Consider the following 144179-nt stretch of genomic DNA (forward strand, 5'->3'; position numbering starts at 1 on the left):
CTGAAGAGTAAATTGACAAAATTTTAAAAGCCATTCAAGTCCAATCTATATAGAGCCCCTACTACTTCTTGGTAGGGTATTAATGTTTCAGGATATTAAAATATTATTTGGGAATAGTGGTGACAAAGCATACATCTCTTAGAAAAAACATGTTTAATCTACTACACTTGCACAGTAGGCCTGCATTCCTTTAACTCTTAACAGGATACAGTTACCATGATGTGTGTCTTAGTCTATTTTGTGCTGCTATAACAGAATAGTCCTCACCAAGTAATTTGTAAAGAATGGAAATTTATTTCTCACAGCTCTGGACACTGACATCTGGTCTGATAAGGGACTTGTTGCTGCATCCTTCCCGACAGAAGGGCAAGCGAACTGACCATTGCATGAAACCTCTTTTATAAGGGCCTTAATCCCATTAATGAGCAAAGAGCCCTCATAGTCTAATTACGTTTTAAACACCCTACTGTTTAAGACTAGCACTTTAACAACACCTGAAGTTTGGAGGACACACATTCAAATCAAAGCAACATGCATTTAGGATTTTCTTTGCATAAGCACGACATGAACCATTGTATTAGTTTGTTTTCATGCTGCTGATACAGATATACCCAAGACCAGGGGAAAAATGAGGTTTAATTGGACTTACAGTTCCACATGGCTGGGGAGGCCTTAGAATCATGGTGGGAGGTGAAAAGCACTTCCTACATGGTGGCTGCAAGAAAAAATGAGGAAGATGCAAAAGTGGAAACCCCTGATAAAATCATCAGATCTCATTGGACTTTTTCATTACCATGAGAATAGTATGGGGGAAACCGCCCCCATGATTCAAATTGTCTCCCACAGGGTCACTCCCACAGCATGTGGGAATTATGGGAGTACAATTTAAGATGAGATTTGGGTGGGGACACAGAACCAAACCATATTAACCTTTAATAATAGGTAGCACCTAATGAGTCCCTACCATGTACCAGGCACTATTCTAAACCCTTGCAATGCATTACATTTTATTTAATCCTTACGACAGTCTTAATCATCACAACTTCATGAGGTAGGTCCTCATCACAGGATGACCTTTTTGCATAATTCCATGAGATGCCATTCACATTGTGATCTTTGTGAATGAGATCCCTGAAATTGTGTACTGCTAGACTACCTATTGGTATTATCTATTGCCATCTCCACTTTACAAATGAAGAAGCACAGAAAGGTTAAATAGCTTGCCCAGGCTTCCCAAGCTTGTAAGTGGAAGAGCTAAGATTTGCATTTAGGGTATCAGGCGTCTTCCAGGGTGATATGGTTTGGCTATAGCCCCACCCAGATCTCATCTTGAATTGTAGTTCCCACAATCCCCATGTGTTGTAGGAGGGACCTGGTGGGAGGTAACTGAATCACAAGGGCATTTACCCTTATCCTGGTCTCATGATAGTGAGTGAGTTTTCATGAGATCTGGTGGCTTTAGAAGGAGACTTTCCCCCTTTGCTCGGCACTTCTCTCTCCTGCTGCCATGTGAAGAAAGGTGTGTTTGCTTCCCCTTCCACCATGATTGTAAGTTTCCTAAGGCCTCCCCAACCATGTGGAACTATGAGTCAATTAAACCTCTTTTCTTTATAAATTACCCAGTCCTGGGTAGTTCTTCAGAGCAGCATGAGAACAATCTAATACACAGGGTAAGAGTTCTTAACCACTGCGCTCTTGCATAGAATCTTACTGTTTGGCTAAAATGAAAAAGGTTATGTTACATATACTACTCAGATGATTATTTGTAGGGAATTGTTTCTCAAGGGGTGGTCCGTGGACTGGGAAGATTATCATCATGTGGGAGCTTGACAGAAATTTGAACTATCATGACCTAGCTCCATCCCAGATGTATTGAATCAGAAACTAGGGGTAGGGCCCAGCAATCTGTGTTTAACAAGCCCTCTAGCTGATTCCACCGCATGTTAAAGTGTGAGAAACTATTGTTTTAGGAAATTACTTAGTTTTTTAAATGAAAAAATATTTTTAAAACATGTTTTCATTTGTTTTAGAGCAATTTTCCTACTCAGATAAGTTTAAGTATTGATTATACTCTTGATCTGTACTTTGGAATCCAAAACTCACAGAATTCAAGGAAAAGGCAAGGGTGGGACCAGGGCAATCACCCTCTTGGGCTCCTCTTTAAAAATGATGTAGCTACTCATTCCCTAGGTTTCTGTGTCTCCTCTCTCAAATGTTGAAACAAGGAGAAATTAATTTGTTTAGCTATGCTGTGGGGTGCATCTTCTTGGGGCATCAAATTGTTCATCCATGACTGCTTACCTAAGTCCAGGGGAGGGGGTAGGGTCACATAGTACAAATGGGCCAGTAAAGTCTCTGTTGTGATGGAAGCAGGAGTCAAAATCTTTTGGAATAGAGGATGGATATAATTAATTCATCTCCAATACACAATTTATGTTTTATATTATATAATATCAAATAGACAAGAATGTATTTTATTCCGTCATACGTTTCTGCTTAACATATTGCATTTGAGTTTCTAAATTGGTTTGGGAAAGGAGGAAGACATAGGTGTGGCCAGAGAGCGGAAGTCCAATGCAATACAGCAATTGGTAAGGTATTCAATGCATTTCTCTATTAAATGGCAACACAGACACCAAAGAAAGGCCCAGTAAATAAAAGGGATAAATTATTCCATTAGCCAGATTAACTGAATTAAGATTGGTAATTTTTCTTTTAGGGACCTGAAGATATATTTTAAAAGAATGTGAATGCAGTATTTGCTTATAAGAAAATAAAGTCGGCCAGTCGCAGTGGTTCACGCCTATAATCCCAGCACTTTGGGAGGCTGAGGCGGGCGGATCACCTGAGATCGGGAGTTCCAGACCAGCCTGACCAACGTGGAGAAGTCCCGTCTCAACTAAAAATACAAAATTAGCCGGGCATGGTGGCGCATGCCTGTAATCCCAGCTACTCAGGGGGCCGAGGCAGGAGAATTGCTTGAACTGGGGAGGCAGAGGTTGCGGTGAGCCGAGATCGTGCCATTACACTCCAGCCTGGGCAACAAGAATGAAACTCCATCTCAAAAATAAATAAATAAAAATAAAAAATAAAGTCAATGGTAGTTTACACTTTCTCAAGGTGACATCATCAGTGGTGGAATTATATACCGTATCTAGCTTTTTCCTGAACAATCTATCACCTTTGAATAAATCCTGCCTGGGCCTTTTTGGTCCTGGCTGCCCTAATTCTACTATACCGCATTCTCACCAGTCACAGTTGAATGGATCAGAGGTGGATACCTGACGGAGGAGAAACAAGCTACTTCAGCCAATCAGATTCTCTGACTCAATATTTTAGTACCTGAACTGCATTAATGACGCGATACTGGACTGCTTGTACTGAGAGTCCAGAGCTGTATTGATTCTTGTCTTTCCTGAGATTGTTTCATTTCCTTTTCCTTGTAGACCATGAGATCATTTTTTATAATGCTCCTTTTAAAGTAATTTATTATTTAAGGACACATGTACAGATGGTAAAATCTATAAAGAAAAACAAGAGAATAATTATCTCAAAGAGCAGCATAATAGTTGCCTCTGAAGGAGAGGGAGGGAGATATTTTCAGACAGGGGCAAATAAGGGCCTTTTAAGGCACAGCTGTGCTGTATTCTTTACCTGGTGGTGGTTACTCTAGAGTTATTTTTAATATTCGTACATGTATGGTTCATACACTCTTGCTCTATATGACACAATTTCTCAAAAAAGATTTTTAACTTGAGCTAATGTAGTGGGTTTCTATTCCTTTCAAGCAAATGTATTTCAAGACCCATAGTTATTAAAGATAATTTACTAGTAGTGGTATTCATTCAAATAAATAAAGTGTGTGTGTGTGTGTGTGTGTGTGTTTAAAGCATGCTATTTAAATCTCACTGAACTCTAGGATTAGAATAAACCTTAGGAATGTTCTACTTTGTTCAAGGTCTAACAAAATAAAAGAAAATTGAGAGCCAACTCAGAATCCTGAGTTTTTTCTACCAAGCTACATCACTTTCCTAACACAAGAGACAGCAATCATATCAGCAAGAAATGCATATTTCAAAGATTCAATTATTTTTAATGCTTATTTTATTCTTAGAAAACTTAACTGCCTCAGTACTGAAAATAAATTATCTTATGTAATATAACATCTGTACATAAGCAACATTTTATATCATGATTGCTAGATATCAAGAACATCCAGAAAAGAAATTACTGCAATTTAAAATGGAATTTTACTGACAACTACTAAATTTTATTTTCTGCTTATTAATGTTAAATCATATAATAAAGTGAATTTAATGACACAGTGAGTCTTATGAGTATGAGAAAAATTGCTTCCCCTTTGCTAAACCCATCACATGTAATCAAAGATTAATAATACTATGTGTTGTAAAAATTGGTTTATTTTCATTAATGGAAGGCATATCACCATTTCTGATGTTATGTCCTGTTACCTAGAAAGAAAAAAGAAGCAGAATGCCTACAGACAAGACCTGCTACATAATTTGCAGGACCCAGTGAAAAATGAAGATATGGGTGCCTTATTCAAAAAGCAGAGGTGGGAGTGCCATTAAGGGTACTAAAATAAAAAATTTTTTCTTCAGATGTTTCTCTTTCTCTCAATTTATCATGGTGTTTTTTATTTGCTACTTAATGTTGTGCTCCCTTGCAAGGGGAATGCTGAGAGGGCAAATGGAGACACTCACAGGTACACGGGGCCCCATTCCTGCATTTGCTATGTTTTCACTGTCTACCAGCTGCCAGGTTCACCCGCTTATCAGCTGCAGGACCAATGTGCTGCACCCTGCAAAGAACAGGAAGTCACCCTCCCCTTCACATGGCCTGCCACTCAACCCACAGGAGACAGGCACCCTCCTTCAAGACTATAACCTCCATACCAGGAGATATTCAATGCCCAGATCATGGGTGGGCTAGAGACTTGACCCTGCCAAGACACCCATCAAATGTACTATGGTGCTAACAACCTAGAGCAGGGATGCTACAGTCATGGCCTGGCCCAAGATGCTACTAGGTGCGTGTACCCTACTCAGACCTTTCCCAAACATACCATGGTCCCTGCTGGAGGCAGAGGGTGCCAGCAGATCGCAACCCTACCTCCATGACCTGGTTGCTACCCTGGGTAGAAGTGGTCACTTGGCAGGGGCAAAAAGAGGGAGGCTGGGCAGGGTTTTGGCTGCCGGAACATGGTAGAGCCAGCAGCTGAGAACCCCTCCTGGGAGGCAAGGAGATGGCAAGAGAGGAGACATGTGTGAGCCAAGGTTCCAAGCTCCCATCATATGCTCCATTGTCCCATCAAACTTCACTTAAAAACACGAATTCAAAGATAAAGATTACACAGATTTTTAAGGAGACTGCAGACATTAAACCCCAAAAGCAGGGCCCTTCTGAGCACCGGGTCCTGTGGAACTGTACTGGTTACACCTATGAAACCAGCCCTATCTACTGAACTATATATTTACTTCCTGGGCATGACAAAAATGAGATCATAGATACCTGTGTATACTTACAGGGATGTGTTTATATCTGCTCTGAAATGTCTTTTTAGATGAAAATACTATGACTGGTAGGATTCAAGACAAGGTACAGTGCCAACCAGTCAAAATGATGAATGTAATTCTTCCATAAACATACAGCTTTGATAAAGGAATCAGATGGGAAAACATTGTGTACAAAAAAACTTTAAAATTTCTAAGCATTTTTTGCTATTACATGAAATACAGATAATTATGTGTCTGATTTTTGGAGTCTCTCAGTCAGTTCTTCAGTCACAAGGGGTCATCAATTTATTCTACTACCTAAAACGTCATTTCTTTTTCTCTTCCACATTCCATTTAGTAGTAATCCTCACCAATCCTCAATGCCCAATCAAATTTCACCGTTTCTTTAAGGCCTTCTCCAGCTATCCCAGTGTAATCCTTCATTTGTTTGTCTCTTTTTTACCACTGGTTATTGCCGATTACCTTCCAACAATATGTGTGTTGTGTTTCCAAACCAGACCTTTACTTTCTTTGAGGAGAAAATTCAGATTCTCTAGTATTCTCTGTGTTCTTTATTTCTTTATCTCCCTACTCAGGGTTTAACAGCCTGTCTTGCATTGTGTATACCTAATCACATTCTTTTTTTAAATTGGGGCTCCAAATTGTCTACATTGTTAAGAACTTGCTTAAGTGACAGCAAACTCTCCATTGGAAATAAGGGGCCAGCAGGAGATGAGGCTGTATGTGAACATAAAACCTTAGACCAAAAATCATATTAGGCAAAAATGTGATGCAATCTAAGAGAACATGATCCAGTCTCTCACACAAAGGGCCAGCACCTTCCGCTCCGTCCTCTCCCCATGGCCCTGAGCACATGCTGTGGTGCCAATGCCTGTTTAACCCTGTTGGCAATGTACTTGACCTCCAAGCACTTTTGAAACTCCACTTTCATGCTAACTATGAATGCTTTCCTTTTGCCTTCTTTTCTCAAGGCTTTGCTCACTGTTTATTAAGGAAACTAACCTCAATAAGTGAGTTAATGAAAGATGGAACAAACCCTACCGATTTCTCCCTTCTTAGGTGATGTTATACATTTGTAAAAGATGTTTTGGGGAGTCAGGTTCTTCACCCAAAAGGAGCACTTCCATTATGCACTTTTACGGTCCCTCTCCCAACATTTACCTTGATTACTTGAACAGGTCCTTATTAATTCTGCTAATCCAACACCTAACATTTTTCTTATGTAACCCTGCCATGGGAAGCCTCCATAGTTGCTCCATGCCTACCTTAAAGTAAACATCAGAACATGTTCAAATTCCTTCAAAAGAAAACCTACCCTTTGGCCGGGTACAGTGGCTCACACCTGTAATCCCAGCACTTTGGGAGGCTGAGGCGGGTGGATTGTGAGGTCAGGAGTTCAAGACCAACCTGCCCAATATGGTGAAACCCCGTCTCTACTAAAAATACAAAATTAACTGGGTATGGTGGCACACACCTGTAGTCCCAGCTACTCGGAAGGCTGAGGCAGGAGAATCGCTTGTACCTGGGAGGCAGAGGCTGCAGTGAGCTGAGATCATGCCACTCCACTCCAGCCTGGGTGATGGAGCAAGACTTCATCTCAAAAAAAAAAAAAAAAAGAAAAGAAAAGAAAACCCACCCTTCAAATATTTATAAACAATGGAGATTTTACTGAAGATTTTGTAAAGGAGCCAAGGGAGGGCTTTATAAACCACACTCTACAGCACACAACTTTATTAATGCCCCTTCATTTTTCTTCTTTTCCCTGTTCCACCAGCGGGGTGGGGTGGGTAGAGAGTTTTCTATGTTTTCCCATAGAGGGCCAATTCACAAATCATCCCCTACACGCTGCTATTCCCTTCTCTCATTTCTTCACTGCAATATTCCCTACACAGGCTACTGGCCTGAGGATGAGTGCCTCTCAGCCAATGTATCAGACTAGGCAGTCCTAAAAATAATGCATATTTGGAAATAAAGTTCTGTTCTGTTCACAAATTGGGGATTGCTAATGACTAGAAAAGGAGTGGAAATGGTATAAGTACTATCATACAACATGACGAAGATGAACACTTAGGTGAGGAAATGTGCACATCAGCTTAAAGTAGAGTTATATTTAGGACATATGGGAATTTTTATGTTAGTATGAAGAAGAAATTAAAAACAGGAGTAGAAAGAAAATGGAAAACCCCTCAATTCATGTAATTATTTGCTTTCTTAAATGATTGTCAATTTGGCTTAGTCTTCGTTCAAATAAGACAGTACAACAAACACATGTAAAACTAGTAAACACAAAACTAATTAATTGAATCAGCAAATATTTATTGGGTGTGTATGATAAGCCAAACAGTGTTCTAAATGTTTGGAACACATCAGTGAAGCAAATAAACACTGTAGCCCCTGTGAGGCTTATGTTTTAGGAGGGGAGAGAGAATTAACCAAAATATAATAAATAAGCTACATAACGTGTTGAAAGATGATTGCTGTGGGAAAAATAGAGTACAACAAGGAAAGGGGATTGAGATTCCTGGGTTGTGGTTGCAGGTATTAATAATTTGCAGTATTAAATAAGAAGGGCAAGGCAAGCCTTATTGAGTAAGTAAAATTTGAGCAGAGACTTAAAAGAGATAAGAGGGTTAGCTAAGCAGGTATCTGGAGGAAGAACATCCCTGGCAGAGAACATGGCTCATCTGGCAGGTTGTGCCTGGCACTGTCAAGAAAGAGCAGGGAGGCCAATGGTGTGGGGAGAGGTAGTCAGATCATGTAAAACTTTATGGGCTATTACAAGGACTTTGGTAATATTATTCTGAGTGAAATGGGGAGCCTTTGAGGAGTTTTGAGCTGAGGAGTGACATGAACTGACAGATTTTAAGAGGATCACTCTGGCTGCTGCGTTAAGAAAATACTGCCTGGAGGCAAAACCAGAAGTAGGGAGTTAGGAGGCTATTCAAGTGAGAGGCTATTCAGGTGAGAGAGGACTGTGGCTTTGACAAGGGTGGTGGCAGAAGAGGTAGGAACAAAGGGTCAGATTCTAGATATAATGTATTTTGAAGGTATGAAAGAAACCAAGATGGCTCCAAGGTTTGAACCTTATACAACCAAAAAGACAGACTGAAGCATTTGACCATCATTACTAAGAATGCCTTACTCTAAATAAAATTCAACATCACTGTGGAGCAAAAAGTTGTATTTGTTATAATTTGAAATCTCTTTAATACTCACTGCTTTTCCTGAACATTTAGCCAGGATTCAAACCCTATTCTGTCTAGGTCGAGGGCTTTTAAAAAACTGCACACACTGTCTCTCCATTTGACTGCTAATTATGGAGGGACCAGAAAAGGGATATTGAATTTTAGCATTTTGTTGTCCCTAAGATTTTAAATGTATATACTTTAAGTTCTAGGATACATGTGTAGAACGTGCAGGTCTGTTACATAGGTATACATGTGCCATGGTGGTTTGCTGCACCCATCAACCTGTTATCTAGGTTTTAAGCCCTGCATACATTAGGTATTTGTCCTAATGTGCTCCCTCCCCTTGCCCCTCACCCCCCTGACAGGCCCCTGTGTGTGATGTTTCCCTCTCTGTGTCCATGTGTTCTCATTGTTCAACTCCCACTTATGAGTGAGAGCATGCGGTGTTTGGCTTTCTGTTCCTGTGTTAGTTTGCTGAGAATGATGGTTTCCAGTTTCATCCATGTCCCTGCAAAGGACTTGAACTCATTCTTCTTCAGGGCTGAATAGTATTCCACGGTGTATATGTGCCACATTTTCTGTATCCAATCTATCATTGATGGGCATTTGGGTTGGTTCCATGTCTTTGCTATTGTAAATAGTGCTGCAATAAACATACGTGGCCATGTGTCTTTATAGTAGAATGATTTATAATCATTTGGGTATATACCCAGTAAGGAGATTGCCAGGTCAAATGGTATTTCTGGTTCTAGATCCTTGAGGAATCACCACACTGTCTTTCACAGTGGTTGAACTAATTTACACAGCCACCGACAATGTAAAAGCATTCCTATTTCTTCACATCCTCTCCAGCATCTGTTGTTTCCTGACTTTTTAATGATTGCCATTCTAACTGGTGTGAGACGGTATCTCATTGTGGTTTTGATTTGCATTTATCTAATGACCAGTGATGATGAGCTTTTTTTCTTTTTTTTTTTTTTTTTTTTTTTTTTTTGCGAGGATAATCTTTTTATTTTTATTTTTTATTTTTTATTTATTTTTATTTTTTTTATTTTTTTTTAAATTTATTTATTATTATTAAACTTCAAGTTGTAGGGTACATGTGCACAACGTGCAGGTTTGCTACATATGTATACTTGTGCCATGTTGGTGTGCTGCACCCATCAACTCGTCATTTACATCAGGTATAACTCCAAATGCAATCCTTCCCCCCCCCCCCTCCCCATGATAGGCCCCGGTGTGTGATGTTCCCCTTCCCGAGTCCAAGTGATCTCATTGTTCAGTTCCCACCTACGAGTGAGAACATGCGGTGTTTGGTTTTCTGTTCTTGTGATAGTTTGCTAAGAATGATGGTTTCCAGCTGCATCCATGTCCCTACAAAGGACACAAACCCATCCTTTTTTATGGCTGCATAGTATTCCATGGTGTATATGTGCCACATTTTCTTAATCCAATCTGTCACTGATGGACATTTGGGTTGATTCCAAGTCTTTGCTATTGTGAATAGTGCTGCAATAAACATACGTGTGCATGTGTCCTTATAGCAGCATAATTTATAATCCTTTGGGTATATACCCAGTAATGGGATGGCTGGGTCATATGGTACATCTAGTTCTAGATCCTTGAGGAATCGCCATACTGTTTTCCATAATGGTTGAACTAGTTTACAATCCCACCAACAGTGTAAAAGTGTTCCTATTTCTCCACATCCTCTCCAGCACCTGTTGTTTCCTGACTTTTGAATGATCGCCATTCTAACTGGTGTGAGATGGTATCTCATTGTGGTTTTGATTTGCATTTCTCTGATGGCCAGTGATGATGAGCATTTTTTCATGTGTCTGTTGGCTGTATGAATGTCTTCTTTTGAGAAATGTCTGTTCATATCCTTTGCCCACTTTTGGATGGGGTTGTTTGTTTTTTTCTTGTAAATTTGTTTGAGTTCTTTGTAGGTTCTGGATATTAGCCCTTTGTCAGATGAGTAGATTGCAAAAATTTTCTCCCATTCTGTAGGTTGCCTGCTCACTCTGATGGTAGTTTCTTTTGCTGTGCAGAAGCTCTTTAGTTTGATGAGATCCCATTTGTCAATTTTGGCTTTTGCTGCCGTTGCTTTTGGTGTTTTAGACATGAAGTCTTTGCCCATGCCTATGTCCTGAATGGTACTACCTAGGTTTTCCTCTAGGATTTTTATGGTATTAGGTCTAACATTTAAGTCTCTAATCCATCTTGAATTAATTTTCATATAAGGAGTAAGGAAAGGATCCAGTTTCAGCTTTCTACTTATGGCTAGCCAGTTTTCCCAGCACCATTTATTAAATAGGGAATCCTTTCCCCATTTCTTGTTTCTCTCAGGTTTGTCAAAGATCAGATGGCTGTAGATGTGTGGTATTATTTCTGAGGACTCTGTTCTGTTCCATTGGTCTATATCTCTGTTTTGGTACCAGTACCATGCTGTTTTGGTTACTGTAGCCTTGTAGTATAGTTTGAAGTCAGGTAGCGTGATGCCTCCAGCTTTGTTCTTTTGACTTAGGATTGTCTTGGAGATGCGGGCTCTTTTTTGGTTCCATATGAACTTTAAAGCAGTTTTTTCCAATTCTGTGAAGAAGCTCATTGGTAGCTTGATGGGGATGGCATTGAATCTATAAATTACCTTGGGCAGTATGGCCATTTTCACGATATTGATTCTTCCTATCCATGAGCATGGTATGTTCTTCCATTTGTTTGTGTCCTCTTTGATTTCACTGAGCAGTGGTTTGTAGTTCTCCTTGAAGAGGTCCTTTACATCCCTTGTAAGTTGGATTCCTAGGTATTTTATTCTCTTTGAAGCAATTGTGAATGGAAGTTCATTCCTGATTTGGCTCTCTGTTTGACTGTCACTGGTGTATAAGAATGCTTGCGATTTTTGCACATTAATTTTGTATCCTGAGACTTTGCTGAAGTTGCTGATCAGCTTAAGGAGATTTTGGGCTGAGACAATGGGGTTTTCTAAATATACAATCATGTCGTCTGCAAACAGGGACAATTTGACTTCTTCTTTTCCTAACTGAATCCCCTTGATTTCTTTCTCTTGCCTGATTGCCCTAGCCAGAACTTCCAACACTATGTTGAATAGGAGTGGTGAGAGAGGGCATCCCTGTCTTGTGCCAGTTTTCAAAGGGAATTTTTCCAGTTTTTGCCCATTCAGTATGATATTGGCTGTGGGTTTGTCATAAATAGCTCTTATTATTTTGAGGTACGTTCCATCAATACCGAATTTATTGAGCGTTTTTAGCATGAAGGGCTGTTGAATTTTGTCAAAAGCCTTTTCTGCATCTATTGAGATAATGATGTGGTTCTTGTCTTTGGTTCTGTTTATATGCTTGATTATGTTTATTGATTTGCGAATGTTGAACCAGCCTTGCATCCCAGGGATGAAGCCCACTTGATCATGGTGGATAAGCCTTTTGATGTGCTGCTGAATCCGGTTTGCCAGTATTTTATTGAGGATTTTTGCATCGATGTTCATCAGGGATATTGGTCTAAAATTCTCTTTTTTTGTTGTGTCTCTGCCAGGCTTTGGTATCAGGATGATGTTGGCCTCATAAAATGAGTTAGGGAGGATTCCCTCTTTTTCGATTGATTGGAATAGTTTCAGAAGGAATGGTACCAGCTCCTCCTTGTACCTCTGGTAGAATTCAGCTGTGAATCCATCTGGTCCTGGACTTTTTTTGGTTGGTAGGCTATTAATTATTGCCTCAATTTCAGAGCCTACTATTGGTCTATTCAGGGATTCAACTTCTTCCTGGTTTAGTCTTGGAAGAGTGTAAGTGTCCAGGAAGTTATCCATTTCTTCTAGATTTTCCAGTTTATTTGCGTAGAGGTGTTTATAGTATTCTCTGATGGTAGTTTGTATTTCTGTGGGGTCGGTGGTGATATCCCCTTTATCATTTGTAATTGCGTCGATTTGATTCTTCTCTCTTTTCTTCTTTATTAGTCTTGCTAGTGGTCTGTCAATTTTGTTGATCTTTTCAAAAAACCAACTCCTGGATTCATTGATTTTTTGGAGGGTTTTTTGTGTCTCTATCTCCTTCAGTTCTGCTCTGATCTTAGTTATTTCTTGCCTTCTGCTAGCTTTCGAATGTGTTTGCTCTTGCTTCTCTAGTTCTTTTAACTGCGATGTTAGAGTGTCAATTTTAGATCTTTCCTGCTTTCTCTTGTGGGCATTTAGTGCTATAAATTTCCCTCTACACACTGCTTTAAATGTGTCCCAGAGATTCTGGTATGTTGTATCTTTGTTCTCATTGGTTTCAAAGAACATCTTTATTTCTGCCTTCATTTCGTTATGTACCCAGTAGTCATTCAGGAGCAGGTTGTTCAGTTTCCATGTAGTTGAGCGGTTTTGATTGAGTTTCTTAGTCCTGAGTTCTAATTTGATTGCACTGTGGTCTGAGAGACAGTTTGTTATAATTTCTGTTCTTGTACATTTGCTGAGGAGTGCTTTACTTCCAATTACGTGGTCAATTTTGGAGTAAGTACGATGTGGTGCTGAGAAGAATGTATATTCTGTTGATTTGGGGTGGAGAGTTCTATAGATGTCTATTAGGTCTGCTTGCTGCAGAGATGAGTTCAATTCCTGGATATCCTTGTTAACTTTCTGTCTCGTTGATCTGTCTAATGTTGACAGTGGAGTGTTGAAGTCTCCCATTATTATTGTATGGGAGTCTAAGTCTCTTTGTAAGTCTCTAAGGACTTGCTTTATGAATCTGGGTGCTCCTGTATTGGGTGCATATATATTTAGGATAGTTAGCTCTTCCTGTTGAATTGATCCCTTTACCATTATGTAATGGCCTTCTTTGTCTCTTTTGATCTTTGATGGTTTAAAGTCTGTTTTATCAGAGACTAGTATTGCAACCCCCGCTTTTTTGTGTTCTCCATTTGCTTGGTAAATCTTCCTCCATCCCTTTATTTTGAGCCTATGTATGTCTCTGCGTGTGAGATGGGTCTCCTGAATACAGCAGACTGATGGGTCTTGACTCTTTATCCAATTTGCCAGTCTGTGTCTTTTAATTGGAGCATTTAGTCCATTTACATTTAAGGTTAAGATTGTTATGTGTGAACTTGATCCTGCCATTATGATATTAACTGGTTATTTTGCTCGTTAGTTGATGCAGTTTCTTCCTAGCCTTGATGGTCTTTACATTTTGGCATGTTTTTGCAATGGCTGGTACCGGTTGTTCCTTTCCATGTTTAGTGCTTCCTTCAGGGTCTCTTGTAAGGCAGGCCTAGTGGTGACAAAATCTCTAAGCATTTGCTTATCTGTAAAGGATTTTATTTCTCCTTCACTTATGAAACTTAGTTTGGCTGGATATAAAATTCTGGGTTTAAAATTCTTTTCTTTAAGAATGTTGAATATTGGCCCCCACTCTCTTCTGGCTTGAAGAGTTTCTGCCGAGAGATCTGCTGTTAGTCTGATGGGCTTCCCTTTGTGGGTAACCCGACCTTTCTCTCTGGCTGCCCTTAAGATTTTTTCCTTCATTTCAACTTTGGTGAATCTGACAATTATGTGTCTTGGAGTTGCTCTTCTCAAGGAGTATCTTTGTGGCGTTCTCTGTATTTCCTGGATTTGAATGTTGGCCTGCCCTACTAGGTTGGGGAAGTTCTCCTGGATGATATCCTGAAGAGTGTTTTCCAACTTGGTTCCATTTTCCCCGTCACTTTCAGGCACCCCAATCAGACGTAGATTTGGTCTTTTTACATAATCCCATACTTCTTGCAGGCTTTGTTCATTTCTTTTTCTTCTTTTTTCTTTTGGTTTCTCTTCTCGCTTCATTTCATTCATTTGATCCTCCATCGCTGACATTCTTTCTTCCAGTTGATCGAGACGGTTACTGAAGCTTGTGCATTTGTCACGTATTTCTCGTGCCATGGTTTTCGTCTCTTTCATTTCGTTTGTGAGCTTCTCTGCATTAATTACTCTAGCCATCAATTCTTCCACTTTTTTTTCAAGATTTTTAGTTTCTTTGTGCTGGGTACGTAATTCCTCCTTTAGCTCTGAGAAATTTGATGGACTGAAGCCTTCTTCTCTCATCTCGTCGAAGTCATTCTCCGTCCAGCTTTGATCCGTTGCTGGCGATGAGCTGCGCTCCTTTGCCGGGGGAGATGCGCTCTTATTTTTTGAATTTCCAGCTTTTCTGCCCTGCTTTTTCCCCATCTTTGTGGTTTTATCTGCCTCTGGTCTTTGATGATGGTGATGTACTGATGGGGTTTTGGTGTAGGTGTCCTTCCTGTTTGATAGCTTTCCTTCTAACAGTCAGGATCCTCAGCTGTAGGTTGTAGCTGTAGGAGATTGCTTGAGGTCCACTCCAGACCCTGTTTGCCTGGGTATCAGCAGCAGAGGCTGCAGAAGATAGAATATTTCTGAACAGCGAGTGTACCTGTCTGATTCTTGCTTTGGAATCTTCCTCTCAGGGGTGTACTCCACCCTGTGAGGTGTGGGGTGTCAGACTGCCCCTAGTGGGGGATGTCTCCCAGTTAGGCTACTCAGGGGTCAGGGACCCACTTGAGCAGGGAGTCTGTCCCTTCTCAGATCTCAACCTCCGTGTTGGGAGATCCACTGCTCTCTTCAAATCTGTCAGACAGAGTCGTTTGCGTCTGCAGAGCTGCTGCATTTGTTATTGTTTACTGTGCCCTGTCCCCAGAGGTGGAGTCTACAGAGACAGGCAGGTTTCCTTGAGCTGCTGTGAGCTCCACCCAGTTCGAGCTTCCCAGCAGCTTTGTTTACCTACTTAAGCCTCAGCAATGGCGGGCGTCCCTCCCCCAGCCTCGCTGCTGCCTTGCCGGTAGATCACAGACTGCTGTGCTAGCAATGAGGGAGGCTCCGTGGGTGTGGGACCCTCCCGGCCAGGTGTGGGATATGATCTCCTGGTGTGCCTGTCTGCTTAAAGCGCAGTATTGGGGTGGGAGTTACCCGATTTTCCAGGTGTTGTGTGTCTCAGTTCCCCTGGCTAGGAAAAGGGATTCCCTTCCCCCTTGCGCTTTCCAGGTGAGGCAATGCCTTGCCCTGCTTCAGCTCTCGCTGGTCGGGCTGCAGCAGCTGACCAGCACCGATCGTCTGGCACTCCCCAGTGAGATGAACCCAGTACCTCAGTTGAAAATGCAGAAATCGCCGGTCTTCTGTGTCGCTCGCGCTGGGAGTTGGAGACTGGAGCTGTTCCTATTCGGCCATCTTGATGAGCTTTTTTTCATGTTTGTTGGCCACATATGTCTTCTTTTGAGAGGTGTCTGTTCATATCCTTTGCCTACTTTTTGATGGGGTTGCTTTTTTCTTGTAAATTTCTTTAAGTTCTTTGTAGATTGGATATTGGATCCTTGTCAGATGGATAGATTAAAAAATTTTCTCCCACTCTGCAGGTTGCCTGTTCATTCTAATGATAGTCTCTTTTGCTCTGCAGAAGCTCTTTAGTTTAATTAGATCCCATTTGTCAATTTTGGCTTTTGTTGACATTGCTTTTGATGTTTTAGTCATGAAGTATTTGCACATGCCTATGTCCTGAATGTTATTGCCTAGGTTTTCTTCTAGGGTTTTCATGGTTTTAGGTTTCACATTTAAGTCTTTAATACATCTTGAGTTAATTTTTGTATAAGGTGTAAGGAAGGGGTCCAGTTTCAGTTTTCTACAAATGGCTCACCAGTTTTCCCAGCACCACTTATTAAATAGGGAATCCTTTTCCTGTTGCTTGTTTTTGTCAGATTTGTCAAAGATCAGATGGTTGTAGATGTGTGGTGTTATTTCTGAGGCCTCTGTTCTGTTCCATTGGTCTATATATCTGTTTTGGTGCCAGTTGCTGTTTTGGTTACTGTGGGCTTATAGTGTAGTTTGAAGTCAGGTAGCATGATGTCTCTGGCTTTGTTGTTTTTGCTTAGGATTGTCTTGGCTATATGGGCTCATTTTTGGTTTCAAAGAAATTTAAAGTAATTTTTTCTAATTCTCTGAAGAAGGTCAATGGTAGCTTGATGGGAATAGCACTGAATCTGTAGATTACTTTAGGCAGTATGGTCATTTTCATGATATTGATTCTTCCTATCCATAAGCATGGAATATTTTTCCATTTGCTTGTGTCCTCTCTTACCTCCTTAAGCAGTGCTTTGTAGTTCTTGAAGAGGTCCTTCACATCCCTTGTAAGTTGTATTCCTAGGTATTTTAATTTCTTTGTAGCAATTGTGAATGGGAGTTCACTCATAATTTGGCTCTGTTTGTCTATTATTGGTGTATAGGAATGCTTGTGATTTTTGCACATTGATTTTGTGTCCTGAGACTTTGCTGAAGATGCTTATAAGCTTAAGGAGTTTTGAGGCTGAGACGACTGAGATGATGGGGTTATCTAAATACACAGTCATGTCACCTGCAAACAAAGACAATTTGACATCCTCTCTTACTATGTGAATATGCTTTCTTTCTCTTGCCTGATTGCCCTGGCCAGAACCTCCAATACTATGTTAAACACGAGTGGTGAGAGAGGACATCTTTGTCTTGTGCCGGTTTTCAAAGAGAATGCTTCCAGCTTTTGACCAATCAGTATGATATTGGCTATGGGTTTGTCATAAATAGCTGTTATTATTTTGAGATAAATTCCATCAATATCTAGTTTATTTAGAGTTTTTTGCATGAAGGGACGCTGAATTTTATCGAAGGCCTTTTCTGCATCTATTGAGATAGTCATGTGGTTTTTGTCATTGGTTCTGTTTATGTGATCAATTACTTTTATTGATTTGCATATGTTGAACCAGCCTTGCATCCCAGGGATGAAGCCAACTTGATCGTGGTGGATAAGCTTTCTGATGTGATGCTTGATTCGGTTTGCCAGTATTTTATTGAGGATTTTCGCATTGATTTTCATCAGGGATATTGACCTGAAATTTTGTTGTTGTCCCTCTGCCAGGTTTTGGTATCACGATGATGCTGGCCTCATGAAACAAGTTAGGGAGGAGTCCCTCTTTTTCTATTGTTTGGAATAGTTTCAGAAGGAATGGTACCAGTTCCTCTTTGTACCTCTAGTAGAATTTGGCTGTCAATCAAGTCTGGTCCTGAGTTTTTTTTGGTTGGTAAGCTATTAATTACTGCCTCAATGTCAGGACTTGTTATTGGTCTATTTAGAGATTTGACTTTGCCTGGTTTAGTCTTGGGAGGGTGTATGTGTCCAGGAATTTATCCATTTCTTCTAGATTTTCTAGTTTATTTGCATAGAAGTGTTTATAGTATTCTCTGACGGTAGTCTGTATTTCTGTGCAGTCAGTGGTGATTATCCCCTTTATCATGTTTTATTGTGTCTATTTGATTCTTCTCTCTTTTCCTCTTTATTAGTCTGACTAGTGGTCTATCTATTTTGTTAATATTTTCAAAACACACTCATTGATTTTTTTTGAAGGGTTTTTCATGCCTCTATCTCCTTCAGTTCTGCTCTGATCTTAGTTATTTCTTTTCTTCTGCTAGCTTTTGAATTTGTTTGCTCTTGCTTCTCTAGCTTTTTTTTTTTTTTTTTTGAGATGGAGTTTCACTCTTGTTCCCCAGCTGGAGTGCAGTGGTGCGGTCTTGGCTCACTGCAACCTCCGTCTCCTGGGTTCAAGCAATTCTCCTGCCTCAGCCTCCTGAGCAGCTGGGATTACAGGCATGCACCACCATGCCCAGCTAATTTTATATTTTTAATAGAGACAGGTTTTCTCCATGTTGGTCAGGTTGGTCTCGAACTCCTGAACTCAGGTGATCCACCCGCCTTGACCTCCCAAAGTGCTGGGATTACAAGCATGAGCCACCACACCCAACCTTCTCTAGTTCTTTTAACTGTGATGTTAGGGTGTCAATTTTAGATCTTTCCTGCTTTCTGACATGTGCATTCAGTGCTATAAATTTCCCTCTAAACACTGCTTTTAGTGTGTCCCAGAGATTCTGGTACGTTGTATCTTTGTTCGCATTGGTTTCAAATAACTTACTTATTTCTGCCTTTTTTTTTTTTTGTTATTTACCCAGTAGTCATTCAGGAATAGGATCTTCAGTTTCCATGTAGTTGTGTGGTTTTCAACGAGTTCCTTAATCCTGAGTTCTAATTTGATTGCAACGTGGTCTGAGAGACTGTTATGATTTCCGTGCTTTTGCATCTGCTAAGGAGTGTTTTACTACCAATTATGTGGTCAATTTTAGAGTAAGTGCTATGTGCTCCTGAGAAGAATGTATATTCTGTTGATTTGGGGTGGAGAGTTCTGTAGATGTCTATTATGCCCACTTGGTACACAACTGAGTTCAAGTCCTGAATATCCTTGTCAATTTTTTGTCTCGTTGATCTGTTTAATATTGACAGTGGGGTGTTAAGTCGCCGACTATTATTGTGTGGGAGTCTAAGTCTCTTTGTAGGTCTCTAAGAACTTGCTTTATGAATCTCGGTGTTCCTGTATTGGGTGCATATATATTTAGGATAGTTAGCTCTTCTTGTTGCTTTGATCCCTTTACCATTATGTAATGCCTTCCTTTGTCTTTTTTTATCTTTGTTGGTTTAAAGTCTGTTTTATCAGAGACTAGGATTGCAAACCCCGCTTTTTTTTTTTCTTTCCATTTGCTTGGTAAATTTTCCTCCATCCCTTTATTTTGAGCCTATGTGTGTCTTTGTACATGAGATGGGTCTCTTTAATACAGCACACCGATGGAGTGTGCTGTATATTTTATCCAACTTGCCACTCTGTGTTTTTTAGTTGGGGAATTTAGCCCATTTACATTTAAGGTTAACATTGTTATGTGTGAATTTGATCCTGTCATCATGATGCTAACTGGTTATTTTGCACATTAGTTCATGCAGTTTCTTCATACTGTCATTGGTCTTTATGTTTTGGTATGTTTTTGCTGTGGCTGGTACTGGTTTTTCCTTTCCATATTTAGTGCTTCCTTCAGGAGCTCTTGTAAGGCAGGCCTGGTGGTGACAAAATCTCTCAGTATTTGCTTGCCAGTAAAGGATTTTATTTTTCCTTCACTTGTGAAGCTTAGTTTGGCTGGATATGAAATTCTGGGTTGAAAATTATTTTCTTTAAGAATGTTGAATATTGGCCCCCACTCTCTTCTGGCTTATAGGGTTTCTGCAAAGAGATCTGCTGTTAGTCTGATGGGCTTCCCTTTGTAGGTAACCTGACCTTCCTCTCTGGCTGCCCTTCACATTTTTTCCTTCATTTCAACCTTGGAGAATCTGACAATTCTGTGTCTTGGGGTTGCTCTTCTCGAGGAATATCTTTGTGGTGCTCTCTGTATTTCCTGAATTTGAATGTTGGCCTGTCTTGCTAGGTTGGGGAAGTTCTCCTGGATAATATTCTAAAGTGTGTTTTCCAACTTGGTTCCATTCTCTGCATCACTTTCAGGTACACCAATCAATTGTAGGTTTGGTCTTTTCACATAGTCCCATATTTCTTGGAGGCTTTGTTCATTCCTTTTCATTCTTTTTTCTCTAATCTTGTCTTCACGCTTTATTTCATTAAGCTGATTTTCAATCTCTGATATCCTTTCTTCCACTTGACCGATTCAGCTGTTCATACTTGTATATGCTTCACAAAGTTCTCGTGCTGTGTTTTTCAGCTCCATCAGGTCATTTATGTTCTTCTCTAAACTGGTTATTCTAGTTAGCAGTTCTTGTAACCTTTTATCAAGGTTCTTAGCTTCGTTGCATTGGGTTAGAACATGCTCCTTTTGCTCAGAGGAGTTTGTTATTACCCACCTTCTGATGCCTACTTCAATTCATGAAACTCATTCTCTGTCCAGTTTTGTGCCTTTGCTGGAGAGAAGCTGCGATTATTTGGAGGAGAAGAGGCATTCTGGTTTTTGGAATCTTCAGAATTTTTGTGCTAGTTTTTCCTCATCTTCGTGGATTTATCTACCTTTGATCTTTGAAGCTGATGACTTTCAGATGGGGTTTTTGTGTGGGCATCCTTTTTGTTGATATTGATACTGCTTTCTGTTTGTTGTTTTTCCTTCTAACAGGCAGGCCCCTCTTCTGCAGGTCTGCTGGAGTTTGCTGGAAGTCTACTCCAGACCCTGTTGCCTGGGTATCACCAGCGGAGGCCGTAGAACAGCAAAGATTGCTGTCTGCTCCTTCCTCTGGAAGCTTCATCCAAAAGGGGCACCCACCTGAGGCCAGCTGGAGCTCTCCTGTATGAGGTGCCTGTCCACCCCTGCTGGGAGATGTCTCCCAGTCAGGAGGCACGGGGGTCAGGGACCCACTTGAGGAGGCAGTCTGTCCCCTAGCAGAGCTCAAGCACTGTGCTGGGAGATCTGCTGCTCTCTTCAGAGCCAGCAGGCAGGAACATTTAATTCTGCTGAAGCTGCGCTCACACTACCCCTTCCCCCAGGTGCTCTGTCCCATGGAGATGGGAGTTTTATCTATAAGCCCCTGACTGGGGCTGCTGCCTTTCTTTCAGAGATGCCCTACCCAGTGAGGAGGAATCTAGAGAGGCAATTTGGCCACAGTTGTTTTTCTGTGCTGCAGTGAGTTCCACCTAGTCCAAACTTCCAAGCAGCTTCCTTAACACTGTGAGGGGAAAACTGCGTACTAAAGCCTCAGTAATGGTGGATGTCCCTCCCCTCACCAAGCTCGATTGTCCCTGGTTGATTTCAGACTGCTGTTCTGGCAGCAAGAATTTTCAGCCAGTGGTTCCTATTTTGCTGGGTTCCATGGGAGTGCGAACCTCTGTGCAAGACCACTTGGCTCCCTGGCTTCAGGCCCCTTTCCAGAGGAATGAATGGTTCTCTCGTGGGGGTTCCAGGTGCCACTGGGTTCCAAAAAAAAAAAAAAAAAAAAACTCCTGCAGCTAGCTTGGTGTCTGCCCAAACAGCTGCCGAGTTTTGTGCTTGAAACCCAGGGCCCTGGTGGAGTAGGCCCACAAGGGAATCTCCTGGTCTGCAGGTTGCAAAAACCGTAGGAAAAACATAGTATCTTGGCCGGACAGCATAGTCCCTCATAGCTTCCCTTAGCTAGGGAAGGGAGGTCCTGGCCCTCGCATTTCCTGGGTGAGGCAATGCCCTACCCTGCTACTGCTCACCCTCCATGGGTTACACCCACTGTCTAACCAGTCCCAATGAGATGAACAGGGTACTTCAGTTGGAAATGCAGAAATCACCCGCCTTCTGCATTGGTCTTGCTGGGAGTTGCAGACCAGAGCTTCTCCTATTTGGTCATCTTGCCAGGTCCCTGTACCTAAGATTTATTGAATATTAGGTTTATTTCTTTTGTTAGCAATTAGTATAGCTTTAAATGTAGCTGTGTTTTAATGAAGTTTCATTGGTCACCTTCTGAGCCCTAGATGCTTTATTTACTTATTTTGAGATGAAGTCTTGCTCTGTTGCCCAGGCTGGAGTGCAGTGTCGCAGTCCCAGCCCACTGCAACCTCTGTCTCCCAGGCTCAAGCAATTCTCCTGCCTCAGCTTCCCATGTAGCTGGGATTATAGGCATGAGCCACCATGCTCAGCTAATTTTTTGTATTTTTAGTAGAGAGGGTGTTTCACCAAGTTGGCCAGACTGGTCTCAAACTCTTGACCTCAAGTTATCTGCCTGTCTCAGCCTCCCAAAGTGCTGGGATTACAGGTGTGAGCCACCGCACTTGGCCGCTTTATTTTTGAATGTGATCTATATCAGTGATTCCCAAGTTTTTAAAAATGCGTACTCTTTCAAAACAGGATATGTCTCATCCCTAACATGAATTCTTTGTAGTAGTTCTCAATGAGGTGGAGCTGGAAAACACCCTGGGAGTTTAACAGACCCTGGGTCTGAAGATTCTATTACTTCTGCTCATTCTGTGAGATCAGTGGTTTCCAAACTGCATTCTTGGAGGAACATTGAATAGACATGCCTGGGCTTTTCCAGCCCTTCCCTGCCTTCCAGAATCCTCCCATCTTCAATCAGAACAGGTCTACTTTGATCTATTGTATGAATTGGGCTTTATGAAAGATTTCGTTCAAAGAAAATGAAGCAAAACAACTGTTCCATTTTAAACCATCTGAAAACTACTGTACTAATTCATTGCTTCTCTTACTTTAATGTATACAGAATTGACAAAAATTCTCTGCTCGACCAAACTTCTTTCAGCATATTTGTACACTTCCTTGTAAAGTCCATTTTTAGCAAAGAACTCTGCTAAGTCAGTTTAGCAAGAACCTCCCCCACCTTTAGTATCTGACTGGATTCCTCATCCTCTGCCATCCTCCAGAGGATGTCTGATTATCCTGGCCTGTCTATAGCAGAAGAAACCTTCTTAGGTCAGTTTAGCCATAATCCTCCTTACTGACGATGTTTGCTCTTAGTAATTTTCCATCCACTGGCCACCTACCTGCTCCTTGGCTATAAATTCCCACTTGTCCTTGCTATATTCTGAGTTGAGCCCAGTATCTCATCCCCACTGAAAATCTCATTGCAGTGGTCCCTATACCTATCATGATGGTTCTGAATAAAGTCTGCCTTACCATGCTTTAACAAGTGTCATTGAATAATTTTTTCTTTAACAGAATCATCTATGGGATTTTTTAAAATGCAGGTTCTTATTCACTGGGTCTAGAATGGGTCCAGGGATTTCGCATTTCTTTTTCTTTTCTTTTCTTTTTTTTTTTTTTTTTTTTTTGTTTTGAGACAGGGTCTCACTCTGTTGCCCAGGCTGGAGTGCAGTGGCATGATCTCAGCTCACTGCAACCTCTGCCTCCTGGGTTCAAGTGATTCTCCTGCCTCAGCCTCTCTAGTAACTGGGATTACAGGAGCATGCCACTACCATACTCGGATAATTTTTATATTTTCAGTAGAGACGGGGTTTCACTATGTTGGCCCGGCTGATCTTGAACTCCTGACCTCAGGTGATCCACCCGCCTCGGCCTCTCAAAGCGTTGGAATTACAGGCATGAGTTACCACACCCAGCCGGGATTTTGCATTTCTAATAAACCTCCTGGTGATGCCAATACTGCTGAGTGTGCTCGGGCCACAGGTGTAGTAGTAGGGATCTGAACCTCAGGGGTTTGTTTTGTTTTGCTTGAGACAGAGTATCGTTCTGTCACCCAGGCTGAAGTGCAGTGGTGCAGTCTTGGCTCACTGCAATGTCTGCCTCTCCGGTTCAAACGATTCTCTTGCCTCAGCTTCCCGAGTAGCTGGGACTACAGGTGTTCGCTAGCACACCTGGCTAACTTTTCATATTTTCAGTAGAGATGGGATTTCACCATGTTGGCCAGGCTGGTCTCGAACTCCTGACCTCAAGTGATCCACCCGCCTTGGCCTCCCAAAGTGTTGGGATTACAAGCGTGAGCCACCACGCCTGGCCATGAATCTTAGGGTTTTAAAAAATCTAATATTTTTTCTACTCACCCAGAAAAAGTGTTTCTTATCAAAGATTTCCCCACAATGGTCTTAAATTTAACAAAATAGTAAATTCTAGAGTTTGTTGTCTCCTGCCTGACCAAGTCTCAATCTATCTGCCTCTTTCTATTTATCTGTCTCTTTCTCTCAGTATCTTCTCCCTCTCTCTCTCTCTCTCTCTATCTCTCTCTCTCTCTCTCTGGAAGGTAAACAATATTTAACCTTGTGGACATGCATTTAAAAATCTTTGTACATTCAGCAAATATTATGCCTCAGCCGGTTCATCTCAGCAAGAGCTATGCTTGGAGGGTCTGGGAAATTTGCCACAAGTGAGTTATTTAAAGGCAGTTACAGGTGACATGCACTCCTAAATTTAGCTTCTTAATGAATTTCTGCAGAGTAAGAAGTTACTGTCTTGCACCCTTTCACCCTTTGTGTAAAAAATGTAGCATACACTTGAGACTGATTATTTTCTTTCCTGTGTTAGTTTGCAGCCTGTTCCTTTCTCAAATACTTCCTCAGCCACTGTTTCTTTCCCCAATATTATCCTTTTTTTTTTTTTTTTTGAAGAGACACAGAGGGGTTATCCACTTTCAGAGCTTCCATTACCAGAGCTGACTCCCTGTAAATCTTTATACGGCTCTACACCACCCCATGACCTATTTACTGCAGCATCAGCAAACTTTTTCCTTTTTTTTTGAGAGAGTCTAGCTCTGTTGCCCAGGCTGGAGTGCAGTGGGGCGATCTCGGCTCACCGCAACCTCTGCCTCCCGGGTTTAAGCGATTCTCCTGCCTCAGCCTCCCAGGTAGCTGGGATTTACAGGCACGCACCACCATGCCCGGGTCATTTTTGTATTTTTAGTAGAGACGGGGTTTCACCATGTTGTCCAGGCTGGTCTTGAACTGCTGACCTCAGGTGATCCACCCGCTTCGGCCTCCCAAAGTACTGGGATTACAGGCATGAGCCACCGTGCCTGGCCAGCAAACTTTTTCTGTAAAGGTCTCTGTAGTAAATGGTTTCAGCCTACGGTCCATTGGTTTTCTGTCTCAGTTGCACAACTCTGTCTTTGTAGTGCCAAAGCAGTCATAGATAGTATGTTAATGAATGTGTGTGGCTATGTTCCATTAAAACTTTATTTACAAAAGTGGAAGGCAGGCTAGATTTGGCTCCCAGAGCCATAGTTTGCTGACCCCTGATGTACAAGCATGTAGAAGCTGCATCACTCTGATTACAGCTCCTGGGAATTTGGAAGTGGGACCCTGAGGCTGTGTTAGGTAATAACTGTGGGTTGCTAAGCAGGAAAGTTAGACAAAGTGGGTTGGTGGCAGAGGTGGAGAGCCAAGGCCCGTATCTGGGACAGCCATAATGGGCCACATGTAAGCATATAAGTGAGCAGAGAGTGAAACAGACACACAAAGAAAAGCCAAGACTAGCTGATGAGAGAGAGAAAGGGGAGAGTTCTTGTAACGTTGGCTGTGCTTCCCACAGTTGTGTCTCACATAATCCCTGCCTATTTTTATATTCATTTCTCCTTTACTTTAGCCAGCTGGCATGAGTTTCTGTTTCTTGCAACCGGATAATCCCTAACTTGAGCAACCTTTTATATTCCAGACATTCCAAATGACTGGCAGTTCTCTGACGTGAATAATCATGCTCTTTCCCCACTAGGCTTTGCTAGATATGGTTCCACCCCTCCTTCTACCACTCCCATTCCTACCTCTACTCTATATTCTTCTCTCTTCAGTCTTTGTTCAGACATCTCCCTGAGTTGAGTTAGGACTTGATTCCCATTACTACTTATGTGAAGCTCTATCACTGCACTTATATACCACAATTATATTTTCTGATTTGCTTGCCTGTAGTTTTAACTACTGTTTTCATCTCTGTACTAAGTGCAGGGCCTGGAACATAGTTGGTAGTTAATATGTTTATTTAATGAATGAGGTAAAGGTACACAATCTATCTGTAAAATAGGGATAGATTCTAAGTAGCCTGAAGGCTCAGGATCCTCTGATATCCTTACCAGCTTCATGAGCCAAAGCAGAAATAACATAAACTAATGAATTTCTTCGTATGTAAAGGACTAAAGAAAAGTATTCCATATGTCCTTATACTTAACTTTGCTAACAGCGTTGTTCAGACCTATAGGCACTGAATTTTTCGTCTGCCTGTTTTATCAGTAACTGAGTATGATAACATCTCCTCCTAAAATTCTGGATTTTTTAATTCCTCGTAGTTCTGTAATTTTTGCTTTATATACTCTGAGGCTATGTTATTGGAGGGAATACAAATTTACAATATTTTTATCTTCCTGGCAAATTAAGTCTTCATTATTATGAAGTCTCCCTTTCACTCCAGCAGTACTTTTTTTTTTTTTTTTTTGAGACGGAGTCTCGCTCTGTCACCAAGGCTGGAGTGCAGTGGCATGATTTCGGCTCACTGCAAGCTCCGCCTCCCCAGTTCATGCCATTCTCCTGCCTCAGCCTCCCAAATAGCTGGGACTACAGGTGCCCGCCACCACACCCGGTTAATTTTTTTGTATTTTTCACTAGAGATGGAGTTTCATCGTGTTAGCCAGGATGGTCTAGATCTCCTGACCTCATGATCTGCCAACCTCGTGATCCGCCTCCCTCTGCCTCCCAAAGTGCTGGGATTACAGGTGTGAGCCACTGTGCCTGGCCCCAGTACTTCTTGTCTTAATATCTACTTAATTTAGCTATTCTAGCATCCTTTTGGTAATTTTGCATGGTTTACTTTTTTCTTATTTTTTACTTTCAAACTTTCTGTATTTTTATATTCTAGATTATGTCTCTTGTAAACAGCATGTGGTTGGGTTTTTATTTTTGCCCAGTTTGACAATCTGTGGTAGTTGGTTACATCAATTGGTGGCCCCAGGTTCATCCCACTTTCTAGTATTTACACCCTTATGTGGTTTCCTCCTGACTCTAGGCCTGTTATTTCCTTTATCTGATAGGATGTAACAGAAGTGACAGTGTGTTAGTTCCAAGCCTAATCTTCTTGGGAACTCTGAGCTTGCATGTAAGAAGTCTGCTATCTTTCTGGAGAGGCTACATGGATTTGCCATGTGGAAAAGAAGTCCTAGAACTACTTGTAGAAAAACGAAAGAACCCAATCAATTGTGAGAACCAAGGCCCCACATATATGATATCAGTCAAGCTGTTCTAACCCCTGGCCATTGGAGCCATCCTAGCTAGGTGCTAGACAAACAAGTAAAGAAGCTATCTAGAACAGTTCAGCCCCAGCAGACATCACCCAGAGAAGAGAGACCCTTCTCCTTTATGCCCTGTTGAAATTTCTGACCCATAGAATCTGGAAAAATAATAAAATGGTTTTGATTTTAAGCTACTAATGTTTTTTTTTTTTTTTTTTTTGAGACAGGGTCTTGCTATGTTGCCCAGGCTGGAGTACAGTGGCGCCATCTCGGCTCACTGCAACCTCCACCTCGTGCCTCATCCTCCTGCGTAGCTGGAACTACAGGTGGGTGAAACCACATTTGGCTAACTTTTTTGCATTTTTAGTAGAGATGGGGTTTCGCCATGTTAGCTAGGCTGGTCTCAAACTCCTGACCTCAAGTGATCCACCTGCCTCAGGCTCCCAAAGTGCTGAGATTACAGGTGTAATCCCACCGTGCCAGGCCTAAGCTACTAAACTTTGGGGTAGTTTGTTACATAACAATAGGAAACATAAACAATCTTTGCCATTAAATTAGGATCTGTTTTCATTTAGTGTAATTAGTGATATTTGGGTTTATGTCTATCATCTTATAACAACTTTCTATTTGTTCTATCATATATTCTTATTTGTCTTCTATCTTGCATTTAGATTATTTTTTATTACTCCATTTCCTCATACCCTCAAATTAGATTGGAAATTGCATAGTGTCATGGTTTATTTTATAAATCAACTGCCAGTGCCACTGGTGTACAAATGTTCGGTCAGACACGATTCTAAATGTTTCTGTGAAGGTATTTTTTGGATGAGATTAACATTTAAATCCATAGACTTTAATAAAGCAGATTACCTTCCATAAGGTGGCTGGATCTATCCAATGCCTTAATAGAACAAAGATCTATCTTCCATGGGCAAGAAGGAATTCTGCTAGCAGACTGCTTTTGGACTCAAACTGCAACTCTTCCTTGGGTCTCTAGCCTATTGTTCTACCTTACAGATTTTAGGCTACTAAGGCTCCACTTCTATTTCTCTGATGAATCCTGACTAATACACAGTTTCTTACTGTTTTCTCAGTGATTATTCTAGAGTTCATAAGATGCATTCTTGACTTACCAGAGTCTAATACTAACTATAACTTCTTCCATACTTCTAGAAAATGCACAGATTTTAGAACACTTGATTCCATTTACCTTCTCCTGACATATACCATTATTTCGTGTGTGTGTGTGTGTGTGTGTGTGTGTGTGTGTGTGTGTGTGTGTGTGTGTCTTAAGAGGGTCTCTGTCACTCAGGCTAGAGCGCAGCACAGTGGTGCAATCATGGCTTACAGGGCTCAAGCAATCTTCCCACCTCAGCTTCCCAAGCAGCTTTCCACTACAGGAATGTGCCACTGTGCCTGGCTAATTTTTAAATTTTATGTACAGATGGGGTCTCATTATGTTGCCCAGGCTTGTCTCTAACTGCTGGGCTCAAGTCCTCCTGCCTCAGCCTCCCAAAGTGCTGGGATTACAGACATGAACCACCACACCCAGCCTATTGCATATTTTCAAATACAGAAGACAAGACTATTATAGTCTTATATAGTCAGTATCAATATTCATTTAGACTTACCTATATATTTATCATTTTTCTTGATCTTTATTTCCTACCATATCTATGACCTTATAACTGGGATCATTTACTTCCTGCCTATGGAATGCCACTGTGAATACTGTTTTGCTCCTTTGGAAATTCCTTAATTTTACTTTCTTTCTTAAAAAATATTTGTTTCAGCCCTTTAAAGTTATCATTCCATCATTTTCTGGCTTCAGCTATTTCTGTTAAAAAGTCAACTGCAAGTCTAATTTTCTTTTCTTTTTTTTTAAGTCCTCTCTTTTCTCTGGCTGCTCTTAAAGATTTTTCTTTTGGTCTTCAGATTTTAGCAATTTTTTCATGATGTGTCTATATATCAGCTGTGTGGATTAAAAAAAAATCCTGACGGAGATTCACCGGTTCAAATATTATTTAGGCTGAACACCTTTTCCTTTCCTTTCGGAATGTCATTTATGTTCATATTAAACTTCCTTACTATATCTTCTATGTGTTCTATATTTTCCATCTTTTTTCCTTTTTGTGCTTCATTCTGAATATTTTCTTCTGACTTACCTTCTAGTTTACTAATTCTATCTTTATCTGTGCCTAATATGCTCTTATACCCATCATTGAGTCTTTATTTTCAGTTAGTAATTTTTGTTCCAAAATTTTCATCTGGCTCTTTTTTCAACTTTCTAGTTGTCTGCCCAAATATTTAATCTTGTGTTTGATTTGAACATAGTAGGCATTGTTATTTTTACATCTGTACCTGATAATTTCACTATCTGACCCCTTTTGGGTCTGTCTTTGCTCTATTGTTTCTGCTATATTTTTCTTATTTCCTTATGTAACTGATTTTAAAAAATTGTGTACAAGGCATTGTGGTTTCAATATTATCGTAGAAATTATTTGAGGCCTAGAATGATATTATTTTGCTCTGGAAAGGATTTTAGTTTGCTTCTGCCAAGTGCTTGTGGGCATGAGCTCAAAGGAATTATCCTAATCCAGTTTCAAGGTTGAGGTGATCTGAAAACGAGCTACAGACCTTTTACTTTTATGATGGAGCCCTTTGAATTCCTAGTCCAAAGTAAGGGGCCTTCAACAGAGTTCACCTCTTTCTCCCTTAGTATGCTCTGAATTCAAACCTCTGTCCCCTATTCCTGCTCATCCTCTCAGCAGCCCTCTATGGAATGGACCTCCGTCATTCTCCAGATCATGGCCTGGTAATTCCTCATTAACTTTTTAGCTTTCTCATGCCTTCAAGCTGACATCTTTCATATTTTGTTGAAGATTCATCCAAATTGCTGTTAATACCAAGGATTACAAAAATGTAGATATCATTAAATATAGGTAGTTGCTTTTAAAAAATGCATTGAAAACGATCCTTCAGGAAAAAAAAAATTAGACTTTTATTCATAATTCTAACCTTTTAGCCCAAGTGGCAGACCAGTATTTAGGAATATTATATACTAGTTCTGGTATCGTAAAATTTGAGATTACTTACTTATTTTATTGACAAACATTACTGAACATCACCACTGTACCCAAAACTCTTCTAAGAAATTAGATTATAGAAAAACATGGTTCTTGACCTCAAGGGGCTTGAAGTCTAGACTCCCTATTGACAAACTGGTTTTTTTAGAATCATCAATTCATGATCAAAAAGTCTTCTGTTAAATGTATGTAGCATTATACAATGATAAATACATTTAAAACATAAACAAATATTTGAGCTTCTGTCACTTTTTAGCCTAAGCACGGGGGGCATCTTAAACAATATATTTTCTAATGCATTTGTCTTCCAGTAAAGTTTATCACTGAATATGTTTCTTTGAGATATTTTGGAGACAGAAGAATAGTAAGCTTCACAAGAGATCTTAAATCCAGAATCATCTTTTTCCTAGAGTTCACTTCTTGTTTCCTAGCCTTTTTACTATTGCAAACTCCCGGGAAAAGCTATTCACTCTGACTCGTCATTATCTTTAATCAGGGCTTTTCCTTGGCAGATGTTCAAAGTCCTCTAAAACAACCTGTAGGTATACAAGTATCCCTGGACTGTAAGCTAAAGGCAAAACAGATTTGCTGAGACCTCAGCCTTACTCACAAAGATTATTTAAATATGTCCAGACTTTCTGGGTTGAACCAGTCGGTAAGAGGATTAGGAGAGGGAATTTAGAGAATGAGGGTGTAGTAGATTCATCATTTGATCTTGGACAAATTACATAACTTTTCTGGATTTGTTTTCTCATGATAGATTGAGTTCCTGGATGATACATCTCTGAAGTATCTTCCAGCTCTCAAATTCTGTGATTCTTCTACAGTTAAAGAGGACTGCTTAGCCACTTGATTTTAAAATAGATGGATGGCACGGTGCAGTGGCTCATGCCTATAATCCCAGCACTTTGGGAGGCTGAGACAGGGAGATCACCCGACCTCAGGAGTTTGAGACCAGCCTGGCCAACATAGTGAAATCCTATCTCTACTAAAATTACAAAAATTAGCTGGGCATGTTGGCACACGCCTGTAATCCCAGCTACTCCGGAGGCTGAGGCATGAGAATCGCTTGAACCCGGGTGGCGGAGGTTGCAGTGAGACGAGATTGCGCCACTGCACTCCAGCCTGGGCGACAGAGCGACAGACTGTCTCAAAAAAATAAAAAATAAAAATAATAAATAAATAAATAGATGGAGTAAGAGCAATGAGGAGAAAGATAATTAAAGTTCAATATATCAAGTAAGATATTAGTAAAATAATTTGTAAGAAGATTAAGATATATTATGTGAGTAGCCACCACAACAATGGCTGGCAGAGATAAAACAAGACTGAGGTGTGAGGAGGCTGTGGCTCCTTTGTGGTTCTTTCAATCTTCCCTTCGTTCTTTCCCCTGCTCCCTCTCTACTACACCCTCCTTCCAAGAATTTCCTTCAGTATGTCCACGAGTGGGTAACAGTGATTGCTTCGAATGGAGAAGTCACAGCAACTCCTGCTCCAATTGAAGGACGCTGTACATTTGCCTTGTGGCCTCCGAATGCAGCTGTGAGGCCCTTCAGGACAATGCAAGGAAAGACAAATGGAACTGGTAGATGACTAAAAAAATTATATAAATGTAGCAGCGTTCCATCTGTGGAATGACGGGATCAAATGTTTACATTTTTAAAATATATTCTGACGTCCATAATTCTTCTGTAGCTGTCAGCCCCACAGCCTGACTTGTTTTAGTGTCAGCAGGCAGCTTGTTTCATACACAGCTCACCTTCTACTCAGAGCCTGCACACGCAGTGAACATGCTCAGTCAGTATCCAGGCTTCGTATACCTTTTCTTTTAGTCTACTTAACACCTTTGTGAGATAGGTATCACTACTCTAGTTTTTGAAGATATTGATAAAGAAACTCAGAGATTTAATTATCAGGATCATATTCGCAGCAAACGAGAGCCTTAGTGCTGCCACTTCTCATACATTTGACGGGTCATTTTTCTAAGTCTCAGTTTCCATATCTGTAAAGTTTCCACTTCTAAGCCTCAGTTTCAGTATCTGTAAAGTTTCCATGAGTTAGATAGGGTTCTCAGATTTAGTAACACAAACCAAAACAAACAGGAAGTATATTCCAAACGGGATGTACGTATTTTTTTTTAAAAAAAAAACTCCAATGATATGAAATTCAGGTTTAAATGGGCACTCCTTTATTTTATGTGGCAAGGCTATGTTATTATTGTGGATATGACAATGCATGTGAAGTCCTCAGCTTCTGTAAATGCTATGCATACTAAATTTTGGTTGATCCCTAAGTCTTTTTTTCCCTACCGCAAACACACTGACTTGTTTTCACAGAACATTTCAGTCAAGCAAGAGTAACACTATTTTAAGTTACAGCAATGCTTTACCGTTCCTAAAGCGCTTTCAAAGCCTGGGCAATAGCGGAAGGCTCTTGCGTAAACCCACGTAACTTGGGGTGTCGAAGCCGGTCTAAGCAGTCGGGGCACAGGCAACTAGGGCCGTCCTGCCCTGCGGTAACCTAGCCCCGCCCCGCGCCTCCTCGGCCACTCAGCGGCCGCGCCGCGCCGCCGCCGCACTCCTATAGGTCCTTCCTCGGACAGGCGAGGCCTTTCCATTTTCCCGCTTTCCCCTGCCCTGCTCAGCCCGAAACCCACACCGGCCTACAGCGCCTCCGCCCTGCTTTCCGTGTGAGCCCCGCCCTTCCGGACCCTGCATTTCACCCCCACCCCAGCCGCCGTGCCGGGTAGCCAGCCGGATCCCAGGCCCGTCCCTTCGGTAGGAGGTGGGCGGGAACCAGGAGCGGTCGGCCGAGCCCCCTTCCTCGGGGTCCCGGGAGGCGGGACTGGAGGGAGAGGCGGGGCTAATCTCCTTGGCGCCGCGTTGCCATGGCAGCCGAGAAGGGGCAGGGGAGGGAGGGGGAGGAAGCGAGCGGGAGGGGGATGTGGTGCTGCCGGAGCCGCCACTGCAGCTGCTGCTGCCTGCTCGTGGCCGCGTCTTCCTGGAGGCGACTGCTGGAAGCTTTAGGGAGCAGCTGCGGTGCTCTGCCATATTGTGTCTTCCCTGCCCGGTCCCTTGCCTCCCGGCCGGTTGGCCGAGCTGACGGTGAGTCCGGAGCGGAGCTGTGCCCTCCTGGGTCGGCGCCGCCCGCAGTCGGCGCTCCCCGCCTCAGCCCGCGGCGCAGCTCCCGGGCGCGGAGGCAGCGCGAGCGACCCGCGCCAGGCGTGGGGCGCGTAGGCGGCTGTCCCGTGACGCGCCCGGACATTTTTGTCCCATGAGGAATTTGCGCCGGCGCGGGGGTGTCCCCGGCGCGCGTATCGGGTGGTGTGTGGGCTCCGGGGGATGTCGAACTGAGGGGAGTGTGGCTTGTGAGGAGTTAGGAGTTTTTCTTGAGAGGTAATGACCTCCCGGGAGGGGCTGTCGCTCGGCGGAAACCGCGGCGAAGGGTGTCGTCTCTCCGGGAAGGGGTGGAGGTGGTCCCAAGGACCCTCAGGGCTCGGCTCGGGGCTGGAATCTGCTGTTAGGAAAGTACCCGAAGCACCTCGGAGCCTTTGCAACGCCCCTCTGGCTTGAAGTGGAGCCAGACGTGCCGGGCTCGGAGTCCTCGTCCGGCCCCAGTTGGGACTGGGTGGGCCCCGCCAAGTAGTGCCCGGGGGGGTGCCGGGGGCGGCCGGGCGTAGTGGTGGGCAGAGGCGGGTTCTGGGTGTGTGTGTGGGGGGGCGACCCCAGCACCCTCTCGCCCCTCCACCGCCTCTTGGGGGCCTCCGAGGGTGGCTGTCTTGAGAGGGAGCTAATGTTTCAGTGCTGCAATATGGACACTTCCTGATCGCCGCCTCCTTTGGGGCCGTGGTTACCTTTGCCTTTCAGTCCTCTCTTTCCTGGCAAGGTGAGAGGTCTGCGGTGGGAGAGGCCCTTCAGCCTTCCGAGTTTGCCCCACTGCAGCAGCAGCCTGTGTGGAACCCGGCAGGACGGTGGTAGTTAGGGGAAAGCAGCCCAGGTCCATGTGTTCCGTGCTCCATCCTCCACTCCTGCTTAACTCCACCCGCTTTTGCACCTTTGCAAAATGCCTCTGTTCCCACCGCAGCTCTCGGGAGTTGGGGTGTCTGCTTCGCTGAGGAGCCAGAAGCAGCCACAGTCTCGCAGTGTTCTTGCACTGGATTTCTGCTTTAAAGTCTCTTTACAGCAGTCTCTGAACTTCATTTTCTTCCTACTGGGAAAAGAGTTTTAGCCTGCAAAGAAATGACACAGACTTTCTTTCACCCCGACTCCGAGGTGAGGGGAGGAGGGCGGTTAAGTATTTCCAGGTTAGTTGAAGCTGTTTCTCATATCTTTTTTCTGATTGTGACAGCCACGTGGTCGGCTGAGTGTAATAGAGTGCACTAGCGGCACTAGGGGCTGAGGTTTCTCTGGTAGCCAGGGGCTTTGTAACTGTGCTGTCGCTTTGCTTGTACATTTATCTTGGTGCTTTCTTAGATGGCGAAGAGGAGGAAGCTGAGCCATTAATGCCTGTACCTGTTCCATCCGAATCTTAAGACTTACCTCTGTTACCTTGCAGGACTTCTAAGGTGTATACTGACGTTTTTTGCCGTTCTCTGCTGTTTTTATGATCCATCTTTAAAACCTCAGCGTTATTAGGTACCATCATAGAGTGATGGGGAATAGTAGAATAGTGCATTATGGAGTTTGCCAACTTTGGGAAAAAATATTACTTGAATTTCAAAACCATTAATGAGATTCTAATGTAATCAGAAATAATTGCATTATCTGGAGGATTTCTTTTTGATAGTTTTAGAAATATCTCAGGGTTTTTTTTTCTTTTTATGTAAAAATTGTGATCTAAACATACGTAAATAACATTACCAGTGAAAATACTTTTTTAGGGATGAAGTAGTAATTTGATTGGTGTATATGTGTACTTTTTAAGGCTTTTTTTGAAAAAATGTGAAGTTAATATGAATGTTAACATGAACTGATTTTAAGAGAATGAAATATAGTTTTTAGAATATATAAAAGTAGAAGGTCAAAGAGTTGGAGATAAAAAATAAACTTTTGGAGAGTTTGGAAAATTTTTGAATTTAAGGACAGTCCTTGTTTACTAATGCATCGTTTCATTTTGTGAATGCTTTGATAGATTTGAATTATTTCTGTAATGTATGTTTTTATTTGAATCAGTTTTACTTGAAGAATGTTAAACCACAGGAACCATTTAAAATCTGCACAAGAACAACTGTATAGAGAAGTTATAGCAACATCATTTTATTGGAATTTTAATTACCCCATAACGATGGTGCTCAATCAGAGAAAATAGATAAAGATATTGAAGTGGTATCTAGGCCTCAGGGCAGAAAAGACAATACAATTGAGAAATAAGTATATGTGCTAACCACTAAGAGCAATTTTTAGTTGAGAAAGAAAAGTAAATGAGGTCATAAAATACTTAAAGACTAAGGCAGGAGGATCTCCTGAGATCAGGAGTTCAATTCCAGCCTGGACAATGTAGCCAGGCTCTCATCTCTTGAAAAAAGGATTGCTTAACTCGTGCCTGTAATCCCAGCACTTTGGGAGGCTGAGATAGGAGGATCACCTGAGGTTAGGAGGTTTGAGACCAGCCTGGCCAACATGGCAAAACCCTGTCTCTACCAAAAATGCAAAAATTAGCTGGGCCTCATGGGGCATGCCTGTAGTCCCAGCTACTTGGGAAGCTGAGGCAGGAGAATCACTTGAACCTAGGAGGTGGAGGTTTCAGTGAGCTGAGATCATGCTACTGCACTCCAGTGTGGGCAACGGAGCGAGACTCCGTGTCACACAAAAAAAGAATTTTTGAAGGGTTGAGAACAAAGATTGATGCTTTGGAAAACTAACATTTAAAGGAGCTTTTGCTTTGGTCATATGTGACTTCAGAATTCATACTACAGATATGTGCAATGCATATAGTATTGCTGGAGTGCAGTGGCGCGATCTCGGCTCACTGCAGCCTCCACCTCCCGGATTCAAGTGATTCTCCTGTCTCAGCCTCCGGAGTAGCTGGGATTACAGGCGCCCACCACCACGCCTGGCTGATTTTTGTATTTTTAGTAGATACCGAGTTTCATCATGTTGGCCAGGCTGGTCTCCAACTCCTGATCTCAGGTGTCCGCCTGCCTCAGCCTCCCAAAGTGCTGGAATTATAGGCGGGAGCCACCACGCCTGGCTTATAGTATTGTTTTATTAGTAATTTTATTTCATAAATGAGAATGCTATCCCTATCCTTTCACTAAAGATAAAGGAATCAAAAGAACATTTATTATTATTTGCTTCTAAGGGATTTTAATTCATATATACTTTATTTCCCTTACCCTAACTTTTCTATTTAAATAAACTTTTTATTTTAGAATAGTTTTATAGTTACAGAAAAGTTGCAAGCTAGTAGACAGAGTATACCTCACCCAGTTTCTCCTGTTCAATTTCCTACATTGCAATAGTACATTTATCACAATTAAGGAAACAAAATTGTTACAGTAGTATTAACTAGACTACATACTTTATTCCAATTTCACTAATTTTTCCCTAATGTCTTTTTTTGTTGTTCCTGAATTTCACTTTCTGTGACTTTTCTTTGTTTTGATGACTATGACAGTTTTAAGAAGTACTTGTCAGACATATTATAGAATATCCCTCAATTGAGATTTATCTGGTATTTTTCTGATGATTAGACTGGGATTATAAGTTTTAGGGAGGAAGATAACAGAGATGAAGTGCCAACCTCATCACATCATATCAATGATACAAACTAACAACATGATAAAACTGATGATAATTACCTTGATCACATGGTTGAGGTCTTTGTGGAGTTTCGCCCACTTTCCTGCCTCCTTCCAATCTACTCTTTTGGAAGCAAGTCGCTAAGTACGTGCCATACTCAAAAGCTTTAACCTAATTTTGATTCATGTATTTTTTAATTTCCCTCAACCTAATTTTCCTTTCTATAAACGAATATTTAAAGTTGGACAGATATTTATTTAGTATCTATTGTATGTAGTTGCTAAGAATACAGTGGTGAGCAAGAGAGACATTTCTCTTCTTCTGGAGCCTGCCTGATTTAAATATCACATAGGATGTGTCTCCTCACCTTAGGTCCTGATTTCGTTGACAGTTTATAAACATAAAATTGCTAAAGCCCTAAAAGGCTAAATAATAAAAGCTCTTGAGTAAACATTTAGAATATATGCTATTAGCATAAAGGTTAAATAGGCATACCATAAAAATAGACATCTCTTTGCTCCCAGCACAGATAATGGAAAATTACTTTGATTCTTCCCAAGTAGTTTTATTACTGTTAAATCACTGGGATAGTTTAATTACTGTTAACTATCTTCCTATCTTAAAAATGTTTACAGGTGTTAGAAGAAAATTCTTGCCTTCTTGCTAGTATTTTTACAGGTATTGGTGCTTCTGCTACTCAAGAGCTTTTTTTTTTTTTTTTATGAGAAGTTTTTTGAAAGGTGTGTTGGAGAAAACACATGGGGAAAACAACAGGGACCCTGGTCTGTCTCTCTATGAGAAGCCATGCTTATTTATTTATGGAAAAAGAAAATGAGGCTGAGGAAATAAAAAACATTAACCAAAGTTTTCAAAGTGATAATAAACGTTTTTGGAGGGAATTTACTGTATATTTAATAGAAGAGAAGAACAGTGCTGCCATCCTAACATTGGAAATGTTTTTGGGAATGTTTTTAACCAAATAATACCAATTTTATTGGAGAATAAAATTTTATTAAGGACTTATTAAGTAAAGATTCCAGTTAATATTTTTCTGGTAAACTGGGTTAACTACAAAACACTCTTACTTTGAACTCTTAATTGAAATTCTTTCTAAAATATGTCATTAATACACTTTAAATTGTATAGCCCATTGAACAGAATTTTTATATATTTAAAATCTTTTATTTTTTTTTTGAGGCAGGGTCACACTCCCCAACCCTGCTGGAGTGCAGTGGTACAATCACAGTGCACTGCAACTTCCACCTCTTAGGCTCAAGTTACCTCCTGCCTCACCTACCAAGTAGCTGGGACCACAGGGATGCTCCACCACCCCTGGCTAATTTTTTAATTTTTCTTTTTTCTTTTTTTTTTGTAGAGGGGAGGTCTGACTATGTTGCCCAGGCTCTTCTCAAACTCCTGGGTTCAAGGGATCCTCCTACCTCAGCCTCCCAAAGCGCTGGGATTTTAAGCATGAGCCACCTCATCGGGCCAATATTTACATTCAAGTTTTGCATTGATACTGGGTTAGTGTGGTTCTTCTGAGTTTTGTATATAACTTTGGAGATAGAGAATTGTGGAAATTGACACATTTACATCCTTGTAGTTTTTTTCTTTTCCTTACAAGAGGAAATAGGAAAAAAAGGAGAAGCGATTTCTTATAATTAAGATTTTACTGATCCTTTTAACTGCACTATGCCTTTGTCCAACCCTTCCATCCTTAAAAATTCAGTTTAAATACTACCTCTTTCTATGCTGATTGAACAACAATTATTAATAATCATAGCAACAACTGCAGTCTTTATTGTGTCTGCTGTGTACTGGCATGGTTATATTATACTAGACACATGAGTATATAATTTAATTTTTTTTTGAGATGGAGTTGTGCTCTGTTGCCCGTGCTGGAGTGCAGTGAGTGGCTCCATCTTGGCTTACTGCAACCTCCACCTCCCAGGTTCAAGCAATTCTCCAGCCTCAACCTCCTGAGTAGCTGGGACTACAGGCATACACCACAGTGCCTGGCTAATTTTTGTATTTTTAGTAGAGATGAGGTTTCACCATGTTGGCCAGGCTGGTCTTGAACTCCTGACCTCAAGTGATCTGCCTACCTCAACCTCCCAAAGTGCTGGAATTACAAGTGTGAACCACTACACCTAGCCATAATTTAATTATCAATAATGCTGTAAGGAGTGTCATATTCTCATAAACAGATAATGAGAAATTGTGTAAATGCAATACTGGGTATTTACCCAAATCTCAGACTTGAAAAAAATCATTAATCTTTGTACTACAATCTGAAGTCTTTAAAAAAATGAGTATTTGTTAGGATGAGATGCTTACATCTTGATCTGTTCCTAAGAAGGAGTAGGGAAGAATACAAGGTAGGGAGAGAAACTAATATTTATAGAATGCTTACTCTGTGGCAGGAATGTTGGTACTTTATTGTTTTAGCAAGTTAAGTAAGTGGTATTATTCCCTGGGACTCAAGGAGGTTCAGTCATTTGTCAGAGATTGCATAAGTGTGTTGGTGGCTGGTGGGTCAATTTGACTTGAGAGCCTTTCTGTTTCACTTTTCTCTTTTTTTTTTTTTAACTTGCCCCAAAGCAATGAAGATACGTTTCAGTTCTCTAGTACAGCATCTACTATATTTATTCATTCATTTAAACATTTAAATGTTCACTACATGTTATGGTCTGTACTAGGGCATACAAATGAATGTATTGAGTTCTGCCAACAAGGATTTAGATTCTAGTGTAGTATTTCTTAAATGGGTGACTGAATTGGGGTGGAAAATTGTGACCAGCTTTTCTTAAAAAACAATCTAAAAAAATTTTGGTACATTTTATGTGGTAAGGGTAAAAGTATTGTTTCATGAAATTGTGGCCAGCTTTTATTAAAAAACAATCTAAATAAATTTTAGTACATTATATATGGTAAGGGTAAAAGTATTATTTCATGAAATTTTTGTTTTAGTTATATATGTATATATATTGTGGGTCTCCATGAAAAAAATACATTTCTTATTGTGGGATAACATTGAAAGTTTGAGAACTACAGGTCTAGTGGCTGAGATAGAACTGTAAGCAAATAATTATACATAATTATAATAGCAAGTAAGTTCCTTTTTTATTTTGAGATGGAGTCTTGCTTTGTTGCCCATCCTGGAGTGCAGTGGCGTGTTCTCAGCTCACTGCAATCTCCGCCTCTGGGGTTCAAGCAATTCTGCCTCAGCCTTGGGAGTAGCTGGGACTACAGGAATGAGCCACCACGCCTGGCTAATTTTTTCGTATTTTTAGTAGAGATGGGTTTCACCGTGTTGGCCAGGCTGGTCTCGAACTCCTGACCTCAGGTAATCTGCCTACCTCGGTCTCCCAAAGTGCCTGTATTACAGGTGTGAGCTGCTGTGCCTGGGCTAGAGGTAGTTTTAAATTAATGTCAGCAGCAGTTTATTTTCCTAAATTCTTTTTTTTTTTTTTTTTTTTTTTGTAATTGTAAAGTGAAACAAATGCAGAAAACCACACAAAACAAATGTGTAACTTAGTGAATTATAAGGCTAGCACCTGTGTAACCCTGTCCTTTAAAAAGTAACCACTGTCCTGGTTTTTCTGAAAATGAATTACGTTTTTGGTTTTATTATTCAAGTATGTATCCCTAGATGCTATAGTTAAGCCTGCTTTCTTGCTCATGTTCACACTCATGCAGATTCTTGCACTCCCCACTCCTTTTTTTATTTTTCATTAAGCTTTCTTTCTTTACACCTTCTGTTTCTCTAAGATTTTATCCAATACATTTTTTCTCGTAATCCTTTAAGTCTTCGTTTCTGAAATGATTTTTTCTCTTTTATTTTAAATTCTTTCTTGAGCACCTCATTTCTTCTGAGCTTTTCTAATTCTGATATATTTGATATATATATAATACTATGTGTATCTGATATATGTATTTCTCATATAATTTTTTTTAAGTTTGCTTTGAAATAGGAGTTCATTTTTATCTCTTCTATGAGCATCTCTTTCAGACTTGCTTTTATTGTTTATAGGGATGTTATTTTATTCTCTGTTTCTTTTTTTTTAGTTGTAACTTTGGGATTCAATCTCTTGAAAGTATGAATGCTTTCATTTATACTGTGCTAGGAATAAGATGCATGTAAGTAAATAATTGCATTATGAGACATATTCTTCTAAACATACATTAAAGGTTATTATGAGAACACGGAGTAGGAACTTACTTTCCCCAAAGTGTAGGGATTGGATGAGGTGGACTTTAGTCATAATGGAGGTTTATTATTGGTATATCAATATTTTTAAAATATTCTGTTTTTTTCTTTTTTATAATTGATATATTTTTCAGAGTACATGTGGTATTTTGGTACAACATATAATGATCAAATTAAGGTAATTAGAATTCTCTGTCACCTGAAACGTCATAGTAGTTCTGATTTTAGTTTTTGAGGAACCTCTATACGGTTTTTTGTAATGACTGTATTACTTTACATTCCCACCAACAGTGTATGCTCATTCCCCTTTTCTCCACATCCTTGCCAGCTTTGTTATTTTTTGTCTTTTTGATAAATAGCTTTTCTGACTGGTGGAAGATGGTATCTCATAGTAGTTTTAATTTGCATTTCCCTGATGATTAGTGATGTTGAGCATTTTTTTCATGTTTGTTGACTGCTTTATGTCTTGAAAAGTAACTGATCATGCCCTTTGCCCGCTTTTTGATAAAGTTGTGTTTTTCTTGTTGAGTGTCTTGTAGGTTCTGAATATTAGTCCTTTGTCACATGTATAGTTTGCTAATATTTTCTCCCATTCTGTGGGTTGTCTCTTTATTGATTATTTCTTTTGCTGTACAGAAGCTTTTTAGCAGATTAAGTCTCATTTGTCTGTTTTTGGTTTTGTTGCAGTTGCTTTTGAGTTCTTAGTCATAAATTCTTTGTTTAGGCCAATGTTCGGAAGAGTTTTTCCTAGGTTTGCTTCTAGGATTTTTATAGTATAGTTTTAGGTCTTACATTTAAGTCTTTTCTATAGCTAATTTTTGTATGTGGTGAGAGATGGGTCCAGTTTCATTCTTTTGCATATGGCTATCAAATTTAGTAGTGCTTTTTATACAAATTGATTTACTGTTGACTTCCTTCAATTACTACTTTGAAATACTGTTCAGATGGAATTAAAATAATATTTTAAAAGTTTTCTTTTGCTATACTATTGTCAGATATCATCAACTATCTCTTAAGTAGAGACCTGAAATTTAGAAAGTGAAAAGATCACAAAATAGAACGGAAAACATAATACAATGCATAGTATTCTGTATGTGAATGATAAATTGCTCAGTAATTTTTTATTTATTTATTTATTTTTGTGACAGAGTTTCACTCAGTCAGCCAGGCTGGAGTACAGTGGCACGATCTTGCTCACTGCAACCTCCTCCTCCTGGGTTCAAGTGAGTCTCCTGCCTCAGCCTCCCAAGTAGCTGGGATTACAGGCACCCACCACCTTGCCCGGCTAATTTTTGTATTTTTAGTAGAGACGGGTTTTGCCATTTTGGCCAGGTCTTGAACTCCTGACCTCAAGCGATTTGCCTGCCTTGGCCTCCCAAAGTGCCTGGATCAGTAAATATTTGAATGAATATCATATTTCATCCTTCAATTTTTTTTTGTTTCATGTAGTTTGATTAAAATGGCTTCTTTGATTAGTTAAAACAAAACTTAATGATGTGGTATGGTTTGGGTATAATTTCTATTCAAATTGGCAGCAAGTTAGAGCCAGGTTGTGCTTGCTTTTGAAGTACTCTGTTTAGGGATATTGAGTCCATTGTTTTCTATTTTCTTTCTTTGGTTAACAATACTTTTGACTTGGTGTGTATTAAGTATCTTATAAAATAACTTTAGTGTTTATGAAGTGATCTCATGTCTATTGTTTCTTTTGCTCTCTTAACATAAATAATTACAGTAAAAAGAAGAAATGTAAATGCAGTTGGAACACGGAGAGATTTAAAGACTCTAACAGAAAAAAGCTGGGGGTGGGAATTATGTGGAAGAGTTGTTACTAGGCCTTAAATATTAGGGTTTGACTGAATGATGATAGGGAAGGTAGACAATCCAGTTGTTAGAATATCAAAAGCAAGCATGTAGAGAAATGTATTTGAACAGGATTAGTATAGTTTGGACTGACTTCTAATACAGAAGCATTAGCTTGAGGATGTAGATACTGAATCATATATTGATTTTTGCTTGTTTGTTTGTTTTTGGTCTTTGGTACTTATAAAGCAATCTAGGCAGGATGTCAGGCTAGTGTAGTAGTGAATAGTGTGAACTCTAGAGCCGTACTTCCAGTTTGGAGCACACTGTTTAATCTTTTTCTGTATGTGTTTCTGCATATAAAATAGACACTAATAATGGCAACTACTTGATAGGGTTGTTATGAATAAGATTAAAATAGTTAATACTAGTAAAGTATTTACAACAATACCTGTTACCAATAAGCATTCAATGAGTTTTTTTAAATTTATGAAAGTACTAGCTCTTTCATTCTCTGTGTGTGTGTATTTGTAATGTACACATACATCTGTAAATATGTATGGAATATAACGTGAGTGTATGTGGAATAGATACAGAGGGGAAATGTAGATCTCACGTGTATGTATCTATAGGAAAGCTAGTAATATTTGAATTTCAGTTTTGATTAGAATTTATATTATTATAATAAAGTCTAACATCTCATTTTACAGATGACAAAATTACGTACTAGCAGAACTAGAGCCAAGATTTGCCGGACAACAAATATTTGAGCAGTAAACAAAACAGACAACTAGCTCTGCCCTTATCAAGCTTTCAGTTAGTCAAGAAAGATGTGTATTAAACCATCTCAGGTGTGGCAATTGTTATCAAAAAGTTAGAGCACTGTGGGAGAGTAGAACTGGAGCTCCTCCATACTCTGGGATTTTAGAGAGTTCTTCCCCCAAGATTTCTTTTTTTTTGAGACGGAGTCTTCCTCTGTCACGCAGGCTCTGGAGTGCAGTGGCGTGATTTTGGCTCACTGCAACCTGTGTCTCCCAGGTTCAGATGATTCTCATGCCTCAGCCTCCCAACTAGCTGGGATTAGAGGCACACACCACCATGCCCAGCTAATATTTGTATTTTTAGTATAGATGGGGTTTTTGCCATATTGGCCAGGCCAGTCTCAAACTTCTGGCCTCAAATGATCTGCCTGCCTTGGCTTCCCAGATTGCTGGGATTACAGACATGAGCCACCATGCCCGGCCTTCTTCTCCCAAGATTTCCAAGCTGAGGTGCGAGTAATAAATAGCAGTTAGCCAGGGTGAGGTGGAATGAAGAGTGTTCCAGGCAGGAGTAGGATGTGTATAGGCTCTGAGAGAGGAGAAAGCATGGTCTATTCAGATATCTGAAATGAAAAGAACAAGGAAAAGGGTGGCAAAAAATGTGTCCTGAAAGGTTAGAGCATGGCTAAAATACACAGGGTCTTGTATACGAGGTTAAGGATTTTGACCTAAGGGTCCCCATGATGGATTAAGCAGGAAAGGGACATTGCTAGATTTGCATTCTGCAGTATTACATTAGCTATATTACAGATAACAAATTAAGAGAGAGTCTGGCATAAGTGTAGGGAGACTTAATTTAGGAAGATACTGTAGGAGCTACTGTGTGTGGTTGTGCAGAACACACCATAGGGGTTTCCATTCATGTATACTGGTTGAGCATCACTAATGCAAAAACCCAAAATCTGAAATGCTCCAAAATCTGAAGTTTTTTGAGTGCCAACATGATGCCACAAGTGGAAGATTCCATCCCTGACCTAATGTGATGGTTTGTAGTCAAAATGCAGGTGCATGGTTTATTCAAACCAACACATAGTTTATTCAGCATATCTTAAGGGAAAAATAAAATTACCTTCAGGCTGTTTGTATAAGATATATATGAAACAAATGAATATTATGTTTGGACTTAGGTCTCATCCGTTAAGTATCTCATCATATATATACAAATAAATATTCCAAAGTCCCCAAAAATCCCAAATCCAAAGCATTCTGGTCTCAAGAATTTCTGATAAGGAGTGAGTATTCAACCTATACTACCTTTGCAGTGGTCTGGATGAAAGATAATGTTGACCTAGGCTATAGTTGTGACAGTGAAAATGGAGAAAAGTGGACAGATTTGAGAGATATTTCAGATTTAATGACTCCAAAAATTATCTCCAGACCAGACCTCTTTCCTGAACTTTAGATCATGTATATCCCAAATGCCTGTCCTACTTGGATATCTCACAAACATCTCAAACTCAACAGTTTTTTTTTTTAAAAAAAAAAAAAAAAAAAAGCAAAACAAAATACTGCAAACATTAATCTGTCTCCAAAAAGAAAAAAAAATAGTCATTTTCTTTTCCAGTATTTATAGTAGCAAATAGAACTAACATCCACTCACTTGCTAACCATGTCTGCTAGTAGTGACCACTAGACTACTTAGCTATATGTAGCTGCAGTTGATAATGGCTTTTTAGAATTTAGGTTATATTCCATGTAAGTTTATTTAGAAACATTTATTTTAGAAAGTATTACTTTCTAAAATGATCTGGATATAGTCTTTTTTTTTTTTTTTTTTTTTTTTTTTTTTTGAGACGGAGTTTCACTCTTGTTGCCCAGGCTAGAGTACAATGGTGCGATCTTGGCTCACCGCAAACTCTGCCTGCTGGATTCAAGCAATTCTCCTGCCTCAGCCTCCCAAGTAGCTGGGATTACAGGCATGCACCACCACACCTACTTTTGTATTTTTAGTAGAGACATGGTTTCTCATGTTGATCAGGCTGGTCTCGAACTCCCCACCTCAGGTGATCCACCTACCTTGGCCTCCCAAAGTGCTGTGCTGGTATTACAGGTGTGAGCCACCGTGCCCAGCTGGAGATAGTCTTTAATAACATGAATATTTTTAATAATTTTTTAGCATAAATATATTTTTAAGTCAGGGTATGTATGAGGTTAATGTAACCCTCTTTAAAATCAACTTAATTTTGTGTTAATTATATTTTTGCTTTTAGAATTACATATAAAATCAATATATTAAACCAATCAGTATAGAGTCCTAAGTTTTACTTTTGCTTTCCAAATTTGACATTAGGGCTGTTAGTAAGATATTGTCTGCATTTATTAGATTTATTTCAGATCACAAATATACTTTTAAAAGATGCTTCTTTTCAGTGGAGCAATTCAATTGGCTATAGATGATTTACTGCATGACTATGACTTATATTCAAGGCATTGAAATATTATACATAAACAAATTTTGATGACAGGACTGCTTGTTTATATTCAAATGCCAATCAAATTTGTCCTTTAGGACATTAGATCTGTTGACTTTTTAGGTTTCTATAACTTTGTTCCTTTCAGTGTTGTTTTTCAAGTGCAATATAGTCATCCCTTGATATCATGGGGGATTGATTCTGGGACCTCCTGAAGATAGCAAAATCCAAAGATGCTCAAGTTTCTTGTATTACCTGGTGTAGTATTTGCATATAACCTACCCACTTCTTTCCATATACTGTACTTTAAGTCTCTAGATTACTTATAATACCTAATATAATGTAAATCCTACATAAATAGTTGTTATACTGTATTGTTTAGGGAATAATGACAAGAAAAAAAAGTCTATATGTGTTCGTTACAGATACAACCAACCTTTTTTTCCCCCCAAATATTTCTGATGTGCAGTTGGTTGAATCCATGGATACAGAACCCACAGATGGAGAGGGCTGACTGTACAAGTCTGTCAAAAAACCAAAGTGCTGGTTGGCTAATAATTGGTCACTGTGTGACTTATAGTACAGGTGATATTACTTCTGATTCTAGATGGTAAGTATATTTTTATCCTTTTATTTTTGTTCTTTGATTTCTGTGCTGTCAGTTTTTTTTCTGCTTTTAACTTAGTTGTGTTTAGATATGGCATTGATAGCAATCCTGAAGTTTAAGTAGATGGGTTTTCTAAGTCAGATTTACTCTAAGAGCTAGTAGTGGTTCTTTTTTGTTGTATTTAGTAACATGTAGGGTATATAAGTGCTATGTTTGAGATAATAGAAGTTTATGAATTATTTAGTCACCAATTTTTTTAACATTTATTAAAAATAACCATTTTTCTTAAAACAGTTTTCACTCAATTTAGATCTTTTGTGGTACTGCTTTTTGAAATCGGTGTTTCTGTGAAAGGGAGGAGGATTATGTGCTAGGGACTCGTTTTAATGTATTTGGTCTTTATGCAGAAAATATCAGGTTTGTAGGTTATTGGTTCATTTTAACTTCCCCAAGAAAGGGGCGAATGACTACACTTTTCTTTTTGAGACAAATACTGCAACATTGTGTAGAGAAAGTCTATATACTATGTACAATTGACAGAAAATTATTAATATTTAAATAGAAGTGGCATCTAAACACATGGTCTACAAATTGAATCTGGGCAAGTTAGTATAGGAGAAAAGTGAATTCAGTGGAAGGTTGCCACACATATTTTTTTTTTCTTTTGTTTTAGTTTTAAGGGTATCTGCTTTTAGTATGAGTTGGAGAAAGGTTTTCCCCCCACTCACTTTTATTTCATTTTTTACTCTCATTTGAGAAGCAATTTCTCCACGAGACAGATCTTTGACCCTTTTGTATTCTGCACTCCCATCCCCCTTGACTAGAAAATGCAGCTGCACACATTTTTTGTTTAGAGACAATGGATCACATGCTGTGTCACCTAAATCTATGACCAAGAGGCAGTTTTATCCCTAAGAGACCATAATGCTTCAGTTCTCCTGGATGCATGACATCATGTAGCATTATAATCAAATATACATCTTTTTGCAGTACATTTGGGATTTGATTTTACTCTGTAATCTCAGTATTGGATTTTATGGGGATAGACATTATTTATAATGGAGAATCTTAATCAAAACAAAAATGTATTTTTAAATCAGTAGGAAAGGTTGTGAGTTCCTTCCTTTTATATGCCTTTTTTTTTTTCTTACATGAGGTTTACCAGTGTTTTTAGATATTCTGAGATTATGGAATATCTTTAAAGCTGTGGTGGCTGTTAAGTTTATTACACAGTGCATTGCAGATAATGTGCGTTCAGTAAATGCTAGACTTTATTTTTGCTACTGACTCGACAAATTAACAGGAAGAAAATTGTTTTCCTTTTTTGAGTGAGAACCAACCTTAATTACAAGGAAAAAAATAAAAATAAAAAATTGTTTTCCTTTTTAAAAATGAGGAAGTCTTCAGATTTAGAAAATATTAGTATCTGTAAACTGCTAAAATATATTATGTCAAGTTTATTGTAATCTGATTATACTTTTGAATAAATCTGAGAAATACAATGCTGTGGCTTCCAGGCTTGAGAAATGGTACCTTATTATAATTAATAAATATGGTTCATTCCTAAGAATATTGGAGGTGAGGAAAGGAGAGGAAAATTGAATGGAAATTTATTTTATTATATATTAAATCTTAGTGGCAAAGCTTAGATTGCAGTGAAGAATCGAACTAATTGCTAGGCAGTTTCCATAAAATTGACAAACATTTGGATTTCTGGGCTTTGCCATAGCTCTGTAGTAGACATTTCTTTTTCTGTGAAAAACATTGTTTAGTGATCTGAATTCAGTGAATAACTATCTCTTTCCCTTTAGTAGGGTTATCTTAGCCTAAGTCAATTTGTTTTTTTAATATTGGTTACTTGAGAGTGATTGGATAAGAAAGCCACAAATCTGAGATGATGCCTGCTTTCTGGTTGCTCTTTTGACATTTGTGAAATTGATTTGTTTGCTGATGACATGCAGTTAAAGTTTCCAAATACCTTAAGACCACCTAAAAAGAATTAGAGATTGTAAACTTTTAAATTAAGTGTAACCAAAAAATCCTATTTTTATATGCTTCAGGATTCACGTGTTTAAGTATTTAATGGGACTGATTTTAAGTAAGAAGCTGGAGTAGTAGGGTCAAAATGGTGAGAAACAATTTTATCTGTAGGCTAGATACAGCCATATAGTTTGAGGTTAATTATTTCTTGCTTAAAGCCTGGGACTGGCTACAGTCTTCCTCAGGCCTCTTGGTACAGTTATTCAAGTGTTGGTTTCAACTTCTTCCCAGTTCTAGTAGAAATAACAGATGGCATGGTTCTTTTTCACTCCATGTAGTAAAGCTTATTAGAAACAGCACAATTGATGTTCTTCATTACCCAAAGAGGTAATAAGGAAAGATATTCAGTGACTGGCCCAAGGGTACAAGGTAACACTAAATTTGCCTAAGTTTGCTTTGGGCTATCAAGAATTGACTATCGTATTTTGTTTTGATCTGAGTCTTTTCTCAGTGCTATATTTTATTTCCCAGTAAGAATTCTTAGACAATATAATGGATGAAATATAAATTTTAAAAAATTAAACAATTATTTAGAAACAACATAGATTTAGGACCCTAAGAACTATAGTATACGTAAGATAGAAACTTAAATAAAATTGAAAATGTAGCATGAAGAGATTCAATAATAAACCTTTAAAAGCACTTTTTTAAGGTATTGAACTCATGATTCATGATTAATCGAACCGAGTTAATTGCAGCTATGCTTTATTTGCTGTGGACCTATGTAAGTTATTAAAGAGTGCACTAAAAATCACTTATGTTGGCCAGGCACAGTGTTTCACACCTGTAATCCTTGCAATTAGGGAGGGGCCAAGGCAGGAGGATCCTTGAGCGCAGGAGTTTGAGACCAGCCTGAGCAACATAGGGAGACCCTGCCTCTACAGAAATAAGAAAATTAGCTGAGTGTGGTGACACATGCCTGTTGTCCCAGCTACTCAGGGAGCTGAGGTGGGAGGATCACTTGAGCCCAAGAGCTTGAGGTTGCAGTAAGCTATGATCATGCCACCGCACTCCAGCCTGGGTGACAGAACCAGAAGAAAAAAACCCAGAACCTTTATGTTCATGAGAATTTCTGAACTGAGCTGGATTTTTTTTGGTCATTAAATAAATTTTATATTCGTATACCTGTATTTTTAATGTACTGTAGTTGCTAGGTTAGAATTAACCATGTTATTTATATATTTTTCTTAGATCTGCCTCATTTGTTAAAAGTATTATCTCAAAAATGGATAGAAAATTATTATTTTGAGTATTTTAACTTAAGAATTCTGAAACAGAATAGTACATTCTAAATTAGTTGGATACAAATGAATGTAACTAGGAGATATTTATATTCTTGTCCAGTTTTGATGATGCCATTACATTTGTTGCTGTGTCTTTTCTTTTTATTATTGAGAATGGCATTAATAGTGAAAACTCATGATTATTTCAGAGGTAGTATATTTTTATTGTTCATAAATTCTTTGTGTGTGAGAATGTTGGCATCAGACAAAGCTGTTAATAAAGTAATTTAGACCTTTCTTGGCCATTAATAACAAAATATTAAAAGTTTATATATTTTAAGTTCTTTTGGATTATTTAAACTACAAGGATTAGAAGAAGGGTTCTATCATGTTGCATGATTGGCAAAATATCTGCAAGCAAAGTGCATGGAGACAAATATAATAAGGAAGTGAAAGTGGAATAATAAAGAAAATTATGAAACACGTATTGTGGCACTCTTCCAAGAAGTCCTGATCTCATTTGGCCACCTCGTCAGTGGATGTCATTGGTCGTGAGGGAGATCTATCCTTAACACTAGACAAATATTTTTTTAATTTCAAAACTTCAAAATATAAAGCCTTGTTACTGATTTTGTACCCTAATTTTTATATTTGGAGGTTATAATATTTATATATTTATATTTATTTATATTTATATTTATATTTAGATATAATATTTATATTTATATCTACTTTAGGAAGAAAGCTAATAATTTTAAAATTTATAATAGTAATAACCATCATTACTATCTCTGCAGCTAGTATTCATTGTATACTTACTCTGTACCTCTGTTCTAAGTGCTTTATTTTTGTTGTTTATTTTGTACTAAGAATCTTATGAAAGTAAGTAGTAGTATAATTCTAAATTGATAAGTCTCATAGCTTAGTGAAAGGCAGGGCTGGGATTTGAACCCAAGCAGTATTTCTTCACAGCTCATGCTGATAATCCCTTGCTTCACTGTCTCCAGATGTAATTAATATCAAGATAAATGATTTAGATTTTACTTTTTGAATTTTTAAATTAGTGGAGTTCCTTATCCTTCGCAATTTCAACTTCAAATATATTGCCTCCTCAAGTTTCTGCCCAATATCTCCTAGTATTATGTATGTTAATTCCTTTCTAAAGGAAGAAGATTTTCATTTTATAAATTATATAATATTTACCATAGACTCTAACTATGACAACGGAGCCATGCATGTAGTAGATGCAAGAAGTTTCTGATTTGAAGTCTCTTAGAAAAGAACCAGAAGAGGTTCTTCTGAATAGTATATCTCTTATACTTCTCTTTCTGTACCTTTTATCTACATTACTAGATGCAGAGATACTATAATCATGGTCCAATATAGCTAATACTTTATCTTTAGCATTTAAAATTCCTGTATACATTTTATATAGATTTAAATTTCTATATTTAAAATTCCTATGTACATTTAGGTACTTCTGACATTATAGTAATTCATAATACATTTCCTTACCAGGAGGTTACTTACTCTGTATCCTCAACTGTTAAACCACAGATAGACAAAAAAGAGACTTATAAGTATTGGTGGGGGTGGGGGAATCAGAAAGTTTATGCATTAAATTCATGTCCCTTAAGGTGAACTCTTTACCCTTATTAAGATTTTATTCAGATCTGTGGTGTTATGTGAAATTCTAATGAATTTTACTTGGCTTTCCATTCTGTAACAGATAATAAATGGATAAGTCCATTTCCATGATTTAGAAATCCAAAATCCTCCAGAAATCAAAAGTTTTCTTAACCTTTATAGTGGTAAAACATGATCTGAGTGGATATAAGGGTATTGGTGGTCTTTACCCCCTTCTTAGTGTGAATATACATTTTGCCACAGAAATATTAACATATTTATTTTGGGGTATTGCCTTAGACTTCACTAGGATGTGAGAGAAATATATGTGTATATATATAGATATCGTATTACCTTTCTGAAATCCAAAATAATTCTGAATTTTGAAATATATTTGGCCCTAAGGTTTTTAGATAAGGGATCGCAGACCTATATAATCAGGTACATTGACTACATACAGTACCATTGAGGACTAAGATATGGAAGTAAGGTTTGTTTGGTAACTTAAATATAGCAATGTGAGACCTTTCAGTATGGAGCAGTGCCTCTCTCAAATAATATGGATCTCTTTTAAAGAAAAAAAAATCTCATTTTGAGAATCTCCAACTTTAGTTCTTAGAGCAGTTTTCTTTAAAAATGTCTCTCACTTTTCTCTTTGAAAATGGCAAAATACATTTTTTATTATTGAAATGAAAGCACAAAATGAAAATTTGCAACACTTGTGGCCTGTAGAAGTATCCATTAATCTTTTACCTCCAGGGATATGTACTTTACCTACTTCCGATTGGGATTCATTGTCATAATGAGCAACTCTTGTTAGAAGTATGTCAAACTTCTCAAGTGTGCTGAGGCAGAAAGGAAAACATAAGAAATTATGTGCTAAAATAAAGGATAATGTACTTGAGTGACACTGTCATCAGAAATTAATGTAAATATCTGTTTCCAGCAGCATGGTGAACCACGTACCTGGATCAAGGTACCAAGTACCTTCAGCTTTCTGCTGAAAACAACCTAAAATGCTGGATAAAATAAAATCTTAAATGCATCAGTGCTCTGGCGCAAAGGGGAGAGTACTTAGGGCAGGCTGAGTTCTGAACCTGGCTATTACCTTGAGGATATTTGCCAAATCAGGTGAGCTTCTCTGTTCTTGGCTTTGTGGGGCTCAGGGATCAGGAAGCAAAGCCTAGACCCAGTCAAGGTGGAGCATTTAGCAGGAAATAGTCTTCCTCATTAATTTGGAGCCCCATTGTACTGCACCTTTGTAAGAGTGATATAGAAATTCTTTCCCTTTATGCCCCCAGGGTTTCTACAGGTAAATTTTTTTCTCGAATATTGCTGTAAATCGAAAAAATGTCACTGAAAATATGCTACCACAAACCAGTTCTCACACTAGTTGCAGCATGAATTCACACTAAACCTTAAGAATTTAAAATGATCCTGGGCTGTTACTACTCCCAAGGGCCTGATAAAACCTAACATGTAATCATCATTATCAAAGAATTCCCATTGGTAAAGTTCTAATGAAAATAAGTGGCTTATAATAAAAACTACAGACCATCCAAGGAAAAAGGCACAATATAAGAGAATCATTTGAGTCAGATCTGCAAATAGTTCACATTTTGGAATTATCAGATGGAAAATAGAAAATAAATACATTTAATATGTTCAGTAAGAGGCTTAAAAATGAAAAGAGCAAACATGTTGAAACAGAAACAAGTTCTGGAAATGAAAATAGTAATTGAAATTAAAATTCAGTGAATAGGTATAAAAGCAAATATATTGAAAAGTTAGCATAATGAGAAGTAAATCTTAAGAAATTTAGAGCACAATATAGACAAGAAATTGGAAAATACAAAAGAGGTTACTAAAGGGAACATTTTTAAGAGAAAAGACATTACCTCCAAAGGATTATCAGGTTTCGATAACAGTAATGGAAATAGTAATGGACTATGAAATGATATGTGAGACAAAATAACAGTGTAGAATTCTATAGCAAAAACATCTTTCAAGATCATGGACAAAATAAAGACATGTTCATACAAACAAAATGTGAAAGTTCACTGACAGACTATTTTTTAAGCAGAAGTGAATGATCATAGGTAGAAAATCTGAGATTTAAGAAGAAACGATGAAAGAGAGTGACAATTATATGGGTGAATAAAAATGGACTGCATAAATAATAATAGCATCTTATGAAGTTAAGAAAAAGCTATATGGGGTGGGTGCGGTGGCTCATGCCTATAATCCCAGCACTTTGGGAGGCCGAGGTGGGTGGATCACGAGGTCAAGAGATCGAGACCATCCTGGCAAACACAGTGAAACCCCGTCTCTACTAAAAATACAAAAAAATTAGCTGGGCATCGTGGCAAGTGCCTGCGGTCCCAGCTCCTCAGGAGGCTAAGACAGGAGAATGGCATGAACCCAGGGGGGGGCGGAGCTTGCAGTGAGGAACATCGTGCCACTGCGCTCCAGCCTGGGCAACAGAGCGAGACTCCGTCTCGAAAAATAAAAAGCTATATTATATTATAAACAAGGAGAAGGTGATTGGAGCTAGCATGTAAAGATCTTTTTATTGTTGCTGGGCACAGTGGCTCACGTCTGTGATCCCAGCACTTTGGGAGGCCGAGGTGGGCAGATCACTTGAAGTCAGGAGTTTGAGACCAGCCTGGCCAACATGGTGAAATCCAGTCTCTACCAAAAATATTTTTGAAAAAAAACCCGGATGTGGTGGTGCACGCCTGTAGTATCAGCTACTCAGGAGGCCGAGGCAGGAGAATCGCTTGAACTCGGGAGGCGGAGGTTGCTGTGAGCTGAGATTGTGCCACTGCACTCCAGCCTAGGTGACAGAGCAAGACTCTGTTTCAAAAAAAGAAAAAAAAAAAAAAATATATATATATATATATACACACACACACACACACGTATATATATTTATTGTTTATTGTTTAGGAGCAGACTAAAGATAACTGGAATTTTAGAAGTATATATAAAAAATTATAAGGTAACATTTCAGTGATAGAAATATGTATATAACTTCCACACTAATAGAGGATTAAAAGAAATGGAATGAGTAAAAACAATCATACCAAAGAAGGCAAGAAAAGAGAAAAATTAACATGGAAAGAGTGGGATACCAAAAAGGATGGTAGAAGTAAATCCAAATACATGCATGCCTTTGAAAACAATATTCATTTATATGGGATATAGAATAGAGACTACAAGAAAACAAAAATGTTGAAAGTAAAATGATGGAAAAACATACACCTGGCAATTTTTTTTTCATTTTTTTAAATTTTAGTGTGTACATAGTAGGTGTATATATTTATGGGGTACATGAGATGTTTTGATACAGGTATGCAATGTGAAATAAGCACCTCCCGGGAAATAGGGTATCCATCCTTTCAAGCATTTATCCTTTGAGTTACAGATAATCTAATTACATTCTTTAAGTTATTTAAAAATATATAAATAAGTTATTATTGATTATAGTCACCCTATTGTGCTATCAAATAGTAGGTCTTATTCTTTTTTTTTTTTGGTACTCATTAACCACCCCCACCTCCTTCCCACTAATCCCCCACTACCTTTCCCAGCCTCTGGTAGCTATCCTTCTACTCTTATGTTCATGATTTCAATTCATTTGATTTTTAGATCCTACAAATAAGTGAGAACATGTGATGTTTGTCTTTCTGTGCCTGGCTTATTTCACTTAACTTAATGATCTCCAGTTCCATCCATGTTGTTGCAAATGATTGGGTCTCTCTCTTTTTTTTATGAGACTGAGTCGTCTCCCTTTGTTGCCTAGGCTGGTGTGCAGTGGTGTGATCTCAACTCGCTGTAACCTCACTTCCCAGGTTCAAGCGATTCTCCTGCGTCATCTTCCCAAGTAGCTGGGACCACAGGCACACACCACCATGCCCCACTAATTTTTGTGGGTTTTTTTTTTTTTTTTTTGGTGCAGATGGGGTTTCACCATGTTGGCCAGGCTGATTTTGAACTGCTGACCTCAAATGACCCGCCCACCTCTGCCTCCCAAAGTGCTGGGATTACAGGCGTGAGCCACCACCCCTGGCCTGATCTCGTTCTTTTTCATGGCTGAAGAGTACTCCATTGTGTATACGTACCACATCTATTCCTTTCATTGATGGACACTTAGGTTGCTGCCTGGCTAATATTAATGGGAAGAAAACTAGTACATCATTTCAAATAGACTTAAAGACAAAAAGAATTGATACATAATGGGAAATGGCTAATTTGGTAGGAGTATATATGTTTTAAAGTTACATGCAATTAATAACCATAGCCACAAAATGAAGCAAAAAGTTAACAGATGTACAAGGAAAAAATTGAAAAATTTTACCAGTATAGCAGGAGATTGTAATATATCTGCCTAAGTATTTGATGTAGAAAGCAGATCTCAAAAAAAGATTAGTAGGAATATAGAAAATTTAAACAGTGCAATTAACAAGCTTAATCCAATGGACGTATATTTCATCCACACACCATAGAAACATCAAGTGAATCATTATGAAAATTAATCATGTACTGGGCCGTGAAACAAGTTTCAACAAATTTTAGAGAATTGATACCTTATACACTATTGTAATACCAACTCAGTTAGGTTAGAAATAGGTAACCAAAAAAAACCTTTTTTAATCACATGGAAATTAAAAATATTTTTTTTTCTCAGTATCTCATGGATGAGAGAAGAGATGTTGGAAGTTGGCCTGTTCTTTAGTAGGCGATGTTAAATCATACCTCAGGTTTGCTTGCAGCAGACAAAAACTGAGAAATGGTCCAGATAAAAGGCCTTGCATTCTCAACGGATGAGAGTGTGCAGGGACGCTAAGGACTGATGGTGGATTGGTTCTTCTAACAGGAAGAATGAATTTTTTTTTTTTTTTTTTTGAGACGGAATCTCAGAATCTTGCTTTGTTGCGGGGGCTGGAGTGCAGCAGCTCGATCGCGGCTCACTGCAAGCTCCGCCTCCCGGGTTCACGCCATTCTCCTTCCTCAGCCTCCCAAGCATCTGGGACCATAGGCGCCCGCCACCACGCCCGGCTAATTTTTTGTATTTTTAGTAGAGAGAGGATATTTCACCGTGCTAGCCAGGATGGTGTCGATCTCCTGACCTCGTGATCCGCCGCCTTGGCCTCCCAAAGTGCTGGGATTACAGGCGTGAGCCACCACCTTCGGCCTGAAGTTTTTAATAAATGGTGCTGGAACAATTTTATGTTTATATGTGAAAGATGAAATTGGGTAAAAAATACGCGTATGCATTTTTGGTGAGTTGAGGAGGTAAAAACTATAAAACAAACTGCAGACCATAAAGAAAAGGGTTAATAAATTCCACCATATGAAAGTAAAGAAGTTTCTTATTAAAAGACAACTAATAAAGAGATTGAAAAGACAGGTCATCTACTGGGGAGAGATATTTGCATCACATATAAGTATTAGTATCCACACATTACAAATCATTAAGAAAACTCATAGAAAAATAGGCACAAGGCTTCAATAGATGTTTTATGGAAGAGGAAACCCAAATGGTATATAGATAGATATATATTCATAGCTGTATGTTCGTATATATCTATATATTCATATTCTATATATCCATATACAGATATAAATGAATGAAAAGGTATTCTACCCTGTTACTAATCTGGGAAATGCAGATTAAAACTACAAGGAGATAGAGTTTCATAGTTGATACGGTCTGGCTTTGAGTCCCCACCCAGATCTCATCTTTAATTGTAATCTGAATTGTAATCCCCACGTGTTGAGGAGGGACCTTATGGTAGGTGATTTTACAAGGGGCTTTTCCCCAGTTTGCTCAGCACTTCTCTTTCCTGCCACCATTTGAAGAAGAATGTTTTTGCTTCCCCTTCCGCCATGATTGTAAGTTTCCTGAGGCCTCTCCAGCCGTGCAGAACTGTGAGCCAATTAAACCTCTTTCCATTATAAATTACTCAGTCTCTGATATGTCCCTCTAGCAGCTTAAGAACGGACTAATACAGTAGTCATCAGATTGGCAAAAAACAATTTTGGCAAGTACATGAAGCATTTGGTATATACATTCCTGATTAGTGGTAACCGATTCAGCATTTTTTTGGTAAGCAGTTGGTCATCAATTAAAGTTGAAGACTATTCTGTGACCAAATAATTCTGCTTCTTGATATATGTTCAACTTTTAGATGTATACTCGAGAAATTTCTGGCACTTGTATTCCAGGTGATAGGAACAAAGACTTCTATAACAATAGTACTTGTGGTAGTCCCAAACATAAACAATTAAATGTTCCTTAAGAGTATAAGAAGTTATTGAATATTCATAAAATGGAATATTAGTCTCCCTAAAAATGAATTACTGCTGCAATAATGTTTATGAATTTGATGAGAGAAAAAACAAGTCTCGGAATGTCTTCCATGTAATTTTATTTTACATGATGTTTAAATGTGGAAGGCTAGATAACGTTTAAGGGTTCTAACATCTGGAAAAATGTAAAGAAAAAACCTTTTGTTAACTCAGTCTTTAATATAATCAGTTAAAAGTGTAGAAAAATAAGTCAAAATTCTGTTTGGTTAAACCAACGTTTTGTGTTTAGTAGGTTTCTTAGTTATTTTGGGCAAAAAAGGCTATCACTGTGACACATCTAATTCTCTGAAATGCAGCATATTGTGTTTTAGGTAATGCTGAAAATTCTGTGGCTTTGTTTCCCTTTTCTTATGTAGTCTCTGAAGCGTTTCTCTCTTACTGATGTTAATACCGACCTAAGCAAAAATGCTCTTCTATGACCTTTTGGGAAATGCTCAGAGAATTCCAATATGTAATTTTATTTTTCTTATCCTAGAGTAGGGTATGACTATAACATTGAACGTAATATGCAGATGTGCAGATCTCTGTTCGACACCTTCGGAGATGCATGAGCTGCACAACTGTGGAAAAAAAATAGTACATTTAAATCCCAAGCTGCCTTCTCAAGATACCGCCATGGCAGGCACACAATCAAGCTCTAGATGGGTTCCAGAGTGATTGTACTGGGTTGGTTTGAATTCTCCACTTTTATTTTTATTTATTTTTCATATTTTATTTGTTTGTTTATGTCTCCATAGAGACTATCAAAAATTGCCAGTGCTGACTATATTGCAAGTAATTGCAGTGGGGTATTGGGAAAAGTTTCCAGTTAGCAATAATTGTGCTCAGATAAACCTCATTGGCTGCGATACTGCCACTGCACAAAGCTTTAACTCTCAACTTTTAAAAATCTCCTTGTGAATAATTCTTTTTCTTTTTTAGAATGTAGAAGATGGGAGCCTTAACACAAATTTGTACTTTGCTAAAGTGTATAGTCCATTTATCTACTTTTTTGGATAGCAGTGTCTTGGCTTTAGAAATTTGTTTATTAGTGGTTGTATTAGCTACTTGGATTAAGCTAGTTACCCTCCTAAAAATTAGAATATATTTTTAAAATCCCACATCATATTATTTTGGCTTTTTTAAAAGTAATATTTGTTATGTACCACAGTTTTATATGGTTCGTTGAAATACTGTTCTTAAAGGAGTAATAAAATGTTATGTTACAAGCCCAGGTTTCCTTCTATTTATGCATTTGGCTTTATGAAGCAAATTGACTATGCATATTATTAATGCTCTGCTAGTGAATGGTTTCAGTTCATTTTAAGATGCAGTTTCTCATAAGACTATCATTTTTAAAATAAATAAAATTGAAAGTTTTCTTGATTTTATTGTGAAATATACAGATCTTTTTGTAGTAATAATACATATTTATATATTCCTGAAAACACTAAAATTGTGCTCAGCTGATGGGCCAACTCACTCAAAAGTGAAAAATATGCAGCTTTGTATCCAGAATACTAACAAAAAAATCTTAATGAGAATACTAGAATATGTTAAAACATATATGAAATTTGTCACAAATAAGTAATATGGTCAGTTTAGGATTTTTAAAAGAAGATGAACACTGTGCGAGGAAGGGTTGAAGCTACAGGATTATGGAGGCCAGGGTAAAATGCATAAAGATTTGGAAAGAAGAGCTCATTAAACACTTGCAAGAAAGAGCATGTGGCCAAACTGTGCCAAGAGGAAGAACATGGGTTGAATGAGAATTGTGTACCATACTGTCTTTTCAGCAGCTTGCTGCTTTCCACTGTGTTAGCCTATTTTGGGTTCAGCTGTTGTTATTTGGTAGTACAAAAACATAGGCTGAGAAGAATCATGTACAAACCAATGTGACTTACATTGTACTAAAATCATTCCTTTATTTACCAATGGGCTAATTCGTATTATGTAAGGTTTGTAACAGAACAGTCTGTACTAAGAATACAAGAGGTGGCTTCTGTTTTTGACTTGAGCTCTCTGATAAGTCCATGACCTTTTTAAGATTTGATTTTTGTGTGCGAAATGGAAATACTACAACTAAAAATAATGTAGCACAGCCTTTTCTCTCTTGAGCTTATTGTTTTAATTTTAAACTATAATAAGCACATTAAAGAAGCACATTAAAGAAAAACTGGAAAACAGAACAACAAAGACAAATATTACTGTTAATATAAACCACTGTTTTCTTTTTTGTATGTATTTTTTACTTTTTCACCAGTTTTTAATTTATTTACATTCTTCAAGTCAGTCATATTTAATGGCTACTAAATATTAGATTGAATAGATGGGCTTTAGTTTACCATTTCTGTTATAGAAAATGTAAGTTGTTTATAGTTTTCCATTATCTTTAATAATTTTTGGATGAATATCTGTGTGTCCCTCCACACATTGTGGGCTGTGAAGGGAGTATCTTTTTCCCTACATAAGATTATTTCACAAAAGTGACACATTTGGAATTGTTGGTTCAAAGAATGAAATTTTTAATAATTCTTGATACACATTTCCAGTTAGCTTTCCAAAATGGCCCTAGGTCCTTGCCCAAAATTGTTTATATTTTTTAAAATAAGTTTTTTATATAATTTTTAAATTTATATATTTGTTTGCTATTTGTATTTAATATGTGAGAAAAGATCATTTGGCTATTTATCCATTGTGGTAGACTTAGTATTCTAAGTGGGTAGTGCTCTGTCTACCATAGTAGCACCCTGAACATGTCTGATCTCATCTAAATGGATAGTGCTCTAAAGTGCTATATAAGGATAGTTTAGAAACAGCTTTTTTTCCTTCTTGAAAACACAATGACAGTTCAGACCTTACTAAGATGATGTCAGTACTTGGTTTTTAATAATGTCAGTACTTGGTTTTTTAAACTTTGCTTGGATTAACACTCTGTGACTCTTTGGCATATTTGTTGCCATACTATTTCTTTACATCTTAAAGTAATGAAATTTTATTATAAACTTGTAATTCAGAGGAATAACATACTTGCAACCATTTAAATTACTTATGAGAAAATTTAGTCAATAATTATCAAGAAGCTGATTTTTTGAGTATGTTACGTTAATAAAACGCACTATTTCTGTTTTAAGCAGTATTGCTAAAAATGCAAGTTACTTGAGCGATTGAAAGTGACTGTGATGGCCAGAAGTTTGAATATTGAACTTAGCCTTGTTTATAATTTTGGCTCTGCTTTTTATTAGCTTTAGTACCTTAGGGAAATGGCTTACTTCATTTCCATTTCCTTATTCTTAACAATGAATTTCAGTTTTTTTTATTGTTACCACTTAGGATGTTTCCTACCATTAAGCATTCATTTCTAAAATAAATTAACTCTTAAAGGCAGTTAGTGCAGCATTTTATAGAATAGACATACAATTTGTATTATGAGTTCATTTCTGTCTGAAATAATTATGATTTGAGTGTCTACTCATACTCAACATTTTGATAAGATTCATTAGGAATACAAAAGTAAAAGACTTATCCCAGCTGGGCATGGTGGGTCATGCCTGTAATCCCAAAACTTTGGGAAGCTGAGGAGAGAGGATTGCTTGAGGCCAATTGTTTGAGACCAGCCTGGGCAACCATAGCAAGACTTTGTTTCTATAAAAAATTTTAAAATTAGCTGGGCATGGTGGTGTGCACCTGTAGTCCCAGCTACTTGGGAGGCTGGCACAGGAGGATCGCTTGAACCTAGGAGGTGGAGGTTACAGTGAGCCATGATACCGCCACTATACTACAACCTGGGTGACGGAGTGAGACCCTGTCTCTTTAAAAAAAAAAAAAAAAAAAAAAAAAGACTTACTCCTCATGGAATTCACAGTTGGAAAGGAAGGACATATATTGAACTAAGGAGTAGTTCAGAGTAAGTAGAGATGATGCATTTTAAAGCCTATGACATAGAATCTGTAATGTAGTAAAATCTCAGCAAATGTTAGCCACTGCTGTTTGGTACTTTCTAATTCTAGATGTAATGACAGATGAATGGAGATTTAAGTGACAAGGCAAAAGTGAAACATTAGAAATTAATCACTCCCTTCTTTAATTGAACACTGGGTACACTAAAGAGTGGGTTTTTTTGTTTGTTTGTTTTTTAAGGAAGCAAGACACTATTCAACCAATTCTCATTCATCATGTTTTTAAGTCCCTATGAATAGAGAGACTTTGGTGATAAAATGAATAATTTGATCACTTATATAGTACAGGATATCAGTTCTGAAATACATTGTGTGCTCATATATGTGAATGCTTATGTATGTGGTTTTCATAAGAGATTGAAACAGAAACCAAATCTGTTATCGTTTGATCTTTTCCTTTTTACAGTGTCGTGATGTTTCAAGTTATGGGTGCACAGGAGAGAGATAAGAACTGGATATGGAAAGAATGCTGTTAAGATTTAAAATGAATAGGATTTGAGTCATTGGTGCTCATAGGTGTTGTGTACATACTGTTGCCAGCACATATTGTGGTTAGAATTTTGTTTCTGGAGTCAGTCTGCCTGGTTTTAAATTCTGACAGTTCCACTTATGCTTAACCTCTCTGATTAATTTTCCTCATCAATAAAGTTGAATTAATAATAGTGCCTACCTTATAGGATTTAATTGACAGTTAATTGAGATATCATATGTAAATTGTTTAGCAAAATGCCTGGGCGCTAAAGTATTATCTAAGGCTGTTGCTAATGGAGTGCTCTGAGGCTAACTACTTCTGGTGGTAGCTCCCAGAATTCAGATAAACTATTCTACATCTAAAATTAACCAGTTTTCTCTTTTACATAACTGACATAAAAAATAGAAATAAAATAAAATTAGCCGGTTTTCAGAATTCTTGAAGTAACCTGCCATCTATGTTCTAAGCGAAATAAAACTCTGGAGGTACCCCCTCCCCCCAATTACTTCAGTTACACAAGCATAAGTGGGTTGAATAGGATAATAGTTGGTTTTTCACTGAGTTTAGAAATGAGTTATCTTTGTGAGCCATTGAAAATTAATTAAATAGCACATTAGCCTATTGCTTTCTTCTCTGGTCTGTTATTCTCTCATGATAAAGTTTTTGAATAGAACGGTGTTTAAAATGCAAAACAAAAATCATATGAGAAAATAGAAAAAGAATAGTAATAGCTATTGTTCGCTCTCCTTGAAAGTACAGGGACAGTTCAGACCTTACTAAGAGAATGTCAGCCTTGAAATGTCAGTACTTGAGATGATATAGAATGCAGAGTTTAAAAGTACTGGAATTTTAAAAAGAAATGATAAACTTATAGTGAATTTAATTTAGCTAATAATAAATTTAGTGAATAAGAAATGTTATCTTGTTAGACTTACAGAAGTATAGAATAGAATGGTTGGTAACCAGATATGGGTGGTGGGGGTAGGAGGAGGGTGTAGGGAAAGGGGAAATGTTAGTCAAAGATTACGAAGTTATGGTTACACAAGAGGAGTAAGTTCTAGTGACCTATTGCATAGCATGGTGACTATAGTTAATAATAATGTATATTTCAAAATTCCTAAAAGAACATTTAAAATGTTCTCACCACAAGGAGAAATAAGTATGTGAGGTGATGGATATATTAATTAGCCTGAGCTAATCATTTCACAATATATACATGTATCATAATATCACATTGTACCCCATATGTATAATTATTATTTGTCAATGAAAAATAAATAATGAAATAAAAATGTTATCTCTTTTTAGTATGATATGCTGTAAAAATAGTATACATAGTTTCTTTTTATAGTAAATAGTTGAGATTTGAGGAAAGGGTTTATTTTAAAATATTGCTTAAATAATATTTCAAATGTATTATTTTCAGGATTCAACTATTTGTAAAATCATAGATTTTTAAGATACATATGAAGTCTTATAATTCAAAGAAATAGCCTGTCCGTTTTAAGTAATAATAGCCACTTCCTATTAGGCGATTAGTGTGGGCTAGGTACTTAAGTACTAAGTATTTAAAATGCATTATTTAATTGTGTTACTATCACCCGTACACCTGGTCCTATAAAGCTGCACTTTATTTACAGCCATTTCAACTAATATAAGTTATTTTCCTTGTTTTATAACCAGTAGTCTCTTCATTATACAAATGTGATGCTTAAATATTATGTGGGATAATTGATAGCAAAATTTCTCTGATTTGGGGATATTTACATACGTATTTTCTTTTTCCCAGAGTTTAAGATTCTAAAGTATTACGTTGATAATTGTTTCCTTTGTTGCAGAACTATAAGAGTAAATGGGTCCAGTAATTGGAATGACTCCAGATAAGAGAGCTGAAACCCCAGGAGCTGAAAAGATTGCAGGATTAAGCCAGATTTACAAAATGGGAAGCTTGCCTGAAGCTGTTGATGCTGCCAGGCCAAAGGCCACTCTAGTGGACAGTGAGTCAGCAGATGATGAGCTCACAAACTTGAACTGGCTTCATGAAAGTACTAATCTTCTAACAAACTTCAGCCTCGGAAGTGAGGGTCTTCCAATTGTTAGTCCATTGTATGACATAGAGGGAGATGATGTGCCATCCTTTGGACCAGCTTGCTACCAGAACGCAGAAAAAAAATCAGCAACTTCAAAGCCCCCATACTCCTTTAGTCTTCTCATTTATATGGCTATTGAGCACTCTCCAAATAAATGTTTGCCTGTCAAAGAAATTTATAGCTGGATTCTGGACCATTTTCCATATTTTGCTACTGCACCAACAGGCTGGAAGAATTCTGTTCGACATAATCTGTCCCTGAATAAATGTTTTCAGAAAGTGGAAAGAAGCCATGGCAAGGTCAGTGTTTATGAATTATATTTGGGAAGTGGGGGAACTAATTAACATGGAGCCCTTAAAATATCTGCAAACCGGGGAGACAAAAAGTAGTCAAGTCAAATCACTTCAGCTGAACTGAATTGTATTAGTTCATTTATTTTTGCTTGAGATGTTTTAAAATTTCTTAAATATTGATATAAATTTAACAGAATTATGTTTTGTCTACCATAGGTGCCTAGATTAGTCTTTTTATTATTTTAGCTCTTTGTTTCTAGTTTCTGTAGTGTTCCTATAACTATCAGTATTTGATTCTTTATTCAATATGACAATCTCTGCCTTATAATCAAAGTATAGACCATTTAAATTAATGAAATTGATATAGTTGGGTTTAAATCTATCACCTTGCTATTTATTTGATTTTCTTTTCCACTTTTCCTGCCTTTTTTGGGTTGATGTATTCTTCATTTTGGGTTTTGGTTTTTTGGTGGTTTTTTTTGTTTTGTTTTTTTGGGTTTTTTTTTGAGACAGTCTCCATCTGTCGCCCAGCCTGAAGTGCAGTGGTGTGATCTCCGCTCACTACAACCTCCACCTCCTGGGTTCCAGCGATTCTTATGCCTCAGCATCCAGAATAGCTGGGACTACAGGTGTGTGCCACCATGAGCAGCTAATTTTTGTATTTTTAGTAGAGATGGGGTTTTGCATGTTGCCCAGACTGGTTTTGGAAATCCTGACCTCAAGCACCACCCACCTTGACCTCCCAAAGTGTTGGGATTACAAGTTTGAGCCACTGTGCCTGGCCAAGGTGTTTTGTGTATGTGTGTGTGTGTGTGTGTGTGTGTGTGTTTTATGCTTCAATTTTATCTCTACTATTGGCTTATTATTTATTTATTTATTTTAGTGGTTGCTATATGGTTTTCAGTATACATCTTTAATTTATCATTGGTCCACCTTCAAATAATATTACACCATTTCACTTAACTGGCTCTTTACAGAAAAGGTTGCTCGGCGCCTGATGCCCTACTGGATTAATTCCTTTTGCCTGGAGAAGTTTATTTAAAATTTCTCATTATTCAGTTTTGTTGGCAATGGTTATTTTAAACTTTTTTTGTGGTGTGCGAGTTTAGAATTCTAGGTTAACATTTTTTTATTCTGTGTATTTTAAAGATGATTTGTTGTCTTCTGGATCCCATAGTTTCTGGTAAGAAGTCTGCTGTCATTCCTATTTTTGTTCTCTGTATGTAATGTTTCTTTTTTTAATTGCTGTCTTCAATATTTTTTCTTTATCTCTTTATCACTGCTTTTCAGCAGTTTGATTGTAATGGGCCTAGTTGTGGTGTTCTTTATTTTTATCTCGCTTTGGTTTCTCAGTGGTTCTTAAATATATGGTTTATTGCCTTTCATTAAATCTAGGAAATTTTTGCTCATTATCTCTTCAAATATTTCTTTTGCCTCACTCTTACTTTTAGGACTCCAAGTAAAAATATATTAGACCATTTGCTAGTTGTCTTTACCTCTTGATTGCTTTGCCCTTCCCTGACTCTTTCTCTCTTACTTTGGATAGTTTTTATTGATTTTTCTGTAGGTTCACCCTTTTTCTTCATTGTGTTCATTCTGCTGATAAGCCCCAGTGAAAGACGTCTTCACATTTTTAATTTCTAATGTTTTCATTTTCCTTTTAAAAAAGTTTCTGTCTCTGATAAAATTCCCCACTAGATCCATAAACATATTAATTATAGTTATTATATAATGTCTGTCAGTTTCAATATCTGGTCTGTGTCTGGGTCTGGTTTTGTTGACTGTTTTAATCTCTTGTTTTTGTATGTGTTTTATAATTTTGGATTGAATATCAGACATTGTAAAAGAATGTCAGGGACGGAAGTACATAATATTTCTACCCAGAAATAGGCATGCCTCTACTTCTGTCAGGCTGTTAGTGTGAACAGGTATTGGTCAGTCTAGTTAGTAATTGAGAGGAGTTTTGAGTGTTTGTGGTTGCAGTAATTACCATCGGTACACCACAGTCTTCAGACTCTTACAGAGTATGGACTGCCAGTACTTTGTGTTTAAAAGCAAAGTCTGGAGTAATATGATTTTTTTGTCTCGGCATTACTGCTACAACTTCATCTTCCAGCTTGTGCCACATTTGAGGGTGGGAGAGAGGTAAGATAGTTCTCCCTGTTGCCCTTCCTACAGCACCAGATTGCTGTTGCTTGTTACTTGGAGCAAGGCTTTTGGAGGGGGCAGAGTGGGATCCTTGGTTCTTCTCTGGCATTAGTCTTAAACAGGCTCAGGATGCCTGTGCTTCAGGTGTGAGTCTTTCTCTGCCTCCCCCAGGAGCAGATAGTCTCTCCATCTACTTAGTATAGAGTCTAGAGCTGCATTCTTCAGTAGCAAAACGTAAACTGTTTTCATGCCAGGACCATCTTACCACTGCACTTCAGCCTGGGCAATAAAGGGAGACTCTGTCTCACAAGACAAAACAAAAAACACTGGATTCAACTTTGGCCAAGTGCAGTGGCTCACACCTGTAATCCCAGCACTTTGGGAGGCTGCGACAGGTGGATCACTTGAGCCCAGGAGTTTGAGACCAGCCCGGGCAACATGGCAAAACCCTGTCTCTACTAAAATTAGAAAAAATTAGCTGGGCGTGGTGGTACACGCCTGTAGTCCCAGCTACTCAGGAAATGGAGGTAGGAGGATTGCTGGAACCCCCGGAGATTGCAGTGGGCCAAGATTGTGCCACTGCACTCCAGCCTTGATGACAAAGTGAGACTCTGTCTCAAAATAAAAAAATAATCCAGGCGTGGTGACTCGCACCTGTAATCCCAGCACTTTGGGAGGCTGAGAGGGCGGATCACCTGAAGTTGGGAGTTCAAGACCAGCCAGACCAACGTGGAGAAACCCCATCTCTACTAAAAATACAAAAAATTAGCCAGGCGTGGTGGCGCATGCCTGTAATCCCAGCTACTGGGGAGGCTGAGGCAGGAGAATCGCTTGAACCTGGGAGGCGGAGGTTGTGGTGAGCCTAGATCGTGTCATTGCACTCCAGCCTGGGCAACAAGAGTGAAACTCTATCTCAAAAAAATAAATAAATAAAAATAAAAATAATAAAATGTGATAGGCTCCATCCTGTGAGGTGAGATGTAATATATGAACTCTTACCTTTGGCAGAGCACGGAAATGGCAGTCGTGCTCTGCCTTTCTTCTAGTGCACATGGCACATTGCCTTATTAAATATGGGGATAGCTAGGTTTTATACTTTTCTTTTAGCAACAGCCATCCTTTGCCTGGGACTAAAGTGAGTGAAGGATTTTGCCTCTTCCTCAGTGGCAGACAGCTTTTCCTTTGTATTAGAGAGGAATCTGGAATATAGGCAGATTTGTGTCTATTCTACAATACCACCTAATCGTCACCTTGTGCTTGTTCAAGGTCTAGAACATGGATGATCTTTGCCTAAACTTTGGCAGATTCTGTACATCTGTCTTCATCCATAAGGGTTTCTCTCTTAGGCTTCCTGGCCTGCCTGCAGTCTTCCTCTGGAGCACCAGATGGAGTCCAGTGGAAAAAGACCTTGCCTAGTGGAGGCAGACCCTTCTGGGAATGTCAGGGATTCTCAGCTGTCATGCTAGCTCACATTTGGTCTTAAATAATTTGAATTAAAATTTGCGTGGTTTTTTTCTTACATTTTTTTACTACTGCCATTTCTGTACTCTGCCAAAGGTAAGTGTTCATATGTTACATCTCACCTCACAGGATGGACCCTGTCACAGTTTATTTTATTTTTTTATTTTGAGACAGGGTCTCACTTTTCATCAAGGCTGGAGTGCAGTGGCACAGTCTTGGCCCACTGCAACCTCCGGGGATTCAACCAATCCTCTTACCTCCTTTTCCTGAGTAGCTGGGACTACAGGCATGTACCACCACGCCCAGGTAATTTTTTCTAATTTTGGTAGAGACAGGGTTTTGCCATGTTGCCCAGGCTGGTCTCGAATCTCTGGGCTCAAGTGATTCCCTGTCTCAGCCTCCCAAAGTGCTAGGATTACAGGTGTGAGCCACTGTACTCGGCCAAAGTTGAATCCAGTGTTTTTTGTTTTGTTTTGTAAGACAGAGTCTCCCTCTATTGCCCAGGCTGAAGTGCAGTGGTGAGATGGTTCCTGGCATAGAGTTTCAGTTTTAAAAAGTAAGGAGGCAAACAGTTAATCATAATACAAAATAAAAAGAAATATAATAATAGTAACATGAACTAAGTCAGAGAGGAGTTCATTAATTATTACCTAGTACAGTGGTCCCCAAACTTTTTGGCAGTATGGACTGGTTTTGTGGAAGACAGTTTTTCTGCAGCCTGAGGTGGGGGCATGGGATACGGTTTTGGGATGAAACTGCTCCACCTCAGATCATCAGGCATTAGATTCTCATAAGGAACGCACAACCTAGATCCCCTCACATGTGCAGTTCACAATATGGTTCCAGCTCCTGTGAGAATCTAATGCACAGGCTGATCTGACAGGAGGCAGAGCTCAGGTGGTAATGCTTCTCAACTTCCACTCTCCTCCTGCCCCGTGACCTGTTTCCTAAGATGGCACGGACCTGTACCGGTCTGCAGCCTGGGAGTTGGGGACCCCAACCTAAAAGATTTGGGAAATTTTTATGGAAAAGTTTGCCTTTGAAGCGTGCTTTGTGAAAAAAAGAACAGGTTTTAGAAGGGTAACATATGCCAAAGGGCAGTGGTACATTCTGCTGGGAGTTTGGGGCAGTAGGCATATTCTCTGTGGGTGAGGAATGTATGAAAGCAGGGTGGAAAAGTAGAGTGATCCAGAATAGAAGTGTGGTGAATATCATGCTAAATTGTTTGGACTTCAGTTTTCAGAGCGAACCAGTGAGAGTTTTCAAGCCAGGAGCATGATAGAGTTTCCCTGTATTTGACTTGTGACAGTGTGAATGATAGAGCAATATATTATCTTAAACAATATCTGAATTCATTTGCCAAAGGAATGTCACAGTTACTAGTACCATGCAAACGGAGATAGTTTCAGTGAAGATGTGGGATTTGAACACTTTATAATCACTGCCCTCCTTGTGTCTAAATCCACTGACTTCTTTTCTGTTCTTATTTAACCTGAAACTGTGTTATGTGATATGATTAGCTCTGGGAATTCGTCTTTGATTTGTATAACACTGTGCTTAATTCTTTGTTTACTTGCCTGACTCTCCATCTTTTTCTTCTTCCACTTGCCATTTAAACTTTAGTGTTCATTATTTTGTCTTTTTTGTTGATTTAGTGTTTTCTTAAATAATCTCATTAATTCCCATGGCTTAATATGTCATCTGTAATCTAATGACTTCTAGATCTTTCTCCTGAAGCCCAGACCTGAATTTGCAACTAATTGTTAGATCTGGAGGTATCTCAAATTCAGTGTGTCCAAAATTGGGCTTTATTCCTCTCTCTTCTCCTAGGATCTGTCTGGGTCTCAGCTAGAAATCTGACTCATCTTGGGTACCTGCTCTTTGCAATGCCTAAGTTATTTGAATGTCAAATTTGAAAGGATTGTAGATATTATCCTGATGAACTTCCTTATTTTATAACAAAAAAGTGAGATAGGTGGTATTAATTGATCCTGGTCTACAAAGCCTGTCAAAGCCAGGGGTTAGACTCTAGAAAAAACAGTGTCTAGTAGCACCTGTAAATATCTACAAGTTGCTTTCTGATTCTGGCCATTTTTTTTAGTTTCTACTATAACATTAGCCTTAGTTCAGGTCTTCCCCTCATTTCTCATCGAATTGAACTATTATATAAGTTGAGGAGTCAGCATGAAGGATTGGGTTCAGTTATGTTCCTAGATCCAGATAGATGTGTGACTTGGTAAAGATAGACTCTCTGAGCCTCATTTTTACTTCAGTTTTTGTAACTAGTAAACTTTAGTAAATATGACATACTAAATAAAAGCCAGACTTGTTAATATGGTTTTCAAGACCCTCCCCAGTTTGGCCTCTGCCTGTCTTTGCAGCTTTTTTTCTTCACTACTCCATGATCTGCCCCCACAAGACTACTTGCTATTGCAGTATACTATAAATAGCCCTTGTTTATTTTGTTCCTCTATCTACACTGCATTTTCGTAATTCACTGTCAGTGGAGATAACACTTCCTCAAAGCCCAGCTCAGAAGTCACCTCTCAAGCATTTCCTGCTTTTGTGTACTCATTTTGTGTTTTTATAGCATTCTGTTTGTTATCTTTATAATATACATATCCCAGTTATGTATAGATTTGCTTCTCCCGCTAGGGAGGATATGAGATCTCTCTGAGGTCAAGGCCTTAGTAGAATAGTCACGTGTGTGTGTGTGTGTGTGTGTGTGTGTCAGAAAGAGAGAGAAAGGGGAGAGTGATATTATTTAATAACCTTTTAAAAGCTCAGCATCTTTTTTTTCATCTTAATGCATAATTCTCTTTAATTGTGATGTGGATGAACATTTAGGTTTCTAATTTTTTTTTTTTTTGGAGACAGTCTCACTCTGTCGCCCACGCTAGAGTACAGTGGCGCAATCTCGGCTCACTGCCAGCTCTGCCTCCCAGGTTCATGCCATTCTCCTGCCTCAGCCTCCTCAGTAGCTGGGACCACAGGTGCCCACCACCACGCCCGGCTAATTTTTTGTATTTTTTTTAGTAGAGACAGGGTTTCACTGTGTTAGCCAGGATGATCTCGATCTCCTGACCTTGTGATCCGCCCACTTCAGCCTCCCAGAGTGCTGGGATTACAGGCTTGACCCACCACCTGGCTGGTTTCTAATTTTTTGTTATAAACACTGCTACAGTGAAAATCATCTCCCTATCCTTCATTCTCTTTGCCTTCTTTGAAATTGATCCCCCTTTTATTCTTTTTCCTCTATTACTTTGGTATTATTATCCTCTTTTTTTTTAAACATTATACATATTTCATAATTATTTTATATAGTCTCTGTTTAAATTTACCCTTATAGTTACCAGTGTCATTGTTTGCTATTGTTTATGCATTTAGAATTTCCTTAGTGATTTTGTTCTTGAATTGCGTCACTTAATTCTTTTATACTTTTAGAACTATCGTGTTTATACTTATGATGGTACATAAAAGGTATAACCGTCTACTAGGTACTTAGAAATATAGGCAGGGATAGAGGTGATGTGGCGAGATTACAGCTCTAACTTTGGAATTTATCAGCATTGCTTCTGAGTGGAAGAATCCAGGAAAAGTATGGTGTAATGAAGCCAAGGAAGCTAAGCTTAAGTGTGAATAGCCAAGGGTGTCAAATATTGCAGAACACTTGAAAATGATTGGCTAAGTTGTTGAAAAAGTAGCAGCCAAAGGATTAGGATTCAAAATACTTAGTAAGTGCTGTGCTGGTCGGGTGCAGTGACTCACGCCTGTAATCCCAGCACTTTTGGAGGCCGAGGCGGGTGGATCATGAGGTCAGGAGGTCAAGTCCAGCCTGGCCAACATGGTGAAACCCCATCTGTATTAAAAATACAAAAGTTATCCGGGCGTGGTGGTGCGTGCCTGTAATCCCAGCTACTTGGGAGACTGCGGCAGGAGAATCACTTGAACCCAGGAGGCAGAGGTTGCAGTGAGCCGAGACCGCGCCACTGCACTCCAGCCTGGCAGCAGAGTGAGACTCCGTCTCAAAAAAAAAAAAAAGTGCTGTGCTGATAAATGTTTTAACAACTGTCTAGGGATGGGCTGTTTAGCTTTTGCAGATTTCCATAGTATAATATTACCATCATGGCCAATTTCAAACTACCAACATCATATCATTAAATGTGGAGTTCAGAAGCGATGTTTACTAAGAACAGTATACCATTACATAGAAGAAACTCATAATTCAATAAGAAAATGAAAATCTAACAGAAAAATGGGCAAGTATATGAATTGGCAGTTCACAGAGGAGGAAACAAATAGGCAATAAACGTAAATAAAGATGTTTATCTTAGTAGTAATATGTGTAAGGGACATACAAATTAAAAGAACAAAAAAATGCTTTCTTATCAGAATTCAAAAATTTTAAATATTTGATAATATCAAATCAGATGGGGACATGAGTAAATATTGATACTTTCACACCATTGATAGGAGTATGTTAATATGGCCATTCTTGAGGGCACCCTGGCAGTAGTTACTAGAATTAGAAATGGGCTCTCCTTTGATCTAGCAGATCATATTCTGATTTCTCCCCTAGAGTAGCATTTATACTTACACACAAGAAGATGTGTGTGAAAATATTCACAGTGGTATTATTTTTAGTAAAATTTACAAAACCATATGTCCAATGGTATGATTTGTGGTAGTACTCAAAAGGGAATTGGTTGCGTCCATAATTTTTAAATGTATACATTTTTAATGTAATTAACCTGAGTGTTTTGAATTTTCAGAGAGAGGAAGAAATTAAGGAAGTAAGAGCTAGAGAATGGGAGAGGATGTAGTCCAGAGTATAGGTAGAATTTGATAAAGAAAAGGAGAGAAATCGTCTTATAATTTTAAAAAAGGGATAAATATAGAAATGGTAATATATTGGCATAAAAATTGGCAAGCTGTCACCACAAGTCAGGGTCGGGGGGAAGGAACTTGTAAATTGTCTTCAAAGAAATCAGTTAACTATTTTGCCTAAATGTCTGAGTTTTAGACAGAAAGAGATATATTCAAGTAGATTTGGGAATGCATGTGGATTTTTTTTTTTTTTTTGGTGAAACGTTTCTTGGGTCCGTGACAGAATGACAGTATTTTTCTTCCAATCTGTGGAAGTCAAATAAATTATACTTAGTTGCATTAAATGTTAGAATTGGATTTGGCAAGCTTGACAACACTTTTCTGATGAATGGCTGTTATCTAGAGATGATAATCCCAATTGAAGGTAGAGTGGCAAGGTCTAGATCAAACTATGAAGTGGTAATGATACTCAGCCAGCTGATACAGCTGCTGATTAGTTTTTTTTCTCCCTATCATCAGTACCATTTTTACTCCTCTGAAAAGACAATCTAATAATCTTGGTTTGGTATTTATTGGTCTCTGGATTTTAAATTTCTTAAAGTTACATATGGTTGTCTTTTGTTTTGGTTCGGCTTGCTTTGGTTGGGGCTTTATGTTTTAAATGTTAACATCTGGCTGGGCACAGTGGCGCGTACACCTGTAATTCCAGCACTCTGGGAGGCTGAGACACGAGAATCACTTGAACCTGAAGGCAGAGGTTGCAGTGAGCCAAGATCGTGCCACTGCATTCCAGCCTGGATGACAGAGCAAGACTCTGTCTCAAATTTTAAAAATAAATAAAAATAAAAATAAAAATTGGCCAGTCGTGGTGGCTCACACCTGTAATCCCAACACTTTGAGAGGCTGAGGCAGGTGGTTCACTTGAGGTCAGGAGTTCGAGATCAGCCTGGCCAACATGGTGAAACCCCATCTCTACTAAAAATACAAAAATTAGCCAGGAATGGTGGTGCGCACCTGTAATCCCAGTTACTTGGGAGGCTGAGGCAAAAGAACCTGGGAGGCGGAGGTTGCAGTGAGCTGAGATCGCGCCACTGCACCCCAGCCTGGGTGACAGAGCAAGACTCTGTCTCAAAAAAAAAAAAAAAAAGTTAACATCCAAGTCTTGTATGTACTCTTCTAAATTTTTATAAAGTCCAACTTAAACATTATTACTGTGAGATTTTAGCTGGGAAACATGGAATTAAATTTTTTCCTAGTGTGGTAAAATTTTAATCAGTTAATTATTTTTAACTCAGAGGTTCTAAAAGCCACTGAAAATCATTGCCACTTTATAATTTTGTCTAGGCCTTGCCATTTTGCCTTCTTTTTGGTATTAGACAAGGTGAGCAACTCTATTAAAATACACAGATATAATGAACATTGCCTCTTCTCCCAATCTAGTCTTTACAACTTCTGTTAAGTCTTTTTAAAGTTCACCTTTTAGTATATTCAAAATTTCTTCAAAACCTTTAGCAGTTCTCTGCTAAGTTCAGAAGTCTTAGAGTTCTAAAATGCGAAATAATAAAATGAGAGAATGCTCATTTCCTGTTTCCGTTGCACAGAAGACCATTTTGTTACAGGCAAATTTAGTTTTAAACAGTACTTCTAAAACTTTTATTATTTGTATTCTTTCCTCTAAACTCAGTAATATAGGAGCAAAGGTTTTAAGTGGAAAATTAGTTAAAAATAAGTTTCTTTTTGCTGTGGACTCTAAAATGTAGATTAGCAAATACAGAGTTTTATCTCTTGTTCATGATAGTTCATGAACAGACCCAGTGAAAGGAAGTGCTGCCATGGTAACATAAACCAGACTGTTACTTGAGACCATACTCAAGATACTTAACTGCCCTGAAACTGCGTGTTTTCAATACCAGTTTTTCCAATTTGCTATTTCAAGGAAATAGCAACTCTACTGTGATCTAAACAATTTGCAGTCCCCTCACAATAGAATTTGTAAAGTAGACTTGAACTAAACAATTTCTAGGAGTGTAATCTCAGGAATTCCAAGGTAGAGCATGGCTAGCATTATTGAAATAATTGTCTTGGTCTGTGTATGAAAAGTAACGCATGCGTATCTTTTCTATATGAAACTGAATTGGCTTTGGGGCAAAAGGTGTTATAGGTGCTAACAAAAGGTGTTATAGGTGCTAACTTTTTAATTCTTTTTTTTTTTTTTTTTTTTAAAGACACTGTTTCCCTCTGTCACCCAGATTGGCCTCAGCCTCCTGAATAGCTGAGACTATAGGCACACACCACCACACCAGGCTAATTTTTCTATTTTTGTAGAGACAGAGTTTTGCCATGTTGCTTATGCTGGTCTTGAACTCCTGAGCACAAGCAATCATCTGCACCGGCTTCCCAAAGTGCTAGGATTACAGATGTGAGCCACCACACCTGGCCTGGTGCTAACATTTTCCCTGTCACCAAACACATTCATCATTTGGTCCAAGTGACTGAACATATAGCTAAGTGAAGTTTCATTTAATCCAAAAATACATTTGTAAAACTTGTCTTTTCTTGAAAAAGAAAAAAAAGAAAATGTCAAATACTTGTTCAGTATAGTTAATGTGATATCTTGCTGCTAAACACCAGAGAAAAGTTTCTGCTGATAATCCGGTGTGTTTCTTTCCTTATGACAGTGTGGTATGACAGCCATGGTTTTTCTCTTTCTTCATGACAGTGTGGTATGACAGCCATGGTTTTTCTGTTTATAGACATTACCAGCATGGTAAAAAACTGCCTTACACTCAATTGCTACACCTTTCCACAGGCAAAAGGTTTTATTCTCTCCTAAATTTATTTTATCCCTTGTTTTTTTACCATCTAACTTTTGCCTTTTTTTCAGGACTAATTGATTTTTTCTTATTGTTGATTTTTTTTCAAAATTCCCTCCTCTGTGGAAAGTAAAGGAGTAGGAATATACCATTATTCAACCAATATGCCGCAAACCCTTACGTATGTCACTTTCAGAATGGCCCCTTAATATTCACCTATTTTGCAGCTTATGTGCCTCTTGTGGATAAATCCTCTTATTTGAATCTCATTACAATTCAGTGAAGTGGACTGCATTGTTGTTTTACTTTACGGGTAAAATGTAAATGAGAAGTCTAACTCTCAAAAATTAAATGATTTGCCCAATATCACATAGCCAGTCAATAAGTAGTGATGGGGACCTCAGTTTTTGAACCTATATAACAGTGTTCTTTCATTTTGCCATTCAGCTATAAAAATTATGACACAATATTCAGAGATAAAAGAGCCTCAGTAATAGACTAATATTACCTTGAAAAAGACTGTGGGAAATGGAAGGACTCTGGAGATCATCACATTAAATCTTAATAGCAATCATAATAGCTTATATCATAGGAGATTTCATACACGCAAAAAGGAGTGTGAGAATGAGAAACAAGTAAATTTTGTTGTTATCTAAATCATTGTTAATGTAGTCGTAAAGGTAATTTAAATTTTAAGGAAGAGTTTTTGAAATAGAAAAGGCATAATATAAAACCAGAAACTAATAACATTTGAACCTCACTAATCTTGTGTGTTAGAGGAAGGTGACTTTTAGTCGCTACAGTGCACACATAGCAAACTCACTTCAACCTTAGTTTCATACTCAAAAGGTACTAGAGATTATTTCCCCCTGCACGTTTATTTAAAACATTTAGACACTGACTGTTTATGTATAAAAGTTCCTAGTTATTCTTGTGCATTTTATTCTAGGTTAATGGAAAAGGTTCCTTATGGTGTGTTGATCCGGAATATAAACCCAATCTTATCCAGGCACTGAAGAAGCAACCCTTTTCTTCAGCATCTTCGCAAAAGTAAGGATCTTCCATATAACTGTCAGTGGTAATTTATAGGATTTCATTGTGTGAGATGGAGAAACTTAAAGGTCTAGGGTATCTTGTTTCTGTTTTTTTATTGTATAAAGAAGTATTTATGTTTTATTTAGTTTTTAGTTTTTGTTTCTGTTTTTGTTTTTGTTGTTTTGTGAGACCAAGTCTTACTCTGTCACCTAGGCTAGAGTGCAGTAGCGAGATCTCGGCTCACTTTAACCTCTGTCTCTCAGGTTCAGGTGATCCTCCCGCCTTGGCCTCCCTATTAGCTGGAACTAAAGGCACGCACCACCACTCCCAGCTAATCTTTGTCTTTTTAGTAGAGACGGGGTTTCACCATGTTGACCTAGCTAGGCTCCAACTCCTGACCTCAAGTGATCTCCCACCTCTGCCTCCCAAAGTGCTGGGATTACAGGCATGAGCCACCATCCTTGACCCGTTGTTTCTTTTCTTTTTTTTTTTAAGAAGTCTTTATGGATAAGACATTAGCCTAAGTTAGTTTTCCTTATGGTCTAATTTGTATTTCTAGAAAACAGGAAATTGGTTAGTTGAGAACATACACTCTGGGAAATATAGTCAGTACTGAATATGTTATAAGTAAACCCTAAAGAAAGTTGTAGTATAATTTCAGCTACAAACAGATCAGATCATTTTAATTGTCTGCAATACTAATGCTAACCTAAAAATGAAGGAAACTAAAAATATATTTAAAATTTTTTAATAAGATGATTAAGTTTGTCATAACATTTTATATACATATGTAGGTTCTTTTTCTATTTTAGGGTTTTTTTTCATAGTACTTATAATATTTGAAAAGTATGTTCAAGTCTAAAATTTTTAAATGTTTGGCAAATAAAATAATGCTTTGAACTTTGTTTTTATTTTTTCTGGTAAATATAATTGTACTGTATTTATTTGCTTATAATTTTCCTTGGCTTTGTTCTCAATGCCAGTAACCCCTATTGATCTTCTAGCTTCCTCATTTTAAGTTAAATCTGAAAATACCCTGACCTTCTTAAATCTGATTTTTGTTTCCTTTTTCTAAAGCAGACTTTAGAGTCTTCTACAATTTATTATCTACCTTCATTTGAATTGAAAATCCCAGATTTGGTTAAAATACTTTTAAGGGTAGTTTATAATGGCTAACTTGTTTTTTGAAAAATTTAAGAAGATCTTTAATAAAGTAATAAATGGAAATTTTTAAACATATGCACAAAAGTAGAGAGAAAGTTATAATGAACTCCCAGCTGCAGCAATCATCAACATTTCATATGGTGGTTAATTTGAATTATTAAAGTATCATTAGATAACTTGCAGAGGAGTGGTTGTAGCTGAAATACAGTAAATAGCTGGGAAGGCTAAAGTTGAAATATCAGTAATATATTCACTCACTGAGATTTTAAGCTTCTTTACCATATTTGTAGATTAGACGGATCATTATCAAAAGAATAACTGAGGATTTATCTTTATGAAATGAAACCTAGAAAAGAAGTTACCAGATTTTATATTCTCATTTGGAAATTGATATCTTTATTAATTAATTTTGGTTATTATGAGGCATTCTAAATAATAATTTAGAAACTAATGGTAAGTTCTATTGATGTTCACCTATGTGTTTTACTTAGCTGTGCTGGTTTTTTCTTTAACTGAAGATTAAGCCTGGGCAACATGGCGAAACCCTGTCTCTACCAAAAATACAAAAATTAGCTGGGCGTGGGTAGTGCACACCTGTGGTCCCAGCTACTCAGGAGGGTGAGGTGGGAGGATCGTTTAAGCCTGGGAGGCAGAGGTTGCAGTGAGCCAAGATGGTGCCACTGTACTGCAGCCTGGATGACAGTCTGAGACCCCATCTCAAAAAAAAAAAAAGATTATATGAAAGAATTGGCACTATTTTTTCTAAACCATCACAAATATATTTTGCTGTCTTTGATATATTGCATTTTCATGTTTCTATCTTTTAGCCTTAATTATAAGTTTAAATGTTAAGAGTGATCTTGTGGCTTTAAAACAAGGTAAAAACTATGGTTGGGCGAGGTGGCTCAAGCCTATAATCCCAGCACTTTGGTAGGCCGAGGCCAGTGGATCACCTGAGATTGGGAGTTTGAGACCAGCCTGGCCAACATGGTGAAACCCTGTCTCTACTAAAAATACAAAAATCAGCTGGATATGGTGGCACGCGCCTGTAATCCCAGCTACTCAGGAGGCTGAGGCAGGAGAATTGGCTTGAACCCAGGAGGCAGAGGTTGTAGTGAGCCGAGATGGCGCCACTGCACTCCAACCTGGGCAACAGAACGAGACTCTGTCTCAAAAAAAAAAGATAAAAACAACAACATAACGGTTGTATATAACCGTTGACTTTAAACCCTTAATATAAAATGAAACATTTTCCCCTTTATGTTGTTTGGCAAAATAACAGTTCCATCTGACATGCTTTTGTGTAACCTTGCATGTAAGAATTTGTAAGTCTGAGGAAAAGAGTGAGATACAGTATATGTAAAACTATGAATAGGAAATAAACTTTTAAGTTAGTTAACAAATAGATTTTTTCATACTATCATAAATTCCAAAGAAGAGAAGTAGTTTTTCCCAAAAATATTTTAATTCCTGGATTTAAAAAAGAACTGTTGATGTCTTCCCATGAATATAGAAAGTTTAATTTTATATTTATTAATAAAATCAGGAACATACCTGTTTGCTATCAGTACCAAGTGTTCCTTAACCATGTGTTTTGGTAAATGCTTTTATTTCTGTGGTAATACCTATATTAGTATTATATCAAACTTAAGCATCCAATACAAAACCAAACAGTAACTATCATGTATTATCTATTGTTCCAGGCATTTTAAATGCATTATTCTTATTTAATTATCACAACAGCCTGTGTGGGAGATTTAATTATTCCTGTTTTACAGATGAAAAAACTAAGAAATTAATTATTTTGCCTAAGAACGTCCAAATAGTTGTGATTTAATTTTGGCTCCTATGCTCTTTCTGCTTTGTCAGACTTTCTAAATTGAGTAGTATTAGCAAAGAAAACAAGGTAATAGTTTGTTTTTTATAGTACAAATTAGCTGTATTTGTGACTAAGTTGTATAACAAGTGAAATAGTTGGGTGCGAGTGGCTCACACCTGTAATCCCAGCACTTTAGGAGGCCAAGGCAGGTAGACTGCTTGAGCCCAGGAGTTTGAGACAGCTTGCACAACATGGTAAAACCCTTTCTCTACCAAAAAAAATACAAAAATTAGCCAGACATGGTGGTGCATGCTTGTGGTCCCAGCTACTCAGGCAGCTAAGGTGGGAGGATCACCTGAGCCCAGAAAGTCAAGGCTTCGGTGAGCTAAAATCACGCCACTGCACTCCAGCCTGGGCAACAGAGTGAGAGAGAACCTGTCAAAACTTAGGGGGGAAAAAAGTGAAATAAAAATTTTTATAAGCACATTTGCTTTTCTGTTTGTTTTTCAGTGGTTCTTTATCACCTCACTATTTAAGCTCTGTACTCAAGGAGAACCAGATGCGAACCCTCAGAGGTATGTGTGAATATCAGTACAGTCAAGCGCCACACTACAATCTTTTGGTCAACAGTGGGCTGTGCATATGATGGTGGTCCCCTAAGATTATAATGGAGCTGAAAAATTTCTATTGCCTGGTGACCTGGTAGCTTGTTGTAACATTGTGGCACATTTACTAAAGTTTTTACTTCAGTAAAATGCATTTACTGAAGTTTGTAGTGATGCTGGTGCAAGCAGACTCACTGCACTGCTAGTCATGTAAAAGTATAGCATATAGTTATGTACATACATTAATACTTGATAATGGTAATAAACAACTGTGTCACTAGTTTGTGTATTTACTATACTTTTTACTGTTATTTTTGAGTATACCCCTTCCACTAATTAAAAAAAGTTAACTATAAAAGAGCCTCACACAGGTCCTTCAGGAGGTATTGTAGAAGAAGGTATTGTTATAGAAAGATGACAGCTCCATGTGTTTATTGTCCCTAAAGACCTTCCAGTGGGACAGAATGTAGAGGCAGAAGACAGTGATATTGATCTTGACCCTGTGTATGCTCAGGTTAACGTGTGTATTTGTGTCTTTGTTTTTAATTAAAAAGTTAAAAAAAATGTTAATTTAAAAATAGAAGGCCGGGCGCGGTGGCTCAAGCCTGTAATCCCAGCACTTTGGGAGGCCGAGACCATCCTGGCTAACACGGTGAAACCCCGTCTCTACTAAAAAAATACAAAAAACTACCCGGGCGAGGTGGCGGGCGCGTGTAGTCCCAGCTACTCCGGAGCCTGAGGCAGGAGAATGGCGTGAACCCGGGAGGCGGAACTTGCAGTGAACCGAGATTCGAGCACTGCACTCCAGCCTAGGCGACAGAGCGAGACTCCGTCTCAAAAAAAAAAAAAAAAAAAAAAAGAAAAAAGCTTATAGGTTATAAGTAAAATATTTTTATACAGCTGTATTATGTATTTTATGCTGTTATTACAAAAGAGTAAAGTTTAAAAAATTAAAAAGTTTTTAAAGTAAAAGGTTACAGTAAACTACGGTTAATGTATTGTTGAATAAATAAAATCAATTTAGTGCAGCCTAAGTGTATAGTGTTTATAAAGTCTACAGTAGTGTACAGTAATGTCCTAGGCCTCTACATTCACTCACCACTCACACTCTCTGACTCACCCAGAGCAATTCCGGTCCTTCAAGCTTCATTCATGGTAAGTACCCTATACAGGTGTACCATTTTAAATATTTATGTAGTGTTTTTGTTGTACCCACTTTTTTGTCCCCTGGCAGAAACTAATAGAGCATTTACTGTACCTTTTCTATGTTTAGAGACACAAATACCATTTGTGATACAATTGCCAATAGTATTCAGTACAGTAACATGGTGTACAATTTTGTAGCTCAGGAGCAATCCTAGGTGTGTAGTAGGCTATACCATTTAGGTTTGTGTTAAGCACACTCTAGGATGTTCACACAATGACAATCACATAACAGTACATTTCTCAGAACATATTCCCTTCATTAAACAAAGCATGACTGCATTTTTTTTTTTTTTTTTTAAGAGATGGCGTCTTGCCGTATTGCCCACACTGGTCTTGAATGCCTGGGCTCAAGTGATCTCCTGCCTAAGTCTCCCAAGTAGGTGGGACTACAGGCACACATGACTATATTTTAAATCATAAAAAATTCAGATAAAAATTTGGGGTATTTTGTTGTTGCCGTTTAACATTTTTCTATTTTAAAAGATATTATATATTTATTATAGGAGATTTGGGCAATAAAAACATTTATAAAGGAGAAAGTAAAGTCATTTATACCATTGTTAATATTTTGTTTTATTTTTATTTATTTATTTATTTATTTAGAGACAGGTTCTCACTCTGTCACCCAGGCCAGAGGGCAGTGGCACAGTCCATGACTCACCACAGCCTCAAAATCCTCGGCTCAAGCCATCCTCCCACCTCAGCCTCCCAAGTAGCCAGGACTACAGGTGCCATCACACCTGACTAATTTTATTGTTAACATTTTGATATAGTTCCTTTGGGGGTTTTTTAATGCCATATATGTAAATAGATACATTTGCATGCATGTATGTACAGGGACACATACATAAACACACACATACTTTTTCTCCAAATACTAGATTCACACTGTGTATATAGTTTTATATCCCATTTCCATTTATTTTTGTGTGTATTTTTCATTGAAAATAGGATTGAATTTTTTAGTAATATCAGTAGAGTTATTACCTTTTCAGGTCTATCTTAGACTAGAATAGGGGTTGGCAAACTATGGCCATGGCCATATCTGGCCTGCCATCTGTTTTTGGGTGTCCCATGAGCTAAGGATGGTTTTACATTTGTAAAATGGTTGGAGAAAACAAAATCAAATAACAGTAACATTTCAAGACTATGAAAATTCGTTGCAACAGAGACCTACATATTATATCCTGGGTTTTGCCTCTTAGCATGCAAAGCCTAAAATGTTTACCATCTGACCCTTTACTGAAGAAGTTTGTCATCCCTTGAATTAGAATATACTTGAAGATATTTCTCCTATAGGTTATTTAATCTGAAGAACTTTAATTTTAAAAGGTAGTAAGTTGACTTTTTAAAAGCATATCAAAAGTCTGAATTAGTGGGGTTTTTTCTTCTTGTAGATTAGTAATATAGTAAAATCAGTTTTTCTAGTGTTGCTTTGGAGCCTAGAGACATTTTCATAACCTTTACAAATAGAAAATTTCGGATGAAAACCTTTCTGTGTATCAGAAATTTTTTGGCTCTTTGGAACTATACTAAACTGAGCCTCAGAAGCAGTGTGCTGATATCTTTTAAAATAAAGGAGGAAAAGAATATGAAAAAGTTCTAGAGAACCCTGCAAAGTTAAATGGATAGGGGATCTGTTTCAGATAATGTTCTGTCTTAACATAAGACAAATATCTGTGTTCCTGTTACCGACATCAGTAAATGTAGTTTCTCTTTACATTTAGGTATTGCCAAAACGCCTTTATCTTTGTATTGCCTCAATAAAGTCTGACACTTATTCTCTAAAACTCAGTTTATATACATATTTTGAGAATATTTTCTTTGTGAATTCTGGAGTTTACTTAAAATCTTTTCTTCCTCTTGTTCTATTCTATCCAAATTCTTTCTTTGGGGAACAGACATTTCCACGAGTTTCTCCTGCTAATTTCAGCTGCATGTTTTTCATTATTAGGGCACAGGTACTTCTTCTTCATCTAATGGCTTATACATGTTATGCATCATCTCTTTCATGCTACCAGCACCTTACCTCCATTCCTATATGCATGGGTCTTAGGCCTGTTCCTCTAGTAATAATTAACTTAGTAGGGAGGTGGTTGGTATTCTAGGTTAAAACAAATGCACATCTGTCCTGGAATATAATACAAAATTCTCCTTGAATTTTAAGGGGAAAAAACACAAAACCTCACAAATTTAGGAAATTTTATTTTTGAACTTGGTTGTTTTGGGGTGTATTTCTGAGGAAATTTTCTCTTGCCTCTTTATATTATTTCTAGAGAGAAGTTTAAAAAACACCAAGTGGATTAGACATTCATTACAGCTAATACTGTTGAGCCTCCTGCCAGACTCCTTGTGCCAGAAACTGTTGTAGGTTCCTTGGGATATGCATAGATGAGGCCTGCTCTTAGAAAATGTATACTTCGGCTGGGCACAGTGGCTCATGCCTATAATCCCAGCACTTTGGGAGGCCAAGGTAGGTGGATCACATGAGGTCAAGAGTTCGAGACCAGTCTGGCCAACATGGTGAAACCCTCTCTCCCCATCTCTACATGTGGTGGCACATGCCTGTAATCCCAGCTGCTCGGGAGGCTGAGGCAGGAGAATCACTTCAACTCAGGAGGCGGAGATTGCAACGAGCGGAGATCGCGCCACTGCACTCCAGCCTAGGCAACAGAGTGAGACTCCATCTCAAAAAAAAAAAAATTGGTGGAGAACACCTGATTATCAATGATTTGTCCCAAGATACAACCTCAAACTCTGTGGAACAAAAGTTCTCCCTGGCAGAGAAAATCATAACAATAGAGAAAGTTGTCTGGCAGTTGCTAGGAATCTGTCTGGCATGTTGATATAGACCAGGTAGATGTGGTCATTAGCCCATGTTGATGTAGACCAGGTAGATGTGATCATTAGTGTGGCAAAGCAAATATAGAAGTTTAAGAGCTTATTTAGCATAATAAGGACTTTGAACATCCTCCTCTGCCTAGAACAATTAATAAGCCTTAAGTTGCTTACTTGATGCTTTGCATGCATTATCTAATTTAATCCTTAAAACAACCTTCTGAGATATTGCTGCCCCTCTTTTACAAATAAGCAAACTGAAGTTCGGGGAGATTAAGTAACTTCTCAAGGTCACACAACTAGTAAGTGGCAAAGAAGGATTCAGATTCAATAATTCTAATTTCAAAGGCTGACTCCTACTAGATAAGTGGCACTGGGAGACCTACTGAAGAACTTTAAATAGTGAAGTGACATTGTCAGTTTTATGTTTTATAAAGATCACTTAGGTGTTATTGTTGGCCTCCAATATTAAAACATATATTCATCTAACACTTCACAGAATCATTTACTGGTCATTATATTAGAGCTACCTTTAGACATATAAGACTAAGGCGAGAGATTAGGCTTAGAACTCCAGAAACTGCTATCAGCCTAAACAGATGCAGCAGTGTGTTTGTTGTCTCTTGATCAACTTATAATGACTAATTTTATGTGACAATATCAGTGTTACAGCATTGTATAATAGATAGCAGGAGACACAGGATTCTCATACTGAGATAGCAGAACAAAATTATTTTTGGTTAATAGTTTGGTTTGGTGTGTATTTAGAGTAAATTCACCTGTTTAAAAATATTACTGAACTGTTCTAGACACCAAGGTACATCAGTGAACAAAGCAGACAAAAATGGAACTCACATTCCAGTTAGTAAATTTTAGTGGTTATGCTAACTACTAAAAGCATCTGGTATACTACAAACAGATATAAAATTAAGGTAGTTGATGGTGATGTTAGGGCTACATGTAAATCTAAGATTTGTGTCTTATTGAAATGAAACTAAACCAGTGGTCCAGAGAGCTTAAAGTGTTGGTAATTTATTGAAACTGTTCTTCTGCTTCAGAGAATTACAAGAGACAGCTTCTCCATCTGGATGCTCTGCAAATGTATATATTAATTTTGATAGAGACAATAAATCCTTTTTTAGTTACTACAAAGCTTATACCATTTAAATTATTTCTTTAATTCTCATATCATTCCTTACACAAATGAACTGAGAATCAAACAACAGAAATATGCTTGACTTACAACCTTACTCTCATATGGCTAAAACTGGTGTCTTTTAATTGTTTTAATTATTTTTAATAATTTCCCAACATCAAGGTTAAGGAAATAAAGATCAACAGGCACAAATTAACAGGTTTTTTAAATTGCTGTTTATTTTTTGTTTTTTGAAACGGAGTCTCGCTCTGTCATCCAGGCTGTAAGTGCAGTGGCACGATCTCTGCTTGCTGTAACCTCCACTTGCTAGGTTCAAGTGATTCTCCTGCCTCAGCGTCCCAAGTAGCTGGGATTACAGTCACGTACGACCTCACCCGGCTAATTTTTGTATTTTTAGTAGAGACAGGGTTTCACCATATTAGCCAGGCTGGTCTCAAACTCCTGACCTCAAGTGATCTACCCACCTCAGCCTCCCAAAGTGCTGGGATTACAGGCCTGAGCCACCCTGCTTAGCCAAATTCACAGTTTTGACACGGTTTTTTTGAACCAGTTATGAAATCAGTAGCATGTTTGAAACTACCAAATTTTGATTCCTTGTGAACTGGATATGTTAGATAATACAGCTAATAGTGTTATTGTTTTTAAAAACAGAGCCACCTTTAAAATAGCATAAAGTACTTTATCAATGAAAAAATACCATTATGAAGTGTTTTCAAATGTGACAATAAACAAATGAGTCTTCAGTTTAAATTTAATAGTAAAATTGACTGAGCACGGTGGTTCATGCTCATAATCCCAGCACTTTGGGAGGCCGAGACGGATCCCTCAGGAGTTCAAGACCAGCCTGGGCAACATGGTGAAACCCCATATCTACAAAAAATATGAAAATTAGCTGGGCGTGGTGGTGCACACCTGTGGTTCCAGCTACACGAGAGGCTGAGGTGGGCAGATCACTTGAACCTGGGAGGTGGAGGTTGCAGTGAGCCATGATTGCACCATCGCACTCCAGCTTGGACAACAGAGTGAGACCCTGTTGATAACAAACCAATCAACAAAAACAGATTGGGTACTATAATTAAAAATTGTTTGTAAGTTCTACCCAGAGAATTTTTATTCCCTTTGTTCTACAAAGTTCAATATTGTACCTTGGACAAATCATTGATAATCAGGTGTTCTCAATTATGGTGGTGTTTTGGGTTATTTCTCTATTGCTTATTTTTAATGTTGAAGTTAAACTTTTTTTCACAGTTAATTGGCAAGGCATTGTAGGAAGCATATTTATAAATGTTTTAAATAAGATACAGGCAATTTTTTTTTTTTTTTTTAAACAAAACTACTTTTAATACTTTGGGGTGAGCCCCACAGGAATAAAAAACACTGGGAAGGGGTAACCCCCTCACCCCCGGGAGTGGCCCAAGGAGGGGAGAGGCTACCTGAGGGGAAGGAAGCACAAAAGGGACCCGCTGCAGACTCAGGGCAAAGGGAATGCTATCGGTGCTGGGACCTGTGAGCACTACAGGAGGAAACGCGAGCGTGGTGGGACTGGCTCCAGGCACACAGGCGAAGGGCAAGAGGGTTGGACACGAAGCCACAAAGCTACTTGGGTTCCTCCTTCTCATTTGCCTTTTTCTGCTTCTGCTGCATGATCTCCGAGTCCCTCTGCTTGCGGGCGGCAGCAGAAAGCCCGTCATCTCGGCGCTTTCCCTTAACCGAGTCGCTCTGCTTTTTCATATTCTTCTGGCTGGCGAGCTCACGCTGGTTACCGCGGGTCATGGCGATGGCTCCGACCTGCCTCCGTTACGTCCCCTCGTTCTGTCCCGCAAAATTCTTTTGTAAAGAAGTGTTTGGTTTCACAAAGTTAATTTCATGTTGGAGAATTCAAATTAATTTGGCTGTAATAAGTTATTTACAATAAATAAATACATTTAAGGAGGATTTTTCGTACTATTCTACTGTTATAGAAACAGTACTTAATTTTGTTATCGCTTTAAAATATTCAGAAATGGTGTTCATGTAGCTTTCTTATGTTATCAGGATAAGCCTCTTAATCAGTTTTAGGTGCTGTGTTTCAAAAATATGTTCCTTGAATCATAATGGATGCTTGTTAAAAGAAGTCAAGTTAGGCCAGGCAGGGGGCTCATGCCTGTAATCCCAGCACTTTGGGAGGCCAAGGTGGGTGGATCATCTGAGGTCAGGAGTTCCAGACCAACCAGACCAACATGATGAAACCCCATCTCTACTAAAAATACAGAAATTAGCTGGCGTGGTGGCAAGTGCCTGTAATCCCAGCTACTCAGGAGGCTGAGGCAGGAGAATCACTTGACCCAGGAGGCAGAGGTTGCAGACAGCCGAAATGGTGCTGTTGCACTCCAGCCTGGACGACAAGAGTGAAACTCCATCTCAAAAAAAAGAAGTCAAGTTAGAGATACACTAATTTTTTAGTAAGTGGATTCTATAGGTGCTTCATTTATAAGACAAAGTTTCTGTAATTGGTTTCTCATTATAATGCATTTCCTTGTTAGATTATTTTACCATCACCTTCCTCTTTTATAAAATTGGAAACAAGGTAGATCCTTTTTTATTAAAAAGAAGAATTAGGCTGGACACGGTGGCTCACACCTGTAATCCCAGCACTTTGGGAACCTGAGGCGGGAGGATCACTTGAGCTCAGGCAACATAGTAAAACCGTATCTCTACAAAAAATAAAAATATGTTGCCTGAGCTCAAGTGATCCTCCCGCCTCAGGTTCCCAAAGTGCTGGGATTACAGGTGTGAGCCACCGTGTCCACCCTAACCCTAACCCTGTAATCCCAGCACTTTGGGAGGCCGAGACGGGCGGATCACGAGGTCAGGAGATCGAGACCATTCTGGCTAACACGGTGAAACCCCGTCTCTACTAAAAAATATAAAAAACTAGCCGGGCGAGGTGGCGGGCGCCTGTAGTCCCAGCTACTCGGGAGGCTGAGGCAAGAGAATGGCGTAAACCCGGGAGGTGGAGCTTGCAGTGAGCTGAGATCCGGCCACTGCACTCCAGCCTGGGCGACAGAGCGAGACTCCGTCTCAAAAAAAAATAAATAAATAAAATAAAAAATAAAATAAAAAAATAAAAATAAAAATTAGCCAGGTGTGGTGGTACATGCCTGTGGTCCCAGCTACTTGGGAAGCTAAGGTGGAAGGATCGTTTGAGCCCTGGAGGTTGAGGCTACAGTGAGCCATGATTGTGCCACTACACTCCAGCCTGGGTGACAGAGGAGACCTTATGTCTTGAGAAAATAAAAGAAAAAAAAAAAAAAAAGAAAAATTAGTTTATGGAGAAGTAATCTCTCTGTTGGGGCTTTTGCATAATGCCATGCATGTTGTACCCTCTGCAAGTTCACCTGGCTTAAGACAGTGAGTGGGACCTGAAATTCAGCCCACATTCCATTCTTCTAGCTGTGTGCCTTGAATAGGGAACCATTCACCTAGAGGAAGATTTGCCTTTTTTCCAACTCACACAGAGACACATTATGGGCTAGTGGCTGCATCTTTTCTTCTTCAGATGTGATAGAATACTGAACTCAGAACAAATTGTCTCAGCCTTCATCCTAAAAAACAGGAATTGGAGAGGTCATTTTTTTTGCTAATCTCTTGAATGTGGCATGTGGGCATCATTGATTCAAATCCTTTGTACTTGCTCTTCTTTCTGCCTAATACTCTTTTCCCTCAGATATCATTCTTTCCCTCCCTGAGGTCTTTGCCCAACTGTAGCCTACCTTCTCCTTCAGGATTTCTCTGACCTCTGTATTTAAAATTGTAACCACTTTCCCTAACACTCTATTTCCCGTTCCTCTTAATTTTTTAAAATTTCTTGGCCATTTGTATGTCTTCTTTTGAGCAATGTCTGTTCTGATAATTTGCCCATTTTGAAATTAAAGGGTTTTGTTTTGTTTGTTTTTCTGTTGAGGTGCTTGAGTTCCTTTTGTATTATAGATGTTAATCCCCTGTCAGAGTAATAGTTTGCATGTATTTTATCACATTCTGTAGATTGTCATTTCACTGTTGATTGTGTCCTTTGCTGTGCAGAAGCTTTTTAGTTTGATATAATTCCGTTTATTTTTGCTTTTGTTACCTGAGTTTTTGAGGTCTCATTCATAAAATCTTTTCACAGACCAATGTCGTGAAGTGTTTCATCTTTGTTTTCTCCTGGTAGTTTTATTGTTTCAGTTCTTACATTTAGGTCTTTGATCCATTTTGAGCTGATTTTTGTATAGGGTGAGAGCTGGGAGTCTCATTTCATTCTTCTGCATATAGATATATGTTCAATTTCCTTTGTATCATTTATTGAAGAAACTTTCTTTCCCCCAGTTAGCGTTCTTGGCACCTTTGTCAAAAATCACTCCGCTAGGGTGGGCACGGTGGCTCATGCCTGTAATCTCAGGACTTTGGGAGGCCAAGGCAGGCAGATCACTTGAGGCCAGGAGTTTGAGACCAGCCTGGCCAACATGGTGAAATTCCATCTCTACTAAAAACACAAAAATTAGCCAAGTATGGTGGCACACCTCTGTAATCCTAGCTATTCAGGAGGCTGAGCACAAGAATCACTTGAATCTGGGAGATGGAGGTTGCAGTGACCCAAGAACACTCCTCTGCCCTCCAGCCTGGGTGACAGAGTAAGACTCTGTCTCCAAAAAAATACATATTAAAAAAAAATTAGTTAGCTGTAAATATGTGAATTAATGTCCAGGTTCTCTATTCTGTTCCATTGATCTATGTGTCTTATTTTTATGCCAGTACCATGCGTTTTTGGTTACTACAACTTTGTAGTATATTTTGAGGTCTGTTAGTATTTTGCCTCCAGTTTTGTTCTTTTTGCTCAAGACTGTTTTGCCTATTTGGGGTCTTTTGTAGTTCCATACAACTTTTAGGATTATTTTACATTTCTGTGAAGGATATCTTTGGTATTTTGATAGAATTTATAGATTGCTTTGGGAGTAGTATTTAACAATACTAATTCTTCCTATCCATGAGTATGGGATGTCTATTTGTATTGTCTTCAACTTTTTTGTAAGTATTTTAATTTTATTTTTTGTAGCTATTGTGAATGAGATTACTATCTTGATTTCTTTTTCAGCTAGTTTGTTGTTTTGTGTATAGAGATATTACTGATTTTTGTGTATTAATTTTGTATCTTGCAACTTTACTGAATTTATCAGTTCTAAGAGTTTTTTGGTAGAATCTTTAGTTTTTTCTATATATAAGATCCTGTTGTCTGCAAACAGGAACATTTGACTTCCTGTCTTCCAACATGGATGCCTTTTATTTCTTTCTCTTACCTAATTGCTCTGGCTAGGGCTTCCAGTACTGTGTTGACTAAGAGTGGTGAGAGTGAGCATCCTTTTCTTGTTCCAGTTCTTAGAGGAAACGCTTTCAGCCTCTCCCCATTCAGTAAGATGTTAGCTGTGGATCGTGAGGTCTCATTTTACTTGGGGAAAAAGAGGTATAGTATTATGTGCTGTCTCATAGCAGCCAACATCTGATTTACTTAAGCCTGGATAACAATAGCATTTCCTGCTTAAGAGAGTTTATGGTCTAGTTGGAGAGAAAACAAGTCAATATCTTCATGGCTTTATTATCTACAATACCTTTTAAATTAGACATTGAAAGTAAATAGGAAATCTTTATGCTAATAAAAATTTCCACCTTTGAGATATAGATTACAAATTTCATATCTGAGTCTTATTTTAAATGTCTTTTTGTAAGCTAAAATGTATAAATATTTTCTAGCTTTTCTAATTATTAATGGTGTAATTTAGATTATACCATTTTACTTTTCTTTAGTTACTCAGACGAATATATCACCAAGATGAAGAACTTACAGCAGTAAATATAAGTAGATATGAGAGCATAACTTTATCTGTTGTAGAACCTGCTGATTTTACCAGTCTTGTAAAGCCCGTTTTTAATGGAGTATCCATTTGACTTCATGAATATTATATTTATTTGTGGTACTTGCAGGCTTATGTATAATTATGACTAAAACAATACTAATTGTTTTTGTTTCTGCATATTCACTTAGCATTTATAGTTTTACATGATCTAGACTGACGAATTACATATTTTTATCTCCTGCAACTGACATGTAATTAGCATAGTACTTCATAACTGCAGATATGCATAGGTAATGATAGTATTCAAGGTAAAAATGCAAAAAAATAAATAAAAGGAGTAATGATGTACATTCTTAGCTAATTTAGTCTGTTTAAGGGGAAACCTTACTGAAATAACAGTTTAAGTTTTCGTTTTCATTTTGAATAATTAAAGAAGAGAACTTGTATTATTTCTGGTACCTTTCCATTTCTTTTATACAGTGCTGTTCGCAAAACTGTTTCATGATTTTAAGTGAACAAAATCAGACTTCAGAATAATATATAATATCCCATTTTTAATGTATGTTTATGCTTTCTTAGAATATACACCAAAATTGTAACACTGGTTGTCTTTGGGTGCATGCAAATACTTACAATAGCCTCTCTTTTATAAAGAACATTAATATTATTACTTTTTCCCTTTTCAGAATCTGATATCGATGCTGCTGCTGCAATGATGCTTTTAAATACTTCTATAGAACAAGGAATTTTAGAATGTAAGCAATTGTGCCTTTTTTAAAAAAAAATTTTAGTGCCTTTTCAAATTTAGCCTAGACTATAAAATAACTTACAAAATTACTTCTTTCCAACCAAATTTTATTTTGATCTAAGTAACTCAGTTTCTGTTTTATTATACTTTCATTAATTTATGTGAGCAATTGAGAGATTGAAGTTAATGCTGTGATTTTTCTTACATTGACCAAGAAATGAAGAAAAATATATTTAGAAAAATGAGCTCGAAGAGCTAAAAGTAAAAATGAAAACTATAAACAAGAAAATATAGTAAGTAAAGTATATTTATGAACTTGGACTAGGAAAAACTTTAAGATACAAAATGCAAAATCCATAAAGGAAAAAAATGGGTAAATTTAATAAAACATCAAAATTTTAGCATCTGGTCAGGCATGGTGGCTCACGTCTGTAATCCTCGCACTTTTGGGAGGACAAGGCAGGTAGATCACCTGAGACCAGGAGTTCCAGACCAGCCTGGGCAACGTGGCAAAACTGTCTCTACAAGAAATACAAAAATTAGCCAGATGTGGTGGCGCATGCCTGTAGTCCCAGTGACTCAGGAGGCTGAAGTAGGAGAATTGCTTGAACCTGGGAGGTGGAGATTGCAGTGAGCCATGGGCACACCACTGCACTCCAGCCTGGGTGACAGAGTGAGACTCTGTCTCAAAAAAAAAAAGAAAAAAGAAAAAAGCATCTGACAACAAAATACGTCTAAGAAAAGTGACATAAAATGCTGGAGACGTGTTTTTTCCTTATATAACAAAGGACTAATATCAAGTATATACATAAAAGGATTCTACAAGTAAGAAATAAGAAAACAGTTCAACCGAAAAGTCAGCAAAATGTATGACTAGGTGGATCTTAGAAGAGGAAATATATGTGGGCAATACACATGTGAAAAGATGTGCAACTTCTCTAGAAATTGGGTAAACACAAAATGAAATAATACTGAGATAACTTTTTTGTCCATAAAATTATAAAAAATTTAAGTAATTGAGAATGGTGTTAAGTAGGGAATAAGCTCTGTCATACACTGTTGGGAATAAAACCATTTTGGATGGCAGTTTGAGAATACCAATTATAATTTTAAATGTGTATATCCCTTAGCAATTTTTTCATATCTCTTTTTAAAAATTACTTGCATATATTCAAGAAAAGGCATCCAGAAGGATTTGTATTGCAGCATGATTTATACTAATGAAAAATTGGAAACAGGCTAAATATTAACACAAGTGATTAAACAGTGGTACATTCATATTGAGGCATTCTTTGTAAGCAATTCAAAATATATGTTCTATGGAAAAGTCAAGACATTGTTAAATTGTTTTTTTTTTTTAATGTTTCAGATTAATGCTTGCAGAATGATGTGATCTGGGTAAAAAAATAAATCTACAAAGCATCATTAATCTAAAACATTTACTGCTCAAGAGTAATGTAGTAGTTTAAAATTGGTCTGTTTTTGCAACCAAACACATTTGACCTATTGATGGAACTTTTATTTTCCACAGGTGAGAAACCTCTTCCTCTTAAAACAGCATTGCAAAAAAAGAGGAGTTACGGCAATGCATTTCATCATCCCAGTGCTGTACGATTACAAGAGAGTGATTCTTTAGCCACCAGCATTGATCCAAAAGAAGATCACAATTACAGTGCAAGTAGCATGGCAGCACAGCGTTGTGCATCCAGGTCTAGCGTGTCTTCCCTGTCTTCTGTAGATGAAGTATATGAATTTATCCCAAAGAATAGCCATGTGGGAAGTGATGGCAGTGAAGGATTTCACAGTGAAGAAGATACAGATGTTGATTATGAAGATGATCCTCTTGGAGACAGTGGCTATGCATCACAGCCTTGTGCAAAAATCTCTGAAAAAGGGCAGTCAAGCAAAAAGATGCGAAAACAGACATGTCAAGAAATTGATGAGGAGCTCAAAGAAGCAGCTGGATCTCTGCTCCACCTTGCTGGAATTCGTACATGTTTAGGTTCCCTAATAAGTACTGCAAAGACGCAAAATCAAAAGCAACGGAAAAAATAGAAATACTTAAAGTGTGGCAATACTCTTTCACTTAATTCTTTACAAGGGATATCAAAGCCATAATGGACTTCATTAGTTTTAGGGTAGGGAAGGGATACGAATTACTTATTTCTTTCAAAACATTTTTGGTTTTTGGTTTTTAAAATTTTTATTAAACAATTGCTGTTAGGATCATGCCTGATCAGAAATATATGATGTGAAGTCCTGAAAGCATAATTTTTGTGGTAAGTGTCTCCAAGATTTGGAAATTTTTGTATAAGAAAATCCCCAGCCTCTGTCTTAAACTTGTGGGACAAAAATCCTTTCTTCTGTTAATATGTCAGAATGTAAGATTTGGCAACCCTATAAATGTTTTTCATTTTCTTTTCCAATCTGTAACTATAGTTACTGAACCAGCTAAAAATTTTGCTAATGTACTTTTCATATACTTCTCTCCTGACACACAATCCGGTAACATAAGATTGAAATTTTTTTACTTTGTTTTAATTTGTTTTTAATTTTTTGTTGTTGTGGTGGTGTGGGCAAAGACAAACATAAATTGAAAAACATCCTGATGTTTAGAAAAAGTTTCTTTTGGTTACATAGGTAGAGAATGCAACAAAGAGTTCTAAGGTTTAGAAAAGACAATTTTGTGGTGTTATTTCATCCAAGAACACTCCCAATTCCTATTACAATGGTAGCTTTGAAGTGTTTTTACTTCACAGATACTGCATAGCATTTATTGGGGCCTTTTATTCTTGCCCAAAGTGCGTTGCAAACATTAAGTTTTAGCCACTAGCTGCCTTTGTTGAGTATAAGTTATCCAATGAGAGGATATAGCCAATTAAGTGTGTTATGGAGTACACCCCTTTTGACACACTTGTAATAAGAGAATCTTTCATTTGCCTGCCACATGTACTGCATTCTGAGAATCTTGTAATAGGAATGGAGTGTAATGAAACATTCTGAGTACTAATTGCATATGTATCATAAAGTAGGCCATTTAGGAAAAAACTTCTGTCCAAGCTTTGTATGAATTAAATTTATAAGTATAACAAATTAAATCTTAATAGATTTGATGCAATTTTACAAACAAAATTACCTTCATGAATTTCAAAATTCATATAAAATTAGATCTTATGCAATACACCCTTTTGAGGAGGCAGTGTAATAACCTATAGTGCCATTGATCCATGAGAAAAAGATTTTCTGCTACTACTCCAAAAGTGCTTTGGCTGAGTATCTTATTTGAACAGTCTGCTTATATGAGACAGTTTTTCATAGTATCATTTGTATAATTTGATTAGATTATTCAGAAACAATAGGATGCTAAACTACATTTATTCGTTGTATCTTTTTTTTTTTTTTTTTTTTTACAATGATGGAAGCAACTTTCCAGAAGTTCAGTCTTATGCTACATCCTAAGTCATAGACAATGACCTTGTTTTCATCATTCTGATAGATTGTATACATATGTACACATATATATACACACACATGCACAGTCAAGGTCATGATGTTGATTTGCTGTTTTCAGCTGTTTCTATGATTATAAAGCATTTTTTAAGAGACAGATATTTTAACTTTTAATTTTTATTTTGGCAAAACTGTCAAATGAGAAAAATGATTTTAAAAACTTTTTTTTTTCAATTGACAAGACTTTAAGTCAGGGATAACAGTATTAATGTTCTCTGTTCTGTTTCCATGTTTAATTTAACCTGGATAGCCACATTAATGAATTGGTGCTATCAAAATATAGTAATTTTTAAATTTGTTAATAATGAAAAATAACCCTTAAGCATGCAGGATGAGGTATTTGGGTTTTTTCTTTATATCGATCACATCTACAGAAAATGGCTAAACCAAGTTAACTTTTATTATAGACAGTGAATAAAACACCAAAAACCCAAAAATGCTTTAACCACAGTGTAAATAATAAAGAGATTACACACATCATTTTAATAACTGTTTTTAAGTTTTTACCATAGCCTTCTGGATAGACCTTAGGAACAGTGTTTCAGTAATCTGGCACCAATTTATTTTGTTCTGCTGAAATTCTGTATCACAAATGTGCTACCTGGTTTCTGTCCATAAGATAATTACTCTTTCTTTATAAGAAAAGGAAAGTGATCTAAGAGAAGCAGAGTTAGTTCCAGCTCTAATAGGGATCTTCAAAGTTATTTTGTCTTGATGTATGTAACAGTAATTCTTTACATCTTTTGATTTTTCTCTTCCTTTTTATTCACTCTTCCCACGAATTTACATGTTTAAGTTATATTCATCACTAGCAAGGACGATAAACACTTCTGCACTGAAAGCTAACAGGGAGAGATTACTCAATATTTTACAGTTTCTTAAACTTAATTTAGTGCATCACCTTCCACTTGCTAACATACCAAGCCAGTTATTTTCCAGGGGAAGCACCTTTTAAATTATGGTCCTCCAGTTACTACTTCCATTGAGATCATGCTCTCATTCCTCAGGTGTTTTGAGAAACATGACTAATAACCATATAATTAAGTAGAATCATTCCAAGTCCTATGGCCTGGAAATTGTATTCCCGATAATACACAAGTTTTCCTGTAATAAAGTCAATTTAGAAACTCCAAGGTGATTACATGTTTTCCAACATATCCTAAAACTGTGGTATAAGCTAACATATATTTTGCCTTACGTCAAAAGAATATGTTTTGTTGCAGCTGATTCCAGTTTATAATAGATCCCTAGTAAAAAGCTTTGATTCAGCACGATTGTTCATCTTCACATCCCAAACAGAATCAGTGTTCCTTGAATATATATTTTTGAAGTTTTTTGTGCAATATATTACTAAATCAGTTATTATTTTACTTTTCAAATTCAGAGAAAGAAAACAGATTACCTGAATTCATGGAAAAGGTGGATCACCTCCCTTTTTCCACCTTCAAAGCTTTTCCTGTCCTCATAGCCAGCATGACTTCTTTTAACTTGGATTCCTTTGTATATAGTAAAGTTTAGTATATATATTTTTTCTTTTGCTACTTTTGGAGGCATTATGTAAAGGGCTCATACTAGATGTTCAGTTAAATATGCTTTAGCACAAAGTCAAACTAGAGAATGTGTTAAGGAGGGAATGTATGTGTCTTGGTAGACCAGGAGGCCTTTCCCAGCAATTTAAGCAACAGATGTGAATACTTCACAAAGCTGTAAAGACCATTGTCTTAAATACTGCAACAACTTAACACCCTTTTGTGAAGATCATAGCATTTATCTAAGAAACTTTGAGGCTTTCTGGTTTACATATATCTTACAGGTTTTTTTTTTTAGTTTGAAATGTGTAAGCTTTGATTTAAACCAAGTTTACTTCAGTATGTTAATGATGTAGTAAAAATATTTATTGAAAGGCGAATTAGAGTATTTTAATGTTATACCTGCCATTTTTTTTCTTAAAGCATATTCTTTGCATCTAACTGCCAGTGCCATTATCAAAACTTATTTTTTAAATCGTTGTACATTTCTTATTAAACTAAGTGCTTAATTTTAAAGTATTATGTTGCCATCATATAGTGTATAAAAATGTATAATTGCCAATTGATTGTTAACTATTATTTATTTTTAAATGAAAGTGTAAGAATGCTTTCTGATTCAACAAATTTGTTATCAAACTGTTTCATTATCCTCTTTTCTGATGTAGCATAAAAATTGTCCCGGTTTGAGTTATAACTGCCAGTAGATGACCAGTCACAAGTGAACCACTTTTCAGTTGCCAGTCTTTGCTCATATTAAAAACAACTTACGAATGCTTAGTTTTTGTATCTAATCTCTGATTATTAAAATGTTTATAAAGTTTATTTTTACCAAAGAGATGCAATTCATTATGACAAAGTATTGCATAATAAATTTTTTTTATAACATTTTTTTTGTGCTCTGATCTTTTGTAGGATAGGGTGGGGACAGGAGAAGGGTGATAGGGCAGATGTGATGGCTTATACTTCTACACACACTTTCCATCCAAATTGGAGTCAGGGAAATGAAAAATACAGTTAAATTTCAAAAAATTTTTTAAAGTTTTTTTAATGGTTTTTAGATGTTATCTTAATTATTGAAAGCTAAAACAACATTAATTAAATTACTGTCTTCGTAAAGTTGAACTTCTTTTCCTGTTAATTTACATGTATCTGAAATATTTTGAAATATAACTGGGAAAAATGGAGTAGAATATGAAACCAGCCTGGCCAATGTGATGAAACCCCATCTCTGCTAAAAATACGAAAATCAGCCAGGTATAGTGGTGAACGCCTGTAATCCCATCTACTCAGGAGGCCGAGGCATGAGAATTACTTGAACCCGGGAGGCGGAGATTGCAGTGACCTGAGATCCCACCACTGCACTCCAGTCTATGTGATAGAGTGAGACTCCGTCTCAAAAAAAAGTCATCAAGAGCTTTATGCCAATAAATTCAACAACTTCAGTGAATTAAAAGGCAACAATAAGAAAACCCAATCTAAAAATGGGCAAAATACCTGAACGGACACCTCACCAGAAAAGATAACAGATCACACTCATTGATACTTACCCAAATGAGTTGAAAACATGTCTAAACAAAAACCTGCACACAATTGTTATAGCAGCATTGTTCGTAATTGCCAAAACTTGGAAGCAAATCAGAGGTCCTTCAGTAGGCAAATGGTATAAACTGGTACATCCAGACAGCAGACTATTATACAGCAATTTTTTAAAAAGCTATCGACATCCCAAAGAAGATATACAAATGGCCAAAAAGAACATCAAAAGATCCTCAACGTCGCTAATTATTAGGGAAATGCAAATTAAAATCACAATGAGATACCACCTCATATCCATTAGAATGGCTACTATTAAAAGGTTAAAAACACCACCAAAACTAAATGACAAGTGTTGGCAAGGATTGGAACACTTGTGCAGCCACTACAGAAAGCAGTATGGAATTCAAAATAGTACAGTCACTGAAAAGCAGTATGGAAGTTCCTCAAGAAATTAAAAATAGACCAACAATTTTACTTCTGGGCACATACCCAAAAGAATTGAAAGCAGGTTCTCAAAGAGATATTTGTCTACCCATGTTTAGAGCAGCATTATTCACAATAACCAAAAGGTGGAAGGTTATGACTCATGTTGATAGCACGTGTTGTTGGTATTATATACAAATGGACTTTACCTCTGTGATCTGCCTCCCAAAACCAATAGCCTAATTTTTAAAAAGAGATCAGACAAATTCTGGTAGCTTGGCATCCTACAACAAGCCTGACCAGTATTCCTCAAATCTGTAAAGATCATTGAAAACAATCAAAATCTGAGAAACTTTCACAGCCAAGAGGACCCTAAAGAGACACAGCAACTAAATGGGAGGTATCCTGAAGGGGGTCCTGGAATAGAAAGATGGTATTAGGTTAAAAACTAAGAATACCTAAATAAAGTATAAACCCGTGTTAATAATAATGTATCAATAGCAGTTCGTTAATTGTAACAAATGTACCATACTAGTGTAAGAGGTTAGCAGCAGGGAAAACTGCAAGGCAGGGGGCATATGGAAAGTATCTGTATTATTTGCTCAAATTTTTTAACTCTGAAATGGCTCTTTAAAAAGTCTAGTTTTAAAAAAAACAAAAACTCAAAGCAAACTCCAAGTCCAAATGGCTTCACATAAATTATATTTATTATTTAAGGAAGAAATAATACCATTATACCCAAACTCCTTAAAAGCAATAAGAAAAAAAGAAGACAAGAAAATATGTCATAACTTGCTTTATGAGGCTATAGGTTTAGCATTAACCTAATACTAAAACTGAGTAAAGACATTACCTGCTGGGTGCGGTGACTCACGCCTGTAATCCCAGCACTCTGGGAGGTCAGGGCAGGTGGATTGCTTGAGGTCAACAGTTCAAGACTAGCCTGACAAACATGGCGAAACCTCGTCTCTACTAAAAATACAAAAATTAGCCAGGTGTGGTGTCACATGCCTGTAATCCTAGGTATTTGGGAGGCTGAGGCAGGAGAATCACTTAAACCCGGGAGGCAGAGACTGCAGTGACCCGAGATTGCACCACTGCACTCCAGCCTGGGCAATAGAGTGAAACTCAGTCTCACAGGGGAACAAAAAAAAAAAGGCATTACCAAAAAACTACAGACCAATACGCATCACGAATGTAGACACAAAAATTCTTAACAAAATAAAATTCAGTAATATACAAAAGAGACAATAACCAATGGGGCTGGCCCTAGGAGTACAAGTTGGCTCAATATTAAAAATCATCATTATAATTCACCATATCAACAGAGGCAAGAAGAAGAATGTTGGGAACTGGCTCCAAAACTGGCTATAAACAAAATCTCTGCAGCACCATGACATGTTCGTGATGGCCGTGACACCCACACTGAAGGTTATGGGTTTGCCGGAATGAGGGCAAGGAACAACACCTGGCCCACCCAGAGCGGAAAACCGTTTAAGGCATTCCTGAACCACAAAGAATAGCATGAGTGATCTGTGCCTTAAGGACATGTTCCTGCTCCAGATAACTAGCCAGACCCATCCCTTTGTCTCAGCCCATCCCTTTGTTTCCTGTAAGAAATGCTTTTAGTTAATCTATAATCTATAGAAACAACGCTTATCACCGGCTTGCTGTCAGTAAGTATGTGGGTAAATCTCTGTTGAGGCTCTCAGCTCTGAAGGCTGTGAGACCCCTGATTTCCCACTCCACAAGCTATATTTCTATGTGTGTGTCTTTAATTTTTCTAGTGCCGCTGGGTTAGGGTCTCCATGACCGAGCTGGTCTTGTCAAGTGGTGCCCATATGTGGAGCTCAAACCCAGGTTGAATGGTTGCCAGAGCGACAGTTGGAGAACGTGGAACTAAGCTGGAGAACACCTGAGTAATCTTAGGCAATCCCCACGGTGAGTAAGAAGGGGAGCTCGGAAGCATCAGGGTAACAATGGGACAAGTGTGGGCTCTGGTTCATTCCACCTTGGAACCTTTTCACACTGGTGATGAGGAGGAAGGAGAGTATAATGAAGTAACACAGCAGGTTTGTTTGCCAGCTAAAGCTAAACTGGCAAAGGAGGGAGAGGTTCATTCCTACCCTTCTGCACCCCCTCCTTATTTTGAAGAAAAAGAGTGGCCTCACCCTCCAGATCTTTCTTTTCCGGAGGACTCTGGGCAAAACGTAGTTGCCCCAGTGACTGTTCGAGCAGCACCTCGAGTGACCACTCTCAGTTCTATTCAGGCAGGAATCCAGCAAGCTAGAAGAAGGTGATTTAGAGGCTTGGCAGTTCCCTGTTAGAATACACACCCCAGATCAACAGGGAAATATTATAGCTACATATGAACCTTTTTCTTTTAAATTAACTCGGTTACAGGAGTCTCTTAAAAAGGTGATTGCAGGCTGGGTGTGGGCTCAGTGGCTCATGCCTGTAATCCCAGCACTTTGGGAGGCCAAGACAGGCAGATCATGAGGTCAGGAGACCAAGACCATCCTGGCTAACATGGTGAAACCCCATCTGTACTAAAAATACAAAAAGAAAATTAGCTGAGGGTGGTGGCGGGTGCCTGTAGTCCCAGCTACTCAGGAGGCTGAGGCAGAAGAATGGTGTGAACCCGGGAGGCGGAGCTTGCAGTGAGCCGAGATTGCGCCACTGCATTCCAGCCTGGGTGATAGTGAGACTCCATCTCCAAAAACAAAACTAAACTAAACTAAACTAAACTAATGGTGATTGCAGATTGCAGATTTGGCTGCTCAGGATATAGCGTTGCGGTTATTAGCTTTCGACAATGCTCATCCCGATTGCCAGGCTGCTCTGTGACCTATTAGAGGGAAAGCACATTTAGTTGATTATATCAAGGCCTGTGACAGTATCTGCATCAGGCTGCTCTGCTAGCCCAGGCAGTGGCAGGACTGAGAGTGGATAAAGGAAATACATCGCTTCCTGGAGCTTTTAACTGTTTTAACTGTGGGAAGCATGGTCATGCTAAAAAATGTAGAAAAAATCAGTGAGTCAGGCCACCAGATAGGGGAAAAAAGAAAACTGCTGAGCCTGAAGTATGTCCAAAATGTAAAAAAGGAAAACATTGGGCTAATCAGTGTCATTCTAAATTTGATAAAGATGGGAACCTGATTTCAGGAAACGCCATGGGGGTCCTGTCCCAGGCCCTGTTCCAAACCTGGGCATTTCCGGCTCAGGTCATTCCCTCACCCCTGTACAATGTCTGTCCCCTGCCACAGCCAGTAGTGCTGCAGTAGATTTATGCTACATAAAAGCTGTGAGCCTTTTGCCTGGAGAATCCCCGCAAAAGGTCCCGTCAGGAGTCTGTGGACCCTCGCCAGTGGGGATGATAGGATTACTTCTAGGAAGGTCTAGTTTACATTTAAAAGGAGTACAAATACATACAGGAGGCATTGATTCAGATTACAATGGGGAAATTGACATTGCTATATCTACTTCTGTTCCCTGGAAAGCAGAGCCAGGAGAGCATATAGCGCAGCTCCTGATTGTGCCATATGTGGAAATGGGGAAAAGTGAAATTAAATGAACAGGAGGATTTGGAAGCACAAATAACCAAGGCAAAGCAGCTTATTGGGTAAATCAAATTACTGATAGATGTCCTACCTGTGAAATAACTAATCAGGGAAAGAAATTTAAAGGTTTGGTAGATACAGGAGCGGACATTTTAACCATTTCTCTACAGCACTGGCTGTCTGCATGGCCAATTCAACCTGCTCATTTTAACATAGTTGGAGTTGGTAAAGCCCCTGAAGAATATCAAAGTAGTTATATTTTGCATTGTGAAGGGCCCAGTGGACAACCTGGGACTATTCAACCAATTATAACTTCTGTACCTATAAATTTATGGGAGAGAGATTTATTACAACAATGGAGAACACAAGTTCTAATTCTAGAACAATTATATAGCCCTCAAAGTCAAGATATGATGCATGAAATGGGGTATGTCCCTGGTATGGGACTAGGAAAAAATTTGCAAGATTTGAAGGAATTGCTTCAAGCGGAAAGACAAAATTCCTACCGAGGTTTAGGATATCATTTTTGATGGTGGCCATAGTTAAGCCTCCAGAACCTATACCTTTAAAATGGTTGACAGATAAGCCAATTTGGATAGAACAATGGCTGGTAAGTAAAGATAAACTGGAGGCTTTAGAAGACTTAATTACTGAACAATTAGAAAAAGGACACATAGCTCCAACATTTTCCCCTTGGAATTCTCTGCTTTTCGTAATTAAGAAAAAACCAGGTAAATGGAGAATGTTGACAGATCTTAGAGCCATTAATTCAGTTATACAACCTATGGGGACATTACAGCCAGGATTGCCTCCTCCTGCTATGATTCCAAAAAATTGGCCTTTAATCATTGTAGATTTAAAAGACTGTTTCTTTACTATCCCCTTAGCTGAGCAAGACTGTGAATGGTTTGCATTTACAATTCCTGCAGTAAACAACCTGCAGCCTGCTAAGCATTTTCATTGGGAAGTGTTGCCACAAGGCACGTTAGACAGTCCAACAATTTGCCAGACGTATGTGGGGCAAGCAATTGAACCTACTTGTAAAAAATTTTCACAGTGTTACATTATTCATTATATGGACGATATACTTTGTGCTGCCCCCACTTGAAAAATATTACTCCAATGTTATGATCACTTGCAAAATTCAATTTCTTGCACTGGTTTAATTATAGCTCCTGACAAAATTCAGACTACTACTCCTTACTCCTACTTGGGGACCTTAGTAAATGACACTACAATAGTGCCACAGAAAGTAACCATACATAGGGATCAACTGAAAACATTAAATGACTTTCAAAAATTACTAGGAAACATTAATTGGATATGACCTGCTCTAGGCATTCCTACCTATGCCATGAGTAATCTATTTTCTATCCTTAGAGGAGCTCCTAGTCTCACTAGCCCTGGGCAATTAACAAAAGAAGCTGAGACAGAGTTACATTTGCTTGAAAAGCAAGTCCATAAGGCTCAAATAAATAGAATAGATCCAGAGAAGACTCTAGATTTGCTAATTTTTCCAACTCAGCATTCACCTACTGGTGTTATTGTCCAAGAGCAGGACTTAGTAGAATGGCTTTTTCTTTCTCATACTAATTCACAGACTCTAACTCCTTATTTGGATCAAATCGCTACTAGGATAGGAAATGGGAGAACTCAGATTGTTAAATTACATGGATATAATCCTGGAAAAATTATTGTCCCTCTCACAAAGGCACAAATACAGCAAGCTTTTATAAATAGTCTTGCTTGGCAAACCCATTTAGTTGATTTTGTGTGTATTCTTGATAATCATTTTCCTAAAATGAAACTGTTTCAATTTTTGAAATTAACTGATTGGATTTGATCCTCCCTAGAATAACTAAATTTTAACCAATTGAAGGTGCTGAGAATGTTTTTACACATTGGTCTAGTAATGGTAAAGAATATTAAACACATTACTGGCATCCCATATAATTCTCAAGGACAAGTCATTGTAGAACAAACGAATCTCTCCCTGAAACAGCAGTTGCAAAAACAGAAAGGAGGAAATAGGGATTATGGGACAGCCCATACACAATTGAATCTAGCATCATTCACTTTAAATTTTTTGAGCCTGCCTAAAGGCCAGATGTTATCAGCAGCTGAACAACATCTACAGAAACCAGCTGCAAAGACAGAAGCAGAACAACTGGTTTGGTGGAGAGATCCAATAACAAAAAGTTGGGAAATAGGTAAAGTAATGACTTGGGATAGAAGTTATGCTTGTGCAGCTGATTTGGATAGCATCAAGACAGCTGAAAACTTATCATGAGCCAGATGTTGAGGAAGAGATTCCAGGAGGATCCTGAGGACCCCTCGGTTGTGGCCATGTCGAGAGTGATGCTGAGGAGGACCCCAACTGTCACGAGCAACACCCATCAAACACAGCCACCTACTTGGGGACAGATCAAGAAGCTGTCACAGATGGTGGAAGAACACCTGAGGAAAACTGGACAACCAGTCACAATGAGTAATTTAATGATAGCTATGATAGCGGTGATCACCACTGCTGTGAGTATTCCTTCAGCAAAGGCTGACACAGAGAACAGTTATACTTATTGGGCATATTTATCAATCTTGGCTGGCAATAATGCCTGGATGTAATCACGCTATGACACATTTACGCATGCTTTCTGATCTCATTATTTACCATAATAAATCTGCTCCTATAATTGAGGCATACTGCCCTCAAAAACCTATTCGTAAACAGAATTGGACCTGGCCAGAGAAAATGAACGTACTTGTTTAGGAAGATTGCACTGCAGAACGGGCAGAGGTTCTGCTCAGCGATTCCTATGGAATCATTATAGATTGGTCCCCTAAGGGGATGTTTATCTTAAGTTGCACCACTCAGTCTGCATGCCATGGCCACACTATGTTCAGCTGGTCTGAACAAAATGGTCAGATGGTAGACATGGTAGAAATGGTAAGAAGTACGGCAAGAGTTCCTGTTATCTGGAAACATGGCATTATAGTGGCACCTCAACCTCAAATGGTATGGCCCACTGTAAGAGCTAAACATGAGAATTTGTGGAAACTCTTAATAAGATCAAAATTTGGGAAAGAATAAAAGAGCATCTAGAAGGACACTCTACAAACTCGTCTTTGGATATTGCATAATTTTTTTAAAAACTAATATTTAAAGCATCCCAGGCACACCTGACCTTAATGCCAGGAACTGGAGTGCTTGAAGGAGCTGCAGACAGATTAGCAGCTAGTAACCCATTAAAATGGATAAAAACACTTGGAAGCGCTGTGATTTCAATGATGATTGTGTTATTAATCTGTGTTGTTTGTCTTTGTATAGCCTGCAGATGTGGATCCTGACTCCTGTGAGAAGTAGCTCACCGTGACGAAGCTACCTTTGCTTTTATCACTTTGCAAAACAAAAAAGGGAGGCATGTTGGGAACAGGCCCCCAAAACTGGCCATAAACAAAATCTCTGCAGCACTATGACATGTTTGTGATGGCCATGATGTCCACGCTGAAGGTTGTGGATTTACCAGAATAAGGGCAAGGAAAACCTGACCCACCTAAGGCAGAAAACCACTTAAAGGCATTCCTGAACCACAAACAATAGAATGAATGATCTGTGCCTTAAGGACATGTTCCTGCTGCAGATAACTAGCCAGACCCATCCCTTTGTTTTGGCCTATCCCTTTATTTCCCCTAAGAAATGCTTTTAGTTAATCTGTAATCTACAGAAATAATGCTTATTACTGGCTTGCTGTCAATAAACATGTGGGCAAATCTCTGTTCAGGGCTCCCAGCTCTGAAGGCTGTGAGACCCCTGATTTCCCACTCCATAAGTTATATTTCTGTGTGTGTGTCTTTAATTCCTCTAGCGCTGCTGGGTTAGGGTCTCCACGACCAAGCTGGTCTCGGCAGAATAAAAAATATGGTCATTTCAATAGATAGGAAACCTTTTAACAAAATTCAGTATCATTCATAACAAAAATTCTAACCAAACCAGAAATTAAAGGAAGTGTTTTTATTGGAAGACAATTTTCTATGGATGTCTTTTTTTTTTTTTTTTGCAATGTTTTAATTCTAGCAAAATATGTAACATAAAATTTTAATCATCTTGAAGTGTACAATTCAGTAACATTAAGTACATTCATGATATGATGCAACCATCACCAATATCCATTTCCAGAACATTTTCATCATCCCAAACAGAAACTGTATTCATTAAACAGTAACTCTCCATTCCCTGCCCCACCCCTGTAACCTCTTTTTACTGTTTGTCTCCATGAGTGTGCCTATTCCATGTACCTCATTGTACATGCAATCAATCATACAATAATTTCCCCTTTGTGTCTGGCTCATTTTCACTTGGCATAAAATTTTCAGGATTCATCCATGTGGTAGCATGTGTCAAAATTTTATTTCTTTTTAAGGCTAAATAAAACACCATTGTTTGTATACAATGTATTTTGTTCATCCATTCTTCTGTTGATGAACATTTGGGTTGTTTTCACCTTTTGTCTCTTGTGAATAATGCTGCTATTAACATTGATGTATAAGTGACTGTTGGAGTCCCTGCTTTCAATTTGTTGGGGATCTATCTAGAAGTAGAATTGTTGGATCATATGGGAATTCTGTGTCTAACTTTCTGAGCAACCGCCAAACTGCTTTCCACAGCAGTTAGGCCCTTTATATTCCCTCCAGCAATGCACAAGTGTTCTACTTTCTCCTTATCCTCTCTAACACTTAATTTCTGTTTTTATGTGTTTTATTTTCATAATAATCATCCTAATGAGTGCAAAGGAGAGTGTCACATTTTTTCATGTCTTGCAAATAGAGGCACTGGCAGTGGTTTCTTTTCCAGACTATCTTTTCAAGGATGTTTGTATAGAGAACAGCCATGAAAAGTAGATATAGTATCTCTCTCCAGAGCAGATGACAAGTTTGTTTGCTGTCCAGTATCATAAAGATAATGGCTTCCTCTGGGGCAAAGGCTGGACAAGTTTGCTTGTACCCTTTGTGAAATATTTGGATTTCCTAAGCAGCCTCCAAGTGGGCTACTCCGCATAGCCCCAAAGGAGTGATGAGAACCAATGTGATCATGAAGCTGATGTTGCTTGCTGAGCTATAATAAATTCTTTGGTCTTTGACCCAGAAGTCTGATGTCTCTTGCCAGCATCCATGAAACTATTGCAGGCTAGCCTGTTAGCTTGAAAGTAATATAAAAGTTCACACCCTTCACAGTTCCGGACATTCTTCTGCCTGATAAAAGCCATCTATTGAAAATCTACAGTAAACATTATACTGAATGACGAGAGACTGACTCCTCCTTCTCCCAATAATGAACCAGCCGAGTATGTCCATACTCACCTCTTCTATTCAATATTGTTCTGGAGGTCTTTGCCACTGCAATAAGGTCAAAAACTAAAAAAGAAGGAGGAAGAGGAGGAAAAAGAGAAGCAGGAGGGAAAATAAAAGGCATACAGCATGGAAAGGAAGAAATAGAACCATCTTTATTTACAGACACCATGATTATGTATGTAAAAATTCCTAAGGAATCTATAAAAGGCTATTAGAACTAATAAGTACATTTAGTAATGCCACAAGATACTAGGTCAGTGTTTTAAAAATCAATTGTATTTATATTAGCAACAAACTTTTGGAAAATTAAAATTTAAGAAGCAATACCATTAACAGTAACATACAAAAAATGAAATACAAAGGGATAAATTTAACAAAATATGTGCAACACATGTACAATGAATGAAAACCACAAAACATTACCGACAAAACTTTAAAAGATTTAAATCAACAGACAGATAAACACTGTGTCCATGGAGTCAAAGACTTAAATATTGTCAAGATGTCAATTCTTTCCAAATTGATCTATACATTCAATTCAATCTCAATCAAGATCCTAGCTTTTTTTTTTTTTTTTTAAGAAATTGGCAAGCTGATTTTAAAATTTGTATAGAAATGCAAATGACTTAGAATAGCCAAAAATTTTTTGGAGAAAAGGAAAACAAAATTGGATGACTTATACTACCTGATTTTAAAATTTGCTATAAAGCTACAAAAACCAAACCGTATGGTATTGGCATAAATCTAAATATATAGATCAATGGAACAGAATAGTTCAGAAAATAAAAACTCACATATACATAAGCAACTGTTTTTTGACAAGTACCAAGTTAACTCAAAGGATTAAGGATAATTTTTTTTTCAACAAATGGTGCTAGAACAATTAGATATATATCAACAATGAGCCTTGACCGCTACCTCTCACCATACATAAACATTTATTTGAAATCAATCACAGACATATATGTAAAAAAAAAAGCTAACAGTGTAACACTTCTGGAAGAAAACATAAGAGAAAATCCTTCTGCTTTTGAGGCAGGCAAAGATTTATTAGATAGCACACACACATACAAAAATTAAAAATTAGCCAGACATGGTGGTTGTGTACCTATGGTCCCAGCTACTCAGGAGACAAAGGATGTAGTGAGCCGTGATCACACCACTGCACTCCAGCCTGGGCTACATACTGAGACCCCATCTCAAAACAAAACAAAATAACAATTAAAAAAAAGAAAGGAAAGGTGAATAAACACATTATGCTGAATTCCTACAATGGAACAGAAAACTTTTAATTTTTTTTCAGAAATAAAAAGAAACAAACTGCTGATACAATGTATATGAAACCAATCTCAAAAGAACACACATATGTGATTCCATTAACATGAAATTTTTAAAAAGCCAAATCTAATCCTCTCTATAGTGACAGAAAGCAGATCAGTGATTGCCTAGGACCCGGGCTTGGGTGGGGAGCATTAAGAATCATGCACATACAGCAGAAGGGAGACGAGAAGAGCTTCTTGGTATTCTAATTCAGTGTCGGCAAAACAAAAATAATTTGTCCTGCTTGACCTGTAGAGTAAGAGAAATAATACAAATTTGCTATTAACATGAAAAATTGAAATAAATTGGACAATTTCTATTACTTTCAGAGCTGATGGTTGAATAAAAAAACCTTCAAGTCATACTAATGACTCGCATGTAGAATACAGATGGATCAAAATGTGGCTGGGTGTGATGGCTCATGCCTGTAATCCCAGCATTTTGGGAGGCCGAGGTGGGTGGACCACCTGAGGTCAGGAGTTGAAGAGCAGCCTGGTCAACAGGGTGATACTCCATCTCTCTGAAAAATACAAAAATTAGCTGGGCGTGGTGGTATGCACCTGTAATCCCAGCTACTTGGGAGGCTGAGGCAGGAGAATTGCTTTAACCTGGGAATCAGAGGTTGTGGTGAGCCAAGATTGGGCCATTGCACTCCAGCCTGGGGGACAGAGTGAGACTCCATCTCAATAAATAAATAAATAAGAAAAAGAAAGAAATATTAAAAGGTGAGGAGGGTTGGGTGGATGTGGGGAATCAGTCACTAGAAGTTTAATGGCCTTTTTTTAAAAAAACTTCATTAAGAATATTAACGGAATGTAGGCTGGGTGTAGTGACTCACACCTGTAATCCCACCACTTTGAAAGGTCAAGGCAGAAGGATCACCTGAAGTCAGGAGTTTGAAACCAGCCTGGCCAACATGGTGAAATTCCATCTCTACCAAAAATACAAAAATTAGCCAGGCATGGTGGCAGGCACCTGTAGTCCCAGCTACTCGGGAGGCTGAGGCAGGAGAATCGCTTGAATCTGAGAGATGGAGGTTGCAGTGAGCTGAGATCATGCCACAGCACTCCCGCCTGGGTGAGTGAGAGAGAGAGTCCATCTCCAAAAAAAAAAAAAAAAAAAAAAAAAGAGAGAGAGAGTATAAATGGAATGGAATGGAAGAATAAGTACTACTTACTGAGTATTTACCACTTGCCACTTGCCAAGCAGGGCAATCACCAAGCCAAGCATTTATATATTGTTTGTAATTTCATTTAATCCTCACATTGACACTATGAAGTTAATGAGGTAAATGTTACCATTTATAGATGAAGAAACGCAGACTCGAGGAGTTTCAATTTCCCATGGTTACACTAGTTAGTAAATGATTAAAAAAAACAAGTCTGATTCCAGAATTTGTGCCTTAATTACCAGGCTTTACTGCTACTGCCTCTGGGTTATAGGAATATACAAGCATGAGAACAAATTTGGCCATTGATTAATTTGCTAAACAAATCAGCAGGAAGCACTTCTTGTTGTTGTTGTTGTTGTTGAGATGGGGTCTCCCTCTGTCACCCAGGCTGAGTGCAGTGGTGCAATGTTGGCTCACTGCAACCTCCACCTCCCACATTCAAGCAATTCTCATGCCTCAGCCTCCCAGGTAGCTGAGACTACAGGCACACACCACCATGCCTGGCTTTCTTTCTTTGTTTTTTGTTTGTTTGTTTGTTTTTTGTATTTTTAGTATAGACAGGATTTCTCCATTTTGGCCAAGCTGGTCTCAAACTCCTGGCCTCAAGTGATTCACCTGCCTCGGCCTCCCAAAACGCTGGGATTATAGGCATGAGCTACCGCACCCGGCCAGAACACGAAGCACTTTTTTTTTCTTTTTGAGATGGAGTTTCACTCTTGTTGCCCAGGCTGGAGTGCGATGGTGCGATCTCGCTCGGCTCACCACAACCTCCTGCCTCCCAGGTTCAAGCGATTCTCCCGCCTCAGCTCCCCGAGTAGCTGGGATTACCGGTGTCCACCACCACGCCCGGCTAGTTTTCTTGTATTTTTAGTAGAGACGGGGTTTCTCCATGTTGGTCAGACTGGTCTCGAATTCCTGACCTCAGGTGATCCGCCTGCCTCAGCTCCCAAAGTGCTGGGATTACAGGCGTGAGCCACCACAACCAGCTCATGAAGCACTTATTAAAGCCCCACCACTGTATTGGGCCTTGGCAGTTGGTAGTGAACAAAACAGACAAGTCTCTGCCCTCGTGGAGCTTTTATTCTAGTGGGAGGATAACAGACAAAATAAGAAATTGAAATAAAATATCAGAAGTCATAAATGCTATGAAGAAAAATAAGGTGAGGAAAAGGAAGTAGAATCAGGGTGACAGTTGCTATTTTAGATGAGTTGGGCATCTGAGCAGAGCAGGGAACGGAATGATGTGCAGAAGCCTGTCTGTCGGTATCTAGAGGAGGAGCCTCTAGGCAGGAACCAGGGAAGGTAAAGGAAATGCAGCCCTTTGATGTGTTTACACGAACTGCAAGAGTAGGAGCTACTGCACCCAGAGGAAGCTGCGAAGGAAAGACTGGTAGGATGACAACTGAGAAACATTCAGGTTCCAGGGACCATGTCATGTGTGGAGCTCTGCTGGGGCTGTGGCAAGAACTTAGAACCTAAGATTAGGGGAGCAAGGAACCAAATGTACATTTCAAAGAGTCACTGTTGTGTCATGAGATTCGAAGATTGCTCATAGCAAATCTTAAGTACAAAATCTTGGTCAAATACCTTCTGACAAAACAGTATATCCTATGTACTATAATCTGTTACAGTTACCCTTCAAGCCAAAATAACTCCTACATCACGAAACATATAATCCAGAAAACTAAGAAAGAAGGAGTTGTTTCTCTAAACTGGTATCCATATTACTGCACCTTATTTAATTATTTACTTATTTTTTTTTTTAGAGATAGGGTCTTGCCCTGTTACCCAGGCTGGAGTTCAGGGGCACGACCACAGTTCACTGTAACCTCACACTCCTGAGTTCATGCAATCCTCCCATCTCAGTCTCCTGAGTAGTTAGGCCTACAGGCATGCATTGCCATGCCTTGCTAATTTCTTTTTTATTTTGTAGAGTTGGGATCTCTCTGTATTGTCCAGGCTGGTCTTGAACTCCTAGCCTCAAGTGATCCTCCTGCCCTGGCCTCCCAAAGATTACTTTACTTTATTAACAAATGGTTTTATAAGGTAAAATCTTGCCTATTCTCATTTGTATAAAGGTCAGCCTACATTATTGAAAAGTATATTAAAATATATACTTACTGCTTTTAAATGTAATTGGAACTAAACCATCCAAGTTTTTTAGGACATTAAGGGAACAGAGAAGAGTAACATTATAATTAGCCTATCTGATAGATTTCATTAAGCAATTCAAGCATTCTCTTGAGGTCTTGCTTACAGTATTGCATCTCTTAATAAGTAGAGTAAAAGTAAGTAAGAAGCTGAATCTTGACCAAATTTTAATACTATCAATTCTACAACAACATAAGTTAGCTGAAACACTTACTAATCTTTCAAGTAACTGTCAGCCAGCACACACTTTAAGAACTCAGATGTTTTGGTGTCTTTCTAATCAAATGAACAAGAAGCAGTAGGAAGTTTTCAGTAGGAAAACTTCCCCTCACATCATATTGATTTAATTTAAAGGACTCCCACCCACTTTCTGCCTTCACTTGCACACCATTCTGAATTTTTGTATTTTAAAATATAATTTTTTTCTCGAATGAAAATATTTGATGGTAATTCTGTGTTTCCTTGTAATTTGAGTCTGTGTAACTACTATCTTTCCCTTCTTTTAAATGAATTTTCCCCAGGAAATGTATGGTCAGCTTTAATTCACTTTAAGAACAATCGTTGATTATTCAAATGAGAAATTGCAATGTTTAAATACTTTCAGCCAGCTGTTGGAAGAGGCAATGGTGTACTGACACATTTCAGCTGATATACTACAGGTTCTTTATCAGCGGAGGTAAAAGCATGGCCATATATAATTCATTAGTATTCTCTCTCTCTCTCTAATTGCTTTCTAGTAGAATTGCAGAAAGGAATTCTCACTCTCTTCTGTTTCCCTTGGGGGTTTGCCTTTGTTACGACTCAACTATAAGCTTTATGTGGAGTTGCAGCTTTTGAAATAGAGCATTAATTGGAAGCAATTATTCAATTATAGCAGCTGTGGCTATGCTGTATCCTGAATATTTACCAAGAAAAGAAAGCATTTAACAGATGATTTAATATAGCAGCTTGGCAATAATGAACCTGCAACCACCACTGCAATTGCATAACTAATATCTTCAATGGCTGAAATATTCAAGAGTACGTGGTATAAATTTAAAAATAAAATAAGACTATCAGGCTTAATTTTTGAAGCACTGCAAAATGTGTGAAGTCAATTCAAAAGTAATCAAAGAACTTATGTTTATTATCTAAAAATGTGTGAGATTTCTCCAACTGCTTGATTTTAAAAGTAGATATGTTTTCAATTTTAATCGATTTTTTTTTCTTTTACTCTTTCGATGCTTCATGTATGTACTCTGAAGTCTTATTATAAGGCTGCCCTTGAAATTGATGCTTTGGAACCACTTTAGGTACTTCTCAGATAAGCACCAAGAAGAACCTGCCCTGTGTGAAATTCCACTCTGTAACCAATGGTGTGATAATGAGCTGCCAGCTAGTCATTTTCTGCCTGTAATCTATTCAGCTTCTCGAGTGCTGACCAAGTGCTTGGCAGGGAATGGCTTTGGCTGGGCTAGGATTGATTAAATGGATGTGAAGACAATCCATATGCTGTCAAAAAATATTTTTATGGGCAAAAATCCACTACTAATACCTGCATTATTGGTTCTGAAAGAAATGGAGAAAATGTTTCATCAAATGTATTAGCTCTACGTTAAAGAAACGAAACAAAGGAACCGAAACACTTTGCTACCAACTCTTGAGTCATCTTATTGGTGCTGTCTTGACAAAGAGATGCCATTCTTTTATTTGCTATGATGTCACCTTTGTCCAATCATAACCTTCCTTATGAGAGTAGGATAACTCTGGAGACAAGGTGAGTGACAGCAGCAAGCAACGCAGCAGTCACTAGGCAACAAGATCCAGCCTTTAGCGGAAGAGAATCTTAAAACATTTAACCCTCACACTGTCTGGGTGTCTCATTGCTGAAAAGGCAGTCATCTCTGGACAAAAGCCTAATGTGAATAGGCAGCTTGTTTCTAAAGCCATGTTTTTTCAGGCACTGTGAGGAAACTTCCTTCTTAGACTAAGAACATTACTCAGTTTGAAAAGATTGATAGAGTTAGAAATCTTTAAAACTGCTTTTTAACAGGGTCACAGTTTAAGCCACATGAGGATGCCCCCAGTGTGTTTAGAACTATTATTCAATTGCTCCCGATAAGGCAGGCTGCTGCACAGGTCTTGTAGTCTGTGCTCTGCACAAAGTCACACTATAGAAGGGGTGAGTGGGACTGAAATCAGCCTGTGCCCTCTTGCCAAGACATACCCTTGCTAGGGCAGTGTGGAGAAGGGTGTCTTTATCTAATTGGTTGCCCTGATGGGGCACCATTTTGTAATTTGTCTGCCTGGAGGAGGCGCTTTTTCCTAATTTGCACAAAATTGCTCTGTGAGCTCTTAGGTGGGGGGCACTGCAAATACATCTTGTGTCCCCCAGTAGTCAAAAGCTCTCGGAGATTGTCTCTCCTCTTTCACTTGACTCTTGCTGTAGAATTTCGCACAGGCTGGACAGAGCCGGGTGTGGACTGGTGGTGGTGTTTCCAAACTGGATTTCCAGAATTGCCTCATTTAGATTGTTTTGGTTTGTTTCCAGAAAAAAAAGTCACTTAAAATTTTTCTCATGAAGCAAATGTTTTGTCAGTTTTTGAGAGCTAATAGTTTAATATTATTTTCTGCCCCCAAACAGTTGCACAGTGTAATGATTTTCTTAAGATAAACCCTTCTGTTTTTTAGTCAGATCAAAAAGTGATTTACAGGCATTTATTAAGTGGGCTTTTTCAGAAGAGTGGATACCATGTTTCTCTAACAGTGTCTGGCACAGAGTAAGTGCACATATCTCTTTGCATGAGTGCATTAATCAATTGATTAATTAATTAATAGTATTCACTTGGTGGAATCCAATAGTAGAGTTATATAATACTTTGGAATTATTAGAAAACCTACAGGGTTTTTAGGTTTCTTGTTTTTGAGAAAAGGTCTCATTCTGTTGCCTAGGCCGGAGTGCCGCGGCATGATCATAGCCCACTGCAGCCTTAAACTCCTGGGCTTGAGCAATCCTTGCCCTTAGCCTCCAAAGCATCTACGACTACAGGCGTGTGCCACCATGCCCAGCTAATTTTTGTAGAGATGTGGTCTTACTGTATTGCCCAGGCTAGTCTCAAACTCTTCACCGCAAGTCATCCTCTTGCCTCAACCTCCCAAAATGTTGGGATTAAAGACATGAGCCACTGTACCTGGCCAAGAAACCTCACAGGTTATCCAGTACAACAGTTGTTATGCAGTTGAGGAAACTAAGACCCAAATAACTAACCAATTCGTATATCTAGTTAAAAGCATAGCCAAGTGTCCCTATAATTAGCACAATGTGGAGACTAATTTAGATTGTAATCATGTAGAGAGCAAAGATCATTTCCATTGACTTTGCTATATGCCTAACCTATAGTATCATTAAATCTGTATTCAGTGTTGGTGCCAATACAGTTCATGACTATCATGAGTTTGCAAAAATAAAAATTGGATCCTGTTCAGAAATAAACATGCCGTGGTTGGCTCACTGTGACCACTTTTCTTCTGGAACATAAAAATCTCATATTATAGTGATTATTGCTTTGCAACCTGTATTTTGTTCTGTCACTGAAAGTTTTTACAATCTAATTAAGGAGACAGGACTAACACAAGATAAATTAGAGAAAATACAGCCAAAGACTTACTAAACCAGGCATTTTACATCTTATCCTCACAAAGGGCAGATCCAGCATATCAAACCAGTTTTCTTATTCTGAAAAGTTTTTATCCTGAAACCAATACTTCCCAAACCTGTCCTTCATATTTTTCATACTGTCACCTGTGCTATTTCTTTAATATTTTTCTTTAGATTGACCCACTTTTATCTTAGCGTTATTCTAAGTCATAATACTCCTTCATATGTATAACAAATACATATTTTTCCCAATGTACATGAATACATCTAAAAATGTTTATTTGTGTGCCTTCAGCAGTACAGGGTCACTCCTTGGGAAACAGCAGACTACACTGTGCTTTTAAATGTGCAATGACATTAAACATTATTGAGTGCCAAGCAATGCCATGCATTTTCCAAAAAGGAGGAAAGCCAGTACTGACTTATAACTGATTTAATTTGACCCTAACAAGATCTTCATGAAATTGTGTTAGATATCACAGTCTTATGTTCAAATTTAGCTGCTAGTTCAAGCTTTGCCGTTAAATGGCATGATCTGGTATCCTTCTGTTTCCTCATAAGTCAAAGAGAAGATTGGATTAGACAAATTCTGAAGGCCAACATTATAGGAGCTCAAATCATCTGCATTACTTACTTGTCTCTCCAGTTAGACAAAGGATCCCTATATGCTGAGAGATCCCCGTGCAGGAACTTAAAATGTGATGGAAACACAGTGGCCATAGTAAATGTGAATATGCTAAAGTTCCTATTAACGACTTTCAAATGATTTCTTTAAAGACCAAAATTAGGTATGTTGTTAACAAAGCATATTTAAACAAAATGAAAAACACTAAAAATAAAAATAATGGACTAGACAAACATAGCAAACAAGCCTCCCCCTGCAAAAAATAAAGGTGGTAAAATTAATATCAGACAAAACAGCTTCTAAGGGAAAAAGTTAGAATAAGAAGGGATATTTCTTTAGAATAAGAAGGAGTATTTCTTTTTTTTTTGAGACTGTCTCACTCTGTCTCCAAGGCTGGATCTCGGCACACTGCAACCTCTGCCTCCCAGGTTCAAGCGATTCTGGTGCCGAGTAACTGGGACTACAGGCGCGTACCCAACACGCCAGCTAATTTTTTGTGTTTTTAGTAGAGATGGGGTTTCACCATGCTGGCCAGGCTGCTCTTGAACTCCTGACCTCAGGTGATCCGCCCACCTTGGCCTCCCAAAATGCTTGGATTACAGGCATGAGCCGCCGCACCTGGCCAGGAAGGATATTTCATTTTGACAAAAGTATAGTCCGTGTAGATGATGTTATAATAGTTGTGAATATTTATAGACAAAACAATTAAAGTAAAAATTGTTAGAAATACGTAGAAAATTTGACTAAATCGCAATTAGAATGGAAATGTTAATAAATCTTCTGGATTTACAGAATACATAGAGCAAAATAAGATAGAGTCTGAATTATGTATATACTTAGTAAGCTTGAAAATATATATATTCTTGTCAAACAAATATTTGAAAAGGTAAAAATTACACCTGTTTTACTGTCACATTCTCTGACTGTAGTGAAATAAAACACAAAATCAATAAGAAAAGGCAAGTTTCCCTCCCACCCAATTACATTACTTGGCAATATTCATACAAATTTAAGTCAAAGAGGAAATGAAAACTGAAATTATAGAAAATTTAGACATTAACAAATGAAAATATACAGTAAAAGATATTAATATATTCAGGGGAAAATCCATAAAGTTAAATACATTTATTAATGAATATGAAATGTTGAAATACTTGAAAGAAAGTAGAAGGAACAACAAAATAATATGAAGGAGAAATTAAGAATTAATGAAAGGATCAAAGCAGAATCTAATTTATTAGAAAAAGAAAAACAGGCTTCATATATAAAACCAGGAGTTGTTAGTCCGAAAAACAATGAAACAGAGAAACTTCTTACAAGTGTGATTATGAGAAACCACAAATACACAATGATAGAAGTGGAAAGGGAGTGTAATGATAAGCACAACAGAATTTTTGTTACAAGAATGTTTATAGTTTTATGCTGATAAATCTGAACATTTAGATAAAATGAAAAATTCAATAGAAAAATTGAAAATCCAAACAGACCAATCACCATAGACAAATGAAAAAGTTTGTCAAACACCTACTGCTTCCATTCCCAGCAAAACACCAGTCCAGGGGCTTCACAGTGAATACTACCAGTTTTTTCCAGGAGTTTCTCTCTTGTTTCAGCTGTTCCAAAGAATAGGGAAGGAAGGAAGGAAGGAGAGTGTCTTAGTTTATTTTATAAAGTTATAAACACCTGGTACCAAAACCAACAAAACATCACAAAAATGCTACAGATCAATCTCCAGAACTGGCCTTTTTCACGTATAAAACTGGCATGGCCAATGTAACTTAACACTGGCTCCATGTTAAATTTTGAGTGTTCACATTTAACCTAGAAATTCAATTTAAAGGAGTTTATCCCAAGAAAATCATAAAGCAAATGTGCAAAAACACATAAATATTTTAAAAGTTCATTGCAACATCCGTGATCTGTTAAGTGCAAAAGGAGATTATAAACAGCATGTGTAGCACTTACCTATTTGTTTAGCAAAAATCTAACAAATATGTGTGTTTACACACGAAGAAGTCATGTTCTAATTCTTGAAACCTATGAATGTGTTACCATTATATGGCAAAGAGGAAAGAAGGCAGCAGATGAAATTGTTAACTAATCAATGAACTTTAAGAAAATTATCCTGGATTATCTGGGTGGGCCAGATGTAATCACAAAGTCCTTAAATGTGAAAGAGTGGGGCAGGAGAGGGAATGTCAGAGTGGTGTTATATGAGAAAGACTAACTCTGGCATTGCTGGCTTGAAGATGAGCCAACACAGCCTCTAGAAGCGGAAAAGGGAAAGGAAACCCACTCTCGCTTACAGACTCCAGAAGGAACACAACAGCCTCGCCAACACCTTGATTTCTTTCTTTCTTTTTTTTTTTTTTGGAGACAGAGTCTCGCTCTGTCGGAGTGCAGTGGCGGCAATCTCGGCTCACTGCAAGCTCCGCCTCCCGGGTTCACGCCATTCTCCTGCCTCAGCCTCCTGAGTAGCTGGGACTACAGGCGCCCGCCACCGCGCCCGGCTAATTTTTGTATTTTTAGTAGAGACGGGGTTTCACCGTGGTCTCGATCTCCTGACCTTGTGATCCGCCCGCCTCGGCCTCCCAAAGTGCTGGGATTACAGGCGTGAGCCACCGCGCCCGGCCCAACACCTTGATTTCAACCCAGTGAGACCCCTTTCAGACTTCTCACTTCCCAGTAATAAATTTATGTTGTTTTTAAGTCATTACGTTTGTGATAATTTGTTATAGCAGCAATAGGAAACTAATATGATAAATGCCTTGACTTCTTAGTAAGAAAACACATTTTCTAAGATTTCCTCCAAGGGTATCCTGGAAGTTTGGGACAGGATCACTTCTTTAGTGGTATTCTAAACGTTTTTCCAGTAGAGTTAGTGCAAAAGATAAACACATATTATCTGTAATCACCTATTTCAGGGTTCTTAAAATGATATTGTGGCATCAAAAGAAATTATTTGCATGTTGAACTTTTCATTTTTCCCTATTTTCCAAAATTAATAACATTTTGCATCAGCCAATGACACAGGTTGAAACCTTCCCCTTTTGCCAGTGGTAATTGGAACCCAGGTCCTGGCCGCCTGAATGTCCCTAAATTCCCAGTCTTGGAGGAATCTTTTTTTTTTTTTTTTTTTTTTTTAATGAAATGGGGTCTCGCTCTATTGCCCAGGTTGGAGTGCAGTGGCGCGATCTCGGCTCACTGCAAGCTTGGCCTCCTGGGTTCACGCCATTCTCCTGCCTCAGCCTCCCGAGTAGCTGGGACTACAGGTGCCCGCCACTACGCCCAGCTATTTTTTTTTTTTTTTTTTGTCTTTTTAGTAGAGATGGGGTTTCAACTTGTTAGCCAGGATGGTCTTGATCTTCTGACCTCATGATCCGCCCGCCTCGGCCTCCCAAAGTGCTGGGATTACAGGCTTGAGCCACCACGCCTGGCCGGATCATCTTTTTTAAGTGAAATTGTTAGTATTGAAGTAGAATTGGGATGGGCGTGGTGGCTTATATCTGTAATCTCAGCACTTGGGGAGGCAAGAAGGATGGATCACCTGATGTCAGGAATTCAACACCAGCCTGGCCAACATGGTGAAACCCCATCTTTACTAAAAATACAAAAATTAGCCGGGCAGTAGTGGCATGTGCCTGTAATCCCAGCTGCTCTGGAAGCTGAGGCAGGAGAATCATTTGAGCCTGGGAAGTGGAGGGTGCGGTGAGCCGAGATCACACCACTGCACTCAACAGAGTGAGACACTATCTCAAAAAAAAAAAAAAAAAAAAAAAAGAAAAAAGAAAAAAAGAAAAGAAGAAGAAAGTAGAATTGATTTCACTTCTCCTGAATATATGATGGTAAATCAACATCATTGCCAATATTTCCAGGGATTCTGAGCCCACAGGGTTGAGTAAAGATGCTTTTATTTTTGCTAGAGGTACTGATGATCAAATTTCCACTGATTTTTCTTGATCTCTACTCTGCATTTTGCCTCTCATCTCTGTTCACCATTTTATATACCTTGTTACTCAATTAGATATTTTCCTTTCCGATCTCTTCACTCTCCCAAATACTACTATGACTTATGGCAATGGCCATAGCAGGCTTTATTAAACGTTTAGAGCAATGGAGGGTTGCACTGCATAAAACCCAGACAATCACTTCTTAACCTTGTATATTAGAATTCCTTACTTTTAAATGTGTGTTGGCCATTTTCAGGACTGGGGAACAACATCACTTTGACTTGGGCTTCAGCCTCCTGCTACGATGCTGGGTCTTCTCTCTTCTTCCCTTGATTGCTCCTTTCCTCTTTAGTTCAAAGTTCTCCAAACCTCAAATTACTGCTCATTTCTCAGGGAGAACAGTTTACTTTCATCTCTGTCCCAACTTAGGCCACCCAGCTACCTTACAAGAACTTTATTTTATTTTATTTTATTTTATTTTTTGAGACAGTGTCCGGCTCTATCACCCAGCCTGGAATGCAGTGGCACAATTTCAGCTGACTGCAACCTCCGTCTCCCAGGCTCAAGCAATCCTCCCACCTCAGTCTCCCAAGCAGCTGAGACTCCAGGCAGCCACCACCACGCACAGCTAGCTTTTGTATATGGAGTAGAGATGGGGTCTCACTATGTTGCCCAGGCTGGTCTCAAACTTCTGGGTTCAAAGTGATCCACCTGCCTCAGCCTCCCAAAGTGCTGAGATTACATGCATGAGGCAGTCTGCCTGGCCAGCCTTTTTTTTTTTTTTTTTTTTTTTTTTTTTGACACAGAGTCTTGCTCTTGTTGCCCAGGCAGGAGTGCAATGGCATGATCTCAGCTCACCGCAGCCTCCGCCTCCCGGGTTCAAGCAATTCTCCTGGCTCAGCCTCCCAAGTAGCTGGGATTACAGGCATCCGCCACCATGCCTGGCTAATTTTTTATTTTTAACAGAGATAGGGTTTCTCCATGTTGGTCAGCCTGGTCTAGAACTCCCGACCTCAGGTGATCCACCCACCTCGGCCTCCCAAAGTGCTGGGATTACAGATGTGAGCCACTGTGCCCAGCCCAGCCTTATCTTTTTAATAAAACTTTTTGAAGAACAGATGTTCCAAGACAAGACATTTCTTCCTGAGGGAATTTTGTTTTGTCAGCTTGCTGCAACAGTTGTTGTTCTCCCCCTACCCAAGTAATTTAGTAATTTAAAATTTCTTAACACTTATACTAAATGTCTGTTTCTTAGCATATGGAACGTATCTCAATATTTGAAGTAAAACAAGAAATTAAAAAGAAAAAACAATCTCTCCTGCACTGGGGCTATTTCACACTACAGCCCCAGGCCCCAAAGGAGGCATGTGTACCTTCACTCCCTTTCGTGGTTAGGGGTACTTAAGTGGAAGCTTCAGAAGCACTGGTCTCTTTCTGTTTCACTTTTTCATAATAAAAGTTTTCAAGTGAATGCAAAAGTAAGTACAAAAAGATAATAAATTTTTATGTATTTATAACTCAGTTTCAATAATTATTAACATATGGCAAATGTTATCTCAAACAAAGCCCCCTCATTCTCCACGCTCTCTCCCACTAGATCATTTTGCAGTGAATTCCAGATGTTATATTCTGTCCATAAATACTTCATTATTTATATCTAGAAGATAAAGACACGGGACCCTAATTGTCCCATGAAAGTCATTTGACAGTTGTTGAGAAGCACTGTTTTCAGGCATTATGCCCTCTTACAATCCGAAAATGCATACATTTATTAGATCCTTTCATGGGAGTAGTTGGCACTCAGTGATGAAAAAGAGATATTGTTCAAAGCCTAGTTCAACTTTGCTTATTTTATTTTTTTCTTTTTCTGGAGCAAGACATCTCCAGAATAGTCTATTCTCCAGACTAGCTGAATGACATTTTAATTTGCTCCATGAGCAGTCTCAGCCTTACAAACAACCAACAAACGACTTAATCATACACAAGGCTTCCTCCACACCTGGACCCTCTGTTGCCAAACAGGGGAGGTTTTAGAGAATCTGTGCATTCAGGAGTCAAAGGAGGGAGAGTTGTGCAAAGGAAGGCCAGCCAGGGGGATGGACCCTCCAGAGAGGGATGACTACTACCAAGTCAAGGCTTCCTCACTACCTGAACGGCCCAGCTACTGTGCACCAGAAATCAAGTGATTCTACCCAGTGAAATGCAGCCACTGTTTGCTGTGAGCCCCCACAGGACAGATGCTTGTCTTGCTGACCTTTGTATCTCCGGCACCTAGCTCCTAGTCTAGCAAACAGTGGACTCTTAGGAGACTGAGGCTCCAAGGTCAGACTAGTATCTTCCTGAAACTGGCAGAATCAGGTACACTGGGGGAATTGGGTGCCTTGTTGGTGAGGAGGACGTGGCAGCAAGGGTGGGCAATTTGAATTGTGCAGGTCTGGGGAGTATGGCCCAGAGAGGTGCCTCACAGCTCCAGCTCTTTGTGGTGAGGCCGTTAGAGGTGAAATATTGATGCAAAGTGAATGGTCAGAGGGATTTGCTGACAATGTTTGCCTGTTTTAAAGATGTGCCCTGATTTGGCTAATTTCCGGGGACAGAAAATTTTTCTTTATTCTCTCCCTCCTTATTTCAGATGTATGCTGTATGGTCTTTTGTTGTTAAATAGGCTGTTTAGGGACGGCCCAGGAACTGCCAGAATCAGGGTTGGTGGGCCAAACTGGAGAAGGCAAAAGCTGGGAATCCAGCCTGACATGCCAGATATGCAGGGGTAGTTAGTTGAGAATCCTCTGAATGAGAGTTAGAGGCCTTTCTCACCAGATGTAGAAATTTAGATGAATGTGCTATACTTTTAAAGTTCATGCCATTAAATGAAGTAATTCTAATACGGGTCCCAGGGCTAAAAAAAAAAAAGCAAACAAAAATATCTTGGAGGAATGTAGCCTTTGCATCTTCGGGGATTAGTGCAGGACTTAACACATAGTAGGTGCTCAATAAATATTTGTTGAAGGGACAAAAGGGTAAAATTAAAGAATAGACACAGAAATGCATTTCAGTTCTCAAAGCTTTTGTTACATGGCAGATTTGCCTGTATTTGGCTATATTTGCTACAGTCACATGAACCAGTGAACAGAAGGTGGTTTGAAGTCTTGTGAGCTCTTTTAAGCAGCCAATAGATATGTAAAATAGCACTCATTGTCCAAACTAATCCCAGAGAAAATCTTGCAATGAAAATATCATGGTAGGGTAATACACTGTTTAAGGACATGTTTGGGTGGATTAAGTCTAAAATATTCTTCAGATTTATTTATTTATTTATTTATTGAGATGAAGTCTCACTCTTGTCACCAGGCTAGAATGCAGTGGTACGACCTCGGGTCACTGCAACCTCTGCCTCCCAGATTCAAGCGATTCTCCTGCCTCAGCCTCCCAAGTAGCTGGGATTACAGGCGCCTGCCATCACATCCAGCTAATTTTTGTATTTTTAGTAGAGATGGGGCTTCACCTTGTAGGCCAGGCTTGTCTTGAACTCTTGACCTCAGGTGATCCACCCACCTGGGACTCCCAAACTGCTGGGATTACAGGTGTGAGCCAGCATGCCAGGCCTATTCTTCGGTTTTATTAATTTTAGTCTGGTTGACTAAGGTTTCTTAGAAGTGAATCTTATAAGGAAAGTAAAAAAATAAATGCATAAAACAAAAACTTAATGTGCCAAAATGTATGGGATGCAGCTAAAGCAGTGTTTGGGGCGGGAGCAGGGGGAAATGTATAGCTAAAAGCCTATATTAGAAAAGAAGATAGATCTCAAATCAGTAACCTAATCTTCCATCTTAAGAAACTAGAAAAAGAAGAGCAAACTAAACTCAAAGCAAATAGAAGATGGGTAATCATCATGATAACAAGGGAAACAAATAGAATAGAAAAACAATAGAGAAAAGTAATGAAACCAAAAGTTGGTTTTTTTAAAAGATCAAGAAAATGGGTAAACCTTTAGCTCTCCTGATGAATGACTAAAGAGAGAGAGAGAGAGAGAGAGAGAGAGAAAAGACACAAATTACTGAAATCACGAATGAAAGTAGAGACATCACTCCCAACTTACAGAAATTAAAAGAATTCTAGAGGAATACTGTGAACAACAGTATGCCAATAAACTAGTTAACATCGGGAAACATTCCTAGAAAGATATGAATTACTGCAACTGACTCACGAAGAAATAAAAAATATACGTGGGTACATGAACATTGTTTTCTGGAAGATTATTTGCCCTTTAAGAATTATTTTTCTTCTAACACATGTGCAATGCAGGTAAAGAAATGAAGTATGGATAAACAAAAAAGAGGAAATAACTTCATGACCAAAGGTAAGTACACTGATAACTTTTTTTTTTTTTAAGAGGCTGAAGTGTAGTGGCACAATCACAGCTCTCTGAAGCCTTGAACTCCTGGGTTCAAGCAATCCTCCTGCCACAGCCTCCCGAATAGTTGGGACTACAGGTGTGCCCCACTACGCCCAGCTAATTTATTTTTATTCTTTGTACAGATGGAGTCTTACTATGTTGCCTAGACTGGTTTGAAATTTGTGGCCTCAAGTGATTCTCCTGCCTTGGCCTCGCAAAACATTGGGATTACAGGTGCAAGCACCCAGCCTACTGACAACATTTTGAAATGAAACCTGCAAATATGTGAACCTGTAAATGTATATAACAGAGTGCTAAAAATTGGACTCTTCTCACTTACTTTTGGTAAAAGCTCTAAAGGCTGATAACAATACAATAGACACCCAAAGATTCCCACATCCTAAATATCCAAATTGGGCGCCTATTCCTCCTATGTAACCTATGTAGAGCGGACTTGAGAGATTATGAAACTGATTCTGCAGGAAATAAGCAGTCAGTGAAAAGTGAGGGCTGAAGCATTAGTGAGTGAGGATTTCATGGACAGCCTGTGAGTGAGCTGGGTCCCATCTTCCTCCCAGGGGAAGAGGAGGGAATGCATGCCCTCATCCCAAGCCAGTGAGAGGGCCTTCCAAAGACCCCCTTAGAGAGCTTCACATGGGCTCCCTGAAGTTTGGGGACTGGTGTCTGCCTTTTGCCAAGAGAAGCTAACAGGTGAGACTGTGGCTGGAACTAAATGGGGGTGGCAACAAAGAGATAGAAGTGGCTGACAAAGATGCATGAGTTTTACTGGGAAGCCAGGCAGACCTGGGGAGGGAGCTGGCCTGGGTTGTTTTAAAGGAGAACCGCACAAGAGGACTCCTGAGGAGAGGGTAAAGGGCCAAAACAAGAGGGTTAATGTAAGGGACGCTGCTGGAAAGCCTGGGCTGAGGGGAGAAGTGGAAGCTTCCAGCTGGAGGAGAGACAGCCTCCCCCATAAAGGATTTTGGGGACAACTTGCAAAACCACCTGCCAGAGAAAGAGCCTGCAAAGGTGCCTCTGTCACACCCTCAGGAACCAATGGTGGCTCAGGACAGTGCCTGCCAGGAAAGATGGCGTCCTTTGCCCTCTCGCTATCCTCAGGGACCCACCTTGAGGGGCCAGAGACCGAAGGGAAGAGGACAAGCTGTGAGGGGGAGGATGGCAACCACTAACTCTAACTCCCAACTTCTTCAACTTGCAAGCTTGAAGTAGGTTGGCCTGGAGGAGGAGAGTCCCTTTCAGTTGAAAGCGGTCCAGATTGGGCTGGACATTTTAATGCCTGAAGACAGTCCAGCTGACTGAAAGGGACCAGAAGGCTTTGAGATCTGCCTGAGATTTCATCCAGGGGCAGGAAAAGGGCAAATCCGGAGAGTGAATTTGAAATAAATGTAGGAGAAAGGAAATAGTTGCTTTATTATTGCATTTGTGCTTGTCTTGTTCAACAAAGTAGTAACAAATATTTTTAAAAAGCGTGTTTGTTTGTTTTTGTTTATTTTGAGACAGGGACATTCTGTCACCCAGGCTGGAGTGTAGTGGTGCAATCTCAGCTCACTGCAGCCTCGGCCTCCCAGGCTCAGGTGATCCTCCCACTTCAGCCTCCTGAGTAGCTGGGACTACAGGCGCCTGCCACCACACCTAGCTAGTTTTTATATTTTTAGTAGAAATAGGTCTCGCTAATGTTGCCCAGGCTGGTCTCAAACTTCTGGGCTGAAAGTGATATGCCGTCTTTGGCCCCTCAAAGTGCTGGGTTTACAGGCATGAGCCACGGTGCCTGGCCTAGAAAATATTTTTAAACAAGTTTTGAATCATACTGGGTTCTTATGTAAATAAAATGACTTAGCATATGTAGCGCTCCTAGCATGATGTTTGGCACATAATAAATGCTCCATAAGTGTTAAGATTATTATTACTACTACTGTTTTGTAATCTGCCTTTTTTCACTTAATATACCCTAAATATATTTTTATGTCAATAAATACACTTATGGCAGATAACTAGAACATGAGTTCCACACCGTTCCGTTTACTAATATATCCTTCTATTTACAACAGTGCTTGGCACATAGCAGGTAATCAATGAACAGTTGTTAAATGAATCATTTCAAGTGGATGCAATGTGGTGCTGTATGGAATGTACAATATTTATTTATTGATTGGTTATTTTTGGTTAGAATATGTTGGAAACAACCACATCAAGGTGGATTCCAATCTTTCATTATTATAAACCAGACTCTCACAAACATCCTTATTTTTGCATCTTTGTGTATATCCTTAATTGTTTTCTTGGTATAAATTCTTAGGAGAGGAACTGCTAGGTCAAAGGGTATGAACATTTTATTCAAACTTGGAAAATTGTCGCCAAATTGTCCTCCAGAGGGATTTTGAGGTTAAGGAAGAAATAGAAATTTATTAAGTATAGAGGTTATTTTTATTATCTTGGCATATCTCTGGATATTTCCCAGTTCCAAGAGTTTGGCATGGCTTTAGCCCATAAAGGATTTCTGCAAGAAAATCCTTGCAGAAATAAAATAAAAACATATTTCAGTAACTTTTTCTAGGGCATAGTTGATGGGATAAAATGGAAGGGAAAACAGAGCATTCAGCAACAGAAGCAGCTGTGAGTAACTCCTCAGCCCAAGAAACCTTAGCTCTGAAAAGAACAGAGTCCTCTCCTGGCATCACAGAGAAGAATTACAAGTCAAAATACAACTATTTATTGAGCACTTACTAGGTATGGCACTGTGCGGCTGTCATGGACAGACAGTGCTTGCCACATTCCTCCCTCTCCCTCTGCACTGACTTCAGCGTGCACTGGCCTGTCTGTGTTCCCATTCTCTCCCCTTGCCCCATGCCTGGACTGTTAGCTCTCCAGAAAAGGGAACTTGTTGGTTTCATCTTGCATCCCTGGCATGCAGCATTATATGTTTGCAAAACTGAACAGAACTACCCTAGGAGAACTCCAAAAGGATTGGTGCAAACTCTGGAAAACACACAAACTTATATGCATATGAATGACGAAAGTAAAAAGTATGGGAGTCTAAAACACCGCCATCTTGATTTCTCACACAAGAGACTGAAGCAATTTGGGGGATTTTGAGCCCCCTATCCTCAGATGGGCCTGCTGTCCCAAGATTTAGTTTAGTACCAGGATCTAGTCACCATGGATCATGGTGACCAGATCCTTCCCTCTGCTTCCTTGCATAAAACAGCAGCCTAAGATTGAAGCCCATGTGAGCTTGAGCCCATAACTCAAGCAACCCAAAAGACTGCCTACCTCTCTTAGGACCTGTGAGTTGAATCTGTATTTGGGGGCAGCAGGAGGTTCCCCAGACATTGTCAGTGGGTGAAACAATGTGGTAGGGATGGCTAGCTGCGTACCCAATATCCCTTCACTTTGGCTTTTTCACTATAGAGAACAATATTAATTAGAGACAGCAAAGCACCTAACTAAAAACTTCTATTTCTAGGCCTGTTTTGAGGACAGGGATGGCCAATGAGATATAAAGAGAGTTGTTGGGTGGGATTTCCAGGGATACTCCTGAAGGAGGTTTATTCATCTACTAGGTGGCTTTGCTCTTCCTGCCTTCCTCCTTTTTTACTTCTTCCTACCTAGATCACAGATGCAATGGTTGGAGCTTCAGCAACCGTTCTGTTACCAGGGATTTGAAGATGGAAATCAATGTAAATAGGGGTGTTAAAGCAGAAAAGATAGGAGGCTTGTACAAACCAAGCTAAGACTGCTAACTGCTGAGTTTATCTTATTTGAGAGAGAAACAAACCCCTATCTTGTTTAAGCTATTGTCAGTTGAGGACTCTGTAGTAATGACCCAAGGTAATTGCTAATGAATGGCTTTCTATGGGTTGAAGGACACTGTACTAAGGGCGCTTTGGAATTTTTTTTAGAGAGATTGCATTTTTGGTTGTCACAATGAATGAGAAAACTACTTGGATTTAACAGATGAGAGCCTAGGAGGTTCTGTCCCAGATGTTCATGTTGATTCAAAGCAACAACAAAATGTTTATAATCAATTACCTTGCCTTGAACCTAACTATATTTTCCATATAAAAACAACATATTTTTTTGCAAGGATTCAGACGTACCTAATTTTCCATGAATTTAACTGTCACGTAAAACAAATAAATCTTGAACTTTGCTTTTTGGACCTTTACTAGGATTTGTTCACTATTTACAGAGTTATATCACCACTGGCAACACTAGCTGCATTCAGTATAACACACCTGTATTAATCTGTGTTTATAGTTGTCCTGTTTATGGTGGATGTATGAATAAGTATAGAATTTGACCCCTTCATCATATCTTCTGGGGTAGCTGGTTCTAAGCATTTCTGTATTGAAATACATATTACTTTATTATAAATTACCTCCCTTTTATTTCTCCTTTGCATCTTTCCAGGGAAAGCCTTATGCTGATTCTCTTTTTGAGAAGGTATGTCTAGGTAGATTATATTATCTATAAATTTAATTTCAGGATCATAATAGTTGCCCTACAAATTTAGCAGGGAGAGCGCTTTGCTCTTGACCATGCCTGTTGTCCTAACTGATACCGATGAATAAACACTCAGCCCTTTGTCTGCCTTCTTTGCTTTAGTGCTAAGAGGCAGAAAGGACTGACAATAGCGAGCTAAGCATTTGGGGTCTGTATTTCAAACAAACAGGAGTGATTTTAAATTCATCTGTGGCAAGCCTGGGTTTGGACACAAATGCAAAAGATGCCTCCTATGCAATGTCATTGGAGAGCTAATTCTCTCTGAGGGTTAAGTATTAATCCAAGATCTTCCATGAACTATTCTGTACACATTAGTTTATTAGAGGACACAGATTGGGATAGGACTCTCTGTTGATACAGGGGAGGAAGGGCCGACACAGCTCAGGAACTCCAGGGGCTCAGAAAGGGAAAGAGGGGGAGGTGAAGAAACCACACTGGCCATCTGGGGGTAGGAAGGAGTGCCAGGGGAAGCAGCATGCACAGGGCCACTGAGAGGACCTGAGGCCAGTGATGCCAACCTCACCGTTTGCCTTGGTCAGCTCGCTGGGGTGACTGAATTAACCACATCTCTCTCTCCTTAATTGGAGCAGATAATTGGCAAGCTGGCTTTGTGCACAGGAAGTGTGTTCAGATAGATTTGGCGGAGTGTGACAGGAAGAATGGGGACCACCTGATTTCATCTTGTGCCAAGGAGGGCGACACAAAGCGGCAGTGTCTCCTATGGAGCCTGGCCCAGGCAGAGCAATGAGGGCAGAGAGCCCTGTGCAAACCCATAGGCCGGTGCTCCCTTCAGGAACCTCAGCTGGCTGGGCTGAACGGGGAGGATGCTGGAGCAGCTGACGCCCAGGAGCCCTGGGGCCGGCTCTGTGATTCAGCTGCTTTGTGACTTTGGCCATGTAATTTAACCTCTCTGTCGGTTTCCTCATCTGCAGAACAATTGAAAAAGAAATGTTATAACGCCTTTAAGATTATGTCACTCCACGCCATGCAACCTACAGATGCTGCCTGAACGCCTCCTCTGTGGGTAGAGCTGCTCTGGGAGCTCTGCCGACTTCCTGGTGATCCCTTGTAGGAGTGAGAGGAGTGTAAAACACAAATATAAACAATAAACAAATCACTGCAGGACCATTTAAATCTTCACCTTCTCCCCAGATAAGTCTTCAGCACTTTCACGTCAGGTTGGAATATATGGCCAAACCTCCTCCCCCAGCCCTTTGCCCAACTCTTTTTCAGAGATACCCCCAGGAGAGGGACTGTTTAGAGATAGTTGTTGCCAGGGTGACAGAAACCAAACACTGACAGAAGTGTCACTATTTCTAAGGATATGTTGAGTGAAATGCTGGCCTGATGACCCACCCCATGACTGCCAGAGGCTCTTTTCCAACCACTTTTTGGAATCTTTATCTTAGGAAACCCTTTGTTGTTGTGAAATGATCTCAGGTCCAGAAAGGAAGTGAGGGTCAGTCAGCAACGCAATCACAACCCCCCCAGCGCACACATGCCCATACTTGCACACAAACAGCACTGTGGAATAGCCGCTGTTTTTGAAGGACTCATCTTCATTTGCCCCTGGCTTAGAGTCAGTCTGTGAGGGCTGTTTCCTGGGGATTTCCACCTGAACTTCGAAGAGCCCTGGCCCCAGCTCATGCCATGTGAGGGGCAGAGACAGCTGTATTTCTTGTGTGACTTTCTCTGTGTGACAAGAGGTAGATGAAGGGAGTCAAGGACAGAGCAAGTCTCTCTACAATCCTGAGCATCAACATAGCAACAGAAGCATTTTGTAACTTGTGTTCCTAAGGGTAAGTTTAGGACAAATTACCAAAGCGCATAGAATACGCATTTGTAACTGACATTATTATCATTATTTTGCTTTTAGCTCAAGATTTATTCTTCATGATCTAGCAGTTTTTCAAATGAGGATTTTCTTTTAGTAAAATCATTTGGCTTAGAGCTATCCATCTATTAATATTACCATTTATTACACACGTTTGAATGCAGACATGCATTTGTATTTTTTTAAATTAATCTTAGTTATCATGGATAGTTGGGTTTGAATTACAGACATTTGCAAGCTCATAAAAACTGTAAGGGGGATAAATTCATAAAATTTATTTTGCAGATAAATAAGCTGTAAGAATCATCAAATATCTCCAAAGGTAAAATGAATCAGGGTGTCACATGTCATTCTCGTGACCAGCTTGTTAATCAGAGATTCCATAATTACATTCTCACTGAGCTGTTGTTGTTGTGAGGCTTCAATAAGAATATCAAGTTCTTGGTGCCCAGTACCCATCTAATAAATGAGAGTTGTTATTAATATGTTTAATCCTCAAAAACAGACATACCTACAAAGACACGCACACACACACACACACTTCTGGTCCTTTTACAGGAATTCCGTCTTTGGTGGAGACAGATGGATACCCCCTTCAGACTCTGAGCATGAACACTGAGTATCTATTCTTTGCTTTTTTGGAGCCTGGGTCACCTGAATACAATAAATGTCCCTGAGAGCCTCTGTGAGTTCAGCCCTGGCTAGGTCAGCCCTGAACACACGCTACCAGGCTAACTGGGAAAACAAAACATCTAAGTATGAAAAACATCCCAAGACTGCATCTCAGTAAGTAATAACTGTTCTGTGGCATAGGTGGGGTTTGAACTTCAAGATCCACCTGGAATACAATTGCAAGTGCTGTGCGGAAAGACTCTGTGGAGCCAGGCACGGTGGCTCATGCCTATAATCCCAGCACTCTGGGAGGCCGAGGCAGGCAGACCACTTGAGCTCAGGAGTTCAAGACCAGCCTGCGAAATATGGTGAAACCCCATCTCCACAAAAAAATTAAAAAGTAGCCAGACATGGTGGTGCACGCCTGTCATCCCACCTGCTCAGAAGGCTGAGGTAAGAGGATCACCTGAGCCCAGGATGCGGAGGCTGCAGTGAGCCATGATTGTGCCACTGCATTCCAGTCTGAGCAGCAGAGTGAGACTCTATCTCAAAAAATAAAAATACAATAAAATAAAAAATTCTTCCTCCTGGCCCTGGAGGAGGAATATCTTCAAAACTGCCTGGAAGTTCTGGCTCCTGTCTGGGGTACACCTGAACAGGACCCTCTTTTCCAACCCTGTCTGCTGCCTCTGCCCACCTAACTGGTTCAACAGCCACACTCCTCATTTCTGTCCCCAAATAGAATGTGTGCTTATGGGCGTGGCTTTTCGCATGCTGTACACTGTGCCTAGAATGCCTTTCCTCCCATTTCCCCTGAAACTGCTATCAAAGCTTGGAGCCACCCTGAATTGCTCTCCTCTCATACCCCACATCCTGTCTGCCAAGACATCCAGGTGGGTTTCTATATGCTGCCTTCAGAAAACACCTAGAATCTGCCTTTGAGTCACCATATTAGTAGTGAATACCTAATCTCTGAACATGTCCTCTCTTACCTGAAACACTGCAAGAACGTCCTAAATGTTCCCTGCCTCTGCCCTTGCTTCCCTGGCCCGGTCTACTCTCAACACAGCAGCCAGAGTGATCTCTTTGCAACACAGTCAGATCATGTCATATCTCTGCTCAGAACTCTCCAAAGCAGAGGTGGGCTGGAATGGCAAGCACTGGTTAGTGAGGGCCAATCCTGCACACCGCTTCCCTACTCTGTGGTCAGGAATGCCACATTCATGGCTTGAAATAGGCCAAGGTGTGAGATTTACACCACAGAAATTGGCAAATGCTACAAACCAGGGTTTTTGTTTGTTTGTTTGTTTGTTTTTATTATTATTATACTTTAAGTTCTAGGGTACATGTGCATAATGTGCAGGTTTGTTACATATGTATACTTGTGCCATGTTGGTGTCCTGTACCCATCAACTCATCAGCACCCATCAACTCGTCATTTACATCAGGTGTAACTCCCAATGCCATCCCTCCCCCCTCCCCCCGTTTTTTTTTTTTTTAGACCTAGTTTGCCGGCATATCGCTGCTCCTATGATGGCGCATTTCTCTCAGAACCAAAGTCCAAGTCTTTAAAACTCCCCACAAGGCCCTCTGCAATCTGACCTTATCTCTTCCTTCCCCGCCCTCTGCTCCAGTCACACTGACCTTGCTGTTCTTCAAACATGCCAGCACATTGTGGCGACAGGGATTTTTGCCCTGGCTGCTACCCATGTCTGGATCACTGTCCCTAGATAACCATACCTGGGCTCTGCTTATTTCTTCTCTTACGGTAAGTTCTTGCTCAAACGTCACCTTCTCCATAAGGCTTACCTGACCACCTCCCCAAAAATGCTAACCCCTCTCCAACTCTCCTGTCCTCCTTACACCATTCTATTTTCCCCTACGGCATTCTAACCTGCTATCGAATGCGCTTACTTACTTATTCTGTTTTTTATTAATATTTATGCTTGGCACCCCCACCGCCACCCCACTAGAATGCCACCTCCATGTTTTCTTTCCCTGATGCATTCCAGCACATATAACTGCCTGGCACCCAGAAGGCACTCAGTAAGCATTTATTAGCTGACCGGCTAACCTGATCTTCAAATGCCCACCTGCTCTGTAAATCTTCCCTAGACTTAGCACCTTCCTATCTTCCTCCTCTCTATCCCCAGAAGGTCCAGGCTCTTGTGCCCCTATGTTAGTGGGGTCCTCTTTGTATGTGAAGCTGCTAAATTGCTTCTGTTGCGCCATAATGTTTTTCTTACTAACTGCCTCCCCCGTCAGCTGGCTGTTTCTGAGCTCTTCAAAGGCATCTCCAGCACCTATCCCAGTGCCTGGCACATGCACTGCCCCATCGGTCTGTTAAATGAACACATGTATAGATGAACAGTAGCCAGAATTTAATTTTTCACATTGATTCCTTTTCTCCTCCAGAGGCCCCCTCTGGTGACAGCTCTGCTAGGAAGGCCTAGAGCAGGGAGGGACTGGGAGATACCATAGAGGGAGGCAAAAGGGGTGCTTCTGGACTCCATGCTCTGAGCAGTCTGGTTATGACTATCATGCTCCTGAGACTTCTCTGCTCAGCCCTTACTCCTGCCTTTCATAAGCTCTGATCTCCCTTGATCCCAGGCTAGGGTCAGCTTTATGCACAGGGAAAGGAGACTGCTGATGGTGGTGTGATGCCCAGGGCTTCAGGAAGGTTCCTCATTCTCAAATACTTTATTTTCCCTTGTGCCACTTTCCTTGGGGTCTTCTTGGAAAGCAAAGCCTCAGCTACCTGGTTCACTGCTTGAGGTCGTGATGGATGTGTGGAGTATTTTCAGTTTTTCAAAAGGTTTTATGGAAATGCTGTCATTTCTGTGTTGCTCAGAGTCTAGTGGAGGAGTCAGAAGCATGGGGTTATGGTTGTGGCAGAAGCTTCCAAGGAAAAACTCAGGATGCAGGAAGAATGCCTGAGGGGAGGCCTTTGGCTGGGAGCATGGAGGGGTCCAGGAGAGGAACTCTTCAGGCAGAGCCAACAGCACCTCGGTGAGCACAGGGCAGTCGGGACCCAGAGGGCTGGAGGGCAGTGAATGCGGCAGCGCAGAGTGGCACTGAGGAGGGAGGGCCTGATTGTGTAGGCCCCCTAGGCCATGACAGGGCATCTGCTTTTTACTGGAGGCCACAGGGAGCCATCCGAAGCTGCCTCCTCTAAAGGATTTTCTTGAGCGGGAAGCAGCAGGATCAGATCTGCAATTGAGAGAAACCCTCCCTCTCTCATCCTCCCCCTCAAGCCCTGTGTCCTCTGAAGGCCTGGCTCATGGAGCAGGAAGGTGGCCTGGAGCCCAGCAGGCACTCAGTGCATGGCCGGAGGGAACGGGAGGCCCAGGGGTGTGCAGGAGAATGGGCGCCGAGCCTGCAGAGCGCCTGGCAGTTTAGAGCGGTCCTGCCATCTTCGGAGTCCTCCCTGCCACAGAGGCTTCTGAAGGTCGAGGCCCCTCGTCTGTCCCCAGTGACGCCCCTGTCCACACGGGCCAGCTCACTCCTGCTCTGCCAGCCAGGCCTACTCAGGACAAAGAAGGGGCCGTGCCCCTGCAGAGAGGGGTGACTCGACTCCCTTCCCAGCCATCAAGTGAGGGGGAAGGGTCCACACCCAGAGCTAAGCCCCAGGGGAAGACAGGATGTCCCAACACATCCTGTAGAAGCACCTAGTCATCTTCCAGTTACTAATTTGCCTTACTTGTTCTGTTCAAACAGGGTAATTGTTTCCCCAAAAAGACTCCGGTATAGTGGAATGAGGTCACCAGAGACGTGCCTAAACAATGACAAACACGGGTCCTGGGCGCGCCGAAACCCTAGTAACCAGTTACTCAGACTGCGGGGCTGATTCTATCTTTCCTGAAGCAGCCGCGGAGCAAATTCAGTGAGGGCGCGCCCCCTGGTGGTGATACGAGGTTCTACCAGGCAGAAAGGACCGTTCTGGGAAGCGATTCCTCTGGGTGGAACGGAGAACGGGAGGAAGAGGAGGTTTCCGAACGTTCTCAGCGGCACATATTCATAGTTAATACTCAGTAAATACTGATTTGTTGATTGAAATATGAAATAAAAGTGATTAATATAACCATTAGTAATCAAGGTCTTGGAATGTGAGAATTTTAATAAAAGGTAAATCATCAGCCAAGGCGGGAAGAAAGCAGGGAGAGTTGGTCTGATAAGAGAAATAACTTTGAGAGCGTCCATATACTTTCTGCTTTGACACTGTGGGTATTATATACTCTCTTTGTTTACCTAAGGCAGCCTTTTTATTTTGAAATTTTTCAAATATATACAAAACAGTGAAAATAACTATAAATCCCCGTATACCTACCACCCAAGTTCTGGAATATCAAGTTTTTGTCACTCTTGCTTTATGTATCCGATTTTATTTTATTTTGAGACAGAGTTTCGCTCTTGTCCCCCAGGCTGGAGTGCAATGGTGCGATCTCGACTCACTGTAACCTCCGCCCCCCAGGTTCAAGAGATTCTCCCTCTTCAGTCTCCTAAGTAGCTGGGACTACAGGTGCGTGCCAGTCTAATTTTTGTATTTTTAGTAGAGACAGAGTTTCTCCATGTTGGCCAGGCTGGTCTTGAACTCCTGACCTCAAGTGATCTGCTCACCTCGGCCTCCCAAAGCGCTGGGATTACAGGCGTGAACCACTATGCCAAGCCGGCATTTTCTTACATAGCCACATGCCATTATTTCATCAAAAACATTTTATAATTCCTTGGAGTCATCTAGATCAAGCTCATCCAACCTGTGGCCTGCAAGCCACATGCAACCCAGGACGGCTTTTAATGCAGCCTGATGGAAATTCGTAAACTTTCTTAAGACATCGTGAGATTTTTTGATGTGATTTTTCTTCTATCAGCTCATCAGCTATCGTTAGTATTAGTGTATTTTATGGGTGGTAAAAGAATTCTTCTTCAATGTGGCCCAGGGAAGCCAAAAGATTGGACACCCCTGATCTAAATGACCATATAAACAGTCTACATTTAGGTTTTCTTGAAAACTTATTGCAGTTATCTGGTTGTTAGGTCTCTCTCTCTTTCTCTCCCTCCCTCCCTCCCTCTCTCTTTCTCTCTCTCCACCTCCCATTCCTTGTCCTTCCCCTTCCTCCGTCACTGACTTATCCTTACATATAGTGAAACGCACAGGTACTAAACATACAATTCAATGAGTGCTGACAAACGCACACACCTGGTAACCCACACCCTCATCAAGATAGCCAACATTCCCACCACCTCAGAAAGTTACCACCTGTGCATTGGCAGCGACCTGTGTCCTCACCCGCCAACCACTTCTCTGATTTCTTTCACCATGGATAAGTTTTGCCTGTTCTAGAATTTTACATTAAATGCACACTTGCAGTATGTAGTCTTTTTGAGTATGGCTCTTTGTGTTCAGCATGATATTCTTGAGGTTCATCTGTGTCGTTACTGAGGTGCATTCCATTGCTTGCATTTACTACAATTTGTTTATGCATTCTCCTCTTACTGAGCATCTAGATTGTTTCCAATTTGGGCTATTATGAATAAAGCTGCCATAAATATTTTTGCATAAATCTTTTTATGGACATATGTTTTCAGAGTGTGTACTTATGTTCAGCTTTACGAGAAAAACTTGTCTCATCTAAAGTACTTCTTGGTCTCCCTTTTTGTTCAGTTGTCCAATAGTTCAATATTCTGCACATGCCCATCAGCTTCCTTGTGGTATCACTTACCTGGTCCCTCCTCTGATTTCTAGATTTTGTTTGTTTGTTTTTTTGTTTTTTAGAGACATGATCTCACTCAGTCACCCAGGCTGGAATGCAGTGGTACAATCAATCATAGCTTACTGCAGGTTTAAACTCCTCCTGAGCTCAAGTCATACTCCTACCTTAGCCTCCCAAGTAGGTAAAACTACAGGTGTATGCCGCCATGCCCAGCTAAGTTACAGAAAAAGGTTCTTTTTTGTAGAGATGGGGTCACGCTATGTTGTCCAGACTGGTCTTGAACTCCTGGCCTCAAGCAATCCTCCTGCCTCAGCCTCCCAAAGTGCTGGATTACAGGCATGAGCCACTGAGCCTAGTCAAAATTCTGAAGGAAAATGCTGGAGTTTTTATAAACTGGAAAGTTGGATCTAAAACTTGGAAGAGGGGAGGCAGAGGTTGCAGCCAGCTGAGATCACATCACTGCACTCTAGCCTGGGTGATGGAGTGAGACTGTGTCTCAAAATAAAAAAATAAAAAAATAAAACCTGGAGAAGATTCATGTTAGTCACTCTGGCAAGAATGACTCAGAAGTGATGCTATGTAGTTTTTTCTGCATCTCATCAGAAAGCACGTAAGTGGCACGCTTGTCCCAGTTGCAGTTAAGACAATAAGACTGATCAGTAGATCTAAGGAGTGGAGGCCTGATTCCTCACTGTACCCTGCATCGACCTCTCACCTTTTGGCTTCAGATGATCTTTGCTTTGAATCAATTCCTTTGTTAAGAATTACAAAATAGTGGTTTTTAAAATTGTGTCATCCCTCCAGGTTTTTTTTTGGAATTTTTCTGTGAAGAAGCTTCCTTTATCAACTTTCCCTCATTGTCATTTGGCAAAGGCAGGAAAATGTGTAACTATTTGTCTTTAATTGCATGTGCCACTAGCAGTTTTAATTCACTAGCAATTTTAATTGCTAGTGAAAATTTTTAATCTGGATTATTGATTGTTAGAAACTTTCTAAAAGCTAAGACAAGAAAAGTTCTCATAATGAAGTATTATTCAAAATGTAAATATGAGAGCTCCTCATCTTGCTTTAAGAAAAAGATACATAATACAGAAAAACATTGATGTATCAATGGACTTGGATCCACTCTGGGCTAAGCAGTTGTAACTGTAATGATAATAACGACTAACATTTAGGGAACTTTTCTTATTGATTTAAATTAATTAATAATTAAATTGAATGAATGTTTATGATAACAGTTATTGAGAAGATAAAAGTGCTAGTCTAGAGGGCTTTAATCAAGTTAGATTTAACTTTTCCCCTTGAGGAAATCATGGATTCGTTTCATTTAGTTGACATTTATTGAGCATTCACTTCGTTGGTAAAACAAAGATGAATTAGACCCAGACACTATGAGGCCTCGAGGGACCTAGTAGATGAATTTTGTCTCAGTGGTTCCTGGGACTTGCTTTGGCCAGATATTTATGGTCTTTGTTGTGATATGTACAAAGAACACCCTGAAGCTCTTGGCAACACCCCAAGGTCAGATATCACCTGCCCTATATGCGGGTGACAAATAACCGGCTCTGGGATGGGGGAAGGGAGAAGGTTTGATTGGTATCATTTGCCTATTTCCATGGTGCAAATACTCCCACCATGGCCTGTTTCAAGCTGCCAAAGTGATGTCACTGAATGCAGAGTTGCAAAGATATGCATAGCACACCATTATATAGTATTTCCACTATACAGATGCAATAGAGGTAAATGACTTCACAAGCACAGGTAATGATTAAATAGAGTAAAATAAGGAACAGATGAGCTTTGAGTATTTATTATCTTTGTAATATAACTTAATTGTAAGTTTATATAATTTAAGTTTTAATGATGACTATGTTTAACAAGTGGTTTGCACGATCTCTGAAAATTTAACGATTAGCTCTAGAGAGCCAGTATGTATGAGCCTGCTCCAGCACACCACTGCTTACACTCATGCAGTAGTACAAGATAGACACTGTAATATACTCATGGAGCTGGGGACTTGGAACAATGTGGCTGGGATGACACTCTGAGTGGGGATGGTCAGTGGCCTTAGGGCATGGTAGAAGAGAGGAGCTGGGTACAGTAATATGGGTTATTTCCTTGTCTCTTCTGTGGGGGTTATTTAGTTTCCATCTACTGGTGTGACAAATTATCCCAAACTTAGTGCTTTAAAACAATACAAGTTTATTATCTCACAGTACTGGAGGTCAGAAGTCAGACAGGGTTCTCAATGGGCTAGAATTAATGTGTTTGCAGGGCTGTGTTGAAGACTCTGAGGGAGAATCCTTTTCCTTACCTTTATCAGCTTCTAGAAGCCACCCACATTCCTTGGCTTGTGCTCTCTTTACTCCGTCTTCAATGTTGGTAAAAAATTAGCAACATTGGTCAAGTCCTTTCCCATTGCCATCTCTTTGATTTTCAATTTGGAGAGCTGATTAGCAACCTTAACTCCACGTGCAAACTTAACTCCCCTTTGCCATGTAACCTGACACATTTTTAGGTTCCAGAGACTAGAATGTGGCTATATTTGAGAAGCCATTATTCTTCCTAACACAGGGATGCTGACAGATATCTCCAGCTGGCTCTGCACACACTGTACTCTGGGAGAACCTTCTGGAGAAGGTGCTTGGAGCCCTAGAAGGTAAGATACAATGAGAATCCCATGGAAGCTGCTGATTTGCCTTGGGTAATCAGCAAGTATACAAAAGTGTTAGGAAGAAAATAAATAGCAGGCAGAGAGAGAGAGAGAGAGATGGAGAAGTATTTTAGTAGATGGTAAGGGAAGGTCTCTCTGAAGTGTTGATATGTGAGCTAAGACCTGCCATGCCAAGATCTGGGAAAGGCCAGGCGAAGTATAGTGGCACCAAGGAAGTGCTGGTTGGGGCTGGAGTTTAACTGCCTTAACCATCCTAAATAAGTAAAGCAATGTGTTTACTATGCACTCAACTTTTAAGCTATGTCTGCCACCTCATTTCCTCTTCCAACCAGGTCTATCCTGTTAAATCTCTCCTAATAGAAATTGTGGCATGCCACTGGAGAAAAATGAGTACAAAGTTTCTGAAGATTGGCATGTTTGAAGAACAGAAAAAAAGAGCAGTGGAGATGAAGGCTAATAGCTTGTTATAATAATGGCACGCAGAGAATCATGCTTCCCTATGTCCATGCCCCTGTACAATTGATGTTCTGCTCTTTCTGTCAAGAGATATTATCTGTTTTTCCACGCCCTTAAATCTGGGTTGGCCTTGTGACTTGCTTGTTCAGTAGAAAATAGCAACAGTGGTGGTGTACAATTCCAGAGCCTAGACCTTAAGAGGCCTCGGGGCTTTGCTATGATCACCCTCTTTGAACCCTACCATGCCACGAAGAAGCTCTGTCTAGCTCACTGGAGAATAGGTGGACACAAGGAGAATAACTGAGGAGCCCAGCCAATAGCCAACACCAACTGCTTCACGTACACATGAGGCTGTTTAGACCTTCCAGCCATAGGTGCGCCATCAAGATGGCTGTAGCTGTGTGAGTGCTTTTAGGTGAGACCAGCAGAAAAACCTACAGAATCACAGGAAATAATAAAGCATTGCTGTTTTAAATCACTGTTTTTTTGGTGGGGGCGTTGTTACGCAGCAATAGATAACTGTTACATGAAATAGGGAGGTCTGAGGGACCAGATCACATAAAGGTTTATTAGCCATGGTAGGGAACTTGGATTTTATTCTAAGTACTCCGAGGAATCATGGGGTTTTAAGAAGGAGAGTAACATCCTTTAAAAGATCATTCTGGGCTGGGCACGGTGGCTCACGCCTGTAATCCCAGCACTTTGGGAGGCTGGGGCGGGCTGATCACTTGAGGTCAGAAGTTCGAGACCAACCTGGCCAACATGGCGAAACTCTGTCTCTACTAAAAATACAAGAAATTAGCCTGGCATGGTCGCAGGTGCCTGTAATCCCAGCTGCTTTGGATGCTGATGCAGGAGAATCACTGGAACCCAGGAGGTGGAGGTTGCAGTGAGCTGAGATTGCGCCACTGCACTCCAGCCTGGGTGACAGCAAGACTCTCAAAAAAAAAAAAAAAATAAATAAAAGCTGGGTGTGGTGGCTCACACCTGTAATCCCAGCACTTTGGGAGACCGAGGCAGATGGATCACCTGAGGTCAGGAGTTCGAGATCAGCCTGGCCAATGTGGTAAGACTCTGTCTCTACTAAAAATACAAAAACTAGTCAGACATGGTGGCACGTGCCTGTAGTCCCAGCTACTCGGGAGCCTGAGGCAGGAGAATTGCTTGAACCCAGGAGGAGGAGCCTGCAGGGAGCCGAGATCGCGCCATTGCACTCTAGCCCGGGTGACGAAGTGAGACTTTGTCTCAAACAGACAAACAAACAAAGAAACAAAAGATTATTCTGGGGTCTATGTGGAGAAAGGATTGTAGTTGAGCAAGAATAGAAGCAGGGAGACGAGTCAGAAGGCTTTTTCAGGCATACAGACAAGAGATGATAGCAGTGGAGATGGAGAACAGTGGACAGATTTGGGTCCTGCTAATGGACTGGCTTAGGAAAGAAATAGTGAATAACAATCTTCTTCTTTGAAATTCAGAGCTATATAAATAAATGTGCTTTGGACTGGGCGTGGTGGCTCATGCCTGTAATCCCAACACTTTGGGAGGCTGAGGTGAGAGGATCACTTGAGCCCAGGAGTTTGAGACCAGCCTGGCCAATCTATAGTGAGGCCCTGTCTCCACAAAAAGTAAAAAGAAAAAAATTTTCAGGTGTGGTGATGTGTGCCTGTAGTCTCAGCTACTCCTCAAGAGGCTGAGGCAAGAGGATCACTTCAGCATGGGAGGTCGAGGCTGCAGTGCGCTGTGATTGTACTACTGCACTCCAACCTGGGTGACAGAACAAGACCCTGCCCCAAATAAATAAATAAATACATGTACTTTGCATTGTCTTTTCTTCCTTTGGTGGGCAGGGCAGTGCTTGACAAGTGACAGTAAAGAGACAGAAGCTTGGAAGCCCGATGAGCACTGAAGTTATGTTTTGAGATGTGGTTAACATTAACAAAAACTTTTTTTTTTTCTTTTTTTTGAGAGAGAGAGAGTTTCACTCTGTCACCCAGGCTGGATAGAATGTAGTAGTGTGATCTCGGCTCACTGCAACCTCCACCTCCTGGGTTCAAGCAGTTCCCCTGCCTCAGCCTCCCGAGTAGCTGGGATTACAGGTATGTGCCATCACTCCTGGCTAATTTTTGTATTGTTGATAGAGATGAGGTTTCACTACGATGGCCAGGCTGGTCTCAAACTCCTGACCTCAAGTGATCCACTTGCTTCGGCCTAACAAAGTGCTGGGATAACAGGTGTGAGTCACTGTGCCCCTCCAACAAAAAGTTAAAAATAAATTAAGTTAAAAAGCAATTGTCTTGTAAATGCTTTGCTCTGAATGATCTGATAGGCAAAAGACACCAATGGGCTCATGGACAGTACCACTGCCCCAGTAGATTGGGAAACCAGAGCCTTGGGAAGTGAAAGCCATGAAAGTATGGGGGAGGGAACACAGAGGAAGAAGATGAAGGGGAGAGAGATCAGAGGGAGAAGGTGAAACTGGAAACCCATTCAGAAGTGGGTAGAAACACAATGGGAAAAGTAAGAAAACCACCCTGTGTTTGTGGGAGTGTCATGTGGCCGCTTTCTTT

At 39.1% G+C, this 144179-nt stretch overlaps 2 protein-coding genes and 1 non-coding gene across 11 annotated transcripts; 1 reads left to right on the forward strand and 2 right to left on the reverse strand.

The window, feature by feature from the left end:
* The first annotated feature begins 32852 nt into the window (after positions 1-32852).
* Positions 32853-98577, forward strand: FOXN2 (forkhead box N2). Of its 9 annotated transcripts, none has more exons than XM_038006905.2 (8): positions 33319-33424; positions 46772-46912; positions 52745-52929; positions 64422-64972; positions 77165-77265; positions 80744-80808; positions 92592-92660; positions 94185-98577. In XM_038006905.2, exons 4-8 carry the CDS (start codon positions 64436-64438, stop codon positions 94706-94708), a joined length of 1296 nt encoding a protein of 431 aa, XP_037862833.1. In that variant the 5' UTR covers positions 33319-33424; positions 46772-46912; positions 52745-52929; positions 64422-64435; the 3' UTR covers positions 94709-98577. The 9 variants fall into 9 exon arrangements, with proteins under 9 accessions (XP_007968895.1, XP_037862836.1, XP_007968891.1 ...); XM_038006906.2 differs by having other exon boundaries at positions 52748-52929; XM_038006909.2 differs by lacking the exon at positions 33319-33424 and adding an exon at positions 33631-33715.
* On the reverse strand, positions 58902-59041 carry LOC119627484 (U4 spliceosomal RNA). Its single transcript, XR_005243670.1, has one exon. It is a non-coding gene; the product is annotated as a U4 spliceosomal RNA (small nuclear RNA).
* On the reverse strand, positions 87532-87814 carry LOC103220314 (small EDRK-rich factor 2-like). Its single transcript, XM_038006910.2, has one exon. It carries the CDS (start codon positions 87809-87811, stop codon positions 87635-87637), a length of 177 nt encoding a protein of 58 aa, XP_037862838.2. The 5' UTR covers positions 87812-87814; the 3' UTR covers positions 87532-87634.
* Positions 98578-144179: the final 45602 nt, after the last annotated feature.

This window comes from Chlorocebus sabaeus, chromosome 14 (assembly GCF_047675955.1).
Source record: "Chlorocebus sabaeus isolate Y175 chromosome 14, mChlSab1.0.hap1, whole genome shotgun sequence".
Lineage (NCBI taxonomy): Eukaryota > Metazoa > Chordata > Mammalia > Primates > Cercopithecidae > Chlorocebus > Chlorocebus sabaeus.

Excerpts from the sequence above, each read along its gene's own strand:
- FOXN2 (XM_007970704.3), top strand. The coding sequence starts at position 64,436 with ATGGGTCCAGTAATTGGAATGACTCCAGATAAGAGAGCTGAAACCCCA. Across the intron at positions 77,266-80,743 it reads TCTTCAGCATCTTCGCAAAA|TGGTTCTTTATCACCTCACT; the intron begins GTAAGGATCTTC and ends TTTGTTTTTCAG. Across the intron at positions 92,661-94,184 it reads AGAACAAGGAATTTTAGAAT|GTGAGAAACCTCTTCCTCTT; the intron begins GTAAGCAATTGT and ends TATTTTCCACAG.
- LOC103220314 (XM_038006910.2), bottom strand. The coding sequence starts at position 87,811 with ATGACCCGCGGTAACCAGCGTGAGCTCGCCAGCCAGAAGAATATGAAA.